A 144,179-nucleotide genomic window follows, 5' to 3' on the forward strand; every position below is an offset into this window, starting at 1 on the left:
GCTTATTCATCTAAATAGGCCTCGCCGAGTCTCAAGATTATTTTTCGGGAGGGTCTTGCATCGGGACATTTGGCCACTGCTGGCAATGAGTGTGTTCGCGTGCATAAAACAGGGCGCAATGGTGAGTCTATTGTGCATGCTGAGTCTATGGTGCAGTGATATGGGCAGTGTTGAGTCTCTGGGCAGTGTTGAGTATATGGGCAGTGTTAAGTCTATGGTATAGTGTTAAGTCTATGGACAGTGTTGAGTATATGGGCAGTGTTGAGGCTATGGTGCAGTGTTGAGTCTATGGGCAGTGTTGAGTCTATGGGTAGCAGTGTTGAGTCTATGGTGCAGTGTTGAGTCTATGGGTAGCAGTGTTGAGTCTATGGTGCAGTGTTGAGTCTATGGGTAGCAGTGTTGAGTCTATGGGCAGTGTTGAGTCTATGGGCAGTGTTGAGTCTATGGGTAGCAGTGTTGAGTCTATGGTGCAGTGTTGAGTCTATGGGTAGCAGTGTTGAGTCTATGGGCAGTGTTGAGTCTATGGGTAGCAGTGTTGAGTCTATGGTGCAGTGTTGAGTCTATGGGTAGCAGTGTTGAGTCTATGGGCAGTGTTGAGTCTATGATGCAGTGCTGCTCAATGTACAGGAGGGAGAAGGACCGGTGACGAGATTGGACACAGGGGGAAGGAGGGACAGAGACAAGGAGAAGATTGGTAATGAAGAGGGCGAGAGAGGACATGGAAGAAGATGAGAGAGACGAGCTGAGATGGTGCAAGGCCATGGAGAGGCTTAAAGACTTGCGTGAAGTATTTTGAAAAAGCAGCGGTGCAGCAAACGGAAATCCTGCGGAGTCGAATTAAAGGGGCGATCGAGAAAATAACTTCGTGCGGATGTGTTTTGAACGCGTCGAAGGGGGGCGAGGGCAGAGGCAGCGAGACGGAGAATAAGGAGATTGCAGGGGTAGTCCAGACCCGTGTAGAGATCACAGAATTAATCGGGAGTGTGTGTGTAGAAAGTGAAACAATGAAACGAGAGGGTGGATTTTACAGTCCTCTGTTAATCCACTGCTGGATGAAGCCCTCCCCACACCGTTCACCTATACATGTTCCTCTTCTTGGTTCTTTCGGTAAAGTCACGTAGAAGGGAAATAATAAAATAACACTGACACTGTCTTTCCGACAGACCTGTTCTTCACCTGAGGACGGATGCTTGCGTTGTGGCCGAAACGTCGTGAGAATTATGAAGAACAGGTCTGTCGGAAAGACAGTGTCAGTGTCAGACACTGTCTTACCGACAGACCTGTTCTTCACCTGAGGACGGCTGCTTGCGTTGTGGCCGAAACGTCGTGTGAATTATGAAGAACAGGTCTGTCGGAAAGACAGTGTCAGTGTCAGACACTGTCTTACCGACAGACCTGTTCTTCACCTGAGGACGGCTGCTTGCGTTGTGGCCGAAACGTCGTGAGAATTATGAAGAACAGGTCTGTCGGAAAGACAGTGTCAGTGTCAGACACTGTCTTACCGACAGACCTGTTTTTCACCTGAGGACGGCTGCTTGCGTTGTGGCCGAAACGTCGTGAGAATTATGAAGAACAGGTCTGTCGGAAAGACAGTGTCAGTGTCAGACACTGTCTTACCGACAGACCTGTTCTTCACCTGAGGACGGCTGCTTGTGTTGTGGCCGAAACGTCGTGAGAATTATTTTATCATGTTTTATTTTTATTATTTTATTATTTCTCTTCTACGTGACTATACATGTTCGTTATAACTTTGATGTCTGCATAGTGTACAGTGAACGCTCCGTCGTCTGGCTTTTGCGTGTGTTAACGTAGACGAGTTAACTTTCATCAATTGGCCATCGACGCCGTGATATGTGGAGGACTGCAGAGCTCGGGGGGATTCTTTGGCGCTGGCTCATCGGCTGACTCCTCTGCGGTTCCTCCTCCGCCTCGCGCCTCTGAGTGTCTCTCTCCCTCTCTTCGAAAGTGAGCGAACAATTAATTTCTCGGCGCGTTACAAGTTGAAGTCAATTATCCGTTGAGCTGCGGTGAGTACACAACGCTCCGTCCTTTTGTCTGTTCGTAACGTAGTTGCGGTAGCATTCACTGTGGTGAGATGTTAACTATCTCGCCCGGTATACAGGAGGTCGTGGAGTTTGCGTCTCTCTCCTTCTCCCCGTGGTCGCGTGGACTTTTCTCCGGGTCCTCCGGTCTTTTCCCCTCCACATTTATAATTATGACGCGTGCGATTACAGTATTTAGTTGCTGTAAATATCCACGTGATATGCCACTTTGCTGAGCTATCATTTGTGGCGAGGAAGCTTTTGAAAACGACCTGTATAGCTCAGTGGGTCTTACGTGGGCCTTACCTGGTAAACATAAAATAAAGTTTAGCTGATAATTTTCAGTTTCTCGAGTCTCGACGTATTCCAGTTTTCAATCTTCCTTCTCTTCGCAATTCCCCTCTCAACACTTTCAAATATCGCTTCAGGTAACGGGAGGACATTTCACGGGTGGGTTCCTCCTTTACCTGCTGACTGCAGGTAACGGAGGCGGCGGGGAGGTGGATGGGCGGGCATTCGAGTGGGCAGTTTTTCGAAAACCCCCAGATTCTCAGTCTTACATAAAATGCCACGGTCGGTTTGCGCAAACAAGAAACATTGCGCCCCCCCCCCCCCCCCGTCAGCTACATTATCTACGAGACAAGTACCGATTTACCCCCCCTACCCCTTTCCCCATCCATACCCACGATTGGATGGGACCCGTTAAAGTCCACAGCTTGAGAGCGTTGCAATTCAACTCAACGATTGGAAAGCTCAACACGTACGTCAATAACAACCTTGGTGTTAGGAGGGGATGCATAATACGTAAATAATTGTTAATGTGTTTGGGATAGGCGACATCTGTGGCAATGGCGCTTCATAATAGCACGTGAATAGAGATGCCGGTAGAGAGACAGAGTGGTTGAGAGATGGAGGCTGCATTTTACACCATGAGGCCTGATGATAATTTAAATTAAAAAAGCCGGATTACCGATGTTGCAATCCACCATGTGAATCGTTAACTAGCGGTAGATGCTGTTTAATAACCTCATCAACAATAAAACACAGTATTACTAAATACACTCATGAGTGTTGAAGGCAACGTTATACCATGTTGCCTGCACATTGCATTATGGGTGGAACTGTCACGGTGAGATTGGTGAAGGCTACTTGGAGATGCCCCGATTATACACCACGTGACCCGTGTAACTCAAAGAATGTTTCCACCACCACCACCACCACCAAATAATAATAATAATGTGTCTAACTCAGGAATCGGTTCTGTGGCGTCTGCCGTTCTCGTTTCATCCATCACGTTCATTCCTTCTCGTTCCACACCGTTAGCCCGAACGTTTAATTCGCGTACCCCCGGCGTATAAGTTGCATACGCCAGGATCCCCTTGGTCTGCGCGGTGCCGCTGTGTACGCGACCAAACATTTGCTGCAAGCGGTGCAAAGTCATTGACGTGCGGCTCTGCGGTCAGCGCGCGAGTGACTACATTGTGTGTGTGTGTGCGCTGTATGCACTACTCGGCAGGCAGCCACCCCCCACACAGAAACACGAAACAAAGATCCCCCATGTAGCCGGAACAGACGGTTGAGCCAAGTGCTGTGAGCGAGCACCTACGAAGGCCGGCACGGTGTACGAGAAAGTGGGTGGCCATCACCGCGCCCTTTGTCTCACTACTGGGGATGTTTCTTTTACGCATCGCACCTTGGTACTCATTTGGGGCTGAGTCGACCTGGCGGAGCCCCAGGCCCGGCTTCGATTCATCGCCACCGGTGTTGGCCCGTGAGCGGGAATCGAACTCGGGTCGCCGGGTTCGTAACGCGGCAAGTCCGGGCGTGGTGACCTACTCGGCTCGCTCTATCAGACTGAATACATCATCCGGGTGATGCTCGACTCTCCGGCTGCGTCATCTCTGCACATCCGTTGCAGTGTGGGTCCCAAGCGGCGCCACCATCTGCCAATTGTGGATCGAGCGTTTCCCCCTCGCTCCCTTCCTCCACCTCCTCCACTCCTCCTCGCCACCGACCTCTCCCTCTCTTGCTCGCCGGTGAACTTTTGTTCAACAGATTGAAAGGGAATGGCTGGGTGAGCAGAAGAAGAATCATCCAAAAGATGTTTTAAGTTTCTCTCGAAGTTCAATTGTAACCTCTTGCTAATTGTATGTTTCGTGCCATCGAGTCACAACTGAACGCGCGTCCCCAAAAATATTAATGAGAAGAATAAGAAGGCAGACAGACAAGGCGCATCGTGTTCACGTTTCATGGTGAATACCACGGGATTCTTTAACCATTAGCGGGACGTGGCGTGCCGTAGCCAGCGGTGTCGCACGCGGTTGATGAAGGAGAAGGCAGAAAGACAGACAAGGCGCATCGTACCCCATTGGAACCTCATCTGCCAGTAAAAAATATGATAATTGGTTTTTTAACCTTTTATCTGGCAACAAAACTGACACCTTTTTTACAAGGAGTCATGTTTGCATAGACCACAATACCTGCGGTCGGAATGCAAACAAAAAAGACAACTCTGATAATGTATGCACTGTCCTTGAAGTTGATTGGTCCACACCCGAGACAGCTTTCCTTAGAGTCTAGTCTCACATGGTGTTGGACCAGATAGTGCGCCTTTTGGCGTCATCTGGTCCAACGCCATGTGAGACTAGGCTCACTTGATACAGCAAATCTAGCTGTGACGGTCCCACCTGATGACGGAGACTTGTGTTGCCTCCGAAAAGTCGTGATTATTTATCATTTATTTCTACTATTACTTTTATTAATTTTAATTTCATTTTTACCTACGTGACTTTACCGAAAAAACTAAGAGTAAGTAAAAAAAAGGCGCAGATGTCGGAAACGCTCAGCGCCAAGCAGAGGCGGCGGCACGGAGAGAAGGGGGATATCTGAGGGTGCAATTTACGAGCATCCATCTGCTTCGGGATTTTAAAATATATATATAAATAATGTTTCTTTAAATATAGAAAAATATATTTTTAAATGCTTTACAATTTAATGACGCTCCGCTCCCTCCTCTCCCCTCCCCACACCCCTCCCACACCCCGGTCTGTCCCTGTGAAGAGCTGCGACCACGGCTGCCTGCGGAGGTTTTCGTTGTGTGAAGTCAAGCGCAGGAGGGTTGCGCAGATGAAGGCGATGGGGGGCATCGTCAATCGCCGGTCGCCAGCGACCCCGACTCTCAGAGCACCGCAGCGCTCGGCAGTGGGGGGGGCTCGATAGGGATTGGAGTGGGGGTGGAGGGGGGTGCTATGGAGGTGCAGAGGGAGACCGAGACATGGTGAGAAAGAGATAAGGAGAATGAGAGAGAGAGACACACACGGAGCAAGGGGATGACAAAATGCACACAGCAGACGCAGAGACGTGTTGGCAACCATAACAACAACACAATGCAGAGAGAGAGAGGCCGACACGGAGGGAGAGACGCAAACAGGGAGATGCCGAGAGAGAGGCAGCGAAAGGGGGATGAAATGGAGAGATGCAAACTAGACAGACAGACAAACAACGATGTGGAGTGACATAGCCACAGAGACAGACACGCAGAGACAGATGGAGACGTTGAGACAGACGCAGGACAAAGCAGAGATAGACAAAGAGAGAAAGAGGCAGACACAGAGAGACACGGAGACAGAAAGACACGGAGACATGGCAAGAGAAAGAGAAATGGACAAGGAGTGATTCAAACAGAGACAGAAACACACACAAAGACCAAGATCCCCCCGATAGCCTCAAGAGACTTTTGGGACAAGTGCTGTTAGCGAGCACCTATGCAGACCAGCACAGCACACGAGGGGGTAGGTGGCCAGCACCACGCCCGGCCGCCTTTGTCTCTCCTAGTGGCGAATTTTACAAACCACACCAGGTACTCATTTGAGGCCGAGTCGACATAGGGGAGGCCCAGGACCGGTATCAGATAATCGTCACCACCGTTGGCCGTGAGCGGGAATCGAACTCGAGTCTCCTGGGGCGGGCTCATAGAGGCAGCGCGCTAACCGCTGCGCCACCGCTCCCCATGACACACAGACAGATGAACGTACACAGAGACTCACAGACGATCACAGAGAGGAGAGAGAGAGGAGGGGGGGGAGAGACACCGGGAGAATGAACAACGGAAGGCAATCGTTGATTGCGAGCGGACGCGAGAGCTCCACTGCCCTCTCGCCCCAGCGGGAACTCGAGCGAACTCCCAGCGCCGGGTGCGGACGGAGTCTTCACTTCATAGCTGCTGCTGCTGCTTGCTGCTGCTGCCTTCTTCAATAGCGACCAGTGGTGGGGTCGTGGCCGTGGTCGGTTGTTAGCTGCATCATTTAGCTCGCTACATCGACCGGCCTATAGATGTGTTGTTGTTGTTTTTTTACCGCAACACTCCTGGACGAGCGAACATTGCGCGGTCTTAACCTTACGGAAGAGGGGCAAAGGTGAAGGTGCAGCTCTGCAACCGGTTGCCTGCAACCGCTTGCCTGCAACTGGTTGCTCGCGTCACTGCTGGGTGGAAGAGAGGGAACGACTGACACGAGGATCTCGTGCAGGCTCGTGGCCTCGTTTTGACCGTCAAGGGACATCGGCGGGCTTAGCGAGTGACGCGCCGCCAGGATGGGGGTGGTCGCCTGCGCTTGAGAGTGATGGAGCGACGGCTGCTGTAGCAGGGACGACGGCCTGCACCACCTAGCAGCGGATCGACCATGGCCGATGCTAACGATTGGAAGTCACCGGACCCCCCCCCCCCGGGATGATTACAGCCGAAGCTGCAGCAGAAACCCCGGCAGAGGTAAAATAAAAAGAAGACCCTAGAATGGAGCATTCATCAAGAGCCCGGCCTCCCTTGGTCGGGAGCCGAGACGACCCCTCCTCGTGTGCCGGTGGGGATCTCGGAGAGGCGATCACAACAACGGCGGCGCCCACTTTCTTATCAATATTTCAGTCCTCGTTTGTCTGGCTAATTTGAACACGGCCACGGGGGGAGGGAACGAGAGGGGGGGGCGAGGGGGTGACGAGGGAGGGGGGTCTCTCAGACCCCCCTCCCCTGACCCCGAACGAAACGGTTAAACAAATTACGACTGAAATCTTGACTTAAAGCTTTCGTGGCTGCAGGAATTCATATTCTTTGGGTCTGTCGGTGAAGTCACGTAGATAGGTTATCTACGTAAAGTCGCGTAGATAGGTTATCTACGCGACTTTACCGAAAGACCCAAAGAATATAAATTACGACAGCTCCCCTCCCACCTCGGTACTTAGAAGCAGGTGGCAACTGCCTCACTCGCCACTCTCAGGCCGGGCTGGGCCGCCCTTGGCCCGTGTCGCGTCTCCCCGTGTCTCTCCGCGTCTCCCCGCGTCTCCCCACGTCTCCCCGCGTCTCCCCGCTTCTCCCCATGTCTCCCCACGTCTCCCCGTGTCTCCCTACGTCTCCGCGTCTCCCCGCGTCTCCCCACGTCTCCCCGCGTCTCCCCGTGTCTCCCTTTCGTCTCCCCGTGTCTCCCTTTCGTCTCCCCGTGTCTCCCCACGTCTCCCCGTGTCTCCCCATGTCTCCCCGCGTCTCCCCGTGTCTCCCCACGTCTCCCCGCTTCTCCCCATGTCTCCCCACGTCTCCCCGTGTCTCCCTACGTCTCCGCGTCTCCCCGCGTCTCCCCACGTCTCCCCGCGTCTCCCCGTGTCTCCCTTTCGTCTCCCCGTGTCTCCCTTTCGTCTCCCCGTGTCTCCCCACGTCTCCCCGTGTCTCCCCGTGTCTCCCCGCGTCTCCCCGTGTCTCCCTACGTCTCCGCGTCTCCCCGCGTCTCCCCACGTCTCCCCGCGTCTCCCCGTGTCTCCCTTTCGTCTCCCCGTGTCTCCCTTTCGTCTCCCCGTGTCTCCCCACGTCTCCCCGTGTCTCCCCACGTCTGCCCGCGTCTCCCCGTGTCTCCCTTTCGTCTCCCCGTGTCTCCCCACGTCTCCCCGTGTCTCCCCACGTCTCCCCGTGTCTCCCTTTCGTCTCCCCGCGTCTCCCCGCGTCTCCCCACGTCTCCCCGTGTCTCCCCGTGTCTCCCGGTGTCTCCCCACGTCTCCCCGTGTCTCCGCGCGTCTCCCCACGTCTCCCCGTGTCTCCCCGCGTCTCCCCACGTTTCCCCGTGTCTCCCCGTGTCTCCCCACGTCTCCCCGTGTCTCCCCGTGTCTCCCGGTGTCTCCCCACGTCTCCCCGTGTCTCCCCGCGTCTCCCCGTGTCTCCCCACGTCTCCCCGTGTCTCCCACGTCTCCCCGTGTCTCCCCACGTCTCCCCGCGTCTTCCCGCGTCTCCCCACGTCTCCCCGCGTCTCCCCACGTCTCCCCGCGTCTCCCCGCGTCTCCCCACGTCTCCCCGCGTCTCCCCGCGTCTTCCCACGTCTCCCCGCGTCTTCCCACGTCTCCCCACGTCTCCCCACGTCTCCCCGTGTCTCCCCACGTCTCCCCGCGTCTTCCCGCGTCTCCCCACGTCTCCCCGCGTCTCCCCACGTCTCCCCACGTCTCCCCGCGTCTCCCCACGTCTCCCCGTGTCTCCCCACGTCTCCCCGCGTCTTCCCGCGTCTCCCCACGTCTCCCCGCGTCTCCCCACGTCTCCCCGCGTCTCCCCGTGTCTCCCCCGTCTCCCCGCGTCTCCCCGTGTCTCCCCACGTCTCCCCGCGTCTCCCCACGTCTCCCCGCGTCTCCCCGTGTCTCCCCACGTATCCCCGCGTCTCCCCGTGTCTCCCCACGTCTCCCCGTGTCTCCCACGTCTCCCCGTGTCTCCCACGTCTCCCCGTGTCTCCCACGTCTCCCCGCGTCTCCCCGCGTCTCCCCACGTCTCCCCGCGTCTCCCCGTGTCTCCCCACGTCTCCCCGCGTCTCCCCGTGTCTCCCCACGTCTCCCCGCGTCTCCCCACGTCTCCCCGCGTCTCCCCGTGTCTCCCCACGTATCCCCGCGTCTCCCCGTGTCTCCCCACGTCTCCCCGTGTCTCCCACGTCTCCCCGTGTCTCCCCACGTCTCCCCGCGTCTCCCCGCGTCTCCCCACGTCTCCCCGCGTCTCCCCACGTCTCCCCGCGTCTCCCCGTGTCTCCCCACGTCTCCCTACGTCTCCCCGCGTCTCCCCGCGTCTCCCCACGTCTCCCCACGTCTCCCCGTGTCTCCCTGCGTCTCCCCGAGTCTCCCCGCGTCTCATCCACACGTCTGACCGTGTCTCCCCGCGTCTCCCCGTGTCTCCCACGTCTCCCCGCGTCTCCCCACGTCTCACCGCGTCTCCCCGTGTCTCCCACCGTCTCCCCGCGTCTCCCCACGTCTCAGTCGCTGCTGGGGTTAAGCCCCAGCCGGTGGTGGAGGCAATTGAGGGCGTGCTACAGTCGACACAACGGATGACGTGAAGCCGTCGCACTCAGATCCTACGGAGGAATGCTCGCCGCAAATGAACCACGAAACCTCGTCAAGGAGCGTGAACCACCATCGCGTGAACTCCGCTCATCCTGCTCGCAAGCAGCAGCGGATTTTGTCTCGGTCATCGAACAAAGGCGGCGGTCACCGCATCATTGCGCGACGCTTTCAGATGCGCTTCTGCGGCCGTCTGGAACGCTCTTCCCTTCCAATATTAGGAAGCTACTGGGAGCTGCGGCACTTTTAAATCAGATTGAAATCTCAGTTATTTACAACTGCTTTTTGTCTTTAGTTTGTTGTACGGACGATTACATACAGTGCGAAAGAAGTTCAACATACATACACTACACTACATACCACACTACTACCCAGTACACTATACACAACACAACTCTATACTAAACTACTATACACTACACTATACACTACACCACTACACTACGTTGAAAACTAATTTCTTTAATACTGTTTTTTGTGTTTAGTTTGTTGTCTTTCCCCCGCACCCCCGATTCGCACGGTTGGCTATGTAGGGTGCGAACGAAGTTCAACATCCATACTTACGTACACTAGCAAGGGCCGCCTGGAGGTGAACCCTATTAGGTCGTAAATAAACAAACAAAATACTCGCCGAGCCTAACGACCCACGCGAGTTGGATTAAGGTGCTCGATTCTCATTGGCGATCTGTCACGGCGCGAGCGGACGTATCGAGTGCACAATCGCGTGACGGCCTCCATGGTGCACCCAGCCTGGCACAGGCGCCTTTGACGGTGCCGTCACCACCACTTGATGTCGTTGTCGGTCGGTGGAGGAGGAGGAAGGAGGGGGAAGGAGGGCGAAGGAGAGGGGCGGAGGGGGCAGGGAGAGGGGGAGGAGAGATGGGGAGGCATCAGCAGCGCTTAACGAACTGCGCTACGTGAACCCGGCGAGCCGAGTTCGATTCCCCACTCAGGGCCCGCATCGGTGACAAAATTGTCCGTAACCCGGTCCTGGGCTTCCCCTAGGTCGACTCTGCCTTAACTGAGTACCTGGTGCGACATGTGAAAATACATGTCGAGGAGACGAGTTTGTGGTACCGCGGTGTTTTTTGTTCCTTCCCCACGCGCTGGCCTTTCTTAATAGGTGCTCGCTAAACTGCACTTGCCTAAACGGTTCAAACGGCTATATGGCGGAATGTCGCGCCTTTGTCTCTTGTGTGGCCGAATAAAATAAAAAGTAATCAGTAATCCACAATAGAGGTTTTTCTCTCTTGAGTTGTCAACTGTGGCTGTCGCCTGATGATGCTGGTTGTAATTACCAGCGAAATGTCACGGGTTTATTCTCCAACACAACGACCGGTTAGTGCTGTACGAGTAACGAAATGGTTTGCACGTTCTGTTTACGTGACAAACCTTACTAAATGTCTGCGTCCGGTGGTCGCGGGTTTTACGACACATTTATATTTACGCGATCCAACCCAAAAAATCCTTTATTTATGGATAATATTGGTGGCGAAAACCTACGCGTTGAACTGATCATCAGTAATACGTTTGCCAACATATGCATGCCAAGCAATGTGGTTTGAAATCCTCTCTCGTTTCAATCACAACAACCGAAAACTTCATACGGGGAGATGTAATGTCCCGCTGATTGCCACTGTTCTGTGATGTCAACTCAAGTGTCACGTCATTATTTACATCTCAGAGGCATCCATCGCGTTCATATCAGCGCCCACCAGTCGGCCTGGAGGTCATCCTTCGCATGCACGATCCCTTGATAGCAATTATTCTTTTTTTTTCTTCACGTTATCTTCCCCGAGTTTGTGCTGAATGAAGCCCCCATTAGACCGAGGAGACCGGCAGAACTCCGGCCTTCGGACGCGAGCCACAGCGCCGCTAATTTCGGCCCCGCGCGTAATCAGCCGAGCGGTTGCGTCGTGACCCCTCCCCCCCCCCCCCCCCCCCCATCTGTCACTCTGTCCCGCCGCCCTGTCCACGGAGCCTTGTACTCACTCCCATCCTTGGAAGATGCCAGCCAGCAAGGCCAAGTTTCATCGACCTGCAGCTGTCACTCATAGCCGCCTGTAAGTGCCGGAGCCTGCCAAACTGAGTGGCGACGACACCAAGCGGGAGGATATACTCCGCTCGCGCGCAAAAGAAATCACGGTGCGCTGGAGGGCAGGGGGCGAAGAAGCAAGTGGGCCGTGTCACGTCGTCTCGAGTGCGACACCAAACTTACTCTCGGGCGACAAGCCGGGGGAGGCAGAGGACGCGTCTCGTTTGGAACTCCCGCACGCAACGAGCGGTGTACCGCCGCGCATGAGCGAACGTTCGCGTCGGATGATCACAACGACACTTAAAAAGTCAAAGAATTATTTTCTGCTGCTGCTGCGTTAGCAGTGGTGCACTAGCACAAACAACAACAACAACTAACTGCAAGAGCATCCGTCGATGACGACACACTGCAGGCCGTGGTGGTGACTACATTTCCACGTGCTAGGAGAAATGGGCCACTGTCCAAGAAACGTCACCTATTATGTGTACATCTATATACTTATTTTTCCCTGGAAGGCCACGGTCTAATCGTGTTGAGCGGTTTTTTTTTTCTATTTAAAAGTGACTTCAATCGGCATCTCTGTCCACACCGCTTGCAACGCCGCGTGTGATCGCCCCTGCTCTGGAGCGCTCGCTACTTGGCAAGCGACGCTGACTTATTTGGTACGGATGCGACTGCCACTTCATGCACGCAAGGAGTTGTCGTCATCATTGTTGTTGTTGTTTTCTCCTGCAGCCATGGGTGGAGGTGTGGGGCCAGGCTGAGACAAGGAAACTCACTGCACACATGAGAACCAAGATTGATCAGAAGTGGCTGAAAACGTGGATTCGAAGCCAAGCCCCTCTGGTAGTGGTCACTCGGTGCTCCGACATCAGCAAGGGGGTGGGGGTGCCAGGCGTAAGGATGCCAAGCAAAAGCTTAGGGCCTCCAAGAAGCTTAATGGGCCATGGACTCATAAAAATAACAAATAAAACGGTGGGGTGAACCAAATAATCAAACCACATTCAAATCCTAATATAACAAGATGATTTACATAAGCATTCGAATAATGCCTCTCACCTCTATCCTGACTACATCTCGCTCCTCTCATCTCACTACGCATTGGTTCCTACTTGAAGGAGCTAATGCATTTGTATATTCCATCAGGGTCCTTGAGATCTCCTGATCTCCAACTGCTCAGCACTCCCAGGGTCTCGGCTGCGCTCTTTTGGCGATCAGTGCTTTTGTCCGTGTGGCACCCAAGCTATGGAACGCCTCGCCACTTGGAATCGGGAAATCGAAGTCGGTAGATAAATTCAAGTCTGCTTTTAAAACCCCGTCTCTTTAAAGTGACCTTCCCTCTCGAGTTTGGTCGGTTGCCCTGGTTCTGTTTTTGTTTCCTGCTTTGCATGCATTGCGCATTGGGATTCTAGGATGGAATTCCGCATTATACATTTGAATTATTATTATTATTACATCTCTGTTTGTGTGTACATTTCTCTTGTCTTGCTACATCGCCATCTCTCGCCTCGATCTCTTCCGTCGTCGCATTTACCACCACCACCACCACCACCGTCACCGCCACCACCTCCACCGCCACCACCACTGCCACCACCACCACCGCCACCACCTCCACCGTCACCACCATCACCACCACCGCCGCCACCACCTCCACCGCCACCACCACCGCCACCACCACTTCCACCACCTCCACCGCCACCACCGCCACCACCAATATCATCATCACCGCCGCCACCACCACCACCGCCATGACCTCCACCACTACCGCCCACACCACCACCACCGCTGTTGCCGCCACCACCAGCACCATCATCACCGCCGCCACCACCATCGCCACCACCGCCACCACCAACAATAACAACAACCGCCATTCATCATAAAGTGCCCATAGCCCAGGCTATGGGCACTTTAAGGCCACGTGAAGCGTCGAACGCCCGCTGGCAGGAGGTCACGGGACAGAGCCAGGAGGTGCCGCCACGCAGGACGCCTCGGAGAGGAACCGCAGGCGAGCTGGGAAGGCAGCAGCAGCAGCCAGCCGGTGAGCCGGCACCAACATCTTGCCCAAGCTCTGCGGTCTGCTACATACAAAGATGTTTTCCGCCAATGAGTGAGTGTCACGTGTGAGAGGAAACCAGAGCTCTCCCCGCGTGCCAGGCGGGCAAAATCCTCCATGCGACACACAGACGGAACAGGTGGAGTCCACATTCGATGCGTCTCTCTTGGCCAGCCAGAGAACGGCACCTCCTCAATGCCCAGGGCAAGGGCGTATCAGAGCCCATCTGTGCGCGATCCGCCGACCCCCGCCGTCTCCGCAGCGATGGAGTACGGGCAGCCACGTGCGCAGCCACGAGCACCCGGCTAAAAGGATTAGAACCGTGAGCCGGGATTTGTCGGTCCTTTGCTGCGATAAGCAGGACAGGCCGCAGAGTGAGCCTCGAACACAGGCCCCGTGCATTCTACAGTGGCATTAAATATTAAAGCACTCCCGTGAAAGGCACAGTTCGGGTGTAATGGGCTACGTTCAAGTGGTCGACATTCGACCGCCCGGTTGCGCCATCGTATCGGTCTGTGTACAACAGCAGAAGAAGAAGGGGGGGAAATCACCCAAAAGGATTTTTTTAATTTTTCTCAAAGTAAAATTTTAACCTCTTGCAAAATGTATTTTTTTGGTTTCTACGCACAAAACCAGTGGCAATGTAGACCAGTACCACTGAGTCACAACTGAACGTGCGTCCCAGTGGAAATGACCCAAGCGCGTAGGGGGCTGCACGACAAACGAATCTGATCAGATCACCATTGCGAGGGACAACCCAAGAATCAATGATGAGCTGTTAGTGGGGAGCGGTGGTGTAGCGGTTAGCGCGCTGCGCCATGAATCCGGCAACCCGAGTTCGATTCCCGCTCACGGCCAACACCAGTGACGATTCTATGAACCGGTCCTGGGCCTCCCCTAGGTCGACTTAGCCTCAAATGAGTACCTGGTGCAGTGTGTAAACATCGCCACTGGGGAGACAAAGGCGGCCGGGCGTGGTGCTGGCCACCCACTCCCTCGTGTGCCGTGCTAGTCTTCATAGGCGCTCGCTAACAGCACTTGCCCCAACAGTCTTACAAGGCTATACGGGGCATCTTTGCCTTTGTGCTGTCATGTATGCGTGCCGTGTGCGTGCCGTGTGCGTGCTGTGTGCATTGTGTGTGCTGTGTGAGTGCGCGCGTGCGGTCTGCGTGAGTGCGCGTCTGCACGCTCGACTGTGGGCGTCCCTTCGTCGTGTCCGTGAGTCTCCTGACACCCACGGCCACCCCCACGGGGTCCGTGTCCCAGCGGGAGGTGGCGCTGGTGAAGATTCTCGCCGCTAAGCCGCACGCGCCGGCGAGGGCACGCCGGCGCGAGAGAGCTATTTTATGCCCACATGCATTATTCATCCGAGGCACGCGCTTGGATTTCATATCGCCTCGCTGCAAGGGAGGATATTGAGATTTGCAACTCGTCAAAATTGCATTTAGGAATACAGCGGCGTTTTCCTTAGGTGCTCGCAAATTCAAACTGGGAGCCGTGCGTTGAGTGGATTTTCTGTTGTTGCATTCACCCCCAAGTCACTCGATTGGAAGCACGCAAAGCGACCACCGCCTCATGCCCGCTTGCAGGCCAGGCGCCCAGTCGCCTTGTGCCGCACAGAGACAGCTGCCACCTGAGGGATGTGGGGGGGGTGTGTCCCCCCCCCCTTTCAGACGCCTTGAAGATGAGGCGTGATGACGTTGAGTCAGCTCACGAGATGCCCACCCCTCTACCCCCGACGGAGAGACCGGGGCTGGCCTCCTACGGGAGCAAAATTCCCATGGGACACATCGGCACTGGGGACGAATCATTCAAACAAACTCCAAAAATTAAACAACCTCCCCGCCCCCCCTCCTTTACCCCTCCCCCCCCCCCCCCCCCCCCCCCCCCCACTATATACGGCTCAGCTGCATCAGAACGGCTCTTCGTGGTCTCAGATTCCCGGATCTGCGAGCTGCGCGACGGGCTCCAACGGGCTCCGCGTTTTGTTCAAATGAGAGCAAAAAAAAAAGTACATTTAAAAACAACCGCACATGAACATGGTACTCTCCATACGCATATATTAAACATCTATTATACAAGCCCGCGAGATCCCGACGGCCGCGGCGCGCCGCTCTGACTGGCAGGCGCCCGCAAGCGGCGATGCCCCCTGCCAGACGTCGGCTTCTCACGCGAGGTGCAGCGGGCGGTGGGTGGTTTTGGGCACGATCGGGGTTTCCTGTTTGTTTCGCGGCCCTGCCGGGTTCATTTTTACAGACCAGTTGCCGGCGCACGGACGGACGACTCTGAGTGAGCAGACGAGCGCGTGGGAGCACGTGAGCGCACGGGCGGGGGCACGTGGGAGCACGTGAGCGCACGGGCGGGGGCACGTGGGCGGCATCGCCAAGGCTGTCACGCCAACTTCTCGGGGGTCCCACCCACAAGTTCGGGAGTGGATTTTCACGTCACCGCACACGTCCCTGAAGTCCGTGACCGCCGCCCGTCGGTTCCGATTGCGGAGAGAGCCCGTGACGTTGCTGGCGCCGTTGTACGTTGAGTGGCGGGGGGGTGGGGTGAAACGCTTGTGGTGAAAAATCATCTTGCGCAGTTAAATCGAGCTTCCCGTAAGCACCCGTCATCCGGCACTGTGGAGGCGACGGGGGGGGGGGGGTCGGTGGCTCGTCAGTAGAAGGCGGCACAACAAAACGTGGACTCCCAACTGTGCCGTCTGTATGCATGGGATCGAGCGTTGTCCCCTCGCATGCGTTGAGTTTTTCTTCGGGCGCTCCGGTTTCCCCCCACACGTAAACACTCATTAGTTGGGCGATAGCATGTGAATATATAGAGGACCGCAGAGCTTGGGAAATTGTTGTTGGTAGTGCCGGATCATCACCTGGCTGCTGCTGTCCCCGGCTGGTCTGTGGTTCCTCCTCCCACTTCTGAGTCGCCCTCCCCTCTTCTAGAGCGAACTCTCGGTTACGAGATGACAATAAACACGTTACCCTCTATCTGCCATCGCAACGCGGCTCCTCAAAGGGTGAGACAGGATGCAGGAAAGAATATCTCGCTTGCAACATGGCTCTGAACATTTAAATAGCAGTGACCCATTGCTTCACGACCCACGTCGCGTAATTATGCAATGACTGCCTCAGTGAGAACGCTCCAAAGTAATGTGAACGCGAAGTTCCTTCCACCCCAAACCTTCCAGCCACTGCTGTTTTAATGAACTCATTAAGGACCAGCACGGTGTGGTTTTTTAAAGCTGCCTTTGGGTTGCAGGGCATATCGAGCTTACCGCTCGTTCATTGTCACCGCAATCAATCAGAATTACAAAGCATAGGGCCATAGATTCCACTAATTGGTGATTTCCTCACTGAGACTTTGATCCTCCCTTAAGACTGAGACAATGAGTCCAATTTTAATGAACAGCTCTTTTTTGTTGTTGTTGTCATTTAACCAATGTTATCCCTGATTGAGCTGTCGGCGTCGCGCTCGCAAATAGACGAAGAACTCTAGCGCAGCGCAACCCCTCGGGTTAGAGAGTGGCCCGCGGAAGTGGATACCACAGGGCTACCTCTGAGATCATGTCAAGCGACCTCTGGCTCAAGCAGTAGAGGGCAGTCACGTGAGGGTCACGATGTTCATCGCATGCCAGTCCAACCGACGTTTTCCTTCTCAGAGCTGCAAGTCAGCCACATTGAGCACGGAATCCAAACGTGGCGTGCTGTTTGTCGCTTTGTCATTGGCGTACAGGCGACATCTGGGCAGGTCCCGTTACCTCCTGCCAGCGGGCGTTCGACAATTCATGTGGCCTTAAAGTGCACGTCGCCTGGCACAAGCGCCACAGTGAAGTCACCGCCACTTGGTGGCGAGCGTCGGTTGTTGTTGGTGTACAGGCTGAGATCATCCGCTACCTACGCCCGAGAATCCAGTTCGAGCACAGGCAGTGGTTGAAGCCTGGAATCGAACCCAGGTCCTCAGCGGTGTCAGACCAGCGTCTCTGACCTCTGATGACCAATCGTCTGGCCACCAGCCACCTCATGACGAGGCATCGCACGCGCGCACACCACGTGCAACAGATAGGACATCCTGTAAGCAAATTGAGTGCCGCCCTCTGGCACACCACGTGACTTTGCAGCGATGCAGACACCCGCCGCACCACGGGCCACTCTGCCCGCCTTGCTTAACCCCCCCCCCCCCCCCCTTACTAATCTTTTGCCACCAGCAATTGTGCTCACGAAAAAAATGAAGACCGACCTAAAATATTAAGACCGAAACAGAGGAGGAGATATTTCTCCACAACTCTGGCTGTCGCCTGATGAGGCTGGTTGTAATTACCGGCGAAAAGTCACGGTACGCGAATTGTAAATGTTGTGGGTTTTAGTGCTGAACGAGTAACGAATTGGCACGTTTTGTTCGCGTGACAAACCTTACTAATTGGCCATGTCGGGTGGTGTTGGCGTGTTTAACGACACATTTATATTTACGCGATCTAATCCATGAAAACCCCTCTATTATGGACTAAAAAAAGCATTAACTTTCCACCAGAGCCACGTTCTCTAGGCACGATACGACTGTTATTGACCACCCCCTCGATCCCAAGGAAGCATAAGATGCTGTCCGGCTCGCTGGGATCAATTTGAATCTTTTCCAGGCGCAGCGAGCAGCGGCCACAATAAATAAATGAATGAATCAACGGGCAAAATGAGTACACAATTAGCGGGATTCATCAGCGGAGTAAAACGGCGATGGATGCAAACGCGTTTGCGCTAATTGATTCGCGAGTAAAACAAATGTGGCCCCAATATTTTTTTTTTCCTTTTTTCGCACGCGATAAAAATAACGCTCCCTTTATTGTCATTCTATTTTTTTTCGCAGTACGGCTGGACACCCGCTGAGCCGAGTCGAAGATTCAATTCCCACGACTGTGTGACCTCCAGCCCCCTGCCCGCCTCGCCAAAAATCCACAGGGGATTACCAAATCACGCCGCCTGCACACGATAAAGACCTCCTGGCCATCCTTCTAAGGCGTCGCTCATCCTCTGCGCCAGTGGTTCGAGGCCCAACCAGCAGCAGCATCATCAGCAGTCATCATTAATCCACTGCTGGATGAGTGCCTCTCCACGGCAACAACACCTATCCGGCGCCCGATGTCACGCGAGCTGATGTCACCGCTCCCCGGCGCTGCAGTAGAAGGGTTTTCCTTTGGCTGTCTCACTCACATCGGTCACGACCAATGGCCATCATTCCTTCCCTCTGACAGTACGATGTCTCTCTTGTGCACGTGTTGCTAATCGTTGTCACCCGGTGTAATCGCCGGCATTGATCTCGCCACGCTTTATATATTTGTTTTTATTTTGCGCCAATCAAGATCGCATTTTAAATATTCTACAAATTTCGATTTAAAGCTGTCGTGACTGCAGGGATTCATCTTCTTGGTTCTTTCGGTAAAGTCACGTAGAAGGGAAATTATAAAGTAATAAAAATAATAAAAATTGTATTTGTATTTTATTATGTTTAATTTTTATTATTTTATTATTTCCTTTCTACGTGACTTTACCGAAAGAACCAAGAAGATTCTACAAATTAAAAAGCAAATTTGGGATTATTTAGACAACAATAACAACGACGAAACAATGCAGTTAACAACTGAATACATATTCAAATCTATTACGATGATGAATATTAATGGGCTCTAAACTCTTAAAATTAAAATAACGCAAATATTATCGACAGCCTCTCGGCAGGTGCTGTTAGCGAGTGCCTGCTAAGCCGACTACGCACACGAGGATGCGATGGACATCAGCCCAGCATCGCACACGCACACGCCTTTGTCCCTGCAGCGCTGATTTTGATGATGACTCGCGACGCCACGTGCTTTTCATTGTATGCCGAGTATACCTAGTGGAACCTCGGCGTAGGTTCAGAACCAATCATTACCGACATCATTAAACGTGGCCAGGCATCGAACTCGGCAGCCGGCACTGTGGTGCGCCGTGCAAACAAACCACTGCAAACAGAAAATAAATACGCATGTCTGGGCCTTGTTACTGGGCTTCGTCTAGTTTGACTCAGCCCTAAATGAGTGGCCGAGAGCAGTATGCAACGCAACGACTGTTAGCGAGCATTCATTAAGGTCAGCACAGCGCATGGGGGTATGGCGCACTGTACGTGGCTAGCGCCACACCTCACTGCTTCCGTCGTTGATAATCACACACTCACAACAAAAGACAAAGATCCCCCGTGTAGCCTTGACAAACGGCTGGGGCAGGTGTTGTTAGCGAACACGCCACACGAGGGGGTGGGTGGCCAGCACAATGCCCGGCCGCCTTTGTCTCCCCTAGTGGCGATGTTTTTACATACCGCACCAGGTACTCTTTTGATGCTAGGGGAGGCCCAGGACCGGTTCAGATAATCGCCACTGGTGTTGGCCGTGAGCGGGAATCGAACTCGGGTCACCCCTACACTACCGCTCCCCACAAACACACGCACACACTACACCAGCAGTACCCATTCAAAGCCGGGTCGATCTAGGGGATGCCTGGGACAGGTCCAGGTAACACGCCATGCATTGTCTAGAATATCACGCGAGGTGTCTGGGGGATGGTAGCACAGCGCGCGATGACCACCGCTCACCATTCAACGATCCCCCGTACAACCTGACAGACCTGACAGGCCATGGGCTGTTAGCGAGCGCCTACGAAGATCGGTGCGACGCATGTGGCCAAGGCTTGCCACGTCAAATACAATCGGAGCGGAGTGGTGCTGAAACGGACAGCGACCGTCGACTGCTGACACGAGCCCGGCTCAGGACCAGAACGAGAAGGAGCTTCCGCGGATTTCTATTTCATCTCAATCCACTTTAGAATCGAGTTGAAGGAAATGGTGGCGACGGGAGTGTTACGGACGAACGGCAATCATAATCATTATAATAATGAAAACGCATGTTTCTAAAAGAGTAGGGAAAACCCGGAGGACCTGGACAAAAACCCACACGACCACGGGAGAGAGAGAGAGAGACCATGCAAACCGCAAATAAACAGCAGCAGGCGTCAGGCTCGGGATCGAGCCCACGACCTCCTGCATACCAGGCGAGGTATTCAAAAATCTCGCTACCGACTCGCCCAATGAGACGTAGTATGACGACTCCGTTGCCCGACTGACAAACACGAAGGGGGCATCGTCACAGCCGTGATTCACGCACCACTCCGCTGCTCCCGCCGCGATCATCTCGGCTCAACCACCTCGGCGTTAAACGACAGCGCTCCTCCGACGTCAGCCATACAAAGCGGGCGTTAGCATCAAATCAATATTATCCCCTTACATCCATCAATTCGGGGTTCTCCACACAACAAAATGACCTTATTTCATGGGCTTCAAATAAAGGTGCTCAAGAGTTAACATCACAAAATGTAGGGCAGTGGGTAACTGATTTCAGGTGAACTAATTTGATGAAGTGCCCCAGCAGTTGCGTGAGAGGTGGTGGGGCCGTGGGAAGTCCTTCATTGAGCAGTGGAAACACAACAGCTGCTGCTGATGATGATGATTACATTTATAAAACAAGAACGGAGAATTGATCGTGATGACACGACCCACTGATACAGTCCGTTACAGTAATCACAAGACCACAATTACGATGGGCCCACCCATGGTGAGCAGTGGGGGGGGGGGGGGTGCGTGAGTGCGTGTGTGGTTGTGTGTTTGTGGAGAGCGGTAGTGTAGCGGTTAGCGTGCTGTGCTATGAACCCGGCGATCTGGTTTCGATTTCCGCTCACGGCCAACACCAGTGATGATTATCTGAACCGGTCCTGGACCTCCCCTAGGTCGACTCAGCCTCAAATGAGTACCTGGTGCGGTGTGTAAACATCGCCACTGGGGAGACAAAGGCGGTCGGGTGTGGTGCTGACCACTCACCCCCTCGTGTACCGTTCCGGCCTTCATAGGTGCTCGCTAACAGCACTTGCCCCTACAGTCTGTCAAGGCTATACAGGGGATCTTTGTCTTGTGTGTGTTTGTTCCTCGCAAACTGCACTTGCCCCAACAGTCTGTTTAGGCGATATGGTGGGTTCATTGTATTTGTCTTGCAGTGGGGAGCGGTGGTGCAGCAGTTAGCGCCCTGCGCTTCAAGCCCAGAGACCCGAGTTTGATTTCCACTCACGGCCGACACCAAGTGACGTTTATCTGAACCCGGTCCTGGCCTCCCCTAGAGCGACTCGGCCTCAAATGAGTACCTGGTGCCGTGTGTTTAAACAAAAAAAAGCATCGCCACTAGGGGAGACAAAGGCGTCCAGGCGTGGTGCTGGCCACCCACCCCTTCGTGTGCCGTGCCGGCCGTCACAGGTGCTACTCGCTAACAGTTCTTGGCCTGCTACAGTCCGTCAAGGCTACACGGGGGAGAGATGAGTGGGGGGGTTCTTTTTCACAGTGACACATTCCTGCCCGAAGATCATTACCACCCGAGTTCGATTGCCGAACACGCACAACCATCATCAGCGGTGGCAAGCGCGATCAAAACCTGTTGCTTTGGCTTCCTCTCGATTCGCTCGGCCCGAAGTGAGTTTCCGATGGGCTGCTCGCGAATAACGGCACGTGGAGAACACATTAGATCGTGCGGTGATGTTCGCCAAACGACAACTTTTTGGTTTTGTGCCCGGCCTTAATAGGTGCTCGCTAACAGCACTGGACCCAACGCTTTGCATGGCCATGCGAGGAATCTCTGTATACGAGTTGTGAGCATGTTACGTGCGCTTTACAGAATGCGTGCACGCATGTACGTGTGTGTTGAACTTCTTCCGCACCGTACGTAGCCAACCTTGATAATCGGAGGTGCGGGGAAATACCGGAGTGGTGCGATTCTAAATTAAGGCCACCGGCAAAAAGAGATGTGCGTGCAGACGTGGATGCGTTTACGTTGACACAGTTGAGATTAGCAAACGAATATGTAAATCAGAGATCACCAGCGGTCAGGGTAGGCTCGCTCACTGTGCAGTGGCAACACTGAATCATGGTACTCATGTCTGCCGCGCTGGGTAACTCCACGTGGACCTTATTAAAACATTTATTTACCCAAGAGATTGCGACATTTCCATTTTTTTTTTACAAATCAACACGTGTCGGCATTTGTAGGCAGCAGACATTTAACCGCACTTGCCTGCCACTTAAACTGCTAATTATTTTATTTTCTGTTTAACCGGAAAACATTCGCTGAGTCTTGACACTAAATTTCAAGAGGGTCCTGCCTGTCACATGAGGACGTTTGGCCAATCCACATGACTCTGTGTGCTTGGATTCGCGTGGCATGAAATACAACGATGAAATACACAGAGTAAACCGAGACATGCGAATTGGGTGCCACTCCACGTTTTGCACAGACAGATTCAAGAATCCCCATTGCTGTACAGCTGGCAGGCATGTCCTTGCCATCGAGAACAGCCCACACCGACAACCGGCACCGCTAGCCAGTCTCAATCCGAATCGTAACCAACCTCAGCCCTGCTTAGCTTCCCAGAGCGGGGTGTATTGAAGGTGAATTTGGTCAACATTGTTGGTTCGGTTCCCGTTTTTAATCCACATAGTAAAAAAAAAAATTCTACTTGGGATTAGCAACATCGGAAAATGTATTGTTGTTACTTTCTGCTCCAGCGCACAGCGCCGTCTGCTGATAAGTATGTGTCAAATACCTCCCGTACGAATCCCGCACGGGCAAATCGCCGCCACGCATTTTCAGATAACAAAGGTATGCATAACACGTTACATGTGTGTTGTGTGTGTGGTGTAGCAGTTAGCGCGCTGCGGTACGAAACCGGCGACCCCGGTTCGTTTACCGCTCACGGCCAACACCAGTGACGATTAATCTGAACCGGTACTGGGCCTCCCCTAGGTCGACTCAGCCTCAAATGAGTAGCTGGTGCGGTGTATAAACATCGCCACTGGGGAGACAACGGCGGTCGGGCGTGGTGGTGGCCACCCCCTCGTGTACAGTTCCGGGCTTCATAGGTGCTCGCTAACAGCACTAGCCCCTACAGTCTGTTAAGGCGAAAGGGGGATCTTTGTCTTTGTATGTGTGTGGTGTGTGTGTGGTGTGTGTGTGTGTGTGGTGTGTGTGGTGTGTGTGTGTGGTGTATGAGTGTGTGTGGTGTGTGTGTGGTGTGTGGTGTGTGTGGTGTGTGTGTGTGGTGTGTATGTGTGTGTGTGGTGTGTGTGTGGTGTGTGTGTGTGTGTGGTGTGTGTGTGGTGTATGTGTGTGTGTGGTGTGTGTGTGGTGTGTGGTGTGTGTGTGGTGTGTGTGTGTGGTGTGTATGTGTGTGTGTGGTGTGTGTGTGGTGTGTGGTGTGTGTGTGGTGTGTGTGTGTGGTGTGTATGTGTGTGTGTGGTGTGTGTGTGGTGTGTGTGTGTGTGTGGTGTGTGTGGTGTGTATGTGTGTGTGTGGTGTGTGTGTGGTGTGTGTGTGGTGTATGTGTGTGTGTGGTGTGTGTGTGGTGTGTGTGTGTCGTGTGTGTGTGTGGTGTGTGTGTGTGTGGTGTGTATGTGTGTATGTGGTGTGTGTGTAACTCGACTGATCAGGGGAGATGGGTCCGTCTCGCGTAAATGCGTCACGAATCTCCACGTGGGGGCATCGCTTCGGCCCCCACCGGCCACTTGCAAAACACCGCACGGGCGGGCAGCACCACCCCCCTCCCCGCTTGAATCTCAGGGGACTCCCAATCGGCACGAACATCACAAACCGGCACTGGACACCGGGCATCATCAACAACAACATCATCATCATCGTGAGAACAGCAACAAGAACAATCACAGCAGCGACATCCAGGGCTGCGCACTCCACGCTGGGCACGTGCACGTAGAGCCACATGCCACGTGGGACCCCGTGACGACCCCCCCACCCCCCCCCCCCCCCACCACCACAATTCACATCGCTCACCGTGGGAAGCCGTCTTTGTATCCCTTGGCCGTGCGACATTGCGCGGCTGCTCCTGCTTGCTTGCCTGCCTGCCGCTGTTTGCTACTGCAGCGGTGCGTCCCGAGGGGGGCCAAAGGATACACTCGCAAGGCGCCTCCGTGTGTCCCCACCGCCAGGATCTTCTGCACCGGGTCGAAGGCGAGCGCCGTGGGTTGATGTGGGAATCCGTGTCTCACCGTCTACGGCCGCGTACCGTGAACAAGAACGTTTAAAGGGACGTCAACACAGAGAAAGAGAGAGAGAGCCGAGGGCAGACACCACCGACCCCCCCTCCACTCCCAACGAAGACAGCGGCGAGGGACGGTGGTGATTAATGCGCGTGCGTTTCTGCCGGATGTGTGCGGTGCTAAGTGCACTGTTACACCGCGGGGACGCCTTCGTCCAGCAGTGGATTGATCATGGCTGCCGGTGACGCGTCCCCAACCGGCGATTGTGATGAAATATGCAGAGGGGTTGAAGGTCAGTCGGCCGAAACGTCCATATTTCGCTTTTGCTCAACCGACGAATCGGCTGCTGTCCGCTGAGCGAGTTATCCGAAGTCGCAGTGACGACGACGGCGACGAATCGAATGGCGCTCCGCGTGCCGTCGTCGCGCTCACGCGAAAAATACGGGAGAGTAGAACCTTCGTGTGTGTGTCTGTGTGTGTGTGTCTGTGTATGTGTCTGTGTGTGTGTCTGTGTGTGTGTCTGTGTGTCTGTGTGTGTGTCTGTGTGTGTGTCTGTGTGTGTGTGTCTCTGTGTGTGTGTCTGTGTGTGTGTCTGTGTGTGTCTGTGTGTGTGTGTGTCTGTGTGTGTGTCTGTGTGTCTGTGTGTGTGTCTGTTTGTGTGTCTGTCTGTGTGTCTGCCTTCATAGGTGCTCGCTAACAGCACTTGCCCCTGCAGTGTGTTAAGGCTATATGGGGATCTTTATCTTTTATCTTTGTCTGTGTGTGTGTGTCTGTGTGTGTGTCTGTGTCTGTGTGTGTCTCTGTGTGTGTCTGTGTGTGTCTGTGTGTCTGTGTGTGTGTCTGTGTGTGTGTGCGTGACTGTGTCTGTGTGTGTGTGTCTGTGTGTGTCTGTCTGTGTGTGTGTCTGTGTGTGTGTCTGTGTGTGTGTCTGTGTGTGTGTGTGTCTGTGTGTGTGTCTGTGTGTGTGTCTGTGTGTGTGTCTGTTTGTGTGTCTGTCTGTGTGTGTGTCTGTGTGTGTGTCTGTGTGTGTGTCTGTGTGTGTGTCTGTGTGTGTGCGTGACTGTGTGTCTGTGTGTGTGTGTCTGTTTGTGTCTGTCTGTGTGTGTCTGTGTGTGCGTCAAGTATCCGCGCCGTGATGCGGGGCACGGCTGGGCGAGGGGCAGCGCCGCGAGCTACGGTTCGGTTTTTTTTTGCCGTTTGCAAATAAACCAAAATAAAAACAACGTGGCACGATACGGCACTTTGATGCGAGTTCATTGGTTCCGCCCGTCCTCGGGTGGGTACGGGGGAGCTGTGGCGCAGCGGTTAGCGCGATGCGATGCTGCGAACCGGGACAAATCCGAGTTCAATTCCCCCGAGGACGGCCAAAGATCCGTGGCGCCAGGCCATCTTATCCAAATCGCTTGTGGCCGTCGTGGTGAAGCAGGCCAAAGACTACTCCCTCCCCATCGTCCAGGAGCGGATTGCCAGAGCGAAGTCTGTCCATGATTATTTGCGATTATCATTTTTGAACTAAAACAAAACATCTTCGCCTATTGTATATGTTGATAGTTTACCTGCGAAGGCTACGCACGGGTGTAATTATTGATGAGCGTGTTGAGTGATTTTTGTTGTTGTTAGTTGTGCTTTGTGCAACAACCCTGTCAACACAGCAGCAGCAGCACCCAAATAATTCATGATTTTTCTTTTTTACTTACTTGCTCTTAGAACTCGACTCGGCTGTGAGTGAGGCTTACGCGTGTGGGGCTTGCGGCATTGAGGTGCGCGTGCGTGCGTCTTCGCGCGCGCGTGCACGGGAGGAGCGGTGGCGCAAGCGGTCAGCGCGCTGGACCGCAACCCCCGTGAGACGAGTTCGATTCCCGCTCACGGCCACCCAACACCGCTGGCGATTAACCTGAACCGGTTCTGGCCTTCCCCTAGGTCGACTCGGCCTCAAATGAGTACCTGGTGCAGTGTGTCAAAAAAAAAACATCGCCACTAGGGGAGACAAAGGTGGCCGGGCGTGGTGGTGAGTCACGCATCCATTCGTGTGCCGTGCCGGCCTTCGTAAGTGCTACTGGCGAACAGCAGTTTGTCCCAACAGTCTGTTAAAGGCTACACGGGGTGATCTTCTCTTTGTCAGTATATACAAATGCGTGTGTACGCGTGTGTGCGCGCGTGTCTCGCGTTATCGTTCACCTTTGATACTTGGAAGTGTTCCGAGGCGAGGCTCTCCGCGATCTCGCTCTCGGGCTTGCTGGGGCTCTGCGGGGCTCCCGGCGTGGTGAGGCCGTCCAGCACCTTGCGGAAATTGTCCGTGAAGCGCTTCATGGCGACAAGGGCGACGAGCGGGCGGCGGGGAGCGAGAGAAATTCGCCGTCGGCCGCAAAAATTCCGAGGATATTTCAAAGGGGGGGGGGAGGGGTGGGGATAAATAAATGAGCAATTCCCCTTTTAATTCGACTACATCGGAGCGCTGACAAGTGCCGTCCCTCCTACTCCTCCTCTCCCCTCGGCTTCCTCTCTCGTGAGCTATTCGCCTCTCCCTTGCAGTAACACGCGCACAGAAGACGAGCGCGCGAGATGACCGTGTTCGTCTCGCGCCTCTCTCCCTGTCTCTCTACCCCAGCTCGCCCGCCGTGTCAACGGTGGTGAGCCGTGCGCTCCCTTCTCTCTCCCTGAGCACTTCCCAGCCCGTCCGCCTCCCTCCCTTTCCCCTCTCGCCGTGTCGCTCCTTCTCCTCTGTCGCGCTCGCTTTATGCCGTGCACGCTGGGCGCGAGAGAGAGAGGGAGGGAGGGAGGGAGTGAGAGCGGTGGGTTGTTCAACCACACCGCACGTCTCGGTCGTCATCCGCAATACCCATCCCCTTCATCCCCCCCCCACCCCCAATTGGGTAGCGATGGGTCGTGCTGAGCCCCCACCACCCCACCACCCCGCACCATTGCGAGAGACGAAGAGGAGGAGGGGGAGGAGGAGGGGGGGGTTGATCTCCCTCGTGTTATGCGCATTGCCACCACGGGTGCGCGCTCTGCACCGGCTGCGTCTTGCGGATGACGGTGACGATGGCGTTCGAACACGTTCAGCGGATGGATGGCACATGTCGAGAGCGGGGTCTGCTCGTTACTCCTCGATTGGGACTGATACATCGCAATCATCGCCACCCCCACCCCCTCTCCCGCTCTCCCCTGCTGGCAGACTAACACAGCGAGGTCCCTGTATCAACACGAGACGCAGCGCGCTCTCGCTCTCTCTCTCTCGAGCACTCTTCCTCCTTGAGACGCCGTCGACGTGATGGAACAGAGAGGCGAGCGCGCGCGCGCGGTGTTGTGCATTCGATTCCGTCCTTGCGTACGATGGCAAAATACGCTCAGCAGCTCATGCCAACGCCCGCAGACAGCTGCTCGTGGTCGCCACGATCGTTGCCGCTGGTGGCGACCGCTCGCCCGCTGGGGCGAGGCCTGTACTGTATAGCCACCTATACCGCTCACTGCCTCTCTTCACTCAGCACTCAGAATCAGAATTTATACCGGAGGAATCCGCTGAGCTAAAAATCCCTTTTTTTTTTAAAGATGTCCAATATAGCTGGGCACTTACTCCACAATTACCCTGTTGGCCCATGGTCGCGTAGCGATGGGACAGGCTGTGGGAACGCCCACCTCATCCAAGCCTGGGTTGCCAACCGTCCCGGATTGACCGGGAGATTGGACGGGGAAATAGCATCGATTTCCTGGTGACGATTAAAAGGAATCCCGGGAGATTTGTTCTCGCAAGAAGATAGTTGAAGAAAATTGAGTACAAAAAATCATAATTCGCTAAAATCTCCCGGAATATCTTCAGTCAGAATTTGCGACCCTAATTCCAGCGTGGGAAGAGCAGACAAAATACAAAATACAACTCTGCTGATGACCCCTCCGGAGGAGGAGCAATTGTGGAGCAGGGGGGGGGGGCTACGGGGGACGGGGGGGGGGCTGAGTCCCTCCACCCCCCCGCCCCCCTCAAACCGACAGCTCAGGCTGCCCCACAAATCGTGCAGAGCAGCGGCTCTTCTGAACCTGGCGGTGCACGCTACACCCCCAGGGAGTGCAAGATGCCCTTTCTGGGGGGTGCGAGACGCGAGGCAGGGCCAGACTTATTTGTTTAAGAAGGTACATAATCTAAAACACCAACGGAAGCATGGACACGTAAGTTACAACTTACTTTGTTTCGATAATTGCTTTTTTACCCTTTTATCTGGCAACAAAACTGACACCTTTTTTTTACAAGGAGTCATGTTTGCATTGATCACAATACCTGCGGTCGGAATGCAAACAAAAAACACAACTCTGATAATGTATGCACTGTCCTTGAAGTTGATTGGTCCACACCTGAGACAGCTTTCCTTAGAGCCTAGTCTCACATGGTGTTGGACCAGATGACGCCAAAAGGCGCACAACTCAAAGACAATGCACCATCAGAGTATGAGAGCTCGGGGTCAGCATTTACACCATTGGAACCTCCTTTGCCAGTAGCAAAATATGATAATTGTTTTTTTACCCTTTCATCTGGCAACAAAACTGACACCTTTTTTTACAAGGAGTCATGTTTGCATTGACCATAATACCTGCGGTCGTAATGTTACTTTGTTTCATCAAACCCTGCGTAGTTATTAACATTCTCAGGGGTTTGCAGGATGCAGTCAAAGGTTCATCACCGATGGTGTAGTCCAAGCAGAGCATTTTGATTGGATAAAGGCTTCACAAGCACGGCATCACCACCACAAAGACAAAGATCCACCGTAGAGCCTTAGGATACTGCGGGGCAAGTGCTGTTAGTGAGGAGCAGCTATGAAGGCCGGCACCGCACGCGACGGGGTGGGTGGCCAGCACCACGCCCGACCGCCTTTGTCTCCCCAATCGCGATGTTTACACACTGCGCCAGGTACTCATTTGAAGCTGAGTCGAGCTAGGGGAGGCCCAGGACCGGTTCAGATCATCGTCACTGGGTGTTGGTGGCCGCAGTGAGCGGGAATCGAAAATGGGGTCACCGAGTTCGTAGCGGAGTGTAGCGCTAACCACTGCACCACCGCTCCCACAACCACCAGCACCACCACCACCACCAGCACCACCAGCACCAGCACCACCAACACCACCAACACCACCACCAACACCACCACTCCCACCGCCACCACCAGCACCACCAGCACCACCAACACCACTCCCACCGCCACCAGCACCACCACCAGCACCACCAGCACCACCAACACCACCAGCACCAGCACCACTAACACCACCACCAGCACCACCACGAGCAGGCCATTGCCTGAGACACAGAGTGGGTGAGAGAGGAGAGAGAGAGCGACGCCATAGACACACGCAGGTCGCGACGTTACTCACTGTGTTTACTTAGCGTCTGACATCTGTTTAAAGTTTGTTTAGCATTGATTGTACCCCCCCACCACACCACCCATGCCCCCCCCCCCCTTTACACAAGGTAACAACACTACAGAGTTGTTGATCTCCACTGTAGTGTGTGTGTGTATATCGACATACACAGACACGTTTCGTTGATGCTCACTCACAGCGACGTGTGGACATCGGCTGCACTGCGTTCGCGTCCCATGGGCCCGGCCAGGAAGGGAAGTCGTTCCATCGCCCCGGCACCTGCGATCAGCACGCTTGGCTACGTACGGTGCGAACGAAGTTCACCGCACGGTGCATCTACGCTCGAGTCGGGACCACGGACAGCGGCAACGACGTCGTGGTAGCCGTGCATTGACAGGGCCGGTGAAGGGTGGATCGTGTCGTAAAACTCCACCGCTCGCTTACACCGGGGCTTATCACAACTGCACGTGATCAAAGTGGGGCTTTCGCGACCAATATCATCCATAATACAGGGGTTGTTTCGGGGGGTTAGATCGCGTAAATATATATAAATGTGTCGTTAAACCCGCCACCACCCGACACAGCCAACGAGTAAGGTTTGTTACGTAAACAGAACGTTGCCGATTCGTCACGAGTACAGCAACACCGGTTGTGTTATGGAGAGCCAAGCCACAACATTTACAATCTGAGTCCGACGTTTCGCCAGTAATGGGCCGTCCATAAATGACGTCACGCACCTAGGGGGGGGGTGTCAGACATTTGTGACGATGTGTGACGAGGGGGGGGGGTGAGAAATGTGACGTCACATCAAAATGCGTGGGTAATGGTGTGGCCTGAATGAGCTCATAGCGCAGTGCGGTAACCACTCGAAAGAGGGCCGTTGCTTGAAACGTCAGCCACGATTGTATTTCGTAGTTAACTTATTCGCATGCGTTGTGCAAGCATGTACAACATCCTCCTAGAACTCGTAACATCCGAGTTACTGTGAAGGGTTAATGATATTGCGAGTTCGTCCATGGACTCAAATGATCCGCTTCGGTTGTTGATACCCTCATCAATTGAAATGAATTTGTGTCAAACCTGTGCTGTCCGTGTATAATGTTATATATATACAGGGTGGTCCAAAAGTCAGGACACATATGGTTGTTATAATTACTTTAACAACTGGAATTAAAGCATTTTCATTGTTTATTCTTCAAGTTAATGTCGTATCTATTGTCGCAATTAATACCTATTCTCTCCTTCCTTTTCACGTGACATTTAAAAGTTAAAATAAAATTGTCTGAATTGAGACACCTTCTTCACCAAATACTTGCGGTGATAAGCGTGGTGAAGTATGGACACCCCCCCCCCACGACCCACACAACGCGTGGGAGGCCTTCATCTAGCAGTGGATTGAGAATGGCCCTAAATTGCCATTTAATTGGACTGTATTCGGTCCCAACTTTGGCTTTGTGCCCCCATTCTCCCGAGAATGTCATTGGATATTTACATTGGCCCGTCTCAGAATCAGAATAAGTATCGCTACTGGAGGAATCCGATGAGCTGTAAAGCTCTTCATCACAAACGCCTAGAACGCAATGTGAACAATTATCCGTACGATCATTGGCGACACGTGTATACACGATACCGTGTTGCCTCCGAAACGTCGTGATTTATTATTTTATTTCTATTATTGCTAAAAAAAGAATCAAATATATTTTTGTATTTTTTACCTACGTGACTTTACCGAAATAACCTAGAGCATGAATCCTTGCAGTCACAAAAGCTTTAAATCTAGAACGATACCGTTTGTAGAAAGAAAAAAAACGTTTCACATTTATTAACCACCACCAATGTGTACAGCCACACATCTGTCTATACAGCCAGCCTGCAGCTGGAGTAGTAACACAGGCTGCAGCTAGAGTAGTAACACAGCCTGCAGCTAGAGTAGTAACACAGCCTGGAGATAGAGTAGTAACACAGCCTGGAGCTAGAGTAGTAACAGCCTGGAGATAGAGTTATAACACAGCCTGGAGCTAGAGTAGTAACACAGCCTGGAGCTAGAGTCATAACACAGCCTGCAGCTAGAAAAGTAACACAGCCTGGAGATAGAGTCATAACAGCCTGGAGATAGAGTTATAACACAGCCTGGAGCTAGAGTAGTAACACAGCCTGGAGATAGAGTAGTAACACAGCCTGGAGCTAGAGTAGTAACACAGCCTGCAGCTAGAGTAGTAACACAGCCTGGAGCTAGAGTAGTAACACAGCCTGGAGATAGAGTCATAACAGCCACAGTGATATTTAGAAATTTACCTACTTTCAATTAGACAACGTGGTGTGTATTTGTGTCATTCCTTCACATAAAGTCCTGGTCACAAAAGCAAAGTTTGTAGGGAATGATAATAATAGCCATTTTCTATATTTTTGAGACATAAGCAATTAGAAAATAACACTTACTACCCAGGAACAAAAATCGAATGGGCTGTTGTTCATAATAGAAGTTTTTTGAGTTAGATCACGTATAAATACATAAATGTGTCATTGAACCCGCCACCAGCCGACACAGCCAATGGGTAAGGTTTGCCATGTAAACAGAACGTTGCCAATCCGTTACCAGTTCTGCACCACCGATGTGTTGGAGAGCAAATCCACAACGTTTACAATCTGAGCACGACGCTTCGCCAGTAATTACCACTCGCTTCATCGGGCGGATAGACAGATGTGCGGATGATATTATGGACGATATGGGTCGTTGTTGTTTTCGTTGTTGTCGTTGTTGTTGTCGTTGTTGTTGTCGTTGTTGTTGTCGTTGTTGTCGTTGTTGTTGTTGTTGTCGTTGTTGTTGTCGTTGTTGTTGTTGTTGTCGTTGTTGTTGTCGTCGTTGTTGTCGTTGTCGTTGTTTTCTCCTGCAGCCAAGGGTGGTGGGTGTGGGGCCAGGCTGAGACTAGGAGAACCAGGATTGATCAGAAGTGGTTGAAATACTTGGATTCGAATTCAAGCCCCTCCAGAAGTGGTCACTCGATGCTCCGACATCAGCCAGGGGGGTGGGGTGCCAGGCGTAAGGATGCCAAGCTAAAGCTTCGGGGCCCCAAGTAGCTTAAGGGGGCACGGCTTTTTGGGGGCTGCCACGGGGGAGGGAGCGACGTGGTCAGATGAAAGCAACGGCGACAGGAACCACAAACAATTGTTGTGCTATACTCTTGGTTTTTTCGGTAAAGTCACGTAGGTAAAAAAGTGAAATTAAAATTACGTGACTTTACCGAAACTAAGAGTATGAATCATTGCAGTCACGAAAGCTTCAAATCTAGAATTGTTGTGCTGTATAATGCTCCAATGTCGATACTCCCTCACGACCGTAACCTTCGCCAATGTATGTAGGTTGAACTTCTCTCGCACCGTACGTAGGGGGCCGTCCATAAATGACGTCACGCGAATTTTGGACGATTTTTGACCCCCCCCCTCGTCACATGGCGTCACAGTAAGTCAGACCCCCCCCGCACAAAGCTCTGCCCCCTCCCCAAAAAAAAACATGCTTCAAATCGCTTTAAACTATTACCATTGTAGTGCGTAATTAATGTGGCGCTGCACTCTGATGTTGTAGGAAAAAAACATTTATTCAAAGTCTATTTAATTAAGTAGAACGTGTTGTTTATATTTATTTAAAGTTGCGCATTTTGATGTGACGTCACATTTCTCAACCGCCCCCCCCCCCTTCGTCACACATCGTCCCAAATGTCTGACCCCCCCCCAGATGCGTGACGTCATTTATGGACGGCCCTAAATAGCTGTGCTGTTAATCCATACGAAAGAAAACGATCACGGAAACGCGCATGGAATCAAAGGTATTGTATGTTGGAGTGTTGTTTTAACAATCAGTGTTGTTATAACAATTCTATATTTATTTAAAGTTGCGCATTATGATGTGACGTCACATTTCTCACCCCCCCCCCCCCCCTCTGTCATCACACATCGTCACAAATGTCTGACCCCCCCCCCCAGGTGCGTGACGTCATTTATGGACGGCCCCGTAGGCCAAACCGTGCCCGTCGGAGGCGCGCTGTACTGTGCATAGGTGTAGTAGCAGTAGCAGTCGTGTCCAGATGTGTGTGTACAGCGCCCCAACGTACCACCAATCTGCAGCACTTGACGTTACTGCTGCCTCTCTCTCTGTCTCGCGTTTCACGCTGAATGGACACAGCGGTCCAGGGTAACTTTGTCTTCGTCGCCTGGCAACGACCCCAACATTTACAGCCTTCCGCAACGCGATGCGTGTTACATAAGCAAATTATGGCGAGGGGGGAAAAAATCCACAGCGATGGCAGGAGGAGTAGGGGCAATTACGGCAACGAGTCGATATAGACAAGCGGTAGACGGTGGCAGAGGAGGCTGATCAATTTAAGTTTACTGTTAAAAAATGACTTACCACCAACTACTACAGCAATGAGGGGTGATGCTGCTGCTGCTGCTGGACATGCTGGTGCGTGGATTTATTTGTTTCCGTCCCGACGGGATGGAACTTTCGCACGTGTCTCATTACACTGGTCAACACACTTTTTTATGGCATAAGGTATTCCAACGGTTTGAAGGTTATTTTGTGGTGCTGATTCCAAATCTGGCATCAGTTTTTGTCTATCACATCAGGTTTTTTGAGATATCAAATATTGCATTTTCAATAAAAACTGCAGAAGAAAAATATTAAATAAATGCGGATATCTACATAAAATGATATTATAAACATACTATCCTAAAAATACAGCACCATATTTTCACACTAAAGCAGTCATTGGCTCGCAACATCTTGCAATCATAAGTGACAGAGTTAATTTCGGGTAAAATCAATGAAAATGGGGTATACCGATAGCATAAAAAATAGATGTGATAGAGCAAATCTGACATCAAATTTGGAATCAACACCCTGAAATTAGTCTAAAACAGCTGCAAAAGTCCAGGCCAGAAAAATTAGTTTTTTTTTGTTGACAGGTGTTATCAACGCCGCTGATGATGAGGTCACGATGACTTCGCTGAGCCGGCGCTGTCTTTAATATGGGGGTGGTGGTGGTTGTGGGGGGGATGGTGGTGGTTGTGGGGTTGGTGGTGGGGGGGGCTTTTAGGTTCCTGGAGGCCAGTGGAGTCAACGGCCGAGCCGGTAGACAACTCGTCGAGTCTCTGGGCAGACCGGCTGGGTTCTGTTTTGGCGATGGGGCCTTTTAGCACGCGTGGCACCACGAGCTTATGATGGGAACGCCTTGCTCCTTGCAATGAGGACTATCGACGGATTCTTGTCCGCTTTGAAAACCCCGTCTCTTCTTAAAGTGGACTTCCCTCTTTAGTTCGGTGGGTTGCCCCTGGTTCTGTTTTTGTTTCTTGATTTTAATGCATTGCGCGTTTGGATCTTAGGATGCAATGAACATTACATATTTAAATTATAATTATTATTTTTTTTGGAGAGAAAAACGCATTGTTTTTTTTGTTATAGCGCATTAATATTAATGTGGAAAATAATTAATCCGTGGAAGTTTCCAAATGAACCCAAATTGCGTTTCCCACTTTTTTTAACGAGCAATTTACATGGCCATTTGAGTTTCTCTATCCTGGAGAAATCCGATAAGCTACGAATATCGTTTTTACAGACGTCCAGTATATCCTGTGTATTCCTCACCCCCCGACCAGAACTATATTTTTCATGAAGAATTGCTATTTAATTTATTTACTAATTTCCTAAGGGATTAACCATTGAGGAACGCCACCTGTTTCAAGAGGGGTTATTGTTGTCGTCTCGCTTGGCCAACACATTGGTTCTTATTTTATTATGTTAAAATTTTATTATTTTATTATTTCCCTTTTACGTGACTTTACCGAAAGAACCAAGAACATGGGTTCTCATCAGGTTGCGTGTGTAACAAACAAAACCCAAACGTAAGGCTGCCTCTTATCCTCACCACGTGATTTTAAAACAACCCCTCTGCGACCCATATTTCAACTGCAGCAAAGAAACAAAAATCGATGTCATCCATTCATGCATGAACCGTGTAATGACGCAATGCGTGATTGGTTACTGGCTGGTAAGCACGCAAACCTCAACCACGCGCCCTGGAGAGGATTGTTATTTGAGACACCCTGTCTAGGTAACTTAAAGCCAGCAGCGGGCCCAGCAGCCCATCGCCACATCGTACACACCGACTCGAGTCCCGATCTCCCTCCCTTCTGGGATCGTGCTGCTGCTGCTGTTGTCGCCCTCGAATCTCAGCCAGATCCGGAAGGACGCTGGCGAACAGCGGAGTGAATGCGGACGTCCAGAACAACACACCGCCTCGCTCCTCCGAGGACACAAATCGTCACACCGCCGAGCTCCTCACCCTGGCTTTGACGTTCCTCCTCCTCCTCGAAGACGCCGGCGGTGGAACCGTGAACCGCGTCACAACATCAACAGCGGGCATGATGCTGCACCATATCCATATTCCCAGTATGTTACCCCCAGTTTCACACACGACCATCACCATTACCACACGTTGTTTTTCAGCTTGCACATTTCTAATTTACCCCCCCCCCCCCCCGGCAGCATAACAAAAAGTTGCTTAATCTTAGCTTTCTTATCTACTTCCGCCCCCTGCATCACAAAGCTTCAGTTTGAACTCCATACATTGCCTCCAAGCGCCCACCCCGTTCCTCACATCGTTGCCTCCCAGTCCAAAGCCCGCCCACACACTCATCATGGCCCCTCCCCTCCCTCCATCCCCCGCGACTATATAATTCCTCGTCACAGCCATCTCTTAGACACACTTTAGCGGTTGTGCTTTCGCTACGTTGTCCCCACCTGAAGAAGGACGCTTGTGTTGCGCCCGAAAGGTCGTGATTTAATTTAGTTTTCATTTATTGAATTGAAATTTTTACTTACGTGACTTTACCGAAAAAAAAAAGAGTATGATTCCTTGCAGTCACGAAAGCTTCAAATCTAGAATTGATGCTGCACCACCAACACCATCACCACCACCATCGTATCGGTCATCAATGACAAATGTGGGGGTGAAGCCACAGTGCAGTGCGTGTGGTTAATGCAGGCTTGATGCCTCGTAATGTAGGTGCGTCTATTTGGTGTTTAAACATCTTAGCCCCCTCCTGGACTTTTGCGAGAAAGGGTCAAATATTGTTTTTGTAACGCTGCAAAAAGGGTCCAAGAAAAAAAAAATATTTGACCAGGTAATGTCCACTGAGCGACCAGTCCACACGTGATGACAACTCATCAAAGTGGCTGGCATCATCATCATATTTGGGGATTTACAGTCGCAGCCAAATAATCTAAAGGCGTCTTGCTTCTGAATGTGGAGGACGAGGAGGGCAAAGCCGGAGAGACCCAGAGAACAATCCACGCGATCACCACGGGGAGAGACGATTTCAGTTCATTTCAGTTAATGTATTAGGTATAGCCTTGTGAGCCACGCGGCTCTTGGATCGGGTGCAACCGCAACAAACAAAAAACATGAACAAGAAACATCTTAAAGTGACTACGTGCAACAGAAAAATCTAGGAAAAAACAACAACATCTTCAGAACAACACGCCGACCCCAAATACACCACAGCAGGCATCGTCAGGGTCCGGGATCGAAGCCACGGGCCTCCCGCGTAATCAGCCGAGGGAAATGACATCTCCTCGCCACTGCGGTGCCCCAACACTGCGACAGCGCGTACGCTGAACCCTGCTTGCTGTGCGCACGTGCGTATGTGTGTATCATGTTGGACCAATGCCGCGTCGTACGTAGCCAACCGTGCTAATTGGGAGGTGCGGGAACGCGCGTTCGTTTGTGACCGCGCTCACCCTTCCTGCGACAATCATCAGCATCATCATTAACCCTTTGCGTGGCTGAGGACAAACACAATGACACCCCCCCCCCACCGACCCCCTTCATTGTGGTTAAGACGGTGCGCACCCTCCTGCGGTTTGTGTTCGTTAATCGCTTGTTGGCATTCTTGTGCCAGCCACGGGAGAAATGCCATGTGACTGTGGTAGGGGGTTCAGATAGCCCCCATGAGACATCTCCTGTCTCCACTGTGTGGTGCACACTCGTCGATTGGTGCTGCTCATTGCATTCGCCCAGAGGATGATGATGTGAAAGTTGTTTGTTTGTATGTATGGATATATTATTGGTTGTTTGGAGGAATGTTGGGGTGGTTGATTAGATGGATTAATAATGGTTGGTTGATTAGTGAATGGATGGATGGATGGATAAATGTATTGTATTTGTTTCTAGTTGGTCGATGTGGATTGTTGGTAAGCGTGGTAAGTTGGTAGGCTGGATTCTTGCTTGGTTGAATATTAGGATGGCGGGTTGGATGGGTGAATATTTGGATGGTTGGTTGGGTTAGACAGGCGGATGTGTGTTCTATCAGTGGACGGTTGTAATGGATGGACATTTGGATGGTAGGTATGGATAGATGGGTGGGTGGTTGCTGGGATGAGTGGATGTATGTTTGAATGATTGGCTGATTTTGTCGATGAAATTGATGGGTGAGTATTTGGAAGATCCTTTCACGGTGAGGATGGTGGTTGGTTGATTGGTTGATCTGTTGGCTTCCCAATGTGAATGACCGAGCGCGTAGAGGGCTGCACGACACACAATCTGGTCAGATGACCATTGCGTGGCACCAACCAATTATGAACCCATCCATCGAGGCACAATGTGGCCCAAGGCTTAAGAAACCCCTCCGCAATTGAATGCTCATTACCTGGCCGACAATACCTCGATACGTAGAAAACCGCAGAGCTTGGGCAATTGTTGGGGCTGAATCAACGCTAACCAGGATTAGAACAACAACAAAGTGCATACACTCTGGAGCAGTGCCGGATTAAGCAAGTGCGGGGCCTGTAGCATATGTTATAAAGGGGCACTAAACTAAAAAAACAATATTAGAACACAAGTTTTTTACTTGCATAGTAAAGTAATCGTATTTCTTCATTTGCTATACAGCCAGATAATACGTCAAATCGACAACCTTAAACACCCAGTCGTTCATAAAAGTTGAAGGCGGTATAGTACTATAGTAATAGAGCAAGTGCCAAAACCCTGAACCGGAATGGATAGCGTGAAAGTATTTAGCGTGGGGCCCTTGAAAGTGCGAAGCCCGTAGTATCATCTGTAGCTACTTTTGCTACGAGGATAATCCGGCACTGCTCTGGAGATGTTCGGAATGCAAAGTCTTCGCGAGAAGGCGTGGTGGGGGGCCTGGTGGTGTGTCTCAAACTCTGCGTCTGTTCTGCGTTAATCCTGCAGCGCCTCCCACTGGCTCGCAGCGAAACACGAGGTCGCGTCACGCGCACGAAAGGGGACTTTAGTTTCCTGAATCAGAATATGTATTTACACTGGAGGAATCCGATGCGCCATGAAGCTGTTCTTTTTTTTTACAGATGTCCAGTAAGGGGGGGGTGGCCGGTCAGAACGTTACAACAACTAACAGTACAAACACACGATAGCAGTGCAAAGTATAGAAAAGGTAAACACATCACTAAAATTTTTTTTTTTATTTAACCAGGTAAAGCTTTTTTTCAGAAACGTCCTGGCCACAAATGATGCTCAACGAAGTGAACTATGTACCTAGCCAGACAGCCAGCCAGCAAAACTTTGTTCAAATACGATATGCTACGATGAAGAATATGAATTGGTTTTACACTTTGTGTAAATGAAACAGGTGTTAAGCTCTTCAAACACCAAATAGATATCCTTTGCGAGGAATCAAGTCTGCATTAAACACGTTCCTTCGGAGTGGGCAGGTAGGAACTTGGTTGGACAGCGCATTCGTGCACGACAGACAGACAAATAATCCCTGGTGGGCAGTGTGTAAGCTGTTCCTACCTGTATAAGTGAGTGTATTGTGTCGTGTATAGTGTAGTGTGTAGGTTAAACGTTGAGTTTAATAAGGGCATCACGGGGTGACCAGCCCCTTTCCACCCAGCCCCACCCCTCCCACCCCCCACTCAGCCCCACCCTCCCCACCCAGCCCCTCCCCACCCTCCCCACCCAGCCCTTGCCCACCCTCCCCACCCAGCCCGTCCCCACCCTCTCCACCCTCCCCACCCAGCCCCTCCCCACCCTCCCCTCCCCACCCAGCCCCACCCTCCCCACCCAGCGCCTCCCCACCCTCCCCTCCCCACCCAGCCCCTCCCTCCCCACCCAGCCCCTCTCTCCCCACCTAGCCCCTTCCTCCCCACCCAGCCCCTCTCCACCCAGCCCCCACCCTCCCCTCCCCACCCAGCCCCACCATCCCCACCCAGCGCCTCCCCACCCTCCCCTCCCCACTCACCCAGCCCCTCCCTCCCCACCCAGCCCCTCTCCACCCAGCCCCACCCTCCCCTCCCCATATGCACGACAGACAGACAAATAATCCCTGGTGGGCAGTGTTGTTCCTACCTGTACCACACGTAATTGTGGTGAGGATGCAAATAAACATGCTCTGATCATTATATACGCATTGTCTGTGAAACTGATTGGCCTACACCAGAGACAACCCTGTGGCCTCGTCAGAGAAGGCCAAAAGGCGAACAATACAAAGGCACTGGACATATCAGAGGATTTATAGCACGGGATGAGCAGTTCTATCATGGGACTTTTTGTTGCCAGTATCAAAGTATGAAAAATAAGAAAGGCTAAACCTGTTCTTAGTCCCATGATATAGTATGATACTCTACAGGGGATCCTTTCGAAAAGTAGTCTTCAGATTCAATGAGGCTCGATGGATGGGGGCAGTAGAATATGACCATCATTGTTTTGCCCAACAACAGCGATATGACCGGCTGTGGATGTTACACGATAAACAATTTGCCATAAACTGGCATGCTATTTGCATACACGTGGTGTGATATCCCCCCGGATTGTTCTATTACATTTACATGAGGGTGGCATCCTCGGCAACTGAGACTTCACTTTGCCACTGTGAGTGGCAGCCGAGTGTACGCTTGTGTTATCTTCCCCTAGGTCGACTGAGCCTCAAATGAGTACCTGGTGCGGAATGTAAACATCGCCACTGGGGAGACAAAGGCGGTCGACAAAGACGACCAGCCGTGGTGTTTGCTAAACATCCCCCTCGTGTGCCGTGCCGGCCTTCATAGGTGCTCGCTAACAGCACGTGTTAGCCATGGCCGGGAATTGAGAATTTAGAAGTGTACACAAATACAAAGATCCCCCGTATAGCCTCAACAGGCTGCGGGGGCGAGTGCTGTTAGCGAGCAACCTATGAAGACCGGCACAGCACACGAGGGACTGGGTGGCGAGCACCACGCCCGGCCGCCTTTGTCTCCCTAGTGGCGATGTTTACACACCGCGCCAGGTACTCATTTGAAGCTGGGGAGGCCCAGCACCGATTCAGATAATCGTCAGCGGTGTTGACCGTGGCCGGGCATCGAACTCGGGTGAGCGAGTTCACAGCGCAGCGTTGCCCGCTCACCCCGCCGCAACTCACCGCTCCCCACGAAGACACACAACAGACGCACGCACACACGCAAGCCGGCAAGCAAGCGCATCCGTGATGTGTTTACATTGTGTATGACCCCAAACCCAGCCTTCACATTTCACGCCTGGCTACGTCCAATAGCCCATTCAGCTGCGGGGTCGACGTTGAACTCAATTCGCGTCACGCGTGGCACCGCCAACAACAATACCGAGTCGGGCATTTGCCGCGTCGCTGAACTTGGAGCCGGCGACGTGAAAGGCACGGGGAGGGTGACCCGCGGGTCGAGGCTTAAGGTGCACAAATAACGAGTGCGCTTTGATGGCGATGAGTGCATTGAGATCTGCGCTCGTTGATAATAAACAGACGGGAGCAGCCGAAAAATGGCTCGCCACTTGGAAAGTAAATAAGTATTCAGTCCATCAGCCAATGATTCGGAATCAGAACCTTTATTTATGCTGGAGGAATCCGATGAGCTATGAAGTTTTCTTTATAGATATCCAGCACGGGCGGGTCAGAGAGTTACAGCAAATAAACAAAATATAAAAAACACGATAGGAGTGCAAAGCATTGGGAAGGTAAGTAAATAACTAAGAAAATATCAACCAAACTATTTTTGTTATTTTACCAGCTAAGGCCCGCGGAGCTATTAGCTTCTTTGTCAGAAGCAACGTGGCCATCACTAATGACAGCTCAACGAAGTGTCTTGTCGTCAAGTGGAAATGTACAGCAGCGGCCAAATACTCTGAACGCGTGACGTTCATCCTAAATGTGAATGGGGGGGGGAAGCGGAGGACATGGAGAAACAATCCACGCGACCACGGGGAGACGAACATGCTTGGACAACGCATCGAAACAATGATCATGTCCACACAGGCCAACTGGCCCAATTGTGACCGAGTCCCTGCATCGACGCGTGACTGCAAGGATCCATACTCGTTGGTTCTTTCGGTAAAGTCACGTAGGTGAAAACAAAAATGAAAATAACTAAATTTAATCCCGCCTCTTGCCTCATATAATATCTTGTTACAAGCAGCTCTTGTCCACTCCGGCAAATTATTTCTTGCTGTGGCTGCCCCCCCCCTCGTGCCATTCCCTGGCTACCACATTCAGATAAGCCCCTCCCCCCCTCCCCTTTAACTTGTATTTAAGAGCTTGTCTCTTGGATTTTGCCTTACCTGATACAGTAAATTTATCTGTGACGGTCCCACCTGATGACGGAGACTTGTGTTGCCTCCGAAACGTCTTGATTTATTATTTTATTTCTATTATTATTTCTCTTATTTTTATTTATTTTTTACCTACGTGACTTTACCGAAAAACCCTAAGAGTATGAATCCTTGCAGTCACGAAAGCTTCAAATCTAGAATGATGACGGAGGCTTGTGTTGCTCCCGAAACGTCGTGATTTAATTTAACTACTTTCATTTTTATTATATTTTTATTATTTTTTTTTTTTTCTTTTTTCTACATCACTTTACCGAACGAACCAAAGAGTATCGACTCAAGCCTTTTAGTTTCACGCACGGGGCACAAACATGCGTGCAACATGTTGTGTAAAGCGCACGCGGCCTCTGTGCGTTTTACAACAACAAAAAAACCACATCAGCATTTCCTGAACAAATGAATTGTGGCCTTCTTGCGACGTCTAAGCTCGCCGCTCTTGTGACCACACCGGCGGATTGTGAGCCACACGACGACACAGCAAGGATCGTCCCATTGCATTGTCCAAGCGCGCACAGCGGCACGTGGCCGACTACCACGGGCCGATGAGAGGTCACGAATTGAAGGCGTGCGCACCGCGTTACGATAACGGTGACCCAGACCCGCTCCCCCCCACAACCACAACCGCCCCCATGTGCGCGTGCGTGGACTTCCCAATTAGCGTGCACGGTATCCGCTCGCAATCCGTATCTCTGTAATTAATGAGTCTGCTGCAGTGGGGACTGCCCTGAGGGCCGAGCTTAGTCCAAGGGTCGGAGCAGAATTGATACTGTTAAAAATATATATATATTTAGCTATTTTTTTGGTTAAACACGTAGGCTTTCGCGACCAATATAAAAAATATAGGTTTTTATTTTTTTAGGGGGGGGGGAGGGGGGAGGTTAGATCGCATAAATATAAATGTGTCATTAAACCCGTCACCACCCGACACAGCCAATTAGTAAACCGGCACACCGGTGTGCTGTACTAGTAATTACAGAGTACAGTGTTGCTGTACTAGTAACGAATTGGCATGTTCTGTTTACGTGACAAACGTTATTAATTTTGGATTTGCTCTCCAACACACCGGTGTGCTGTACTAGTGTAGTGGGTGCCAAGGAGGTATACACTTTAACTTGGAGGCAAAACGTTTATTCTCACACCCCAACAGGATAACTACGTAAACGTAACACTGGTTAACTAGACCACAACGGGGTAACTACATAACCGGGTCAGTCAGGAACACACTGCCTGACCCACGATGCCAAGCTTAAGACTGAAGACCGAGGACCGATGTAGCCTCGACGGGTTGATTCCAGAAGACAGCCGCGATTGCTCTCGGGACCTCCCTTTTATACTCCTGAGCGTGGCCTCGCTCCGGCCACGCCTCCTTCTGGATCTCACCAGAAGGTTCTCGACCGAGCACCACGTGTCCCTCAAGCCACCCTTTGGGCCCCCTCGCTACCCTGTCCCGGTCACGTGCCCTCTCGGGTTCAAACAGACTGTCACGTCCTTGCATCCCACTGGGATTTTGGCACACAGAGTTGGTGTACGGTGTTTTTTTCTGCAATATTTTTCTGTCTTTTCTTGGATTTTCTGTTTGCACTTAGTTACATATTCACTTTAAGATGTTTTTTGTTCATGTTTTTGTTTTTTTGTTTGTTGCGGTTGCACCCGATTCAAGAGCCGAATGGCTCACAGGGCTATACCTAATAAATGAACTTGAACTTGTGACGAGGAATTATATAGTCGTGGGGGATGGAGGGAGGGGAGGGGCCATGGTGAGTGTGTGGGCGGGCTGTGGACTGGCAGGCGACGTTGTGAGGCACGGGGGGGGGGGGGGGGGGCGCTGGGAGGCAACGCATGGAGTTCAAACTGAAGCTTTGTGATGCAGGGGGTGGAAATAGATAAGAAAGCTAAGATTAAGCAGCCTTTAGTTATGCTCCAATAAAAAACTTCGGGTTTTGAGTTGAGCACTCCAATAAACCACATGCACTATGAAAAAGACCCATTGCCTGAAACGTCACCGATTGTACATTTATGTTTTTCTTTTAAGGCCACAAGAGTGCTGTCGATGAACGCATTGAGGTTTTTAGTTGGGGCAGTGTTCGTCACACCGATGGACCAGCTCCTGTCACTGCAACATGCAATTCCTTCTACATCACGTGCCCTTCGACTCACAACATGTAAGCATCCAGTGCTCAAGTTAAGAGGTGGAGGATACCTTGACTTTTCAGACTTTTTAGTCAACCAATGCACGTTTGTTGTCGACCTCCTTCGAGCATTCAGACGTGGAAAGCAGCCGAATGCGGCCACACATAAAATATCCGAGCGTAATTAATTACTCAAGAGTGAGCAGCCATCTAAAGAATAAGAAATGTTGCGGGTCGTTAGGCACGGTTTGCAGGAAACGCAACAAAACGATCTAATTATAAATAAAATTTTCGGGGTGTATTTGATTTTTTGCAAATATGATTTTGGTTTTATTCAAGTAGGTCGTGCGTCTCCGCAATGCCACACTTTGGGGACACGCTGTGAATTCCAATGAGGCCGGAGTTGGTGCACGGACACGTCACGCGCTGCCTTACGGCCACCGCTTAACATCCGCGACCACGTGACACGCCTCCCTCGTTATCCACGGTGATGCTCCCCTTGCCCTTGCCATCCAACGACCCTCCTCACCGGCCGCAGGATGTCGGCCGCGCGTCGTCTCCCGAACGGGACTGACTCCTCGCGAGCGAGCGTCCAGCCCCCACGAAAGGTTAAGTCATCGGTTGAATGTCCCGGGTCACCTCTGGTCGGCTCACACGCCACCACACGGGTCTCAGGATGCAGGCATTCTTCTGCTGTTCGGCTGGGGGGCTCGCTGGTTGGGTGAGGAGCAGGACGAGGGGAGGAGGAGGTCCCTATACCTCTGCCCTCAAAAGCTCCCTGCGGACTCGTAGCGAAGGGGTTCAGGGACTTTCCACCCACCCTGGTGTTGTCCGTATCTGACCACGTGAAAATGCGGTTAGAGCGATCGACTCGCAATCGGAATGTGGAGTAGAACTGGGATGATTTGAAGTCAATTGATCAATAGTAAATTGTAATTGCCTACTTTAAAATCAATTCATCGGCCTCCATTAAAAACGATGGCCGCCCTGCCTCGCGAAGGCAGGAAACCCCTTTACACACCGAACCCAGCGTGACGTGGTTGATGACGTCACAAAGCCTCGCCCGCCACCTCCCATCCAGCAGCAATGCGTGGGGGCAGAAGCGAGACGATCGTCCCCATCTCTTGGTTGTGAGTTTAAATAACCTTTTGGAATGGAGGCAAGGGTAAGGCAGTGCTAATGAAGGTGGTGAGATGTTTTTGTTACGCGTTGTTACCTGGCAAATAATTGAAGTGCAAATTGCTTTAAAAACGTGGGGCAGATGCTTCGCTGCGCTTTTAGAAACGGGGGGAATGCACGCGAATGTGAGGACCGTACGTTTTAATACATGGAGAAATTAAGTTTTTTTAAATATATTTTAAACTCATGTATGGGGAAGGTTTAGGGAACGCTTAAAGTAACCACCACCAGTACTTCTCACTGCAAAGCTCACTTCCTGTTTGGAATGTCACGCACAACCACAAACGTTTGTAACAGATAATTTATTTACGGGGTGTATTTCTTTTTTACTGTAGCCAGTCATAACATAAACATAACGGCACAAATTCTTCGCAGAAATTGATGCTTATACGTCCACAAAATGCAGGAGCAATCCATAAATTAACATTTACAAAAAAAATGTTAATTCCTCCCAAACACGATCTTCCTCTAACATTGCATGCGGCGAGAGATGTTCTTCTGACTTCGTTCCAGGGCCTCGGGTTTAAACGACGTTTGCCAAATGACTAACGCGCAGATAATTTTCAATCTCCCGCATTGAGATAAAGCCATTCCGAAGATGCCATCAGTTTTATTGTATAACTACAGTGGAGAATTCTGTCCCAGAGTCAAAACACGCATGACAGTCTGTGCGAACAGAATTGATTAATGAGGTGCAGCGACTTTTGGCTGGCCATCGAACAAAGATGGTCACCGCATCACGTGGCGCTTTCAGATGCGCTTCTGCGGGCGTCTGGAAGCTCTTCCTTCCGATATTAGAAAGCCACTAAATCTATGCACTTTTAAATACTCTAGATTGAAAACTAATTTCTTTAAAAACTGCTTTTTGTGTTTCGTTTGTTGTCCTTCCCCCGCACTTCTGATTTTGCCCTTCCACCGCACCTCAGAATAACGCGGTTGACGATGTACGGTTCAACGTACATACATATATGTTATGGGTCCTGGTTCAAATGGATGCAATGGGCCCGTACCTTCTCTCCAATGTTTCCACTCTTCTTAGAAGCTTCGGCACCTATGCCCCCCCCCCCCCCCCCCCCTTCGGCTCATGGGTCCCCAGTGCAGTTGCACCACCTGCACACCAGACAGCTACGTCACTGCGTGTACACGAGTCCCACGTGATGCAGAGTGCCGATTCAAAATGAAGGGCTCTCTTGCATCGTATGGCTCATGTATGCGCACCGCCTGGTGTGTTGTTGGGTATATCATTGGTGGCATAATTAGAAAACTGACACATCCGTGTGTACATCACAGCCACTCCTCGTTGTGAGAACATTGGTCTGGATTATTTCGGGTTTGTTCAGAGCCAAGTTGATAACACGAGAAGACGTCCGCCTGCGATAGACGCACAGATGCCCATGTTATGAATTTCACCGCCTGCCAACTGGCCATACGCCACTGGATCGACGCAGACACAAGTGTCAGTCCGACGGGATGGATCGCCAAGTCTCCTTAAAAGGATGAATTGAAATGTCCTGCAAGAGAAGGCTGAGCCCAATGTTACGCAGACTCGCCGGTCAGTGCACATGAGACTCCCTACCAAGCAGTATACTCCACTCACGCTGGCTATAGTCAAGTGACCTTTGAAAGTTAACGTAAACCCACAACGTGTTAAACTTAAAATGTAAACGAAAACTGTCATGTCCACGGTGTCCGAGCACAAATAAAAACGATCACATTTCTGCTCGTTTACCGCCTTGAAAACAAAACAGAGAGGGGTCCGGTGTTTGAGACGATAACCCAAACTCAGCAACAAAAACAAATTAAGAGAAAAAATAAAAAAAAAACATCGACTGACTTCTCGCTGGAGAGTGCACTCTTAAATGCCTTGAAAACACCAGGGTCCATTTCGCCTCGTTAAGTAAATCGCCAAGCCGTTTCATATTTCCATCCTGTTAATCCTCTGCCAGATGAGGACCCCCCTTCAAGTCCATGCCCGATGGTGGGTGTTATATTACCATACTTCACCACGCTGGTCTGTTGCACTTTCAAGGCGGGGAGAATAGAATGGGGAGGAGGGGGGGGCATTGATGTACTGCATTCTGGATAACCGACCATCTAACCCCCGACAGCAGCCGGTGACAACAATGCATTGTGGTCACTCATCCAGGCACGACGATCCAGGCTCAAAAAATCCTGCTGAACTTCTGGGAGCTACTAGGAAACGGGCGCAATCCGGGGTGATTTGTCCATAAGGATTTTTTTTTACCTTACCAATGCCGCCGTTAAATTGAAAGATTTTTTTTGTCAGACATTTGCTTTTACTGGCGCAACAGAGTCCATTTCCTCAACTCGGGAGAGCGGTGTGTGAGAGAGGGGGGAGGGGGGGGTGAGAGAGTCTGCGACCCACGCGTTCGGGTCTCTGTTAACAGATATATTTAGGCTCCCCGCCTGAACAGGATTATTAAACACGAAAATCTTCTTTTCATCAGCACGACGAGCCGACGGGCCCCACAGGGCATGCCACCCTCCGGTTGCTGCCTGGCAGTGCTCCCTCGGAACGAAAACGCCGTGGGGCAATCCAAGCCGCTAATCTCAGCACGCGACGAAAGCCAACGGGCGCCGGTGGTTGTCATTTTCAATCCGATTATAAAGTGGAGCCTCACTCGGCCACAAGCTTTACCTGCTCAATCAGGCCTTCGAGAACTCGGCGTGCCGAGCCCTCGCAAAGAGTTCACATCTCGTCACACGCGCTCGCCCAGTCTTATCCCTTCGAATAGAAGCCATGCCCCGCGCATTACGCGCGCGCACCCACGTGATGGCCGGTGGCAGAACAGCGCAGCGGTGACACAAGTGGGTCTCTCACAGGCAAGAAGCCACTGGGTTCGATTCCCGACCTGGGCGCGCCTTTTCTGTATGAAGTTTGTATGCCATCCCCCCTGTTCTGAGTGGGCTTTCTCCGGGTTCTGCAACGTAATACAAGCTAAAAAAACTAATATACGTCTAATGTATTTGGTATTGTCGAAAGATCCCAATGATACAAATTCGATGCAAGAAACTCAACTGGTATTAGATGGACTCAGTGAATATTTTCCTGGGTAAACATGCACAATAATAACCCAAACTACCCTAAACTATTAAAACTATTTTTGATTTACCAGAATCAGCGACCTGGCCACTAATGACAGCTCAACGCAGCGACTCTAGACGTGGAAATGTATATCTGCCAAATACTCCAAACGCACGTTTCTAAATGTGGAGGAAAAAACCTGGAGGACCCAAAGAAAACAATCTATGCGACTACAGGGAGAGAGAAAGAGAGAACACGCAAACTCCAAATATACAGCAGGCGTCAGGGTCGGGATCGAACCCATGACACTCCTACATACCAGGCGAGTGATTTAACATCTCCTCGTCACCGTGGCATGCCGTAAAGCTGATTAAACTTGCCAAACTTGCAGCCATTAAACCAGCACCAATCAGAAAGACACATTAACGAAAGCGAAATCATTCGTCAAGTGTACGCATGTTCCTGCTGCTGCGGTTGTTTCTTGCAGTTGTGCTGCGGTTAGGGAATGTAGAGAACCTCGCATTGTTCGACGCGATATGTCCGACGTTACGCTCCAACACGCTTCAAGTTTTGGAATTGGAAATTCAGGAAGCGAGTTGAAGCACAACGCCAGGCAATGTGCAGAGCAGCACGCGGTTACAACAAGAACACACGAGCGGAGAGTCCCGTGAATGAATATGTTACCACTTCAGAGTTGGCGATGTATGCATAGATGTTGAACTTCTTCGCGCCGTCGTAGCCAACCGTGCGAAGCGGGAGATGCCATCACCGGAAGACAAGTTCATCATCTCATAAAAATGTGTTTGTTTAATGGGAATGATTTTAATTACGGAGCACGCTTGCTTAACAACTCCGGGGACTGCAATCAAAGCAGTGCGCAATCGCTCCTTAAATCGCACTCGGGGACGCACACACACACGCACACGCGTGTATGCACGCGCACGCGCGCACACACACACACACGTGTATGCATGCGCACGCGCACGACAGTGCGCCCACCACACTGTGTGACGCAGTCAACTTATCCTCGGTGATTTGGGGGGGGGGGCAGATAAAACTAAAACACGAGTGTGATACAAAATGTGTACAGATTAAGCTATTAGAATAAAACCCCATTCAATGTTAACCTTCGTAGAGTGTGGGGTGGTGAAGCTGCAGAATGTGTCGGCTGGTTTTTTTACCGCTTATTGGACCCGATCACTGACTCACGAGTGAGATTTCAGTAAAAAAACAATGTTTTTAAACCAGGTGAGAACTACTCGAGACGCTAAGAATAGCGTCATTTGTGAGAGTGATCTTGGGGGAGGGAGGTGTATTAAGTCGAGCCGGTGTGTGTGGGAGGGGGGGGGGATGACTGCTGCCGGCCGCCTAATCCCCACCGGGTAGATTGGCAGGTACATTCAAATTCATATGCTTGGTTCTTTTGGTAAAGTCACGTAGAAGGGAAATGATAAAATAATAAAATAATAAAAATAAAACAATAAAATTCTAACGACGTTTCGATTGCAACGCAAGCAATCATCATCAGGTGTGATGATTGCTATTTTATTATTTCCCTTCTACGTGACTTTACCGAAAGAACCAAGAATATGAATCCCTGCAATCACGAAAGCTTTAAATCGAAAAATACTTGAAAATTATTTAAGACCGCAACGGGAGGAAGATTTCTCCACATAATCTGAACGTTTTGCCTGATGAGGCCGGTTGCTGAAATTACCGGCGAAACGGCATGGTACTCGAATTGTAAATGTCGTGGTGGTGGGTTCACTCTCCAACACAGACACACAGCGGTGTGCTGAACTAGTAACGATTTGGCACGTTTCGTCTACGTGACAAACCTCACTAATCGGCTGAGTCTGGTGGTGGCGGGTTTAACGATATATTTACGCGATCTAAACAATTTGTCGAATTTGGACCCCCGACGCAGGCACACGATGACCTCCTCTTGCGAATAACGTGAGATGATCTTTAGCGTCCAATGTGAGCTTAGCAAACTGCGAGGCGTATCATTAAGATTACAGCATTAATCAAGGCGGCCGCCAGATTTGAACCGTGAACCTCCGAAGCAAGCGGCGAGCGCTCTGTCGATCGCTGGGCCGCGTCACCGCACCACAGAGACGGCTAATAATAGAACGAGCGCCTGCCTTGACTGGCGCACAACACCAGATATTTAATTTTTTTTCTTCGCAAAGCGCAGTTAATCCGCAATCTGGATTATCCACCCGCAGGATAATCGAGAGTTTGCAGCAGTTCTCGTGAAAACACAAACTTATTTTTAAGGATAAATTAGCTAAACGGATAGCGCTGCATTCCGCATGCAGGCCTATTCAAAGCCTAATAAATGTACCATGTATATATAGAAATAAAAATAAATTAGTACATGAACACAGAGCAGATATCTCACTTGTCGGTACCCCCCGAGGTGGAATAACTTTAGCAGTTCCAATTTCTTTATGTTGCCAATATCGATTAATCATGTGATGACCATTTGACATGAACGGGAGTTTTAAGTAATCTCCCCTCTCATTTGCCGTGTAAATATACGGTTAATATCTTTAGTGTAAATATATGGTAAATATTTTTAGCGTACACGTGTGGTTATTATCTCTGTGTAAATATATGGTTAAAACTAAAGGCTTTGCTCCCATTGATGGTACCGATTTTGGCTCTGGATAATGGACTAATTCTGTCCTCACGATTTATAGCCATAAAACAAATGGGTAAAAAGCCTGAAAGTTTCAGATTAATACCGCATTGGCCAATTTATTCAAATCACTCTTTTAATATTTAATGCTGCGGAGTGCATACGTCTTGCGGGCCTAAATTGTTTAAGTTTGTATGAATTATAACTATCACTTTGGAGAAGACTGCCCGGTGCAAAACAGCTTAAACAAAAAGTTTACACGTATGTCGAATTGCATTTTCGCACGAGGCATTATTTACATTGTAATTTTAGATATTGTCTCTAGTTTTATTTTGAGCAGCCGGTGGAGGAAGTTCTGAGTCAAGGCAATAATGAAGTCTAAACTCTCATAAACAAAGACCGAAGTAAACATAATTAACCCTTTCCCGTTCCGATACGTCTGCAAGGTGCAGGGTGGGTCCCGTTCACCGCTGAAGCTCCGAATGTGCAAGTGGTTCGTTGTTATTTAATATAAAAATGCGTAGCGCCGTTGTTTTTCAAGACACGCCCGCCGCACTCTATGATAGCTGGCGCCAAACTGTGCCACGCGCCCTCCCGCATGGCCTTGTGGGAGCCCTCGGTAGCGATAAAGTTATTTTATTTCAATTTTATTCCGATTCCGTTACGATGACGTACACATCTATCATCGGAAGAGAATTCGGGAAAAAAACGACGTCGTACGTCATCAGAATGGGAAAGGATTAAACACAGTTAATGAAACCAATTGTCTAAAATCTAATTGCAGCACTGAGATTTCGCACATAAGTAGCAAATGAAATAGGAGAATGTGGAGCCAGACGAGGAGACACGCTTTCGCTACATTTTATTCACAGCGACGTTTGATGATGTTTTCAGGAATGGGAGAAAACAAGGACATTATATGGAGGCCGTAACATTGCCAAACTGCATTCCCCGCTCCTCACCGTCACAAACATTTGAGGGGGCAGCGCCCCACTAAATCTTTCTGAACCCGTGCCCCTTATCAGACACATCTGTGAAAAAGAGCTTAATAAGCTCATCGGATTTGTCCGGTATGAATAAATATTCTGATTCCGATTCAGAATAGGGGTACCGCGGGCGGGCGGGCGATCGTAACACGTGTGTGAACCCTGCAGCGATGGCCCGCTGGTGTTTTTGCAGCGAGCACCCCCCCCTCCTCCTTTCCCCCCCCGGTCACATCTCGTGCCGCCGAGTCCCACCGAAGCACGGCCGCTTGTCCTCTGCTCCGCACCCCCCTCGCCCCGCGGTGGAGAGCCCGCCGCCGCTCCTCAGTCGTACATATCCTGAAACATCTCCTGGCCCGTCCGGATGTACGCCTCCTTCTCCTCGGCCGTCATTTGGGCCACCAGCTGCGGGTTCTGGCTCACCTCGCTGTAGGGGTACGGCCGCCCGGCCACCATCACCGTCACGGTGGTCACCTCCTCAAACTCGTCATCGTCGTCGTCATCGTCATCTTCGTAGTCCACCTGCCCGTCACGCCGCCGCTGCTGCTGCTGCTGCGAGTGCTGGGGCAAGTGCCGCTGGTGCTGATGATGCTGCTTCTGCTGGTGCCGGTGCTGCAGAGCCGCGTGCGCCGACGAGGCCTGGGGCCGCCGCTTTGCCGGCGGGGAGTCGTCGCCCGACTCGCTCGTGTCGCTCTCCGAGTCGCTGGCCCCGCCGGCGCCTCCCCCCACCCCTCCGCCCCCCCCACCGCCGCCCCCCCCGACGGTGGCGATGGCGGCGGCGGCGGCGCGGGTGTCGGCCAGCGAGGAGGAGGAGGCGGCGGCGGTGGCGCCCGTCGCTAGGCTGCTCTTCTTCTCGTGCACCAGCAGCGCCCGCATCACCTCCTCGCTGTCCAGCTTGTGGCCACCCGCACCGCCGCCGCGCTGGTCGGAGCCGTCCGGGCCCGTCTCGGAGCCCACGCCTGCGAAACGCACGCAGTGTCAAGAGCGCACGCGGTGTGCATTGTCGCACGCGTGTCACACGCATGTCACACGCATGTCGCAAGCAGTGTCAATAATCACGGTAATTATTTGTTTTCGATCGAGCGCCCTTCTTTTACACCTGGGCCATCTCAGAGCGCTGTTACACACGACAAACGACTTGCACCACATCTCATCTCAACACATTTAAAAGGGGCTCCCCCAGCGGCAGCTGTCCCTCTTGTGGCAGAAGGTGACCTAGTCGGCACCGGGCCTGCAAGCGGGTGGAAATCGCCCGCCAGTAGTGGGCAACGATTGCCTATGACTAACTCCCAATTCAGTAATTTATGGGTACTTTTATTTTTAATTCCTCAAATTTGGACAATGATCATCAATATTATTACTACGAGTCTCGCGACTCTTTTTCAGGGGGGGGGGGGCTGGATTTTTGTCGTGCAAGCGTGCCAACGCAGCGTCACACGCGGAGCATACCAACGTCGGCCTCGCGAGCCAAACGCCCCCCCCCCACTCCCTCCCTTCCCTCCCCTTGCCCCAGTCTTTTGAACAAAAAACCCCGTGTTCCCCCCCCCCCCCCCCACCTGGACTCTGTTATTTAACGCATTTGCATATTTTGCATCAACCTTTTACCATTTCTTTTTACAAAGAGAACCGCTGACAAAAGCTGACGAGAAGGGTCAAAGAGAATCGGGGTCCAGAGAAGCCAAACGGTAACCTCCCCCCCCTCCCTCTATCACCGCCTCTAACCGCGTGTGCCGTGCGTGTGCCGTGCGTGTGCCGTGCGCGTGCCGTGCGTGTGCCGTGCGTGTGCTCGCGTTTGCCCGTGCGCCCGTGCAGCCGCGCGCGTACATTCAATTAATGTGGCGGAAACGGCACGGAGAAGGGACTGCATTTTCCTTCCTTTGACATTGCAATGGCCAGATCACCTGGAATCACGCCCGCTATCGTAACATCTTGGAAGCCAAGCAGGTCGGAGCCTGGATAGCGGGAGTAGGCGGCAGCCGGTGTTGCTTTTGCGAGGCTACGTTGCCAGCAAAGGGCTGGGTAGGAAAATGTGTAGTTGTACTGTACTTCGCAGCAACTACTACACTCCCCGCCTTCACGAACCGGCACTGCGTGGGAGACCCTAGCCTTCTCGCGGCCCACATTTCCATTGTTACCTTGAACACAACGAATACGGTGGTCTGGAAATGGACGTCGTTCATTTTAATACAGATACGATGAGGAGAGATAAATGTTGAACAAAAGGCCCTTTTGAATGTAGCTGATGCTGACGATGGTTTAGCTGATGGTGAAGATGGTGGTAGTGGTGGTAGTGAGGCCGGTGATGGAAGACAAGGGCGGCGGTGGTGGTGCTGGTGGTGGTGGTGATCAAGAAACCGATCGAACGAGGTCTTTGAGTGTAACCAGCTAAAAATATAGAAGGACTCGCAAAGCCTGAAGCCCTCTTGTCGTCACTAGCAGACCTCGACATGGGAATTTAGCTCCTAAACACATTGCCATGATCGTGCGCACGAACAGAAAGAAATCAACCCACACCGACCGGCGTGGTGAAGTACAATCAAGCCAATCCCACCCCAATCCAAATGTCACGTCCACGCGACATTTAAACACACGTCAAAAAGAGCACTGCAGGCCAACTCCAGACATCCTTTATCCTCAAGAGATATTCCCGAAAAGCAGGTGACACATTAATTCGCAAAGTTTAAGAGTCCTCGCAGAAGCAGCAGATGTGTGAAATCCATTCAATCGCCGCACGGGCGCCGAGGACACACAACGGCTCCAGGAAGCACGCCGAGGTTTTACTGCTGTGCTATTTCTGGGCAGTGCGGTGGTATTCACAACGGCGCCTTTTTGGCTTGTTGTTTTAACTTATCATCTTCACAGTGAGCAGCTTCCATATGCTGCGGAATTGATAGAAGGCTCCAGTTGTATTTATTTATTTATTCCCCAACCCCCCCCGTGTCGTGATTTCGACACGGACGCTAGCAATCCCATTAGGGGTTAAAAGCTGTTTTGTTTAACAAGATAAAAATCTCATTGGGTTTTTTCATTCAACTTATTCGTCCGCTGGTGCATCCATTAAACTTGACCGCGTACGCACGCCTTACAAGGCAGCTCCATGAAGCGTGATTTATTACAGGTGGATATTTCATCCCACTGCCATGTAACCCACAGCCTTACAATGGCCTAATCTCACTCATCTGTCAGAGGACACTTATTTTCCGCTGTACAACCGAAAGGGGTCAGGAGTATTATTGTCGATTAAAGAACACCATCATTGCACCCCTCCCCCTGAGCTCCCGTTGCACTTCTTTACCATCGTACATAGCCAACCTCCTCTTGCAAATATGCTACTCGTGATCGTTGCCTCTACCGTGGTAGGGCAGTGAGCCCGAGGTGCCTCCAACCGGTCCCTCGTTTGAGGGTTTATCGCCCCGGGTTTGTTACGCGATCATGACCTGCGCTTCCCTCTTTGACGTCTGTGTTTTAGGTTCTTAAATTTGTAAAAAAAACGGCCATAATTTCTTGGCACTGCACGTTGGGCTAATCAGAATCTTGATTTATACTGGAGGAATCCGATGAGCTACAAAGCTCTTTTTCACAGATTAATAAAGAAGAGAGCCCAGATGTGCGTAGGCTACCTGCCGACTCGGGAAAAAAAACGATTTTGGAGCAGTGGGTTCAGACTCAAGAACACTCCCCCCCCCCTCTGGCGTGAATCCCAAATGCCCATTCTCCTGCAATGCGATTTTAAAAATGGCAACAACAAAAATATACACACACGGGCACTGCCGCAGACAGCTCGTATAACTGAACGGCCCCTTCTCTTGGATGCCGCCGGAATGTTTAAGCGGGAGATTTTGCAAGCCCGCTTCTCAATTATATAAAATAGAATACCCTCTCAGACACACACACACACAACAACAAAAAGCCCACAATGACGTCGTAAATGAACGCTATTAAATTATGTTTTCCATTGCAGTGACGTTGAACTGTGTATGTTAACGGACAAGTAAATAATACACTGACTGATGCGTCGATTTCAACACGAGGACATTCAGGCGTGCCACATTTTTCTTTAATTAAAATAATGTGTTGACTTAACATTCTGCCAAAGGCTGGTCACAATGAATGTCAAAGCCTACGACCATATTTACACATTAGGGGAGACTTTAAGGGGTTAATTAAGGTGCCACAGACCCGTACAGGATTTCAGTTTAATCTCTTATCTGCCGAGCTAAGCCCGATTGCCATTCCAGATACGTTTGCATTTTCTTTAATGCCACACAGGACTCCCTATACTATATTTCCCCCCCCACCCCCGCCAAACACAAACTGTCAGCAGTCAGGAATCCATTCAGGGCAAATCTAATTTCGCTCAATATTACTCAATACACTGCAGCATGTCCTTATGCAGTCTAAAATTACACATAAATCCTCGCACCAAATGCCAACGTCATAAGCAGATTTGAAATGAGTGCAACAGTGGTTTTGTCATTCATAGTTAGTATTCAATAATAGCAAAAACTATTTTTTCACTTTATTATTTAATCTATAAATTAACAGCTTCACGTGCAAATCTGTCAGTCGGTCATGGCATGTATTTGTGGAAGTATCACCATACAGAGTCAAGCGAGACCTATATATTTTTTTTACCACACAACGAAACGGGCACCTTCTATGGTACTGACAATGAGTTACGTGTGGACCCCACCACCTTTGAAATATTGCAAAGAAATCGTGACCCAGGTGGAGGATGTTGCTGCTGAATGGTACAGAGGGGGCAGGGCGGCAGAGGTCAGCGAGAGGCCTCCAAGGTGGAAGTGACAGGGCCAAAGGTCTACTTGGGCTGCGGCCAATAAATGAACGGGACATTGGTAATCTGAATAAGTGGTGTGCCCCCTGCCTGCTAAAGCGCGCTATTGCACTGACACTTTCTGACACCGTCCACATACCCGAGGTGCAAACATTGGCCACGTAGCTTGAGTAAATGATGCCGCCTATTCTGGCCGCCTGCCTGTCCGCTTAAGAACCGCGGGTACCTGCCAACTGGCGTGTCGCGGATGGCACGGTGACGACCCTGGCTGTAAGGAATAAAACGCTGCCTCCTGTCCGACATCCCCCCACCCCGCCCCCAAGTCTTCCTCGCCCGGCGCCAGCCAGAGGTCCGTCCTCACTGGCGCCGTTTGCGCCGCCTGCACCCTTGCCACAGAGGTCGCAACCGGGTACCCGATACCCGTACCCTACCCGATACCCGGCTACCCATACCCAGCCGGGTACGGGTACCTGTTTGCGACCCTGGTGCGGCCGGGTACGGGTATGGGTAGGCCGTGAGTCACTGGTGAGTCACCGTTTGTCAATCATTTCCCAACGTCTTGTCTGTTCTCACAATTCAAATTCCTAGAATCAACCCATCCGCGCCTGCAACATGGCTTCATCCCAGAGGTCGCAATCGGGTACACGATACCCGGCCGGGTACGGGTAGCCGGGTATCGGGTAGGGTACGGGTACCCGTTTGCGACCCTGGTGCGGCCGGGTACGGGTAAGGAATCAAAACCCGTTTGCGACCTCTGCCTTGCCGGCCCAGACCCCACCGGCGGTCACCTGCGTAGACTGCGGCGGCGGAGTCGTGGTAGGCGCCCTGCACGGTGCTCTCCGTCATCCACACGGGCCGCTCCTTTGCCGGGCGGCGGTCTTCGGAGGCGGCGGCGGCCGTGGCGGAGGAGGAGCCGCCGCGTCGCTCCGGGTCGCCCTGCTCCAGGCTGATGGTCACGTTCTGCGTGTAGAGGTCGTCGTACGTGGGGGCCCTCGCCGACCAGGCCTCGCGGGCCGGCACGAGGCCAGCGCCCACCGCCTGGCCGCGCAACCTGCGAGGTTTGGCGAGGAGGGCGGCAACGGTCAAGAGAGGGGAGGGGGGGCGAGCTCAGAGGGCGGAGAGCCGAGCTCGCGCCGTTGAGATTCTTATCTTCACAGAATGTATATAGCGCCTTGATCAAGGCGCTTTACAAAAATGAACAACGGTACAACGTGTGTGAATGTAATGTTGGAGATGAGTGAAATAGATGAGAGGAAGCTGTGGTTCAGCAACGGCGGTGGAAATGAAGGGGAGATGAAGGGGCTGTGGGGTGAGCTAGGGGAAAAGAAAGTGAGTTTTGAGTGGGTTCGCGAAGGTCAGCAGCACACCTGTGATCAAACCTGGTCTTGGGCCTGGTCACCAAAAAGACCAAAATGCCCATCATTTAATTTGGCTGAAATCCGGCTGTTGAGAATGGAAGATCTGTTCCAACTATCCCCGCTATGAATGTCGCTCATGTACAGAGCGGGTGGCCAAGTGTTGTTGTTTGCTATGTACGGTGCGAAATAAGTTCAACACAAAGAAACATATACGTGTGTGTGTGTGGCCTCGGTGTTACTCGAAGGCATCCCAGAGGTAGCTGTGATAATCGCTTCTGTCGGCCATTATCTAAGGGTTGCACTGCCCAGCTCCACGAGTAAAAGTGCATGCAAGTCCGTTCTCCGTATACAGCAAGTCTGCAGATCTCTACGTAAGGATAGCGGATCTAACGAGAAAGAGGCATGGAATAGAGGCAGGAGGAAAATAATCTTCCGAGGGAGGGAGGGGACCACTGGAGTCTAGGTATGTTGAACTTCTTTCCCACCATACGTAGCCAACCGTGCCCATCGGAGGTGCGGGGAAGGACAACAAAACTAAACACGAAAAAAGTGTGAGCGTCACCCACAGGTGCTTGAGAGCAGGGATGTCGCTGGGCTCGGGCTCCAGCACCTCGTGTGACAGGTTGATGTCCTCGGTCTCGCGCAGCAGGGCGTAGATGGGCTCGATCTGCTCGTTGAAGCGAGCCACCAGCGTGCGCGCGTCCTTCTTGGGCACCGCCGACTCGTCCTCCTCCACCTCCCTCCGGCAGAACGTGCACATGAACAGGCCTGCGGGAAGACGTCCACGTTTGCGGTTTGGGCGGGTGGGCACGGGCGACTAACTACATCGCCTGGTATGCAGCAGGAGTCAGGGTCGGGATCGAACTCACGACCTCCTGTATACCAGGCGAGGTAAATTTCGATTTAAAGCTTTCGTGACTGCAGGGATTCATCTTCTTGGTTCTTTCGGTAAAGTCACGTAGAAGGGAAGTAATAAAATAATAAAAATAAAACATAATAAAATAATTCTCACGACGTTTAGGCCACAACGCAAGCAGCCGTCCTCAGGTGAAGAACAGACGCTGTCTCCCCGACAGACCTGGTCTTCACCTGAGGACGGCTGCTTGCGTTGTGGCCGAAACGTCGTGAGAATTATTTTATTACGTTTTATTTTTATTATTGTAATACTTCCCTTCTACGTGACTTTACCGAAAGAACCAAGAAGACCAGGCGAGGTAGTTAACATCTCCTAGCCACCGTGATGATGATGAGAGAGACGCAAACCTCCAAATATACAGCAGGCGTCAGGGACGAAATCGAACCCACGACCTCCTGCATAGCAGGCGAGGAAGTTATCTCCTAGCCACCGTGATGATGATGATGATTAGAGAGAGAGACACTTGGTTGACCAATCATTTGTGGTCATGTGACTTCTGAAAAAGAGCTATTTAGCTCAGTGGGCCTTACCTGGTAAAATAACAAATAGTTTAAAATAGTTTTTTTTTTTATTCGGTGCACCGCTCGTGTTAATGTTGTGTTAAATGTAATAGCCATATCCACATGTCGTTGTCATCATCATCGTCGTCGTCACACAACAAGAACCAGATCGCTGGATCCTACGCAAGAACCTCCGGGAGTTGACCTGCCTCAAAAACATTGGCCCCCGTTAAATCAAATCTGCACGCTGCGCAGCAGATGGGCCCACAACATTAACAAGTCGGAATTCCACGAGAGAGATTGGCGGGTACCACTCAACAGCCCATCGACCACATTGTGTTGGACCGCTGTGAACTCTGAACATTTAATTGATTCATTATAGAGCAATCCAGCCATAAACAACAAGACAGGCCTGATCAAATACAATGATCCCCCCCCCCCCCATACAGCGTTGAACAGACTGTTGGGGCAAGTACTGTTAGCATGTAGCACCAATGAAGCGCCAGCATGGCATATGAGGGGGGAGAGTTGCCAACACCATGCCCGGCCGCCTTTGTCTCCCCACTGCTAATGTTTACACAGCAGCTGGACATCATTTCAGGCTCAGTCGACCTAGGTGAGTGCCCAGGATCAGTTGAAATATTCGCCACCGTTCTTGGTCGTGAGCGGGCATCGAACTCGGGTCGCCTCGGTTTCACAGTGCAGTGCGCTCACCGCCGCACCGCCGCTCCACGCCGGCTGTTAAAGCAGTAACGTACGATTTGTGAAGCTACCAATTAACAGCCATGCTTCCAACACTGGTGGCAGCTCACCATTACATATTTAAAGCTGGGCCACACGTACAGGCCTAAGACCCACACACGCGCGCAGGGGGAGGTCAGGCCACCGCCACGTCCCGACCTATTTGAGACGGACCTGCCGGGGGGGTAATTGGCGTCGAGTTTCAAGGGGCGGGCAAAGAGGATCTTTGGCAACACGCCGGTCGCCGCCACCTTTTGACGCCGGCCGTAGCCGCGGCGGTAATGCGACGCAAACCCGCAGCGATGGCCTGCGGACTCCAAGCGCCGGCCACGCAGACGGACCGCAATCTCTACTCGAGGATGCGTAACCAAGGGGTGGGTGGGGCTAGGGGGGCGGGGAGCTTTACAGACGCGACGTGCCCACGGCGCGGGAACGGACATTGTCGCTTCGTCACGTTTCAATTAGCGGCGGTGGCACAGGAGGGCATTCACGCGGCGGAGCGAGAGGCGATGCGCAAATCATCGATCGCGCCCGCCGCCGGGACGGACCGAGCGGCGGGCGGAGCAGACAAATCCGCTAAATCCCACGGTCGGCCAGGGCCAGGCTTCAAGGGCCATGTCCGATTCATAAGCCACGGCACAGCCGGCGCTCGCGAGATGGGGCGGGGGTGGGTTTTTTTTTGGTAACGATGGAAAAATGGGAATGATTGATGGCTGGCGGTGATGATAATGATGGCGATGATAATGCTGACTGTGCAGCCGGTAGGTTTGAGTACGTACACAATGCGAGTCGTTCCCATTAAGAGGAGCGCCAGACCATTTTGTGAAACGGTAAGTTACTCGACTACTACGATTAAATGTTGATTTGTAATGAGTTTTCTCCGACTTGTTATTGCAAACCCAGTCCATGTCATATATCTGCATCTGTCTCTCAGTGACTGTGCTCTTCTGACTCATATCTCTGCGTTTCCGTCTCTGATTACATATCCCTGTATCCATCCCTGTGTCTTTGTCTCTCGGTGTAGCTCTGTTTCTGTCTCCATGCATCGATGCATCTCCCTCTGTATCTGCATTTGTCATCCATATCAAATCTCCGCTTCTCTACGCATTGACAAAATATCATAAAAAGTTATGATTCGGCTTCAAAATTCTCCTGTGCAGGATCAATAGATGCTGTATTTGGTAATCGGCGGGATAGTCACATTTTTCGCGGGATAATGTTAACGTCGTAAACGTTGCGTTGTATGTAATTTACAAATCCGCCAGCTGTAGTTGTGTTTGGTTAAACGGAAGTTTAGTGATGTGGGACTTTAAGAGTTGCGTTGAAAGAAGCTGCAGTAGGCCGTCCAGGACCCAAACCAAATCCGGCAAGGACACGAAAACAATCCTTGAAGAAGGAAATTACATTTTGTGGTCTCCCTGCTCAATCGAGCACGGGACGGGCACTAACCAATTCCTTAAACGACCGAAGGCCAATCCCAGAAGTTCCACACAACAGAGGGTGTGGGTGACTCCAAAGCCACTGTTTGCCGTGGTGCAATGGGGTTACTCAACTTAACCCCCGCGTGTAGCGTTGAACCCTTATCGCCCGCAACCAATCTCGTCAGATCTCAGAAGCTAAGCAGGCCTGAGACTGGATGAATGCTTGGAAGGGTGATGCGTAAAGCAGTTTGTGACGGGGGGGGGGGGGCTGCTGTGGTGCTACGTGGTGGCCAGCAAACGGCAGCGCACTGCACTACTTCTAGCGCACCGCACTACTGCTACCACACACAAGGCTACGCCCTCCGCCTTCGCACACCTGCACTGACCCGCCACGGGGAAGTATGGCCGGGCAACCCGCACGAAACGCTCGGCACGGGGAGGGGCCCTCGTTCAGTGGTTGATTGACGAGAAGGGGGGCGCGTGCACGTCCCATTTCGCACCTACGATTAGCACGGTTGACAACGCAAGGTGCCAAAGAAGTTCAAAATACATACGTACATGTGAAGGGATGGTGGGCTTAAGTCGACCTTTGACTGGAATCAAAACGGGGTGGTGGTGGTGGTGGGCAGGGAGGAGCAGGGTAGCGGTTAAGGGAACCAAATTGAAAATGCCGGTGCCGAGTAGCGACCGGGAGACGCAGCGCTGGCGTTGTGGTGGAGTGATCTGCCGTGCAGCGCCAATAGTTCCCGATCTTCCCCGAGCAGTAACGCTGGGTGATAAATCACAGCAACCGCCGCCAGGAGAGGTTTAAGCGCCAATTCGGCGTCAATCCTTCAAAAGCCGCTCACTCGTATCGCCGAGACCTTTAAAACAATAATAAATAATACAAATCGATAGGTGCGGTGTTACGGGCTTGTCGTGCTCATTCTATCACTCTATTTTTTCTCTCTCCTTCTGCGAAACAAAAGGGGTTCCCGCACGCGGAGAGCGAGACGGTCCTGCCGCTACGGCATTCTACGTTACTCGGCCACAACCGTGAAAAGGGCAATTCGGGCATTGACGCACGGCGAAACAGCATATCCACGGGGCACGATCGCATGCCTTGTGTAAGACATTTTGCCACTGCAAGGTAAGGCGATGACAAAAAGGTGTTGCTCATCGTAAATGTTACTGCTATCACGAGATCGCCCGTGACCAAATCGCCCAGAATGCGCCAGAATGTCGCCAGACTTAAGGGGCTCAAGCCGGGGCTGAGCCTGGATAGTTGCCTGGATGGGTGACCGACATTCGCAGAAAACGGGTTGTCATAACAACTGGAGGTCACAAGAGCTTCCGTTCAATATTAACCTTCCCTTTTAGGTAACGTGTGGACTAAGATTAAAAGGACACACACGTATATATAACCCTCAAACGAACACCTCTCTCCCTGGATATCAAAGCGAACTCGTGCGTAACTATTCGTCATCATCATCACCCAGACCACTGCTTAATATCTAATTCAAAACTCAATGAAGTTTGCCAAATTAAAAGAAATCACACCGAAAAATGACTCAAGCATCGTCCCCTACTGGCGAATTAGGCTCCTCCTGGTCTCGTGATGTCTCACCTGGTTAAGCACAACAAACTCAACACTTCACAATAAACGTTTTTGGGTTAGATCGCGTTCTTTATAAATGTGTCAGTAACCCTCCAGCACCTGACACGGCCAATCAGTAAAAAAGTGTCCCGTTGACAAAAGACAAATAGTTCACTGCTTTAGCCCACCGGTGTGTTGAAGAGTGAATCCACAACATTTACAATGTTTGAGTACGACGTTTCGCTGGTAATTACATCCAGCATCATCGGGCAATTTGCCAGAATGATGAAGCCCTCACTTGCTCCCAGTCTTAAATAAAGCAGCAGGGTGACATCATCATTTAAATTATATTCATATTCTTGGTTCTTTCGGTAAAGTCACGTAGAAGGGAAATAATAAAATAATATAAATATAAAACAATACAAATTCTCACGACGTTTCGACTGCAACACAAGCAATCATCATCAGGTGTGAAATCCACAGGCAAGAACATTTGAAAAAAGTGGCGGTTTTTCCTAACGTCATCATTTAACTCATTCAGGTGCAGTGATTTGAGGGGGGGATTAGTAATCAGTCAATTGCTATGATTAGTAATGAGTAGTAGATTAGTAATTAGTTGTAATGTGTATTATTTAATAACTGAACCCAGTTACGATAACCACTCAGCTCCCACAAAAGTGGGGCGTGACGTCACGACGTCCCGTCAGATCTGGCTCTAATTGTATCGCTTGTTTCGTTACGTGTGTACACATATATATGAGCACAGCGTATTCCACTTACAGAACTTTTGGGGAGGGAATCTAACAATTGAAAAAATACTATTTTTTAAATCAATATCCCAAAGCTCGAAAAGTGTAGAGTGTGCGCAGCGACGCTGATTTCTCATCAGCTGTGTGTCTCCACGCGTGGTACAGAAACGTCACGCACGCCCAGCCTAGTCCCAGTTCAGTACGCAGCAGGAAACTACTGCAGCATGAGATCACGAGTACCGGAATCGGCTTGCCATTTCTTTTTCCACAGTGCACAGCGGTGGTTGTTCAATCATCTCTTTTGAGATTGCTTTCATAAAATAAAGAAATAACAAATGCTGGATACACAACATTACAAGCCGTATATATACGTAACAAATTGGACATTCGTGACACTTACGAAGTTTGTTAAGAAAACGGATATAGCAGGGCACCCCACTCCTGAATAAGCCGCCCGGGCATGCGTGGGACCACTGTGTACAGACATGCAAAGTCACCGTACACACACACACACACACAAGCCGCATGATCGCATTGTGCTCAAGCAGCCAGAGGTTCCGGACAGCCAAAGGAACCTTCAACATCCTCAGGGTTCAAGGTTCAAGCACAACACTTTAAACGCCAGCTCCCTATATCAAGGGTGGGCCAGTCATAGGAAACGTTGGACTAAAGTAACGAGCGTGAGTAGAAGCAATGGAGCACAACGCCGAATGAGTGAACGTGCGGCGTTTAATGAAGAGTCTAAAAGCAAACATCCGAGAGACCAAAAGTAAACTCTCTCAGCCCAGCCGGCAGTCGGCGGGTGGTAACCAGTGATGAAGCCTCAGAGAACCCTTTCAGTGGCAGCCATCCATCCGGGAAGGTGACGGTGCAATTTTTCATAACCCGTGCGGGCGTGCGGGGATGGGGAGAGCAATTTCATGGCGAACGCGAGGCTGAGAAGCAACGCAATTCCTGAACGCCTTGAGATACGTGGGGGGGGGGGTGTGGGGGACATTGATAAGACTTGGCTAGAACATTGCTTTTGAACCCCCTCCCCCACCCGAATTGGGAGTTTGTCAGCAGGCTCGGCGGCATTTCACCCGCCTCTTGAGTTCAGAGCACGGCACGCATTCCGCGTTCTAGCAGCAGCGCGTTCACCGCGTTATAACGGCAGCGCGGTCACCGCGTGATAAGGGAAGCGCGTTTCCGTGTTATAACGACAGCGCGTTTCCACGTTATAACGGCAGCATGTTCTGCGTTATGACAGCGCGTTTCTATGTTATAACAGCGCGTTCTACGTTATAACGGCAGCGCGTTCCCATGTCGTGCGAAAATCCTTCCCCAATGGAAGCACCGCGTTATAGCAAAAAACGTGTTAAACGAGGGGGTCACCGCGTGTTAAATTCGATTAGTTACAAATGAGGGCAAACCACATACTGTATACGACGCAAAAATAAATGACCTGAGTTACTGCATTCACAATCACAGCAGAGGTACCATTTACCATTCACACTCGTAAGGCCTAGAAGAGTTAATGTGCAAAAACAAAGACTTTTCTCTGCAGCTTGCCGCAGATGCATAGCTTATGCGGTCCAACGCAGGTTAATTGCTGGGGCCATGCTCCAGTCAATTAGATCCTGCACGTGAAAACTACTTTCATGATTAGGAGACCTAGCATGAAAGAATAAAAAAAGTTCGTACTTGTACAAAAGCAAAGCAAAAAGAAATGCATTCCAAATGATACTCTTGCAAACTATAAAGGAAACCAAATGCAGTTGCATTTCATTCATGCTGTGCTCCGTTGCGGATCTATTTTGGAATCTGTTCCCATTTATTTGATTTATTTCAAGATATTAGATTTCATCCCGCTGTGTCGATGTGTTGACATTTTGTGCCATTCAAAAGCATGATGAAACACACTTCATGATAATCCCTTGCAGCTATTCTCATGCCACAGAGGCAAATTTCATTCTTTCCCCCCACACCTCGGTATTTTTATTTCCTCCCTTGGCCTTCCGTTGTTCCCTAACCGCAGCCGGTACAAAGCCAGATGCAAGACAGAAGAAGCAACATCCCCCTGAGAGAAATACAATCAACCGCATGCAACCACGCGGTCGATAAAACGAGCCCTCGCTAAATGTGCACACTCCCACCATGACTGCTTCGATATCCACACAAACCCTGGAACACGGAAACGGCAGGGAGCACCCAGTATCTGGGTGGTACGTTCATGCCGCACGCTTCGGGTGCAGCCGTTTTAAAAATGTTTATTTTACGACCGGGGAATTTTTCACCGAAAGCCCAGCAATGATGTAATACCTTTTGGCATTACATCATCACCGGGTCTGCGAAAGAGGCTCGGCTTACGCTTCGTCACGCTCCGAGCACCTGGCTGGCCGTCAAGCCTGGCGCGTCATAAACACGCCCACAGCGGAGGCAGGAACGGGCTTCAAGTTGATTTTGTACAAAACAGGTAGAGAAGTCATAGAAGGAACCAGGATAGTATCATTCAAAGGATGAGAAACCAAATATGTAAACGTGCAGGCCAAGCGAGAGCGTGGCAGCAGCGCTCAAATTCACAACGTCGCGTTCATTTACGCGAATTGTGAAAGTATCCCACTGCACCCGATGCACGACAGAGTGTGCCAGCGGTAATGTTCCAAGAGATTATCATCGGCAAACGCTGGCGGAATTCATCATCGTTAACACGGCAGCTAGTAATCACCTCCCGCGCCTCGGCGATGATAATTTATATCCAAGGGAAGAGGGGGGCCTCCGGGATTAAAATTGCGCTCCCCCGAACATTGTTCCCACGCCAAAGCGTTCTGGCGGAGAAAAGCGCAGAGGGGGGAGGGGGGCTCCATTGTGTGCGCTCGCTCGCTAACTTGCGGTCGAGATCGGAGGGAGCGATTTCATCGGATAATTTAGGCTCTCTTCGCAATAATACGAGATGCCTCGCTGGGGCTGGCGGTGCTGAGGCTGGCGTGGCTGGCATGGCTGGCCGAGTGATCGAGTGTGTGTGTGCGCGAGCACAATGCGTGAAACTCCGAGAAGAACAAAAAAATACATATTTTGCCCACAGCAGCTGCCTCCGAGACCATACTATGGTCACGGCTGGTCGAATCGTGTTTCGTGAAAAGCAAACATCACGCTGTGCACGAAGAGCATTTATTTAGATTTTCATTTGAGAACCAAAACTAGTTGGATAAGGTTTTATTGTTAAAGCATTAACGTGTAATATTCCATCCACGAAAATAAGTTCACTTGAACATATAAACAAACTGGTGAATTTTAACTGATCTCCAACATTTTCGTTGGATGATAAACTTTCTTGAGTAATAACTTTTCACTTCAAAGCATCAACTCTTTCCACTCCAAGAGCTGTCAGATGGCACTGCTCATCAAAGTTGGTGACAGTTTATAAAAATAAGATTATCTTCTGAGATTAAAATGTGTAATATTCCACCCCATATATTCACGTCTGATACTTTGATAATGATTGCCATGTAAGCGCAATACTCCTTCAAAACGAACCAAATGTCCCAAATCTGAAAGGCAGTCTTGAGACTCAATGAGGCGCTCTCCAGCATACACAATTGCATACATTGGTAGTATTAGGTTTTCACCAACTAACTTTACTTTTCAACAAAATACTTTAATCTGGGTATTCTGCAAAAGGTAGCATTTTTGTCAAAAAAAATAATTACCCAGAAATCTCCCCATCTCCCAACGTTTATATCGGACTGTGTGTGTGTCTTGCCTTGTGGGGAGCGGTAGTGTAGCGGTAAGCGCGCTGCGCTACGAACCCGGCGACCTGAGTTACATTCCCGCTCACGGCCACCAACACCAGTGACGATTATCTGAACCAGACCTGGGCCTCTCCCAGCCTCAAATGATACCTGGTGCGATACGTAAACATAGCCACTGGGGTGACAAAGGGGGGACAACAGGACATGGTGCTGGTCACCCGACCCCTTGCATACCATGTGGGGGGTCCATAGGTGCTCGCTAACAGCACTTGCCCCAAGAGTCTGTGAAGGCTATATGGGGGATCTTTGTGTCTTGTCTATCTCCATCTCTGTGCGTACCCCTCTCTCGTGCGTTCAAGGTGGGGTGGGGGGGGGCTCTGCTCGCTGTCACGGCTCCCATGCCCTACGCTAACCTTCCTCCCCTTCACTGGCCGACTCGGCACTGCGGGCAGTTATAGTTACAAGGCTGCAATAGCCCCGTGGTGTTCAAAACTAATACTTGTAATCAACTTTGCTGGTTTTTGTTTCATTCTCCAGCCTCAACTCCACCAAATACAAACATTAAAAAACAGCTGGCATTCAGCAAGAATTCAGAGGCATAGCAAATATCCAGTGCTCCCCTATAGTTTTTTTTAATAGCGACATCACCGCAAGCACTCTTACATCCCCAGGAATCCCGCGGTCACAATTTTTACACATTCCTTTGCAATATAACCCCATAATGAGCCCCACTCTCGGGTCCATGACGAATCACGCCCAGGGATTTTTTTAAACCACGGCTCTCGCGGAGATGGAAAATCCGCATGTGGCGATGCGAAGGGTTGCCAAATACGTGCCACGTCACAGACGCCGACTACCGCCAAACACACCAACAACAGTGATCAGACCATGAGCACACACACACACCACACACACACCACACACACACCACACACACAGCTGCCACCGCACGACGCAGGCCTGTGGAGGCAGTGTACCACTCCCCTGCCGTAATTTCACCGCAGCAGATCGCCATCAGTAAACACCGCCGGTCACGATCTATCCACCGCTGCGCACCTCGGATTAGTACAAGTGAGAGCCCCAACAGGATGACGGCCTGAACCAGGTGAGCCACGAGCTGCTGCCTGACGGTGGTTGATGGTGACTGGATGCCGTGCGTGTGAAGCAGTGGGACACAGAGTTCTCGACGGCTTCCCGGTACAGCTATTGAGAAACGCCGCACAGACCGGGCGGCCCTGGTTCTGGGTTGGATGAGAAATTATACGTGTAACTGTTCCATCCTTTTCGATTTAAAGCTTTCGTGACTGCAGGGATTCATCTTCTTGATTCTTTCAGTAAAGTCACGTAGAAGGGAAATAATTAAATAATAAAAATAAAACATAATAAAATAACTATCACGACGTTTCGGGTTGGAGGCGCTCTTCCCCCTCCAACCCAGCTTAAATATACGCTGCCAAGCGTGGTGGTGTTCATTCAGACGCTGTCTTTCCGACAGACCTGTTCTTCACCTGAGGACGGCTGCTTGCGTTGTGGCCGAAACGTCGTGAGAATTATTTTATTATGTTTTATTTTTATTATTTTATTATTTCCCTTCTACGTGACTTTACCGAAAGAACCAAGAAGATGTTCCATCCATATGAGATTGCTTTTATAATTTCATTTGGGTTTTGTTTTTATTCACACCTGGACTCATTTTTATTATCAAAAAAGCATGGACTGGCAATTGGAACAAACGTTAAAAGGACCAATTTTACGGAATGAAATTAAATACCTCAATCGTGGCATGATGCCTCAATGATTCTTATTTTAATCTTGATTTGAAGCTTTCGTGACTGCAGGAATCCATACTCTTTGGTTCTTTCGGTAAAGTCACAGATTGGAAAGCGTGCTTTCCCAGCTGATGACGGACGCTTGTGTTGCGCCCGAAACGTTGCAGACGCAACGGAGAAGGGGGTTATTAAAATGGGACGAGAATTACTCGTCGGTTCGACGCGTAATTCGGGACTCCCCTCCCCCCGATGCCCTCCAATGTGGGCTGGAAGGCAAAACGTGCGGACATCGTTCAGTCTCCTTCCAAATTAGCGATTGGGACTGACGGCCGCCGGCCGCCAAAGAGGATGACCGAGTGCCAGATTCCAATGCCACTAGGCCACAACGAACGGCAAACTTACCCGAGGCGCCGGCCTGGGAGGGTCAAGCAAGCACACGGGCCAACAAAATCCCACGCTGTGCGTCGCCCACGGCTTTGGCCAAAAATATCCCGCCGGCTCGATTGCCAAGTTTCGTCCATTTCCATCTGCCCCCAAGTCCATCACGCAGTCATTTAACAAAAAAAATGGGCCGAAGCATCGACGGGATGCCGCTGAGCACGCAGCGTTAGACCGAGGTGGGCGGACAGCGGGTGGCTCGGTGTTGCAGGAGTGGACTAATCTCACGCGCATCTGGCGGGGTGGGGGCGGGGAGACTTGATTTGCTGTGTTGCAGCTTGTGATGGCGAGTAGTACACCGGGCTCAAATAAGCAGCCGAGAATTTCCTGCAGGAGCGTTCTGAGCGTTGACATCAACGTTCCGGAGACAAGACCACCGTGTTAATGCTGTGGTGATTGTGGCATCGCATTGACATCAGAAAAGGTTGCGCACGTCACGCACTGCAATTCGCTCTCAATTATCAGCGGGAATATTATCCGGATGGGCTGAAGATTAACCGTGAATGGGGGAGGAGGGGGGGGAATCCCCTAGATTCAAGTATTATTTTTCACGAGCGCTGGTCACATTATTAATTAGCTGCTACTCACTCACCGAGGGTCAGTAAAGTCACCGCAAACACGTCGTCAATTACACCGATTATTTTGAGAAACAAATTAAAGCAGTTGACGCATGCTCGCTGGACCACGCATTTTAACAAGATAACAGCATGAAACTTTTCAAATATAATTCACGTATTTTGCATTATCTCCATGATATTGCCTTATCTGGGCGCGACCTACTCCCTCCCGCCTCATTACCCCGGGTAACGAAGAAATGGCTCAAAATTTAATCTCCCTTCATTACCCCGGATAATTAAGAGATGACTACAAAAATCTCAACTCACTTCCTTACCTTGGGTAATCGAGAGATGACTCCAAAAATCTCAACTCTCTTCATTACCCCCACAAGCAGACGACCCAGTAAATGAAGTTCACAAAGCAGATATGACCTTCTGCGAGTACATTGCTTAAGCACACACAAGGACCATTGGTCATTTGTCACAATCTACAAATGCCATCACAATGGGCTAGGTGCTGTACTGATAATTAATTAGTAGATCACCCACTGCCGATATCCTACATGCTGCATTATCACCATCGGCATGTAGCAAATCGGCAGTGTTTATGTTTTGGCAAACCCTACCCATGCCACAGTAATGTGGAATTTCCACCACGAGCTAAGCCACTGGCGGAGATGAGCACGGCCCCGTTCGAGCAAGGGAGACGTTCGCATGGGCAGCCCCTTTTCTCAATCCACTGCTGGATGAGGGCTTCCTGACGCCGTGTGGAATCGTGAAGGTTATTTAGCCGTACTTCACCACTACTGTTCAGCGCGGGCTGATGGAGGGGAGCATAGACACTGGATCATTGTGCAGTACAACAACGGATTTTGGCTGGACGGCGCTCTGCTGACGATATAAAACACGTACATATAAGCGCGTATGACAAAACGCGCGCGTGTGTAACGCACGAGCAGAGGAAGACACCGACTTCATTCACGTGAATCTCCCGTCGGGCGGTCTGTCGGTCTCACAAAGTCGCTTGAACACTGGCCGCCCCATATACTCGTCAGGCTCGTTATATAAGAGAGAATAAAAACGCGGCTTTGTGTCTTCACTTGTTTTGACAGCGTGTCGCGTAATTACTTTCGACAGCTGCGCCGGAAGGTGGCCGGCACGGAGGGTGAGCGCGCGCAAGCTGCACATGCGCTCCCCCCCGGCCGTTGATTTTGCGCTTCTGGGTAATAAGACCGCCGCGGAGCACGGCGCGGACAGCGCCTGCGCGTAATGGGAAGCCGGCAAGTGTCCAAGCGAGCCATCAAGCAACCCCAAAGCATTCAACTGGGCGCAGGTGTGCACAGCCCTGCGCGCCACAGCGACGACGACTGGATGATGTAAACACCAGCGCCCAGCTGTGGTCAAAATAACTACAAAATTTATTTTACTTAAAGCCTCTGCATGGGTGGATTGTTATAAATCATAAACGCTCTTCATAATAAAGTGAGTAGGCGTAGCCGGATGGGTTCACACTGCGTCCTATGAACTGCACGAGCCAGCACGTCACGTGGGTTTGAATCCCAGCCTCTGACCTCATCCAATATGCCGTCGAGTCGCAAGGATGTATATGCACGTATGTTGAACTTCTTTCGCACCGTACATAGCCGACCGTGCTAATCGTGTGCTGGATGAAGGCAAGCGGACAAAGCCAGGTGCCGATTCACGCCTGGTGATGGATCGACTGCCCCAGTCCCTTAAATGGGATCACAAAGGGGAGAACGATGGGCGAGATCGGGGTGTCTGCAGCGAGAGGCGGAAAATATCCCAAAAGCACTTGTCACTTTTAATGCAAAGTCGACTGCGGAAACATCTTTCCACGTACAACGGGGGATGAGGCGGTGTATCGGGTGCGGGAAAATGTACACACGAGCGTCCCGCTAAGCACGTGCACGGATTGTAGCATCCATGAAGACTTCGGGGACACGCCAGCCCGCCCTCCTCTTCGTTGGGAGCTCAGCTTTTCCGCATCGGCGCACAAGTCGGCAAAACGGCGTGGCATCGGCGGCGGCTCGCGGCACAAAACGATGATGTCATCGAAGGCGACCAGATGAAACAGCATGAGCAGCAGCAGACAGCTTCACTATTGAAATGCATGGAGTTTGTGCGCTCTCTCTCTCTCCCCCGTGGTCATGTGGATTTTTTCGTGCGTTTATTGAGTATTTGGCCGCGGCTATAAATTTCCATGTGATAAGCCACTTCGTTATCACTTGTGGCCAGGTCGCCTCTGAAATAGAGGCTTGATATCTCAGTAGGGGCTTGCTTCGTAACAATACAAAGTTACAAGTTTTTCTTCTCGAAATATCAACATGACGGGGACATTGACGGCCCGGGCTGTTTGAATGACCGAAGGCTGCCGTGCTCGTCATCGCAAAGGGATGGGCTCACGATTTAACAGCAACCCAGCGCGACGATTTGTCCACACAGGGTTAAGGACAACAGCACTATTCGGTGGGGCTGTTTTCTCCGTTTGCTCTTCACCCACTGCTTTAATTGGGGCATTGGTTATTCTTTGCCGGTTGCGCTGCAGACTCCACACGGAGAGCAGGCTGGCGTTTATGAATAGAGCGATATCTGTATATATTTTGGAGAAGCCTAGGACCAAATCACCCGGAATGTGCCTCATCTTGTCAGACCTCAGAAGCTAAGCAGGCTTCCAGCCTGGACAGCGTTTAGATGGGCGAGCACCGTGCATAAGACGGGTATCGTTGGCTGCTGCGAGGCTATGTTTTGTTAGCAGGGGACAGAGCGGACAAATATTGTGTTGTACTGTACTATGCTACAAAAAATATGCTCCCCACCTTTACCAACCCCCCCTCTGACCAGCGGCGTGGTTTAAATCACCCCCACAGCCCTCACGGTACACGTGGCTTGGAAGACAATTACACGCAGGGATCCACCTACAGCAAAGGCAACAAAGAGACTGAACTTTGCTACAACTGCGTGACCTGCAACGTCACGTTATTTATTACACAACAGAATAAGCAAACATCATTTGAGCAGAGACACACACGCACACCAATGAGGTGGATGTAGGCAGGCTACAAAGAAATCACAATTTACAGGCTTTGCGGGTCTGAAGGTATTTTCGTCTGGCAAGGTAATTGACGGTTCATTACGGTTCGAAGCAGCAGCAGCAGCAGCTGCAGTTGCCGTGCTCGCGGGGACAAAAAAAATAATGAGACGTGGCATTTGCACTGTGCCGTTTAAATAGCTTTATCAGGTCGCACGTTGGACCAGCGCCGACAGTCGCCACCGTGAGACCAAGCGCAACAGCCGAGTGGGCAAGCGAGCGAGCGAGCGAGCGGCCACACGGACACGTGCGAACCCACTCCCCCCCCCGTCACCGGTGTTCATTTTGTCAACGACACACGTGACGAATATATATTCCTCAACGAAGTAATTTTTTTACGCCGCACGCACGCGTATATATACACACACACACGAGTTAACGATGCCTGCGAGCGAATGATAATCACCACGCATTACGACGTAAACAATTGCCGCCCACCGAAGACCTGTGCAATAATGACCCGCCATACGAGACAACGTAATCTGGTCAATGAAGACGCAGGCGAAGAGAAAGACCAAAATTATAATTGGCTACTTATACGTAAAATATTTTAACCGAGCTCGCCGATTGTATGATCTAATAATACTTGGGTAATAGGGGGAGATTGCACGCTCGTTACACCAACATTTATTAACTAAAATTGGACAACATTTTGTTTTTATCACTCTAGTCAACTAGGCTAATGATGTTTATGTTACCAGGTAAGGCCCACTGAGCTATGTAGCTCTTTTTCAGAAGCGACCTGGCCACAAATGATAGCTCAACGAAGTGGCTGATCACGTGGAAGTTTACAGCAGCCAAATTCTCTAAAGGACGATTCTAAATTTAGAAAGAAAAACCGGAGAACCCGGAGAAAACAAATCCACGCGACCAAGGAGAGAGAGAGAGAGACACGCAAACTCCAAATATACAGCAGGGGTCAGGGTCAAATTTCCTGTACACCAGGAGAAGGAGTTAGCATCTCGCCACCGCGATAATTAAGATAATTATTTCAATGAATTCCACACTTGGCTAAAATGGCACGGGCATGTCATCGAGAAACGACTGAGTCCGTGAATAGAATAGAGAAAAGGGCTGACTACGCTACCACAGCTCGTCCTATAAGCGTGCTTCAGCCGCACCGAACCTCACATTGGCTCCTCCCACCCTCAACCAGTATATATACAAGGACTGTTTTCTTGGAATTTCTCTTACTTCTTTCGGTAAAATCACGTAGAATGGAAATAATAAATTATTTTATTATGTTTTTTTTTATTTCCATTCTACGTGACTTTACCGAAAGAACCAAGAAGATGAATCCCTGCAGACACGAAAGCTTTAAATCGAAATTTTCTCTTACTTGATGCAGCAGTCGTGCTGTGACGGTTCCACCTGCAGACGGATGCTTGTGTTGCCTTCGAAACGTCGTGATTTTATTTTTATTTTACTTTTATTAATTATAATTTTTTACCTACGTGACTTTACCGAAAAAACCTAAGAATATGAATCCATGCAGTCACGAAAGCTTCAAATCTAGAATGAGGCACTCCTATTGGCTACATCCCCTCCCTGCTGCCCTCCACTGCCTCCATGCAAAACCCTCGCGGCCCATCAATCACACGGGTGGGAGGCTCGCTCTGCTGCTGCCACCACCACCACCACGGCAGGGGGACGTTAAGCCAGCAGGATGTAATCAGGGCCAGGACAACACACAGATGACATTTGTCTTTGTCCACCCTTCCGTCGGCGTGTACTGTTTTTTTTATTGGCAGCGGAGGAAAGGGTTTTTTTGTTGGGTTTAAGTTTTTTTGGCGCAAATTTAATGGGATGCAAATAACCCCCGTTGGAAAATGCGTATGCGTAAATCGACTTTTCTTCTTCATATGGCCGAAGAAGCAGTTATAGTTTGATCTTGAGGTTAGCAATCCCTTCGATGGCTTCAGGTGAGACAGAGGGTGGTAATTCGACTGAATGCCGATGAAATTTTTTTACAAATAATCATCATTGCGACGACTGCATTTCGTTTTGAAAATAACGAAAGGTTTTAAAAGGCTACACTTGGGTTTTTGAATGAAAATCAACATCGTTAATTATTAGGGGTAGAAAAAGTGTACACAACAACTGTGTGTGTACGCAAACACTTTGGGAATTAAAACACTTTGTTTAAATTGATGAATCGTCAAATGGAGGCACACTGAAACGATGCTTGTCAACTCAGGGGGAAATGAAAAATGACACAAAACCGCAGCGGGGGAAACAACGATCTCATTCGTCAGACCGAGATCTTAAATTATTCATGGGTACAGAGAAAGGCAAAAAGAAACCTACAAACAGGTGTTTTAATGGTGAAAAAATTAGTCTGTACATTTTTAAGAGGGTCCTCGGTCTGTGCCATTCCCCGCGGGGCGACTGCGATCAATTAAGGAGTGATGAGGCCGGGTGAGATTTTAATGCACAAATACTTTGAGCAGTGGCTCAGTGCAGTGACGACAGACGAGCGGCCGCCCCCCTGCTCGTCAAAAAAGGTGACATTCCCTACATGCAAATAGCCACACAGTAGTCATTGGAGGGAAAACATTTTTTTTTCCAGTTACGGGGTATGTGCCGAGAATATTTTAACAAGTAATTAAATATTGTTCAAATAAGACCAACAATAATACGACATTTGTATTCATATGTACAGTAAAAACCTTGGATTGCGAGTAACTTGGTCTGCGAGTGTTTTGCAAGACGAGCAAATAAATTAAATAAACATTAATTTGATAAACGAGCGAGGTCTTGCAATACGAGTAGTACGTGTATATGCTTTGTCTTACGAGCGCTTTGGATTACAAATACGTTTCCGGAACGAATTATGCTCGCAATCCAAGGTTTTACTGTAATTAGAAACTAATACATTTAATTTACACCTGATGACAATAACATGAACATTTACAATTTTAAAAACACAAACACTACCTACTGTATAGCTTCACGTAAGTCGCATAGCATAACCATGACGCCGCAGCCAAAGGTGGACGAGGTTCAATGAGCGTGTGGAAAGGCTGCAGAGATATTGCCACGGCTTCAAACTGCTATTTTATTACTTTGCAGGACAAACGTAAATTGAATGTAAAATAAAACACACGAAAATGGAGATCACCTACAGATCGTCCGAGTACGTGCGGTGTCCAAGGGCACGGGCTGCGCCGATATCCATACAACAGACGGACAAATATCTTTACAATCGCTAGTGCACATAGGTACGCCGTTTCTAGCCGCGGGCAACTTACTTGGCGTTGCAGCGTTCTAGACGTTTTATAAAAAAATTTCCCACGTTCCTTATTTTTTCCTTTCGGCAAATCTTACGGTTTACTCGAATCCAACCCGAGATAGCCACCGCACGGAGGTATGGTCAAAGAACCCCCACAACCAGGCAGGGCATGGGGAAGGCCCTCATCCGGCGGCAGTGGATTGACAAAATGGGCCGTACGTGTTGTTGTTACGGAGCAACAACGATAACACTGGTCAACACCCTTTTTCTGGCATAAGGTATTCCAACGGTCATAAGGTAATTTTGGGGTGCTGATTCCAAATCTGGCATCAGTTTTTGTCTATCACATCAGGTTTTTGAGATATCAAAAATTGCATTTTCAATAAAAACTGCAGAAGAAAAATATTAAATAAATGTGGAGATCTACATAAAATTATATTATAAACACACTATCCTAAAAATACAGCACCATATTTTAACACTAAAGCAGTCACTGACTCGCAACAACTTGCAATCATAAGTGACAGAGTTAATTTCGGGTAAAATCAATGAAAATGGGGTATGCCGATAGCATAAAAATGAGATGTGATAGAGCAAATCTGAGATCAGATTTGGAATCGGCACCCTGAAATTAGTCTAAAACAGCTGCAAAAGTCCAGGCCAGAAAAAAAAAATTGTTGACCGGTGTAATTTTACGCCGAGGTGGTTGTGCCCAGATGGCATGTGTCAGCAGCAGCGGTGAATCGCGCCTACCGACGGTGCGTGCCTCGTGCCCGGGAAATCGGACGTCGAGTCGTCTTCGCGCGTGTCCCGTGGCTCCGCTCAGAGCGGCCGCGGTCGCCGCACGCCCGGCTAGGTTTTAAATTCTCCATTTGTGCGTCAAATAAATGGTGCACTCTTTCACGGGTGTGCGGGGGGAGTCCGTTTTTAATAATAAAAATGATTATTCAAATGTATAAAGTGCCCCAAACATCATCAGGGTTAAGATGCCAATTTTATTCTTTTCAACACTCTTAACCCTTTCCCATCCCGATGATGTACATCGGTTTTTCTTCCGATTCCGGAATTATTACTTTATCGCTACCGAGGCTCCCACAAGGCCATATGGGAAGGCGTGCGGCACAATTTGGCGCCAGCTATGGTAGAGTGTGCGGTCGTGTCTCAACAGTTCTCTGCGGCGAGTACAATGTTTGTAAAAGCAGCGGTGCTATCCCTCTCTAATTAAAATTAATGCCGAACCGCTTGCGCGTTCCGAGATTCGGCGGTGAACGGCACCCACACCCTTGCAGAAGTCTCAGAACGGGAAATGGTTAAGGTGACTAAATCAAGCAGGATCGGAGGCTTTAAAGTAGTAGGCACGTTACTGTCCCCTTCGATGCGACAGGCCCCGGCCTTCAGTAAGGGGCGGACCGCATTCCAAGGCCAAGAGCCGCCTTTTTATCACACAGCGCTCTCGCTTTCCGCGCTCTATTACCGGGTAACAAGAACGGCCCGATTGGCAACAGCTTTCAGGCTGAGGGATAAATACAAAAAGGCAGCAGCACTTTCATTTGAATCACGTCTGTCACTCTCTATACACACACACACACAAAGTAAATACCTGCCTACAAATGTGGGTTAGGTAGTAACTTGTGGGCGGTGGTGGCTATGCACGTGGCCTGTATTCCAGCACTGCGGAGACAGCACAAGGGTCAGTGGATCGCGCACAGATGTTGTGGACCTACTTTTCCCGTGGGTAGATAGTACAGCAAGCTGGACCAATCATCATCGGTTTCCATCTGTGTTGCCCCCTCTCACGTTTGGATTTTTCACCGGGTTCCTTCCGTATGTATAATGAACACTCAGTTTATAATACAGCTTTTTTTGGGTTAGATCGCATAAATATATAAATGTGTCGTTAAACCCACCACCACCCGACACAACCAACTAGTAAGGTTTGTCACGTAACCAGAACGTGCCAATTCGTTACTAGTACAGCACACCGGTGTGTTGGAGAGCCAAGGCACAACATTTACAATCAGAGTACGACATTTCGCCAGTAATTACAACTTGCTTCATCAGCCAGATTTGTGGAGAAGTCCTCCTTTTTCGTTCCTTAAATGGAGGGGTAGATGTGATGGCATCACTTGTACGCTCTTCTTGCGCGAAGTGGGGGGGGGGGATTCATGAATGCGCATGAATGACTATGGGTATCCATTGCCGTTTAGGTTATTTATATGGTAATCAACGTACATTTGTGCAAGACCATTGTTCATGTAATTCAAGTCGATTGTGTGTATTAAAATAGCCATACCAATGGTAATCCCTATTGAAGTATGGTGCCTTAATAATAGGGTTTTCCCCCTTTTTTCTGGCAACAAAACTGAAACCTTATTACAAGGAATCATGTGTGCATTAAACACAATACTTGTGGTCAAAATGCAAAAAAAACACTCTAATAATATATGCATTGTCCTTTCAAAGAAAGCCGTCTCTGGTGTGGACCAATCAGTTTCAAGGACAATGCATATATTATCAGTGTTTTTTTGTTTGCATTTTGGCCACAAGTATTGTGGTTAATGCAGACATGATTTCTCGTAAAAAAAAGGTTTCAGTTTTATTGCCATAAAAAAGGGGGAAAACCCGATTATTTTATTTTGGTACTGGCAAAAGAGGTCTAATGATGTATGGTGCCTTGTATAGGCATGCATTTAAAAGAAGTATTATTTGATTATTCGCTTCCTGCTATTGCTACCACACTGGTGGGATGTGACAACTCTGCTTGGAAGCGAATCATCCAATATCTTAATACTTCCTTATTTACGTGACAAACCTTATTAATTGGCTGTGTCGGGTGGTGGCAGGTTTAACGACACGTATATTTACGCAATCTAACCCAAAAAAAACTCTATTATGCATGATATTGGTCGCGGAAGTCTACGTGTTAAACTCATTAGTTTATTGATATAAATGCATATGCTTTCACAACCGATATTATGAATCGTAATTGGTTTAATTTGGGTGAGGTCGTGTACAAATGTATCATACACATTCCTCCACCAATAAAAGTGTCACGTGAATTAAACGTGCCAAATGCATGAAATGTGTCGGCACACTGCAGGTGTGTTGCAGAGTCATCTCACAACATTTGAGGAAGAAACGCTGCAGGAACAAACGCTGGAGGAAATATCGTTCCCGCACGGGTGACATGTGACAACTCTGCAGGTCTTTAAAGGAAAACCGCCAATGCGATTTGTACAATTAATTGCCTGAAAAAAATCATGAAATAAAAACCCAATGCTGAACCTCCCCCCTGCAAGTTATTTTCTACGACTCCGTGTGGCTCTTCCAGTAGAAATAATAAAAAAATTTGATTTGAAAAAAATGCCTTCAATACCAAATTAACTTGCAGCGCCAGCAAACTGCATGCACTCCCGCAGCACAAGCATTGGCAGGGAACCGTGGCGCATTCCATGCGCGAGGGTTGTGCCTGCAATCAGGAAGCTAATTTGCCATAACGAGAGGTCAGACAGAGACCGCCTAATGGTGAAATCCACAGACAATAGCAGTGCACTTAACCGATACACAAACAACATGAGTGCTTTTAATTTTGTGGGCTTGGAATCCGAAAACGGCTACATCATGGGGTGTGTACTACTAATTCAACAAAAATGCACAGCTGTTATAAAACATTTTTTTATCTCTATTCGACCAAATAGGAGAAAGAATATAAACGTTAAGCGGAATGTTTCTTTTCTTCGACCCACACTGCTCACGACGTTGTAACCGCCGCAGTGAGAGACGTGGCAGGGAGTCGTCCCAAGACCGCCGAGACACCGTTACCAAGTCGTGCCGACACTGCGGCACCGACAGTGGTGCGCGGCGCGTGACAGCCGGGGGCCACGCAGAGCAGAGGCGGAGATGAGAGACGCTCCAAACGGGAAACCGGAAGACGCACACTGACAAAAGGAGATGCGTGAACAGAGCGAGGGCAGATGGGAGTGAGATGGGACACGGCTCCCTGAGAGAGGGGAGGGGATCCGTGTCCCTCTCTTTCTAAAGGGGGGGGGGGGGGCAGGAAGGCCCTCACTTCTGTTACGGGGCCATCCGGACACGCGGTCATCCTCGTAGTCCAGGAGCAACCCGGAGCGCACCGTTCCGGGCTGAGCTACCAAGGAGGCGTCGCGTGCTCGCCAACTTCAATCTCGATAGTTGGGGTGCAGCTCATAACGAGATCTGGCTTGCTAGAGGCACCTCTACACGGGGGTCCCTTGCCATGTCGGGACCACCATCACCGCCGCTGCCACCACCACAACTCACCATCGCCACCACCACGCACCTCCGATAAGCACGGTTGGCTACATACGGTGCAAAAGAAGTTCAACGTACAGACATGCATACAACGGTGGGGTGAAAGGAGCGGAAGGGACGCAGCGCAGATGGTCACCGAGCGAGAGGAACAGGGCATACTAATGACTCATAACCTAGGCATTTTCCATTCTGCAGAAATGTCAAAAGTGACATCCGGTGCATCCACTGTGCAAATAGAATCCAAGCACAGCATTGGGCCAACTTGTTTTTTTCCCCGCTTGTCGCAGGCCGAGTCACATTATTAAATCATAATATTTGAATCAATAGAATTTTGGGCGTGAATTATGCGCCAAATACAAATGTGTAAAGCACGATTGCAAAGCATTACGCTTTGCGAACATCAATGTAGCACAGGAAGTCAGGTATGCAGGTGCGTGTTCCTTCATTAACTTTCTGGGTGCACACATTCATAAAATCGACGAGGTAAATTTTTCTTTCCGTATTTATGGAACATTGTCACATGCTACTTCCCATCCTCCTGGGCTGCTGTCGTGGAGAAATCCGTTCACGATTTCATACACCCAACGCGGGGCCTCCAATCAGGTACTCTGTTGACTCCAGCACGTTCAGAATGCAGCTGCTAGGGTCCCGACCCAAACTCCTCATTCGGAACGTATCGCCACCCTTTCCCTGTAACACTCCACTGGTTGCAAGATAAATTCCGCATTGAATTCACGGCCCTGAACGGCCTCGAAGCCCCCCTACGTACAAAAGCTGCTGCGCCGCTGCGTGCGAACAGCAACCCTTGCGCTCAGGCGGACAGGGACCTCTCCTCTGCATCTCCGGGATGAAGCTCCAAGTCCAAAGGCGATCGGGACTTCTGTGCCACCTGGACTGTGGAACTCTCTGACAAAGGCTGTCCGGGGAGTCTGGTTCGTTTGGGATATTCCATGTTCCTCCTGAAATCATTCCTCTTTCAGAAAGCATTTCCTGTTTTAACTTAGCCACTTCTTACCCCCCACTCCACCACCCGCCCTACCCGCATTGTCACTGATGTAAAGCGCCTTGAGATCGTATCATGAAAGGCGCTATACAAGCCGGAATCATTATTATTATCATCGACGTCTACTCAAGAAAAACACTGGATAGAATATCTCTCCCGCCTGGCAGGATTTGCAACAACTCTGCAGGCCCTTTAAAAGAAGACCGCCGAAACAATTAGTATCGCTGTGTTTTTCTCTAGCCACAGCGGAGAAAAAAAAACAAGGTCTTTGGGAAACCCATGGGGCAGCCTTTGGGTATTCGGCAGTCAATTGCAAGCCTATAGCGCCAACCAATGGACCTCGACTGCCATGACGCGGCACACCACGGTCAAAAAGCCTCCTGGGTGCGGTGCCTCCCTCTTAACGGGTGGTCGTCATCAGCGTTAATTTTGTGATGGTAATTCGTGACGACTATACTTCATTCGTCAATTTTGTGCAAATTTGTTTTATTTTTAGGCACAGCAGGAAAATCGGAAAGCCTGGCGATGACTACGACTGCCCACTAAAGGCTTCAACGTGACTCACGGTGACGAGATGACGTTAACCGCAGCAGCCTGAATGAAGAGGCAGATCAAGATCAGTTAGTAAGCTACTAGAAACCTCAGTGCAGTGGGATACCAAAAAAATGCTAATTGGCTGTATGTGTACATGAAAAGATATGCCGACTCCACCGATTGGCTGATCTGTTAATATTAGGAGGCGGGAGAAATTGCAGACTCCTCAAAACCAACATTTAATACATTGTTTGACTGTCTTGCTCCACCAGATAAAGAGAATATTTACACAAAATCCACAGATGAAGGACTTGACTAAAAGACCACACGTTTGTTGTCAACTAGACCGAATACAATTCTGAGTCGTTCAACGCTGGTCATAATGTGACGGACGATTAAAGGTGGTTTCCCACTCACACGAGTTTTGGGAAAGCACTCGTGTCTGGTTTGCACAACTGAGCAAGTGGTGGAAATTCCTCAATCCTTATTGCAGGGGCAAGTTATTCCATAGGACCACCACTGTGGGCTTTCTGAAAAAAGTGGCAGTGTTTTAAGTCAAGCTTGTGGGTTCGAAAAGCTGAGTCAGCCTACCAACCTGGTCCAGGATTTTAACTCACAAGCCCTACAATCCAACCACCGCACACCACTTGAGCCATCTAATTATGTGGCAGTGTGAACCCAATTAGTGGGAGGAATATATAATCAGACGTGTATCTTGTTTCGCCACATTGCTCAATGCTTTCTCAAGTCTGTACGACGTGGTGCATTTAGACACTATATAAATCCAAACTCTACTCTGTTGTCTTCGTGGGGCAAATACTACAAGCTATGTATACTGCGTAGGTGTACTCGCATGTAATATGCGTAATAGTGTTCAATTATGTAATAAGTGCCATCTCCATTTTACGGGTCATGTTTAGCAATTGACAATTACATGCTGTGACCATTAAGTAGATTACTGGGTATATCATTGGGCTTATTATTTGTGGAACAAATAGTAATTGGCACGTTTGTATTTTCAACCAATATCCAATGGGGCCAATTGGCCTGGTTCATTTAAGGCTTAGCAAAGAACAAAGTTTATAAAACATAAGACATATTAAACAACACACTAAAGTGTGTAAGAAGCACACGTCATTGCATAAATGCAAAAAAAATCCCCATCATCAATTCCTGATCCGTGTTGTTGTTGTGGTCAAAATACATTTTAAGCAAATTTCACCAACAGCGGAATGTATACAGCGACAAATAAATGTGGACAGTTATTTGTCACTTAAGTAGTTCTCAACACAGAATAATACCACTGCTTGTTTGAAACTTCGCAAATTTTACACAAGACATCTGGATTTTATCGTGGCATATTCAAAGGGTGCACCTCTGAAAATGCCACCATGAGTGTTGGTCAATGAACCTAGTGGCAGCCTGCCTTCACGGGATGCAAAGCAAACCTAATTTAAGTGTGTGCAAATAAGATGAGTTATTTCAGTTAAATGCACAGAAACCATGTGTTATAGGATGCACAGGCTATCTAAAAACGTATCAGTAAATATTACACATGTTTTTATTCGACAACAGTTTGTGACTAACATGCCTATCAATCAGGACACAATAATGTTCGTATGACGCCAAAGAAAATGAATAGCGCATGAAAGCGGATGAATAGCCGGTTCTCTCGACAATACAAGTTTGCTTTATGTTATTTGCGTGACTGGAAATGGAAATTTGCAATGTGTTCTATAGCAAAACTGAACGGACATGCAGAGGAAAATAATTTATCAGAAACAATGTGTGACACGAGCCGAAATTCCGGTGTGACGCACTCACTTTTGCGCAACTTACGTTACGATTTTTCTCACTTGCAGGAGGTGCCAATTTAAGCGAACCATAAAACAAAGACCTAAAACACCACGAGTGACACCAAAGTGGGAGAACTAACGGTGAGTGGTGAATATTACTGAATTGTGCTTTTATAACATGAAAGCAAGAAGAGCAAATGACATCAGAGCTTCCCCCTAGGGCCGAGAAGAATAGAATACCACCCATATCCTTAGAGCACCCGCAGCAACAAAAGCCACAAACGTCGATAACAGGATGCAAAATGCGGCATACTTCGCTGTAAATTTACCCTATAAGCCCCGCAGAGATGCACACTTTACGTATAATCCGCGCAAATGCTTATCGCGCTTCAACACGACAATTATAAATCGTGAAACTACGCCAGGTTTGACTTGAAACACAACAAGACGTGACCACAAACAATAACATGAACTAAATTCATAAAACAGCCCTACTCTGCTTTCGATCGGTGACCGGCCTTTTTCCCGTGCAGCTCCTTAGACTATGGATTTATCTCCCACCATAAATTCTATCCAACAAGTCTCTCGGCTTATTCAAATCCCAACCTTAGGATACATCTATTCTTAAAAGCCTTTTCACTTCCTGAACATTTTTAGTTCATCTTGCTTTAAAGCTTTCGTGATTGCAGGAATTCATATTCTTTGAGCTTTACCGAAAGACCAAAAGAATATTTTTAAATTGTATTTGAAAAAGTAGTCTTATCACTCACCTTTGTGCTTTTATTAGGTTCTGACTGGGTTTTTTTTTCTTCAAATGTTATTTTCAGTTTTTAGCTCTCTACATCTTCTTCCGACATCTGGGTTAAAGGTGCTTTAGAAGTGTAAATTATGTTTAAAATATGATTTATTCATGGGCCCCTGTGAAATCAAAGGCTTGGCTTCTTCCAGTCATACGATCTGGAGAGCATTGTTAATCCTCTTCAGAGCCCGTGCCCCTCAATATCAACACGTTCTTTTAAATCAGCACAACCGAGAAATTAGATTACAGAACCTTTTCCTACACTCGCTTCAAGGAATTGCAGTGCCTGTGTTTGTACACAAAAGCAAGTGCTCAAAGCGAGTATTTGCGAAGCTCAAAATCGCAATGTGTTTACCAACCCAGCTCAGCCCAAATACCCGCCATAGATATAAACACATTTATTAGTTAACAACCGACCGCTCACATTTTAAAGTATACTCATGGCTAAATGTTTCCAATGCAATTACTTCATACGAGGTGGGTAATGATTTTCACCTCTTCGCGATGGGGTGAATTGTTAAGAATTTGCGGTCACAATTCGAGTCGAGAATTGAATATTTATATTTCATTAATTATTATCTACACTTGTGACCGACACTTGTGCCCCACACTTGTATTGTCCATCTCGTTGGGTGTATTCGCCGAAGCATCACATTTGCAGATGTCCAGTAGGAATAATCCTTCTTTACGAAAACCATTGGAGCATTTATACCGAGCACAAGAATAGAATTTAATAAATAAATTCATGGCTCTAAACATCTACTACTATAATGAGCCAATAATGTCTGTGTGTCCCACACGTGACGTCACTCCACGTCGGCCAGTCCCCCCTCATTAATAACCATGAGCAGGTGACGTCTTCCAAATGGACACCCACCTCACCATTAATATTAATTAGCCAGTGACGTCACTCCACATGGGGGGGGGCAAGGCGCCTCCTCCCCCCTCTCAGCGTCAACTTACAACCTTCACTACAGAGGCAGAAGCCTCACATCACGCGATCTCCGTAACGCTGTTGTTGAGACATAGAAGTAAAAAGGACGTCGTGATGAACAAGAGATTATAACCTTTAAGTGAAATAAGTCTGTCACCGCGGCCTTACAAACTTGCACACGAATTGATGCAACGAATATCACGTGGCGGTCTGCTTTTCGCTTGCAAGTTTCCAATTTACTGAAATACACCCGTCCTTGGATGGGGAAAAGACTAGTTCCTAATGTTTTCCTTTTGTAACCATGGGTTTCACACGCTGTCTTGCATTTAGAGATGTCCCCCCAAGGCAAGTCTTAATAAGGCACAGACCATCTCAATCAGTTATTACCAAGTTATAAGGGTTACTCAATTGGCAACAAAACAGGTGTTAAGATGTTAAAACACCAAACTGAAACCTTTTACAAGGAATCATGTCTGCATTAACCACAATGCTTGTGGTCAGAATGCAAACAAAAACATACTCTGATAATATATGCATTGTCTTTGAAACTGATTGGTCCACACCAGAGACAACTTTCTTTTGAGCCTCGTCTCAAACGGTGTTAGACCAGAGGATGCCAAAAGGCGGTTTCAGTTTGGTGTTTTAACATCTTAACACCTGTTTTGTTGCTAGATAAAATGGGAAAAACCTATTACCATATTTTGGTACTGGCAAAAGAGGTCACATGATGGTTACTCAATTGTTTACTTTTAGTATGTGTTCACATCAATGTTTTTTTCTCTGCTATTCACTGCACTGTAAAAAGAGTAAATAAATGTGCTTTTAGTTGTATTTCTTTACAATAGGAACACTTCCGTTACATCGCTTTTGTTTATACGTGTCATGTGCCAATGTCCAGTGAGTGGCAAGAAGCCAGCATTTACTCCTGGGGAAATTTATACTCGTCACGAACCCAGGTCAACACAACTCACTTGTACTCGTTTTTGCGTTTTTTCGTCACAATAAGGACACAACAAAATCGTACGCACCATAAAAAGCCAGGTGAGTGGGTGTTAGGGAGCCATCGCATTTGTACGTGTTATAAACCCTGTTTATAAGCAAGCCTGAAATGAACCAGGGCAATCACCTGCCAATGCAGATGGTGGGAAAATACAGACCATCAATTACCAATTATGCCACCAATAATTTGTGTTACATGTTTACAGGTTTTTTTGGAAACTCTTTATGGTACTATAGTTAAAGGCCTTGAATCACAACCTTAATGTGGCGAGTTCAAACTCCCGTAAGAGGGCGGCTCAACTAACATTTGTCTTGGGAATGATAACATAAACATTAGTAGCACTTGGTGGGAAGTCATCATGCACGAACTTCCTGCTCTTCAAATTGTTTTATTTTGCTCGTAATGTTCTTCATGTCTTAACTTGATTGGCCTAACGTTAACATTCGCATATAACCTTCATACATTGCGAATAATCGAGCATCATAATGCAACGTGGTACTGTTACCGTGGAAATCCAACATTTCTCCTGCACGGTATCCATGCCGCAGCCTGTGCCCCCCCTAATGAGGCTTTTGCGCCCCCCAGGCTTGTGCACCCCCCCCTCCCCCCATGGGGGTGCACCCCCACATTCAGAACCACTGGTGTACATTGCGTTCGAAATAGTTGCACGGCCTGCACACACTCGACAGCGACGCCGCCGCGTTCCGACGCCGGGTTTTTTGTCCAGACAGGATCGGGCAAACGACACCCTAGTAGAGGATAGGGGGAAAACAAGGCGAAAGCGCAAGGTGGAGGGGGGGATGGTGATGGCACACGTACCACTAGCGATGTCATACAGCTGGTTGGCCTCCAAGTCGGTGAAGGTCTTGCTGCAGTCGGGGCATCGGAAGGAGGCCCGGTTTGTGGAGTCTCGCTCGTCGGTCTCGAGCTTCCGCCGCATGTGGTCGAGCTTGTACTTGACGACGTTGACGAGCAGGCGGTAGTTAATGAAGTAGTAGTTGTGGCGCGTCGACTTGCCATCGGGCGCCGTCTCCATGCACATGCGGCACTTGATGAACTTGTCGGCCTTGAGCGTGTTGAGCACGGAGCGCAACTGCTTGCGGTCAAACTTGAGCAGCTCCTGGATGTCCTCCTCGCGCACGCACGGGTTGCGGATGAGCACGTCGAGCGCCAGCGCATACTCCGAGCCGTAGAAGCCGCGCACGATGAACTTGGCGAGGCGCTTCAGCGAGGCCGGCACCTCCGTCAGGACCTCCGGCTCTGTCATGGCTGGAGATGCGGGCAAAGACAAAGAATCCCCGGTATAGCTTTAACAGACTGTTGAGGCAAGTGTACGCATGCGCGCACACACACAAAGGTATTTGCATACAAAGGCAAGCACAAGATTTCAGAGCAGCCTAAATTAAATCCTGTTTGTAATTGCGGGCCACAGCCAACTTCAGTGGCGAGTGATATTCAAATCAGTCGTCTTGTTTGCAGTGCTGGGCAACCCCTTAAGCAGACCCGCACCAATGAGTGTGGCAACAGTATGGTCAAACAACCCCTGTGACTGACAAGAGCGGGGAAGCCTACGTCCAGAAATGCATTGACGAAAGGCTGTACATTAAACAGAATACTCTTTGGTTCTTTCGGTAAAGTCACATAGGTATAAAGAATAAAAAATAATATATCACGATGATTCGATCGCAACACAAGCGGTCATCCTCAGGCAGAAAAATTAATCCAGCAGTGGAACTGCTGAACAAGGAAGAAACGCAGCGAGAGAGCTGTTAAGACGTCATATATGTGGCGAAGGGCAAGCAGGCCGGGTCCGAGCTGGAAAGAAATTCCATCCCCGCACGCAAGCACGTCAGTTGTGTTAATGTTATCATTCCCAGGACAAATGTTAGTCGTATCGCTATCGCCATCATAAGATCGAAATATCGTAAGTCGGGCAATCGTAACTCGGGGACTACCTGTATATGTTTGTGTTTCTCCCTTGTGATGGAAATGAAGAACGTTGACATTTATAAGGGCACGGGGTGACCAATAAGGTCTGAATTGGTCTGTAACACTGGTCTACAGCCAAAATGCTTCCGAAAGAAATGTAGTCCAACTTTACTAATTCTGGGTCACTGAGAATGAAAATGATGTTTAAAATTGTTGATTGGCTCCAGTTTACAAAATATGTTACTGGGTCAGTATATACAACCCTTGACTTATTATTATTATTATAAGGCAGGCACTGATATGGGGTTGCTGACAGGTCTGCATTTACTTCCGTTATTTGGAGGTGGCCTTGGCTGACCCTGTGAGAGTTTACCATGTGCTGTGGTGCAATGTCCAACGCTGTGCCGGAAGCCAGCATATGCTCGTTCAGCCAATATTCTGCTGACCTGCGTGGCGTGACGGTGGCGATGTTAACTACCTCGCCCGGTACACAGGAGGTCGTGGGTTCAATACCGACACTTACGCCTGCTGTATATTTGTAGTTTGCGTGTCTCTCTCTCATCATCACGGCAGCTAGGAGATGTTAACTCCCTCGCCTGGTATGCAGAAGGTCGTGGGTTCAATACCGACACTGACGCCTGCTGCTGCTGTATATTTGGAGTTTGCATGTCTCTCCCACTCCCCCGTGATAGCGTGGATTTTTCTCCGGGTCCTCCGGTTTTTCCCCTCCGCATTTAGATTCAACATCACGCGTTTAGACTCTTTGGTCATGATTACATTTGCACGTGATGATGATAAGCCACTTCCTTGAGCTATCACTTGTGATAACCAGGTCGCTTCTGACAACAACAACAAAAGCTCTTTATTTCAGTGGGCTTTTACCTGGTATAATATAAAATAGTTTAATCGTTTGGTCGACTTGATGAGGGGCTGGGTGCATCCGCCGTTGCAAATGCAAATCTCCACCACGCCTGGCAAACGCATCTCTCCCCATCCCACAGCACGTCGCGGGGAGATAGCGGCGAGAAACATTCCGCAGACACGTGTCGTGGCGCTGCGTGAAGTGTACAACATCGGCGGTTTCAACAACAACAACAAAAGAAACCGCGAGAAATGAAACCTCTCAAACGCGACAACTTAAACCACGCACGGGCCAAGCGATACCCATTGAGGCCTAGACAAAGCACCACAGCCAGTCGAGCCAAAAGCAACGGGTGTATTAAGTCTTAATTTTGGAGCTTTCGTGACTGCAGGAATTATTCTCCGGCATTCGATTGAACGGTCGACCTCACCGAGGCGTTAAGCGCCACCACACGCACAGAATGAGACTTACCGCGAGGATAGAGGGCGCTTTGACGACAACTCACTCGGCGAGGTGATAGCGACGACACGCGTTTGGCTTGGACCGTAACCAGCGCCTGCGGTCCCTGGGGAAGGGGGCGGGGCCTTCGTGCGGACGGGGGGAGGGGGTGGGGGACCGCGGCGATTTGACGCTGTTTCTGCAGAACAAAACGCACGTGCTCTTTTTGTTATTTCGGTTAAAGTCACGTGGGTATAAAATGAAATAAAGCACGACGTTTCGGGCGCAACACAAGCATCCGTCATCAGGTGGGAAAGCGGACGCTTGTGTTGCGCCCGAAACGTCGTGGTTTATTTTATTTTTCTATACCGACGGGACTTTACCGAAAGAACCACAAAGAGTATGGATTCCTGCAGTCACGAAAGCTTCAAATCAAGATTTAAAACGCACGTGCAGATTCCAGCTGACTTGTGAGCCGGCGATTTATAGTTGAATTATCCCCGCTACGATAGAGATATAGATATGATGTTATCGCACACACACAGATGAAAGATGGGTTTATTTACCCAAAGAAGCCGATGCGTTCCGTGTGTGTCTTACCTGTATCCCACCTGTGTGTGTTTTAGTGATATGTTAAACTTTAGATTTGAAGCTTTCGTGACTGCAAGGATTCATATTCTTAGGTTTTTTCGGTGCTGTGACGGGGTCACCTGAAGACGGAAGCTTGTGTTGCCTCTGAAACGTCGTGATTTTTATTTTATTTTTATTTTACTTGTATTCATTTTATTTTTTTACCTACGTGACTTTACCGAAAAAACCTAAGAATATGATATGTTAAACCTTTCTTGTACATTGTAGTGCTGTCGTGTGTGTGTGTTTTGTTGTGTGACTGTTGTTTGTAACGTTCCAAACCCCGTTCCCCGACTGGACCGTCTGTGAAGAAGAGTTTCATAGCTCATCGGATTCCTCCTGCAGTATCAATGAAGATTACGATTCTGCATCTCTGTTCTTTCAGCTCACTGGCAACCTCTCGCTCCCTAAATGTAATGATTCACTGCATAAACTGATATATATATATTTGTTTATGTTTGTATATGGATGGCATGCGTTGTATTGGCTTATATAGACGTGTGTCAATCGACAACCTCGGATGTTCGGTGAAGTAATGTAAACAATTTAAAATATAATGGCATAACATCGCAAAGAGTTAAGTATACTGTGTGTATGTGGCACGCAGCTATTTGTTAATGTTTGATAAATATGGCCTGGACACGGCTGCCATACTTTGTAGTCATGCACTCAAGAGACACTAGGAGCAGGAGGCAATCTATTAATACTGGTAGGAACCTCCTGGTTACACCAGCCCACAGGGGATTATTGTGTCCGTCGTGCAGGGAGGGGCTGGGTGGGAAGGGAGAGGCTGGGTGGGGAGGGTGGGGAGGGTTTGGAGGGGAGGGGAGGGTGGGGAGGGGCTGGGTAGGGAGTGTGGGGAGGGGCTGGGTAGGGAGGGGCTGGGTAGGGAGGGTGGGGCTGGGTGGGGGGTGGGAGGGGTGGGGCTGGGTGGGGAGGGGCTGGTCACCCCGTGGTGCCCTTATAAAACTCAACGTTTAACCTACTCGCGCCGGCTTGTGCCCGCCCTCACAGTCGGGCATATTTGCGGAATACACCACGCCGCCGTTGACCCTGGCCATTGACCGAGCAACCCGACGTTCCTACCAGCTCCCTCCGCAGGAATCTGTTTACTCGCCGTTTGCCCGTCCAATGCCGGGTGTATTGCAGTAAATCTGAAACTTACAAGCGAAAAACAGACCGCGACGTGGTTTTCATTGCATTGATGCGTGTGCAATTTGTAAGGGCGCGGTGACACAGACCTATTTCATTTTGCCAGTACCAAAATATGAGAATGGGTTTTCCCCTTTTTTCTAGCAACAAAGCAGCAATCATGTCTGAATTAGCCACAATGCTTGTGGTCAGAATGCAAACAAAAAAACACTCTGATAATATATGCATTGTCTTTGAAACTGATCGGTCCACACCAGAGACCGCTTTCTTTTGAGCCTCGACTCAAATGGTGTTAGACCAGAGGAAGAAAGCTGTCTCTGGTGTGGACCAATCAGTTTCAAAGACAATGCATATATTATCAAAGTTTTTTTTTATTATAGTAGGTATAGCCTTCACAGGTTACAAGAGGTAACCACAACTCTCAGTCAGGACAGCTGGCAGACTGCCTGACTGACGACGCCGAGATGGTGAAGACGCAGACGGTGACGAAGACTCCAGCAGAACGACGATGGGATCCCACTCCAGGCAACAGCCCCGAAACTTTGCTCGGAGTCACTTTTTATCCTCCCAGCGTGGCCTCGCTCCGCCCTGGCCACGCCCCCTTTCTAGAACCTACTCACGTGCCCCCTCTATCACCTTTCCCCTACATCCCTCTCTCTGTCTTATCACGTGACCTGCTCACAGTCAGGGCTGCTGCAACTGCAGATCCTCTTCTCTGCCAGCAACCAGCGCTATGCTACATAGTGACCCATTCCATGTCACTACACATGTTCCACTCATAGGCTTCCACATTCAGATAACCCCCTCCCCCTTCCCTCCCCCCCCCCCCCTTAAATTTGTATTTAAGAGCTTGACTCTTGGAATTTTGCCTCACTTGAGACAGTAAATCTAGCTGTGACGGTCCCACCTGATTACGGAGACTTGTGTTGCCTCCGAAACGTCGTGATTTATTATTTTATTTCTATTATTTCTATTATTTTTTACCTACATGACTTTACCGAAAAAACCTAAGAGTATACATTTTTTACGGTTTACTTTGTGACAGCCTACATGCATCGTGATAAGTCTACAATCTCTCAGCTGAGAATTCCCATTACAAAGGTGCTGATAATGCTATGATGATGGTGATGTGAACTTATCTCTGGGCAATGATTGAAGCCTGGGGGTTTTTTGTTTCCCCCTTTAGCTTGTATGGTTTGAAGTTGAACGTGGCTACCAATACGGACTGACTGAAAATATTTGGCCACTCGGAGGAAAAAATCTACAATGTTACGCTTTTTGAACAGCAGAAGGCAACAAACAACAAACAAATCCCAACATCGCATTATTGAGCACGTCCGGAAATGTTGCAATACTTGACAGAAACAAAAAACACAATTCTTGTGAAATGACCGCATGACAATCCAATTTTTATATGGTATCCTAATAGCACGTGGAACATAATGAACTCGTCATATCACAGATTGCTTTTATATTCAGGCATAGCAAGCTGAAATGTGGCAGATGTATACTGCAGTCGGGACTTTAATCATAAAAACTACAGCTTATATAGTGCATTTCATAACACCTCAAGGAACTTTACATCAATATATGTCCTGTATGTGTGTTGCCCTACATAGCCAGCCGTGCTAATGGGAGGTGCGGGGGAAGGACAACAAACTAAAAACAAAACGCAGTTCTAAAGAAATGCGATTTTTTTTTTCGTGGCGATTTAAAAGTGCGTTCCGGTTGCTTCCTAACATCTGACGGAAGAGCGTTCCAGACGGCCGCAGAAGCGCATCTGAAAGCGGTGACCGACTTTGTTCGATGGCCAGCCAAAAATCGCTGCGTGGATGGGGTAAGAAGTGTCTAAGTAAAAAATAGCAAATACCTCCTGAATGAGAATTTTTTTTTTAAGTGAAGATCCCAACTCGAATGTAAGAGATGTTCACGGTTCTAAATCCAGTGGCCGCCCTGATTATTACCGCGGGTGCAAGGAGCGCAATAAATACCGCACCGACTCACCGCCAACTTTATGGTGAACGTTTACCATCCCCCCCTGGCATTCGCATGATGTAGGCATTGGTCTGTTTTGGCGTCAGGGTCCGAGTTTGCACCGCAAATTACGGAATGAAGCTTGCACAAGGCAATCTTTGCCCAGCTCCTGGCAGACTAATGCGTCAGGTCACTTGCAATTGAGGCTCTCTCCTCGTTTTTTCTAAGTTCTCACCTGCTTAAACAGACTCAACGTCACAGAGATACACTTAACTTAGTCGTGTTTCAAACGCAACCGCTGCAGCACTATGATAATAGCCATCGCTGTGCAGTGCCGGATTATCCTACTCGCACAAGTAGCTACAGATGATGCTACGGGCCCCGCACTTTCAAGGGCCCCGCGCTAAATGCTTTCAAGCTATCAATTCCGGTTCAGTGATTCTGCACTTGCTCTAGTACTACAGTACTATACGGCCTTAAACTTTTATGAACGACTGGGTGTTTAGCGATTTGTCATATTATCTGGCTGTATAGCAAATGAAAACATACAATTACCTCACTATGCAAGTAAAAAATGTGTGTTTTAATATTTATGTGGGTTTTTTTTGTTTAGGGCTCCTTTATAACATACTAGCTTTACTACCCGGCTTCGCCCGGGACTTGGATTCACCACGCCCGGCCGCCTTTGCCCCCCCAGTGGCGATGTTCACACACCACACAAGTTACTCGTTTGAGGCTGAGTCGACCTAGGGGTGGCCGTGAACGGGAATCGAACTCGGGCCGCCGGGTTCGTAGCGCAGCGCGCGAATCGCTCCGCAGTCGCCCACTCAGGTGTCAAGCTTAACTCAACCCTGTTCATGGGCAAGTCGTGCGCATCGGGGCAAAACGAGCTATTTTTACACTGCACGTTGATGTTTTTGGTGGAACAAAATAACATATTTTGTTAAGAAGTCGCAGTTATCCATAATAGAGGTTTTTGGGTTAGATCGCGGATTAATATATTTTAGACGTATGCGATCTTCCCCAAAAAACATCTATTATATGGATGATATTGGTTGCGAAAGCCAGCGTGTTAAGTCGCAGTTATTTAATTTATTTACTTTAAAAGGGAATTTTTTCAGCTTAACCCGGAGCATATCACCCCTCGATTTAAAGCTTTTGTGACTGCAGGGATTCGTCTTCTTGGTTCTTTCGGTCACAATGCAAGTAGCCGTCCTCAGGTGGGGAACAGGTCTGTCGAGGAGACAGAGTCTGAATGACAAGCCCCAGGCTTGGAGCGACTATTTAAGCTTGGATGGAGGGGCGAAGAGCGCCATCCCAGCTTAAACAGTCGCTCCAAGCCTGGGGCTTGTCATTCAGACTCTGTCTCCTCGACAGACCTGTTCTCCACCTGAGGACGGCTACTTGCGTTGTGGCCGAAACGTCGTGAGAATTATTTTATTATGTTTTATTTTTATTATTTTATTATTTCCATTCTACATGACTTTACCGAAAGAACCAATAAGACATTACACCCCTCTTTAATCGTTACATGTGCTGATATCGTTGTTTCATCATTTACACCATCGGTGAATGTGTTTTGGCTTTCTCCACACCTTTCCCCGGCTGCAGTTGACTGTGTGGCTGATGAGACGTGTTTTTTTATTTTCAAAACGTCACTCTTTCTGTCAAAAACAAAACGACGAAAATAGAGAGAGAAAAAAATTCCGAAACGGCAACAAATTTATTTATTTCATTACCGACCTGTGGTTTCACAGATTCCCTTATCACGTCATTGCCATATATTTCCCCGTACCTTACAGCATCAACAACGGTCAGTATTCAAGAGCTCATGTTTCAGATGTGGTTCCCAAAGCAAAACAAGATATTATTCACTTACCCTTTCGTCAATACATACACAGCCCTTTTGTCAATCCACTGCTGGATGAGGGCCTCCACACAACACGCGAGACACGGTGGTGGTGGTGGGGGGAGGTTAATTCACCATACTTCACCGCGCAGGTTTGTGCGGGTTGGTGACGGTGGGTAGCGTAGCAGTGGGAGCATTATAATGAGATCGGAGCACGTTCCAGATGTTGGAATTGTGTGTTCGGTGGCCAACGATGTGTTTATTGTCCTTCCCCGCCGCTACGTGCGGTGCGAAAGAAGTTCAACACACGCACGTGCGCACAAGGAGACAAGTCAACATGTCTGGAACCAGCGTTCCTTCCCTTAAATCCATGTCCTCTCCATGTCTGTAGTTCTTCGTCGCGTGGCTGACGTCGACGTAAAGGAAGTTGCCGTGGTTGAGCCAGATGATTGCATCAGGAGCAGCGGAGTTGGATCGCCCTGACGTTGCCACCTGCTTTCCCTTCGTGTTTGTGAATCGCGCAGCATTGAGTCGTTAGCCGCGTCCACGGCCCCGTTCTGGGTGACCGCGAGCGGAGAGTTACTCATTTTTGAAGAATCACGAAATCCTCACCGAGACTGGAGGAATGCGATGAGCGAAGAAGCTCTTCTTACCTACAGATGTCCGGCATGGGCACGGACTCAAGTTTCCGCGTCTGCCATCGTTTTGTGACTGTCAAGAAAAGCGAGTGTGGTCTTGGGCGAGCCGTGTCGCCAAGAAAGGGGGAGGGGGGGTGATAAACCGGTGGTCGAGACCGACAACGGAGTGACGGGCAATGGATGGAACACGGCGCACAGCAGACATCTGCGAGCCATCCCAGTCAGTCTTGGGTCATTTCGATTTAAAGCTTTCGTGACTGCAGGGATTCATCTTCTTGGTTCTTTCGGTAAAGTCACGTAGAAGGGAAATAATACAATAATAAAAATAAAACATATTTTATTATGTTTTATTTTATAAACATTTTAATAAAAATAAACATATTTTATTATATTTCGATTTAAAGCTTTCGTGACTGCAGGGATTCATCTTCTTGGTTCTTTCGGTAAAGTCACGTAGAATGGAAATAATAAAATAATAAAAATAAAACGTCGTGAGAATTATTTTATTATGTTTTATTTTTTTATTTCCATTCTACGTGACTTTACCGAAAGAACCAAGAAGATATTTTATGATGTTTTATTTTTATTATTTTATTAATTCCCTTCTACGTGACTTTACCGCAAGAACCAAGAAGATGTTGGGTCATTATTACACAACATGGAGGCGAGGTGATTAAGACAGCTTTCGGAGGCCTCTGTCATCCCCGCGGTGGACTGATCCCAATGGTAACGACTGTTGGTGCAAGTGCTGGTAGCGAGCACCTTTAAAGGCCGGATCGGCACACGAGGCTGTTGGTGGGCAGCACTGTAAACGCGTATTGCTTGACGCAGTGTCACGCGTGACAACTTCGATCATGAGTCACACGTCATTAACGCGGGTATGGTGTCGCCACAGGAAACACGAACACTCTGCCTAGCTCCATCTGTGCTTGACCACTGTTATGTTATTTTTTCGCTTTGAAAGCAGTGCATATCGCATTGTATCGTACAAGGCCATCAGTTATGTAATGGAAATTCCTGCCAAAAACGTATGCCCCAGTCAGGCTTATCAGCATCGCCCATCTGCCCAGCTACTGCAGCAGATTTAAGGGACTTTTGTTTGTGTATCGCGGTGGTGATTAATCCATGTTTCTGTTATATACAGCTTTCCATCGTTTGTTTTTTCTGAGGTGGGGAGATTTGTGAAGGTAAAGGTGCAGCCCTGCAATTTCTTGGGCGCCACGGTGGCGAGGTGTTAACTACCTCGCCTGGTCTACAGGAGGTCGTGGGTTCGATCCCGACTCTGATGCCTGCTGCTGTATATTGGGAGTCTGCGTGTCGCTTTCTCCCCGTGGTCGCGTGAATTTTTCTCCGGGTCCTCCGGGTTTTCCCTCCACATTTAGAATCAACGTCACGCGTTTAGAGCATTTGACTGCTGCGCATTTCCACGCGACAAGCCACTTCGTTGAGCTATCATTTGTGGCCAGGTGGCTTCTGAAAAAGAGATATATAGCTCAGTGGGCCTTACCTGGTAAAATAAAAAATATATATAGTTTCGTTTTGTTTCTCCTGCCGCTGCTAGCAGACGAACGTTCAACTGGAGGGAATTCAAGAATGTATCCAGATGGTCTTGTATCCTAACCCTTCCACATTCGCCCCACGTCTTGGAAGATGCGGGACTACTCACACTTTACCCCACCATTCGCGACCCGACCGATTGATCTGTGGTTTAAACACATTCCTCCTGCGGAGGGAGCTGGTAGGAACGTTGGGTTGCTCGGTCAATGGCCAGGGTCACCGGCGGCGTGGTGTATTCCGCTAATATGCCCGACTGTGAGGGCGGGCACAAGCCGGCGTAAGTAGGATAAACGTTGAGTTTTATAAGGGCACCACGGGGTGACCAGCCCCTCCCCACCCAGCCCCACTCCTCCCACCCCCCACCCAGCCCCACCCTCCCCACCCAGCCCCTCCCCACCGAGCCCCACCCCTCCCACCCCCCAACCAGCCCCACCCTCCCCACCCAGCCTCTCCCCTTACCTTCCCCACCCAGCCCCTCCCCAGCCTCCCCACCCAGCCCCTCCCCACCCTCCCCTCCCCACCCAGCCGCTCTCTGCACGACGGACGGGCGGACACAATAATCCGCTGTGGGCTGGTGTAACCAGGAGGTTCCTACCAGTACTAGTTTATACTGCTGGGAAGTCAGAGGCGGAAGCTTTTAAGAGTCTTGACCCAATTATTTGAACTGCCGCGCCTGGAGATCAAATGAAACAGGCGACTCCCATGAGCTATACAGCTCTTTTTCACGGATGTCCAGCAGGATGTCTTTGGTCAATCCACTGCTGGAAAAGGGACCTCCACCGCCCAGTGCTGGTCGTGCGGGCTATTGGACCCCTCGACCCCATTTGATCGGTGCAAGTTGGCAGAAGCCTGAGAGCAATAAATGCGTCAGTAGCTGGTTTTGGTGCACTCTGCTGTCAACTGCGCGCTCGCTAGCCGACTCGCAATCATGCGGTTCGTTGGAGGGGTTAATTGCTGACATTTATTGAACACTTAAATAGGAGTGCTTAAATAAAAAAAAGATATAAAGTGCTTTATACCCAATTCACGAGGACATAAAGGGGTAAATGGAAGGCGATGATAAAAAAAAATCTGTAAAAATCTGTAAAACAAACGTTCGTCCAACGTTGCACGTTTACTAAGAAGGGACGATCGCTGCTGCGCACAGCACGAACGCGATCCACAGGAGACTCTGTCAGTCAAAAGGGAAACCCCATAGACAAAAAAAAACTCCACACATTTGTCAATAACACTGTGGCCTTCTTAGGAGACTACAGTTTATAATAGGCGACGTTTCGGACATTGGCCCTTCTTCATAGCACATCAATCGAAAGGTCAAATAGACAGAGAAGTCGGAGACGGCACTTGACGCCACGATTCGCTGATGCGAATTACATTTTAACTGTTGAACAAAACGAAAATATGTCCTCCTAAGAATCACAACGTGAGATCATCAAAACGACCGGTTTCAAGCAGTCACATCAGCCCCGTCCGCCACCGCGACGAGCACGTGCTCGTCTTTTTGTATTCGACCCCATAAACATTTTGCACCGGAGTAGAATCCGTTCGCACACAGCTCAAATCGAACGCGTTAAATATATATTTTTATTGAAAAAAAATCATGCACGTAGCATGGATTTCCGCAACGCTTTCCAACGCGCCCTTTGTGCTCGGAGGTATATAACTTATTTAGCGATCACGTGACCTGCAATGCGTTGATATTTTTCAGATTGTTTTGGTGCTGTGAATGTCAAAACGACGGGCCGCTTTGTTGAGCTGTCATTTGTGATCGCCAGGTCGCTTCTGAAAAACAAATTAATACCTCCGTGGACTTTGCCTGGTAGGATGGGGATGGTTTAGTTGCATTTGTATTGTGTTTGTGTGTTGGGAGATTTGTTTAACTTTCTTGTAATTTTCACGACTATCGTGTGTGTTGTACTGTTTGTTGTTGTAACGTTCCTACCCCGTGCCCCTACTTGACATCTGTGAAAAGGAACTCTAAAGCTAATCGGATTGCTCCTGGAGCATAAGTAAACATTCAGATTCTTCATGATTAGACCTCCTTTGCCAGTACCAAAATATAATAATAGGGGTTTTCCCCTTTTTATGGCAACAAAACAGAAACCTTTTTACAAGAAATCACGTGTCATTAACCACAATACTTGCGGTCAAAATGCAAACAAAAAACACACTCTGATACTATATGCATTGTGCTAGAAACTGATTGGTCCACACCACAGACGGATTTCTCAATTGGTGCTAGACCAGAGGACGCCAAAAGGCGTACAGCTCAAAGACAATGCACTATCAAAGGAGGTCTAATGATGTAGATGCTTACCCCGAGACCTCATTACTTTGCAGTGCATCGTCTTTGAGCTGTACGCCTTTTGGCGTCCTCTGGTCTAGCACCAATTGAGACGAGGCTCACAAGAAAGCCGTCTCTAGTGTCGACCAATCAGTTTCAAGCACAATGCATATATTATCAGAGTGTGTTTTTGTTTGTATTTTGACCACAAGTATTGTGGTTAATGACACATTATTTCTTGTAAAAAGGTTTCAGTTTTGTTACCAGAAAAAAGGGGGAAACCCCTATTATTATATTCAGATTCTGTAAGGCGTGAGTGGCGTTATTGGTTTAACCGGGTGCCTTAACGTGCGTTGCGCATTTACTGCACGTGAATGAGATCGTGATCGATCTGCACGGGCGCGCAAGGCGTTTGGGGAGCGAGCGCGTGACCGACCCGTTCGGTTCGCCTGCTCTCGGGGCAGCTTCGAGCAGATGAGCGGAGTTCCCGCACCGCCGTGGCCCAAAGCCGCCTCTCGGCTCGGTGGGGAGGGGGGTATGGGGAGCGCATAACGCAAGACAGCGAGGTTAACGTGCTCTTAACTCTCCCGAGTTTTTGTTGCTGACCGACTCCGTGGTCTCGGCGGAGGTCGCACAATGCGTTGTCCGAAAAGGCTTACGACCTATCATTGTCGCTGGTTTAGTCGCCAAGACGTGGGCAACCCATTGATATCGAGGGCAAGTCCCTAACCATGACAGCCAACATCCACCGCTCTGTGGTGGTGACGTCAGCACGGCGCTTGTACCAGGCTAGGTGCACTTAGAGGCTGCGTGGAGTGTCGAAGGCTCAGTGGCAGGAGATCACGGAACAGACTCATATGCCCTGGATTGACTGAGATGGCTCGCAGATGCACCAACTCTGCTCCCCACTATGCCAAATCTCTGCGTTTTAGCCGTCCGGCAATCCACTGGTTGTTGTGAGCGTCACTCATTTGCCCTCCGTTATTGCTGGAGTGCGACTGCTTCCAACTCCCCAAACGCGTTCTTCACGAACCTCCTCCACAGAGGCAGATCTTGACACCGCTGGTACCAGTCCAATCAACTCTACATCCTTCTGTACGACATCAGTCCATCTGTTCTCTCGCCTGTGCCGTGCATATTTAGCTCCATCTATCCGGCCGAATAGAAGCTGTTTTGGGCATGTGGTGGCTGGACATGCGGGCTAAATGACCCAGCCAGTGCAGCCTCCCATGCCGGAGGAGCTCACTGATGGGACTCTGTCCAGATCTTTCAAGGATAAGTGAACTCCTCACACAATCTAGTTCGATTAATCTTTCAAATTGGCGCATATGCTAATTTAGAGGGCTCCACGTTTTGCAAACATAGAGAAGGGAGGTCATAACTGTATGGAGCGACGGGTCACGTAGCTTCCACACAGCGTTACGCAGCTGATGAAAAGATAGTGCCGCTCGACTGATTCGGCATGAAAACTCGGCTGCCAAACCGGAGCTGGTCATGAATACTCTGCCCAAGTACAGAAACTTCTCCACTCTCTCCACAACTGCCCCATCGCACAAGGGGAGTTGAGGGAGGGGAGCTTAGATGACATAAAATACCCAGGCGGGTGCTTTGTTGTTGTGGGGCTGATGGTAAGGCACTATCTCTTAGTAGCATGCTCCAGGTTCAGCAGTGGAATCTGCATCTCCTTCTCAGAGTAGGAGGCAAATACCAGATCATACGCATACATAACATGGTTGACCAATAGAGAACCATCCCTTGACCGCACCTTCCTCGTCTTTGGAGGTGGCATATTAGAGTGTAGACGTGGGAGTGGGTCTGCCGCTTGCATTGAACGAACCTGAAAAACCTCCTTGCGTCAGCCACGGTTCCTGGGGAGGTCTGAATTTCGCACCAACTGGCAGCCATAACGGCTGTCTTGACACTCACCCATGTTTCTTTCGATATCTGGAGCAAATGGGGGACGCTGCCACCCCGACCCCGCCCTACCACAATTCTGACTCGATTACGTAACAAGGGGAAAACCTCGACCGGCGGCCAAAAATGACTTCCCCAGGCACGCCTGGGCATGCCCGACTAATATCACTACATCCGAGGAAAAACGGTAATTTCTCAAAGGGGAAAAGCTGCGATTGTTGACCACCTGATCAGTCCGCCAGTTGCGCATTCCCAGCAAACGCGCGACGTGGCACCAACGGTCTTCGTCTGGCTGGGTGGCACGTCACGTGACGGGCACCACGCCGTGTGTGCACCAATGCACGCAGCGCTGTTTTAGACCACCGGCTCCAAAGAGTCAATTAACAAAAACCGTGGCCCTATTATTTAAGACCGGCTGGAAAGAAATATTATGCCCCCCGTCTTCCAGACGACATTGTATCAGTCTTTTTGCAATCGCCATCACTCTCAAATGACAAACTATGATTTGATTTTATCAGATAAGGCCCACTGAGCTATGAAGCTCATTTTTCAGAAGCTACCTGGCCACAAATGATAGCTCCACGAAGTGGCTTATCATCATCACGTGGGAATTTATAGCAGCCAAATACTCTAAACGCACGATTCGAAATGTGAAGGGAAAAACCGGAGGACCCGGAGAAAAATCCACGCGGCCACAAGGTGAACATGCAAACTCCAAATATACAGCAGCAGGCGTCAGGGTCGCGATCGAACCCACGACCTCCTGTATACCAGGCGAGGTAGTTAACATCTCACCACCGTGACGCCCATCATCGCCGTGACATTGACGGTGGCTTTTCCAAAATAAAAATCGAAGTTACAATGTATCGTGCAAGCAAAGTCGTGTATTTACAGCTACATCATACAATGAGGGCGTATTCGGTTTCACGTTGATACACATACCTAAAGTCGAGTATGAAACATAACACGAGGAGCATACAATGGGTTACTTAGTGCCCAGGGTTCACTTTCAGCAGGTGACTTCATTCATAAAGCCCGGGGCCACACGAAACTAATGAGCTATAAACGGCGTTTATCCATCACTTCACATCTTAGCTGCCAATATTCAGGTACTGGAGATGAATACTTTTCACTAGCAGCAACAATTTGCTGTAAATGTTCACGGCACCTTTTCAGTGACTGATGCGTCTGCCGATGCGTACAAAGTTATAGGAACCCGGCAGCCAGATTTCGATTCCTGCTCACGGGCCAACACCAGTGACGAATATCTGAACCGGTCATGGGCCTCCTCTAGGTCGTCTTAGCCTCAATTGAGTACCTGGTGCGGTGCGTAAAAACATCGCCACGAGGAAGACAAAGGCGGCAGGGGGTTGTGCTGCCAACCAGCCTCGTGTGCCGTGCCGGCCTTCAAAGGTGCTCGCTAACAGCACTTGCCCCAACGGTCTTTCAAGGCTACACGGGGGATCTTTGTCTTCGTAGTTATACCGATGTTTCGATTTAAAGCTTTCGTGACTGCAGGGATTCATCTTCTTGGTTCTTTCGGTAAAGTCACGTTACCGAAAGAACCAAGAAAAGGTTTGTACGTGTCAAATTCCGCCCTCCGAAAGGAAACAGTTCCCCACGCCAGGATAAGAAATATTTGACCTCTGTGTGGTACGAACGTTTGAGCGGAGAGACAAACTCGAAGTGTCTCCCGGCTCAGACGGACGATGAAGACGTGCCCGTGCATTTTTGGCTGGCCCTGCGAAAATAGTGGAAATTCCACATTACTATGGTAGGGATCACCAGGCGATGCGCACTAATTGGTTGCCTCAAAGTGGTGCCCATTTTATCAACTAGAAAATGATTACAGCAGAGCATAAGCTGCTCCTCAAAATCTTTATTTAGACCGCTGTAGGAACCCGATGAGCTGTGAAGCTCTTGTTCACTGATGTCCAGTCGGGGCAGGTCAGCAAGCATCATGGTCATGAGCCATAATTTCGATTTAAAGCTTTTGTGACTGATGACGCACCCGATATGACCCAACAATGCTGTAGCTATAGAGCAGGTCATCATCAGAACACTCTCATCAGCGAGATGGAGTGTGGCATCACAAGATCGTCGCGGTTGGTGATTGCGTGGGAATGCTTCCATTAAGCAGTGGATCGAACATGGCTCATGATCTTCTTGGTTCTTTCGGTAAAGTCACGTAGAATGGAAATAATAAAATAATAAAAATAAAACATAATAAAATTATTCTCACGACGTTTCGGCTGACTCTGTCTTATCGGCTGACTGTCTTATCGACCAACCTGTTCTTCACCTGAGGACGGCTGCTTGCGTTGTGGCCGAAACGTCGTGAGAATTATTTAATTATGTTTTATTTTTATTATTTCCATTCTACGTGACTTTACCGAAAGAACCAAGAAGATCATGAGCCATGTTCGATCCACTGCTTAATGGAAGCATTCCCAGGCAATCACCAACCGCGACGATCTTGTGATGCCACACTCCATCTCGCTGATGAGAGTGTTCTGATGATGACCTGCTCTATAGCTACAGCATTGTTGGGTCATATCGGGTGCGTCATCAGTCCCGTGCGTGAACTTGACAACACCGGAGATGTGATGTGTTCTGCGTAAGCCCCACTCGCTGATATGTTTGTTATTAAATAAACGAGCGGATGTAATGTGTATGTGTAGAAACATATTAATGGATTGATGAATCCATATAAAAGCACACGGGTTTACTTTGAACTTGACCTTCTTTAAGTTTTTATCTTCGTGACAAGTAAACGCCACGATATATATGTGTGTGTGTATATATAAAATGTACCCATTTGTCAATCGCTTAAGTTCAGCTGATGAAGTACCTTTGTAAAAGTTAATTTAAAATGAATGAGCATATTCACATGTATCCATCGCACGATATACCGGTATCGGCACTACTGTTTATTTTGCCAAGCCGCTGGTGAAACATTTCGCTAACAAGTCTTCGCGTACAAACGCCTTAGAACGACGGGGAATTCCCTCCTCGAAAAATCTGCCCCCCACCTCTCGCCGCGACTCAGCGTGCGCGTCTATTGGCTCGCAAGCATCGGCGTGAAGTGTAGTTTTTTTTATATATGTAACTTTTTATTTGTTTATATACCGTTTTCGCCACATCGCATTATCGTCGTCGTCATCGCCTTTCGTTGGGTGTTACGTGCGGGCTGCAACCTCCACCTCGAGGAAAGTCCCTCGGCACAGTCGCAAGAGCAAAGCCCCAATGGCATCTCCTGAAGTCGTCACCACCCCAAGGCCCCAGCAGGCCGCCCCACGTGTTGCCCCGTGTATATAAAACGCGCTGCACAGGAGGTGAGCCGTGATTATTTCTGCTCGGCCGAAGACTTAAGATGCGTTTGTTCCTGGCGCTCTGCTTGTTTCTCCAACTTCTCCACGGTGAGTCAATTCATGCCGGTGGCTTTTTTTCTTTCTCGTTCTGGTATTCCCCCTCTCCATTCGAGATTTGAAGCTTTCGTGACTGCAAGGATTCATACTCTTAGGTTTTTTCGGTAAAGTCACGTTGGTAAAAAAAAAAACTCAATTAAATCACGACGTTTCGGAGGCAACACAAGTCTCCGTCTTCAGGTGGGACCGTCACAGCTAAATTTACTGTATCAATAATACAGAAACGTCGTGATTTAATTGAGTTATTTTCATTTATTACTATTCATTTTATTATTATGGTTTTTTTACCTACGTGACTTTACCGAAAAAACCTAAGACTATTCCCCGCTCTACTCGTGGGGCCCTCTTTCTTCACTCACTCCTTGTCCATGAACCATCGCCTCCACGTCTTTGCCACTTGCATGGCCTGTGTCTCGCTCTATTTCCTCTGGGCGGTTGTGTTCATCACATGTATTCTGTCATCAGCAGACCAACATATCTTGCTATGGAAACACACGCGCAACAGATACAATACTCTAGACGTTTTATCGTAGAATAGACATCTTCCTTGTGTACTCTATTGCAACAAATATTAAGTCTACCTTGTGTTTTTGCTGTTCAGGATGGTGATAGGTTCGCTTTGCGTATTTTGTGATCGTTGTAATCGTTGAGTACCTTTGTATTGATTGTGTGCAAACAATTTTCGTGCACTCTCTGGGTTTATTTGAACGAGAAGCCGCTCACGTTTGAAATTGCCGAGTAAGAAAGTAAACTCTTGGCGGACCGATGCGTGCGTACGTGCGTGCATGGGTGAGTGTTTGTTAAATTCGTTTCTGCAACTGTAGTTGAACAACGTGATGGGGTCTATTTTTTAGATTACTTGCCGCACAAAGTATTTTGGTCTACTCTTCCACACTGGCCAAACTACTAGGAAGAGACAGGGAGTGCCCACACTTCTACCCAACGCACGCGACCCGTCTATCGGGTGACGGTTCATAAAATCAATGCGCTAACCATTGCACCACCGCTCCGTATGTATACCGATTGTTCAATTATAGAAAGTGCATCAGGCAAACTATACTCTTTGGTTCTTTCGGTAAAGTCGCGTAGTTAGAAATAAAGTGAAACAAATCACGACGTTTCGATCGCAACACAAGCGGTCGAAACGTCGTGATTTATTTAATTTAATTTCTACCTACGTGACTTTACCGAAAGAACCAAAGAGTATGGACTCCTGCAATCACGAAAGCTTCAAATCAAGATTGCATCAGGCAAGTCTCACAGAAGTTCATGCTGTGCACGAATATGTCCGTGAAATATTGTCGGTAAATTACTGGGCGTGAACAGATTTAGCATAAGGCCTCCGGCGAGAAATACGGGCGGACACGTGCGATCAACATTTTAGTTTTCACAGTTATAAAAAAAACACTTTATCGTGAAATGCCTTCCCGCAACCTACCTTGCTCACGTATCGATAATCACAAATGTAACGTGAGATATTATTCAGGGACTGCGTGTCGTCTTGGTGTGTGCTAGCACCGCTATTGCTGTGTTCTGCTGCCTTTGCCCAAGCTTCTGAATTTGTGTACTGATGCATTTTTTCGTGATTTTCTTACCTTTCTCATACTTTGCACTCCCATCGTCTTTTCTTGTACCGTTCGTTGTTGCAACCTTATAAAGAATCTGTGCGTTCAGCGCACAGGAAATTCAAGTGGAATGTCGTTGCCATTTCCACAATGATGGCTTCATTCATGAATGCGCACGTGGTGGGCGAAGGGGCGGTCCAGTGGTTAGCGCGCGACGCGAGGCAACCCAGCGACACCCGAGTTCAATCCCCGGCGCCGGCTAACGCCAGTAGCGGTCAAATACCGCCCCTGTCACCCTGAGCTTGGATAGGGCTTGGATGGGTGACCACTACGGGTGTTAAAAAAAACCCAAAAAAAGTCAGGTGGCTATGGGCTGGCTGCGAGGCTACATTGTCAGTAGGAGAGAATTACAGCAAAAATATTTATAAATGTACTCTGCTGTCCCCAAGCCTTCTTCAAAGCGTCACTGACCAGCGTGGTGAAGTATGCTCCACATAAACCGCTATGACCCACCTGCACGGGATGTGAAGGCTGTCATCCAGCAGTGGAATTGACAACAACAACAACAAAAATGATCCATAACATAGTTTTTTTTGGTTAGATCGCGTAAATATATAAATGTGTCGTTAAACCCGCCACCACCCGACACAACCAACTAGTAAGGTGTTTCACGTAAACAGACCGTACCAGTTCGGCACTAGTACAGGACTAGTGTGTAGTGTAGTGTATAGTAGTGTATAGTGTAGTGTATAGTAGTGTATAGTGTAGTGTACTAGTACAGCACACCGGTGTGATGGAGAGCCAAGCCACAATATTTACAATCTGAGTACGACGTTTCGCCAATAATAACAACGAGCATCATCAGGCGGACAGACAGATTTGGGGGTTTAACAACATATTTATATTTACGCGATCCCCTCCCCCCCCCAAAAAAAACAAGATTACGGATGAAATTGGCCGCGAAAGTCTACTCCGTGTTACAGTAACAAAAGCGATGCGCACAGGATGTGTGCAGGACGTGCCCGTTGAAAGAGATAGGTAAAAAAAAGAGGATGCAATTTTAAAATCAAGCTGTCGCAGATTAACACGCGTGACACCATGACGATGTCGCAACACGTTAGGAAAGGGCTTCAACAATTTTTTTTTAAATGTGTGGGATGACGTCGCGCATCGAGGCCGTTCACAGAACTGACCGGCGACCAAATGCCCACGTGGGCTGGTAAGTCCCGATCTGAGAAAGTCCGTCTCCACGTCTCCCCGCGTGACGGTTCAGGAGCTTTGTCTCAGTTTAAAGCCCGGGATCTGAATCACAATATGTGTCTATGCTGGACGAATCCGATGAGCCGTGAAGATGTCTGTTCACAGATGCCTATCTGGTACCGTTAGACGTTTATTCCAGTAAATATGCACGGTTTTGATAGGCTACCCTGGCAGTGGGCGGGGCTACGCGCGGTGGGCCGGGGTCTTGTAGTCTCGTGGACTTGGTCATGCCCTGGGTCTTTCGGTAAAGGGGCCGTCCATAAATGACGTCACGCACCTGGGGGGAGCGGAGTCAGACATTTGTGACGATTTGTGACGAGGGGGGGGGGTGAGAAATGTGACGTCACATAAAAAAATTCGCAAGTTTAAGTAAATATAGACGACATGTTCTACTTGATTAAATATAATTTATGATAAATGTTTTCTCCTACAACATCAGAGTGCAGCGCCACATTAAATACGCACTACAATGACAATAGTTTAAAGCGATTTGAAGCGTGGTTTTTTTGGGGGGGTGGGGGGCAGAGCTTTGTGACGTCATATTTGAGGGGGGGGGTCTGACTTTTTGTGACGTCGTGTGACGAAGGAGGGGGGGGGGTCAAAAATCGTCCAAAATCGTGTGACATCATTTATGGACGGCCCCAAAGTCACGTAGATAGAAAAATCATTTTTAATAATCACGACGTTTCGATCGCAACACAAGCAACCGTCTTCAGGTAAAAAAAAAAAGGGTTGGTCATGTTAAAGTGGGCCGGGCTGGTGGAGGGGAGGGGAGGGGGAGCTCCGAAAGCGTTGTGGTTGAGTCTCCGTACCGTGTCAACCCACAGGGTTTACCACGTATTCCTCCTGTACAGGGAAATTGAGTTTTCAGGTCAATGTGGTGTACAGCCGTTTCAATACGGGCAGCAAAAAAACTATTTTTTGTCTGTTTGTGTTTCTCCCTTGTGATGGGACTTTGTAGGATGAACGTTGAGATGTATAAGGGCCACGGGGTGACCAATAAGGTCTGAATTGGTCTGTAATAAGGTAGGGCACTGATAAGGGGTTGGCAGGTATGAGCTTCATCAGAAATGTGGTGCCCTCCTATAACATTGCAACGTTGTGATCTCCCGCCTGCAAACCCCCTCCAACTCTCCCCCCCCCCCGCTCCTCTCAGGCACATTTGCCAGTGAACCCGTGGGGTGCTACGGCAAAGTTCACCTAAGCGATGGTGCCAAGTCCTGTTGCGGAACGAAGTCGTACTCCACGAAGAGTGAAATCTGCTGCAATGACATGATCTACGCCAAGGAGAAGTACGGTTGCTACGATGGCGCGTTGTGCAGCAGGTATGGGAATGTACACTTTGGGTGGGCTTCGCCGTACGTATGGTGAACTTATTTCGCGCCGTACGTAGCCGACCGGGAGCTGGGGTCAATTTCGGGTGCTCCCATTATCTCCAAAGGTGGCCTGGCCAGCGTGATAGAGCAGGCCAAAATAGAAGAACTCTCATGGAGTCCTTCTCGTATATGTATGTTGAACTTCTATTGTACCATACGTAGCCGACCATGCTAATCGGCGGTGCAGGCGGAAGGACAACAAACTAAACACACACAAAAACAGTTCGGAAGAAATTCGTTTTCCATCTGGATGATTTACAAATGCATAGCTCCAGTGCCTTCCTACTGTCGGAAGGAAGAACGTTCCAGACGGCCTTTGTTCGATGGCTAGCAGCCAAATGCCGCCACTGCTGCGAGGTTGACCGGAGTTCGCTGTTATGGTTTATGCTCCTTGACGAGATCAGCGAGGTATTGCCACGATATAGCGACGTATTTACGATATATCATACGACATTAAGGAACGCACAATGGCATTTATCGTTCGTTTTGCACACATGTGACTGTCCTGGCTGATGAAAAAAATAATCCTAAATACTTAATTCGGCTGAAAAGAGAGAGAGAGAGAGTCCTTACTGAAACGTCTGGCAGTTCGCCAGCATTGATTGAAGGAGGCTGGTGAGACGCTGTGTGTCGAAGCCGGTCCACAGTTTGCTGCTTGTGCTGAGTCAATGCTGCGGAGACGTTACACTCCCAGAAGGCCGTAGGGGCGATTGTGTGCTGTTTTTTTCGTGCGTTCAGAGAGATATAGGGTATGTGAAGGAGATGTTATTGCCTGCTTATTTATTTCGCTTTCTTGTGTTCACTTTCAGATCCGCATCGGATTACCTGTCTGAATGTCGCGTGGTAATCCAAGCAGGTAAACGACATATCAAGGGACCTGGGGCCACATTGAGCTATTAACTCTGATTTAAATTAAATGTATGCTGTCAAAAAGGACATTGTATGAACGTACACAGATAATAAAAGGAGCATGCCAACAAAAAAAATCCCCTTTGAGAATCGGCAAAAAAAAAATTCTCGAAATATTAACGACCACGCTTGCGTCAGCCTATCCGGGCAGTGCCGTCGTCCGTCACAGATACTGAAAGCTGAAAGCTCCATCGGTATCACAGTAAGAGAAGCTCCTGGCTGTTGCTGAACTACCGCGAAATCCTACGCAGTCGTCGTAGTCGTAGTAATACGGTAAATGACAATGTAACGAAGGGGTTCCAGTTAAAAGTAACGCGTTTAACACGTAACAGGCAACAGCTGTTGCTGCTGTGATTATGCTAGCCTGTATTTTGCCAGAACCTAAAGGGTTTTCCAAATTTTGAAAACAGACGATGTAAATACATCTGATTCAGACCCTAAACTGCCATAGTTACTTTGTTTTCACACAACAAATTCAAATGTACCCGCACCTCCACCTAATGTACCGTGAAATGATAATATATGCTCATTGGATACCTTTTGTCACGTACAATTATTATTATTGATTATGCTTATTTATGTAAACAGTCTGTGCCATTATCGCAATGCAGTGATGCGTGGATTACATACACAGACCATATTTACGGTGCTTCGTGCGTAGCTGACTGTAAATCTCTCTCGCTCGCTCTCTGATGTATTTCCAGGCGACGGTATTCAGCCACTCCACGCCATCTCTTCCAAGCGCTACAAATTCGGTGAGTGTCATCCGACGCTACCCGCAGCCTCGGACGCCGCAGCTCTGGATGTCGTCATCTTTACTTTATTTGTATTAACTTACGCGGACCGCAAATTTCGCTTCGTAAAGCACAACAACCACCGCCGCCACCACCACCAAAACCAAACCGCAAGGGAACTTTGAGGGGGGGGTGGTGGTGGGGGGGAAATGGGGAAATCCCTACTCGTGACAAATATCCACAAGTTAAGCTTCAAATAAAAAAAACCTGGCCCTACGCCTCGCTTCGAGGCCGGTGGACAAACTTTCAATTCAGTCAAGGAAAGGGCAATTTATATTGGGCAATTTATGTTGCCCTTTGCCACACGCCGATAAGAGGTCGCTATTGATTTGCACATCCTAAATGTGTACGCCGTGCGTGCAAAAGCGCTTCTTTTGTCAACCCACTGCTGGATGAGAGATTCACCATGCAGTGTGGGCCATGGCCGGTCTGGAAGAGTACGGGTTTGTGAAGGCAGAGAGTAGAGATGTGGGAGGATAGAAGTAGTGCACAACAATGTATTTTTCTGTACTGACCTCTGCCTAATGCCACCTAGCATCATCCCAGAGCCACCAATCACAACCAGTATAAGCATCATTGTCACCCTTCCCAGCGCTGTCCAGGCTCGAACCTGCTTAGCTTCCGAAACATGGGGGATTGCAATACATATAAATCCGAAATTATTAAATAAAATCTAAAATTGGATGATATATTTTTTGTTAAAATCTGATACACTAAAAAAGGGAAACTTAAAAGGCCAGGCCTAATTTAACAATTAGCCGACCAGCAGGTCACGTGTGTTGGGGTTGAATTCGGGTATTTCCATGTCTTGCCAGACTTCTAGCCAGGGTGCAAGGGTAGGCCAAATTACCCTCAAGATGAACTCTTTTAGACTCCTTCTAGTCGATGTATGTTGAACTCCTTTTGTACCGTACGTAGCCAACCGTGCTAATCGGAGGCGCGGGGGGAAGGACAGCACTTCAAACACAAAAAGCAGTTCTAAAGAAATGAGTTTTCAATCTTGATGATTTAAAGTGCATAGCCCCAGTGGTTTCCTACCATTGAAAGTAAGAGTTTTCCAGACGGCCGCAGAAGCGCATCTGAAAGCACGCAGCGATGCGGTGATCGTTCTTTTCGATGGCTTAGCCAAAAGCCGCTGATGCTGCTGCTGCTGCGAGGACTATGACTGGAGGTTGTGCGATGATGGTTTATGATGACCGAAGTTTGTGTGATGATGGTTTATGATGACTTTAGTTCACGTGACGATGGCTTATGATGACCGGAGTTCGCGTGATGATGATTTACGCTCCTTGAGGAGGCCATTCCTCAGCCAGTGGCTTGAGCAGGCACTTGGCAAATGCTTGCTGCTTCACCTTCTTTACCCCATTTTTTACCTTTTTCATTTTTTACAGCTACCATCGGGACCCTGCGACCCCCGCTGCCCGGCGAGCAGTGTAACCACGTCCGCTTTGACGCCCTCGCGGAGGTGTGGAAGCAGGGACGGAAGGACCACCTCAAGGTGAAGATGATGTCGGACGACAAGCCCTGGTCATTCGTCTTGCCGAAGGAGCGAGGAGGCCCTTGCCCCGATCCGACTGAACACCAGACCTACGTCCTGCTCTCGGCGCGGAGGGGCAAGGCCGTCAATCTGCAGAGCGAACAAGCAGAGATCTTCACGGCCAACGGCGATATCGGCCATGCGTTGAAAGCCCTGCATGCCTGGCTGGACGCGAATCCGAGGAGAAGTCGAAGCTAAACCTCCCCGAGGGAGCGGCGTTCCCGCGCGCGGTGGTCGAATTTCGGCGACGCAATCCGGGTGACGTAGAGGCGAAGCGGGGCCAAATGTTTTTGAAGCACTTTTCTTTTTTGTTTCCTCTTGCCCTTGGCGTTCCAAAACGTCCTTATTTACATTGAAAATCTTTTTTAGGAAGGGGTAAATTGAAAAGAGAGTTTTGAAGGATTAGTGAGGCCTTCAAATCATCATTATAAATCATATTTATTAATACTAGAGGAATCCGATGAGCCATGAAGGTCTTTTTCACAGATATCAGAGGCAGGCGAGGAGCATTGCAGCAGCAAACACAATGCGAAAAACACGATAGGAGTGCAAAGTATAGGAAAAAGAAAATCGCTTTATTTTTTACATTAACAAATAAATAATATCTCATTGTTGCCTGAAGTTCCAGCCAAGGCGTGTTGTGTGCCAGCTCGCTACGTTCAGCGACCGCACCAACTTCACGAGATCCAACTCACCCACCCACCCGCCTACGAAAAGTGGGCCCTCTTTCTCGCTTGCAGCAAAGTTCATCCGAGGAGTTGATGCGCCTCAGCGGTGCTCTCTCTCCACCTGGTTACAAGAGGGGGCCGTGAATGCTGGACACCGTCGAGAGATCGAATTTGTTGAGAGGCGACGGTGCAATCCCCCTTGCGATGTCATGCCCACGCCCAAAAGAATTGCCGGCAGAAAGCGACTTCATCGGTAGTAGCTCCAGAAGCGCCCCTTGAGAGGGTATTATTGGCCTCCTCTTCCACATTATCTTGCAATATAATGAGATCGAATGAAATATTTATGATTTAATATTTGGTTTACTGTTTATATATTTACGTTTACATAACTTATTTTGCATGAAATGTCAGTTGCTTCGCGATAATATATACTTTATGTCCGCATTAACTTATGCCGAAGAATCAACGGTCGTGGTGGGTTTGCTTTTGGTGAGAGGACAAAAATATTAAAGTAAAAAAAACTGAACTATTTTATTGACCAGGTAAAGCCCTTTTTGGCAGTATCAACGTATGAAAAATATCAATAGGTTTACCCTTTCTGGCAATAAAACAGTTGTGATTAGATGTTCAAACAACAAAAATATTCCTTTAGCAAAGAATCAAGTCTGCATTAACCACACATACTTTTGGTAAACATGCAAACAAAACATGCTCTGATTATTATATGCATTGTCTTTGAAACTGATTGGCCTACACCAGAGAAAGCAGCTTTCTTTATGGCCAAGTCTCACCACCAGTGTCAGACCGGAAAACGCCAAATTACGAACAGCACAAAGGCAATGCACGTATCAGAGCATTTATAGCTCGGGGTGAGCAGAGAGAGAAAGAGAACACAAAAAATGCAACCGGCATCGCCAGAGTCCGGAATCAAACCCACGACCTCCTGCAAACCAGGCAAGGATCACGAGCCAAAAAAAAAGTGACATTACTTACTCCGGTTTATTTATAACATTTATTATATAATTTACATATTTAAAGCTGTGTTTTGGTTTCTGTTGTTGTTGTATTTTATTTAATGCATTTGTGTAACTTTAATTTGCCTTACCGCTTCGGATTTGGCATTTGTGCCGTGACGCGGCTTCGGGCTGTACCGCATGCTGCTCTCGGCATGGTGTCCCGACGTTTCGCTCCACTCGCTGGGAGCTTCTTCAGGAACCCGAACGGGGTTGAGAACTCTGAGCAGTTCAATGTTGTGAAGTCGCCGGCACAAGGGGTTGGCATCGGGGCGTCGTGCCCAGATCGAATCGCGAGTGCTAATCCGTGACAAACTCTCCCGACGGCTACAGGGCATCCCTCTCCCCCTGCTCAAGTGAGCCTCAGCAGCCCCCCCCCTCCATCCCGAGCCAACCGCCAAAATTCCACCTTGAGCATCTGGAGTTAGTCAATGATACGTGGGGCAGCCAAGGAGGGAGAGGGGGGTGTGGCTCGTTGAAAAAAAATAACAAATACCCACCCCTTTTAGTTGGTCGATCAATTGATCGGATCGTTCCCACGATTTCTCTTCAACCACAAAAAAATATATAACAAAAAAATAACAAAAAAAACCTCGCATACTTTGCTCCGGGCAGTCTCCTTGCTGCCCTCTAAAGTGTCGTCATTCTGTCGCGTCCCCCGCCACTGGCGGCGATAGATCACGAATGTGTCTGCGATTTGAACGACGGCGGGGGGGGGGGGTGAAGTAGGAACTGCGTTGGTGTGTGTCTCAAGCACAGCACCCGTCAGTTCAACACCACGTGGTAGGCTTGCGTGACCAATATCATCCATAACAGGTTGTTGTTCTTTAATGTTGGTCACGAACGCCTACGTGTTAAACTGAGTTAGTTTTATGTTTAATCGCGTAAATATATAAATGTGTCGTGAAACCCGCCACCACCCGACATGGCCAATTAGTAAGGTTTGTCACGTAAACAGAACGTGCCAATTCGTTACTTGTACAGCGCACCGGCGTGTTAGAGAGCTGGCTGTCGCCTGATGAAGCTAGTTGTAATTACTGGTGAAACGTCGTACTCCGATTGTAAACGCACCTGCGTTGCTTGATTTAAAACGTAAAATAGAGGAAAAAAAAGATGAAGCCAATGAAGGGAATGGTGATGTGGTATTCACAGTACTGGCTTGGGGGGCGTCTGTCTCCGCTGCAGGGAAGAAGCTGATGCACATTACGGATGAATATGCCTTTGCACTTAAACCGATGAATAAGTGTTTTTTTTATTGCAGACTTGTAATGAAAGAAAATATAATAAACTGTGAAAAGGCTGACATTGCGTCTGGTTCGGTGAATGACTTTGACCACCCCGCTACTCCATAGCCGGGTTCTTGGTGGCGCTGCACGTGGCGGCCTCTCATCCATCACTGCGTTGTCCGTCTGGGCATAGTCAATGGTCCATGGGGCAGCCAACAGTTGGCTGCCCCATGGATTGCGCCAATGTTGTGAAACGCCCTTCCCATGGGCGTTGAGGGTGCCTGAGCCTGGCATTCCACCGGGATCGATTGTTTCACCCTCGCACGCGTGGGTTTTCTCCAGGTGCTCCGGTTTCCTCCTCGCATGTAAACGCTCATTGATTGGCCGCTAACACCTCGCTATATAGAGAGGACCCCAGAGCTTGAACAAGTGTTGGCACTAAGTCACTGCCTGCGTGGATGCACTCTCACTGTGTGGCCGCACCGTACATAGCCAACCGTGCTCATCGGAGGTGTGGGTGGAAGGACATTCAACTGTGATGCCTGCACTAATCCTGGCAGCCTCGACACTGCCACACCTCACTCCACCCCACCAAGACAGACGAGCGTGGTGAAGCATGGCCAAACGATCCCCCACGACCCACACGGCATGGTTAGACCCTTCATCTACCAGTGTAGTACATTCATCCTGGCCGATGATGATGATGATGATGGAGAATCGCCACCATTGGTTTAGCATCACAGAAGCAGATGATAACCACGCTTGAAAATTATGTAAACTGGACCATATCTATCGTGGGACCTTTTGGCCAGTGTGACGAGGTGAAAGTTGAGGATCACACCCCTGGCTGCCCTCTGATGTCAGTGATAGCTGGTGAGACCGGTTTTATGAGAATGAGTATGAGGAAGCCCAATTATGCTATTTTACCGGCTACAACAGGAAGGCAGGGAACCACCAGCACCCATCACGATCCATCAGCCATCATCCATCAACCACCAGCAAGAGGACCTGGTCCACTGCTTGAGTGTGGAGCAACCACAGCGAGTGGGTCAAGAGGGCCTGGTCCACTGCTGCAGTGTGGAGCTACCACACCGAGTGGTTGAAGCGGGCCTGGTCCACTGCTCGAGTATGGAGCTACCACAATCAGGGCTGCGATAGCCTCAAGCAGTGCAGCCCCAGAAGCTGCGAGTACTGCACCAAGGGCTGAGCGTGCCGTGCTGAGATGTGTGGGTGCAGTCTCTACTGCTGGAGGTGGGGCGGGGGCGACACGCCACATTCCCCGAGGAGGGCTCTATCAATTGTTGGAGTACGGGGAGGGAGAGACCACTTCAAGAGCTGGGTGAGCGGTGTCGAGGACTCGCCACGCCGAGACCAACTTGGCATCACTTTAACACGTCGGCTTTCGCGACCAATATCATCCATAAACGTCGTACTCAGATTGTAAATGTTGTGGATTTGCTCTCCAACACACCGGTGTGCTGTACTAGTGACGAATTGGCATGTTCTGTTTACGTGACAAACCTTACTAGTTGGCTGTGTCGGGTGGTGGCGGGTTTAACGACACATTTATATATTTACGCGATCAAATCCCCAAAAAAACTATATTAAGGACAAACCTGATTTCTTGCAAAGGGCATCCATTTGATATGTGAACCTCTTAACACCTGTTTTATTGCCCAGAAAGGGTAAAACCTATTCTTATGGACCACGCCTCTTCGGATGGCTGTCAGATGGGCAAAGATCAGCGTTTGATGGGTTACAAAGTGATCTGTTCGCCAAGGCTGAGTGCATCGTGCATGCCGTGGGGTGTTCACGTGACGTGACGGGATAAGTGCATTCCTCATTATTTTCGGGCAGCACACCTTCATGTCTCTCTGCGCTGTTATGTTGCTGCAATAAAACTTCCGCGTGATAAGCCAACTTGTGCTGAGCAATCGTTTGTGGGCCAGGTCGCTTCTGGAAAACAAGTTAATAGCACAGTGGACTTTACCTGGTCTGATGAAAAAAAGTTTAGTTTTATTTGTATGTATGTTTTAAGTGATTTTGTTAAACTTATACTTTGTTTAACCTTTATTTTGCACTCCTATCGTGGTTTTTTTTGTATTGTCTGTTTGTAACGTTCTGACCCCGTGTCCCTTGCCGGACATCTGCGTGGGGGGGGGGGCGGAAAACTTCATAGCTCATCGGATTTCTCCAATATAAATACACATTCTGATTCAAATGCCAGCTCCTGACACGATCCATCTTGAACGAGACATCGCCACTTGAAGGGGACGCACGAGGTATTCGGGGCACGGCAGACGGGTTTCTTGGCATCATCAATGTTGGCGAGCTTTCGGTGATTATTTTAAGAAACGAGTACTTTTTTTTGTAAAGCTGCCGACTTTCGGAAGCTTGCAGAATTCGCTCGCACATCTCCGCAGGTTGCGCATAATCTGTAAAGCAAAGTGAGTGGGTGTGTGTGTGTGGGTGTGTGTGGGTGTGTCTGGGGGTGTGTGTGTGTGGGTGTGTGTGGGTGGGTGTGTGGGTGTGTGTGTGTGGGTGTGCTTTCGCTAAGTTGTCCCCACCTGAAAAAGGACGCTTGTGTTGCGCCCGAAACGTCGTGATTGAATTTATTTAAATTTTTTACCTACGTGACTTTACCGAAAAAAACTAAGAGTATTGTGTGTGTGTGCCTAAACAGCTTTTGTTAGGCCGGATAGAGGGGGCTAAACGAGCGCGGCACGGGCTAGACAAGAGATGGAGTGATGTGGTACAGGAGGACGTGGAGCTGAGTGGACTTGCCGATGACTGGTACCAGCGGTGTCAAGATCGGCCTCAGTGGAGGAGGTTCGTGAAGGACGCTACTGGGCAGTTGGAGGCAGTCGCCCTCCAACAACAACAGAGGGCGGAGGAGCAACGCTCACAACAACGAGCGGAGTACCGGGTGGCTAAAGCACAGCAAGTTGGCACAGTAGGGGGTGCCGGTGGTTCATCAGCCAATCATCTCGGCCATCTCGGTCATCTCAGTCAGTCGACCCGTGGCACCTGGGTCTGCCCCGTGACCTCCTGCCAGCGGGCGTGCGACACTTCACGTGGCCTCAATGTGCACATGGCCTGGCACAAGCGTCGTGGTAACGTCATCGCCACTTAGTGGCGAATGGCGGTTGTTGTATGTGGGTGGGTGTGTGTGGGTGTGTGTGGGTGTGTGTGTGTGGGTGTGTGTGGGTGTGTGTGAATGTGTGTGGGTGTGTGTAGCAATTAACGCGCTGCGCTACGAACCTGGCGACCCGAGTTCGATTCCCGCTCATGGCCAACATCGGTGACGATTATTTGAAGCGGTCCTTGGGTTCTTCCCCTAGGTCGACTCGGCCTCAAATGAGTACCTGGTGCGGTGTGTAAAATATCACCACTGGGGAGGCAAAGGCGGCCGAGCGTGGTGTTGGCCACCCATCCCCCTGGTGTGCCGTGCCGGCCTTCATAGGTGCTACTCGCTAACAGCACTTGCCCCAACAGTCTGTTACAGGCTCGTCTAGTATAGGTGTGGCCTTGGGCGCAACATTCGCTGTTAAAAAATCAACCCCTGCTGTCACACCACAACTGAGAGCCAGCTCTTGGAATGGCCGCGGCTGGCGCGCGCGTGTGTGGGTGTCAGATTTTCGGTCACGCGTGTTTTCAATAGTTAAGATCTGAATTTCGTGAGAGGGGGGGAAATAAGTGGAACGTAACCACCTTTTAAATAACACCTGGGTAAATTTCGATTTAAAGCTTTCGTGACTGCAGGGATTCATCTTCTTGGTTCTTTCGGTAAAGTCACGTAGAATTGAAATAATAAAATAATAAAAATAAAACATAACAAAATAATTCTCACGACGTTTCGGCCACAACGCAAGCAGTCGTCCTCAGCTTAAATAGACGCTCCAAGCCTGGGGTTGTCATTCTGACGCTGTCTTCTCGACAGACCTGTTCTTCACCTGAGGACGGCTGCTTGCATTGTGGCCGAAACGTCGTGAGAATTATTTTATTATGTTTTATTTTTATTATTTTATTATTTCCATTCTACGTGACTTTACCGAAAGAACCAAGAAGATGAACACCTGGGTAATGAACTTCCAATACACAGTTATTTGTTTAACACGTAGTGGCAGTGGTAGACTTTCGCGACCAATATTATCCGTGACAGAGGGTTTTTTTTGGTTTAGATCGCGTAAATATAAATGTGGTCGTTAAACCCGCCGCCACCACCACCCGACACAGCCACCTAGAAAGGTTTGTCACGTTAACAAAACGTGTCCAATTAGTTACTAGTTGAGCAGTCACCGGTTGTGTGTTGGGAGAGTCAACCCACCACAACATTTACCTATCGAGCACCGTGACGTCTCGACAGTAATTACAACAACAACAACCAGCATCAACAACAACAGCAACCAGCATCAACAACAACAACCAGCATCATCAGGCGATGGCCACAGAGTCACGGACAAATCCTCCTCCTCTTCATCTTCTTGATTCTTTCGGTAAAGTCACGTAGAATGGAAATAATAAAATAATACAATAAAACATCATAACATAATTCTCACGTTGTGGACGAAACGTCGTGAGAATTATTATATTATGTGTTATTTTATTATTTTATTATTTCCATTCTACGTGACTTTACCGAAAGAACCAAGAAGATGAATCCCTGCAGTCACGAAAGCTTTAAATCGAAAAAAAATCCTCCTCCTGTTTCGGTCTTCAATGGAGCGGTAACATGTGATGTCATCACCTGTGAACCAATCAGGTGCGAGGACCAGAGGCATGGGGGGGGGAGTGTTAATGTGTTCAAATACCTTACAATGGGCATCTGTTATTGGGTTTGGTTATTTACACGGTTATTAGATTAGATAAAGCGCAGCACGGCAATTTCTTTGTCACGCCACTGCTGAGCGGACGGGCCTCCACCAGAGGGTGCTCTCTATAGAGCTGCTATAGAGGGCATTTGGCCTACTCTTCCACGCGGGCCAGACGTATCAAACGTAGGTGAGAGTACCCACACTTTACCCCCACCACATGTAACCCGGTCGATTGACTGACTGCGGTGTGCCCATGGTTTACCCCTTGGGTGGATGGAGGCCCCAGAGGATTCAAGAAACTCGCTTCAACTAAGATCGAATTGGCGACCTCTGGGTCAGTCGCAAGTCCGGTGCGGTAACCGAATCGACCGCGGCAGCTTTCCACGCAGTTGGTGTCGGTGCGATTACGTAACCAGGCATCAAACGTGCGTGAATTAAAAGGCTTTTGTTATCCTCAAGCGTCTGCTCCTTTGTAAGCGGAGCCACTCTACGTTTTTTGGCTTCGACATAGTTGCAACAGTGATGTGTAATAAGAAGTGGCTTTGGATGTCAGTGCGTAGTTGGCGCCATCTGAGATCTGGAGTTCACATACAGGCTGGTGGCATGTACTTGAGGTTAAACCAGGTTCTCAATGGCAGGGAGTTTATCGTCTCGGTCTATCTGCACACAAAAAAAGAATCGCATTAACTTGAATTCTTCAATTAATTTGGCTAAACTCCAGTTCGCAGATTAAATGTCAGCGTTACTGTCACGTAGCGAGCATCACACGGTCCTCTTGAGTGACAGCGCAGGAGGGATAGAGCTGCCCCCTACAGAGTGAAACAGAGGTCACTTTCAAGGATCTCAGAGGTGGCTCTGTGATATAGGCTTCCACGAGCCATTCTTTAAACCGCAACATATACGAATGGGCACTTCCTGTCGTGAAAATATACCGACGACAACTTTAAAAAGCGGTGATTAGCATTGTAATCTCTCCATGATATGGTACTTTAAGAAGACATGAGCGGTAGCTGGCTGTGCATTCCATGTTACTAACACCACAACCCTCAAATCTATGTTTGTTGAACTTCTTTTGCACCGTACGTAGCCAAACCGTGGTAATTGGAGGGGTGTGGTGGAAGGCCAACAAAAATGAACACAAAACGACGTTCTAAATAAACGAGTTTTCAATATAGCTTTCAATGAACATATGTAATTAATGCTTTCAATTTGGAGGTTAGAAAGTGTTGAAAATGTCGTTCCGACGGCAAAAAGTCAGTACACGTACAGAAATTGGCATGCGTTTTATTATTAGCACGGCATATATTTTGCATAAGAGTAGAAATGATCAGCAAATAGCTAAAGCCACAAACCCCACGCAATCAAAAGGAGATGAATCGTCTAAAAATGAAGCATCGTTAATTAGTTGTTCGCTTATGAAGCCGCCTATTAATATCACATGGCACAAATAAAAGCGCGCTGTTCATATATCCCTCGAATTGAGAGATTCAGACATTCAACGTTGGGGTCCAACGTCGGTTGATGTTGGCCCAACGTGGAATGTCCACAGTTATACTCCTGGGTAGATTGTGGACTTGCATTAGGCAAAGGGTGAACATAAAAAAAATTATTTCCCATTTCCACACAGCTCTCTCATTGACATGCTAATTTCTCTACGCCAGCGGACCCACCTCTCTCCCCCCCCTGTCTCTCTATTTAAGGCCTCAATACTTGCGTTGGGTCTCTGTGTCTATGTTGTTGTCTCTCTCTAAGTTCACGAGGTTTGTTTTCTACCTGATGACGATTGCTTGTTTTGCAATCGAAACGTTGTATTCTATTATTAAATGTATTTTCTTTCTACGTGACTTTACCGAAAGAACCAAAGAGTAATTCCTGCAGTCACGAAAGCTTCAAATCAAGTTTGGTTTCACATATTTCCTCATCTAGCTCAGTGAGAGACATTTAACAGGGAGCATGCAAGACACCGTGGGGTTTTCCCAAGACCATACCTGTCAACCCACACGGTTACCCCGTGTTCTTGTACAGGGAAATTGAGTTTTCAGGTCCATACGGCGTACAGCCGTTTCAATACGGGAAACCAAAACTTTGTCTATTTGTTTTTCTCCCTTGTGATGGGACTTTGTAGGATGAACGTTGAAACGTATAAGGGCACGGGGTGACCAATAAGGTAGGCGCTGAAAAAGGGTCGACAGGTATGGCATTACGCAGTTTGGCAAAATATGGTACAGGTGTAGCTAAAGGGGGTTTAAATCTACCACGTGGATTGTTGGGCTGATTAAAAGCAAGTGCTGATGAGGATTGAACATTTAAGGGGACGCATCTCCCTCTTCTGACAGAAAGCAGTAACTGTTGTTTTATCTATTTTTGAACTACATTCTTTTTATATCAAGTTTAGTCTGTCTTCAAAGCAAAAAGAAACGTGGATTTTCAATGCCCTTGGAAGTGAGGAAGCACGTGGCCATTGACAGAAACGGTGCCGGATTCGATTGGCTAACTAACCACGAGGTCAATTTCCAAGGCTTGTAAGGCCTATTTACCTGGAGAGGATTATTTAGACTTTTTGGAGGAGTAGTACCTCCTCAATCTAACCACAGGAGGACGTCTGCTGCCTCTCTCTCTAGGCAAGTCGCTCTTCATCGCAAGGCCCACGCGGGGCCAACCGGTGGTCCCTGGTGACCTTTAGTCTGCGGCTCCTGACGTGCGGCCCCCACCACAGTACAAAAATGTGAAAACACCCCCCCCCCCATCATCATGATCGTGCTGCTGTCAAACCCACCAATGGTTTCAAATGTGTGGCGGCACCCTCACACTGACGATGTCTTATCAGCGAGAGTGACACCCCCCACCCCCCTCCTGAAAATTCGTGACGAGCACTGACCTTAAGGGATTCACAGGTACTGGGCTAAGGCCAGGAATAAGTTGACCAATGCTGTACGGGGCATACTATCTGCTCTTTAGTCCAACATGTGAATATAGAGTACTACATGTGAATATATAGTTAAACAAGTGAATGTAGAGTAACTGTAGGATTAATTTGTTTTTGCTTATAATAGCGCCCTCCTTTCACGTCCCATCTCCTCTCAACACATTCGACAGGGCAGCACCAGTAGCAGCTGGCCCTGTTGGCACAAGGTGACCCGGAACCTGGCCTGCAAACGGGCATTAGTCTGCCAGTTTGGGGCCGATTGCTTACGTTTAATCCCAATGGAGTAAGTTGCAGATTAGTTTCATGATTAGAAAATGTGGATCTTAAAACTGGCACCCAATGGCCGAGTCTTGTGAATGACGATGTAAGGGGATCTGTAACGTCCACTCGGAAGCTGATGGCGCATATGATGATTCTAATTATTATCTCACGCTCAGTATTAATCAGGGGTGGCTGCTGCATTCGAACCGTGGACATCTGCATGAGGTGGAGAGCGCGCTACCGCTGGGCCATATCACCGCCCTCGAATGACAAGTGGAGAGAGAGCATTGACGTAACCTTGTCATCGCAGCTGGATCGTGTGGGCAACATTTCATTACCAGGACACTGGGCCCAGGTAGTGAAATGGGGCTCCCTGTCCAGTTACCCCCCTCTTCGTGACCTGCCGCCTGAGCGACCCTCTCCTATGTGGGCCCGGGTGCAGTCGCACTGCCTGCAGAATCGATGGCTACACCACTGACCCCACCACCCCCTTGTGGACAAATGTGGGATTTCTTTTTATTTGTGTGGGAGATCTGAAGCCGCTGAAAGTAGTGCCCCTTCAAGTGAACCTTTTGGCGGAACCCCGGGGTACCATAGTACCCCGGCTCTCGCACAATGTCCGTGATGCAATCACTTTTAGTCTGTCGATGGTCGGCGATGCGGCAATCGACTCATCTCGACGAGCTGTACACGATGCACAAATTGAAAGTTGAATTTCGCAATAACGGATTTTGTATGCTAATGTTTGGCGTTTCGACATCGCGGAGTAGCACTGATTTCGGATTGATTGGTACCCCAGGCGCGGAATGAAGTACACCCCTGGAAAAAAAATTATCCCAGAAATAAAATCTTAAATTGCCTCGGCCATTTTGTATTATTTGGTACCCCGGGGTACCGCCATAATGATCAAATAAAGATAGTGCCAGGTCAGTTGTTGGGAACTTATAAACAGACTTGTGAACGAAAGACAATTCTGTAAAACACAAAAAGTGAAAAGTGAACAAGAAGTGAGAAGGCCAGACTCGGCAATAAGGACTGTGGGGTCTGGGTTGGGGTGGATACAAATTGTCAGAAAAGAGCAAAATCTACTCATCCTGACCATAACTGGATGACCAATCCGGAGTATAAGGGATGGGGTATGCATTCTTTATGGATGATCGAATAGGACTTCAAATCATCTCTAGCAGACCACACATTAACACAAACCTTAGAATGATCCAATAATGACTGAAAAATGAATGTGCGTGTCGATAGAGCAAAATGAGGCCCTTACATTGACGGAAGTAACTGAGCACTCTAATATACGAAACATATCTGTGAAAAGAAAATATTTCATTCTCATACGCCGATTAGTGCAGCAAAAATGCTGTCAGTAATGGATAAATATCGTTGGGTCATGCGATTGTGGGCCGTATGAAATTGAGTCGTAAGCAGCATTCGGCCCGCCAGTCAGGGAGGTCCCCTGCTCCTACCCTAGCACTAACCTTATGTCTGTCAATTTTATGTAAATAAATTCACTTTAGCTGCTCGCAGAGCGCTTTTCACGTGGCAGATTAACGGTAGTAGATGAGGACGGCGGATTCCAGCAGCTTCTTTGATGCGCTCCATTCCACACCTGTCCCGTAGCCACTCCAGTCGAGGGCACTAAAGTCACCGCATTCCTTCGGAGATTCCTGTGGCACGTAGCCGCCACCGCCTACACAGAACTGCACACACAGATATTGCCATTTACTTGAGTGGGCATGTGCTCGGGCATCACATGGGCTGGAGAAGAGAAAGGCTGATGTGGTTCAGGATGTGGAGCTGACTGGACTTGCCGATGACTGGCACCGGCGGAATCAAGACCGGCCTCTGTGTGTGGAGGAGGCCCATGAGGGATGCTACTGGGCAGTTGGAAACAAGTCGCTCTCCAACAACAATGAAGGCATAATAGAGGTTTTGTGGTTAGATCGCGTATATATATAAATGTTTCGTTAAGACCCACCACCACCCGACACAGCCAACTAGAAAGGGTTGTCACGTAAACAGAACGCGCCAATTTGTAACTAGTACAGCACACCGGTGTGTTGGAGACCTAAGCCACAACATTTACAATCTGAGTACGACGTTTCGCCAGTAATTACAACTAGCTTCATCAGGCGACAGCCAGATTTGTGGAGAAGTCCACCTGTTTCGTTCCTTATACCGAGGCATAGATGTGGTGATCACGCTTCTGTGCTCTTGCACAATGTGGGGGGAGGGGATTACTGAGGCAACGTACATTATGCATGTGCATTATGCGAGCCCTTTGAACTTTTCCTTCCTCTCTACAGTATTGTGTTATAATTTAAATAGCCCTACCAACGGTAATCCCTATTAAAGTACGCTGCCCTTTGTAGGCATACATTTCGATAATGTATTGTTTGATGATTCGCTTCCACGTAGCACTAAGACGGTAGCTATCCGAACGGTTAAAGTTATTTTGATTTGAAGGCGTGATGCGAAAGAGAAACGAGCAAAGCATCGGTGGGGAGCACAGGTGGTAAATATTATCAGTCGTCTATCTCGGTCAATTAGCCCATAATATCTGTGTGTGTCTCGTGACTCCTCGCCAGAAAACCTTCAATGCTTAAAAGTGCATCATATTCTGTCACATCATGTCCCATGCAGACTCGATTCCTTGCAAAAAGTATCTATTTGCTGTTTCAACATCTTAAAACGTGTTTTATTTGCCAGAAAGCGTTAAACCTATTCTTATTTTTGATATTTTGTTACGAGCAAAAAGGTCCCATGATCTAGTGTTTACTGTATTTGTATGCACTGGTTTGTGCTGCCATCGGTGTAGCAGCGTGCTCGATAGCAAGTATTGAAGTACTCACGTGTTCAGTGTCACAGTTGGAGACGACCTTCAACCCAGAGCAGATGGCAAATGGGGCTCTCTCGTTGTTAAACACTCTGAATTGCACAAACCCTGTTGTCGTTCCGCCTGTGGAAAATGGTCTCATTTATTGAATGCATTTATAACGGTCAACTTCAGTTCTCATTAACAATGAAGCTTCGGCATTTCTGGAATGCTCAAATTGTCCACACGGCACCGCTCACTTTTTCACAGCTTAAGGATAATGATTTTAACAAAAAACTCGCTTTTTTCAAGAAAGGGGTGACTGCAGCCATCGTTAAAAAATATTGGGTACCATGCCAGTCTCCAGAGAATTGTTGAAGAGGCCATTAACGAAGAGCCCTCAATGCAGAAAAGGTTATCCTGCAATCGTCCACAAGGGGTGGGGGGGGGGGATCCAATTGGGCAACAGGTCGATCTGAGAATCACAGCGATCAGAGAGGTCAGTTGCGAAGTGTAAGAGGAAGATGTATTTTCTACTTATTCAGAAGATGGCTGATGGTAGAGAATAAAGTCCGATTCATTATCCTTGTTTATCGCAATGCGACCAGCAATATGCGATGATTTAGCTCGTGAGATGTTGTTGGAATAGGCGCGAATCTACTCTTTAAAAAGCCGGTGATGAATGGAGCAGCTTGTTCGTTCCCCATCTTTCTATCTCCTGCTTTTTAAAAACCGGTTTATAGCTTATGTTGATGGAGCGTATTAAAAAAAACTAAAAAAATATTCGAGCCCATCATACAATCTCTCCGACCTTTCCTCACTGCTGCACGGTGATGGTCAGTTACTCGAATAATATCACCGTACATTATACATATTAGGTTTGTTATCAATTATAATGAGATGTCTCTGATGTTAATTACATACACATGCGATTAAACATGTGTATTTAAAAATGAGTCTGGCTTCTTGAATGTGGAATGCATCAGCGCTGATGTTGGGGCACTTTTGGTGGATCGCATAATCAGTTTATCTGCAAAATTAACTCGTAACCTCCATGAATTAGCACTGATAAATACATACTGTATAAGTTCAACTTGACTTCACTTCCGGATAACTGATTTTAACCGTAATATTGCATGGGGAATAGAATGAATAAAACACCCAAGATCACTGAGTCAGAGATAGGATGCAGGATAGGAGTCACTGATAAGGCTACCATACGTCTCAGTTTTGCCACGACAGTCATCGTTTCAGAAAGGTCGTCTTGTAGGGGTTTTCTAAAACGATTGTGAAAAACGGGATTTCACCCTGATTTAAATTGTTCTGGATTCAAACTGGACGAGTATTATACAAAACAAGGGCTGATGGAGAGAGGGGATGCGACAGCTGACTGTGAGTGCTGGTTGACTTGAGGCCTCACAAATGTGGTAGCCTTTTATAATTTGAGCACACACCAGAGGGCGCTTAACTCTATGACAATCTGTTAATATTCTTTGGTTCTTTCGGTAAAGTCACGTAGATAGAAACATAATAATAATTAAAGTGAATAATAATAATAAAAACGTTTAAAACACTAATGTAGACTAGCCTGGTTCTTAATCGGAGTGAGTGTACTGGCAATCTATAATGTGGACTGCAGCAATGTCACGTTTATCATGGACAAACCCGTGTACAATAACAAAATTCAGGACCTACTTAATGATGGTAGCTACACAAACATTTAAAGAAATCCCACCAACAGCCTCGTTACAAAACGAACAGTATCATCACTGATTCAGCTTCATTAATTGAACAGACCAAACGGTTTTCCTTAAAACCTTTTGCTGCTAGACCACCAAGATTATATGGCTTACCAAAAATCCATGAAGAAGGTACACCCCTTCGTCCCATCGTCTCCACCATTGGCTCACCCAGGGGCGGTTTCTTCATTAGGGCGATTGGGCGACGCACCACCAATGTCATTGAACCACAGAGTCACGCTAGCCGTCACTGTCAGCCTCTGGATATAGTCCAATCAGCGTCATGTCACGTTCTGTGGAGTACCGCCTCTTTTTGGGCGATTTCACTCCGGCTGAAAATCGCCCCGAGTGGCCCCATAGACTTACATTGAAAGATGTTTTTTTTCGAACGGGGGCGCTCCAATGCATTCTCTATGGCTTCCGGGAGGGCAAGCCCTAACGTGCTTACGTCATCATACGTGCTAACGTCATCCTACGTAAGCACGTTTCATACAACAATATAATTTATCGCCACCTAGTGGAATCTTCTTCTTGGTTCTTTCGGTAAAGTCACGTAGAAGGGAAGTAATAAAATAATAAAAAGAAAACATAATAAAATTATTCTCACGACGTTTCAGCCACAACGCAAGTTATTCTCATGACGTTTCGGTCACAACGTTCCACTCACTGGCATGGTGCAGTGTGCAGAGTAATGTATGGTGTCGTAATTGTATAGTAAATATATAGCAGTGTGATACACATTAGGGTGGGTAGAATAATACATAGTGTTATATTAAAATGGATAAAGCAGCAACTGCAGCAGCAGCAGCAGCAACTGCAGAGCAGCAGCAACTGCAGCAGCAGCAGCAGCAACTGCAGCAGCAGCAACTGCAGCAGCAGCAACTGCAGCTCCCTTTGATGCTGTTAATCCTGCATAATGCACATGCATATGCAGTACTAATCACATTCCTGCATTTCCCATAAATATGCTCAATTCCTCTTGATATGCAAATTCCTTTGTCAAGGCGCCCAGCTTATATATATGCTCCAAGCTCGTGTGCTGTTTCATTCAGACTCTGTCGCCTCGACGGACCTGGTTTTCACCTGAGGACGGCTGCTTGCGTTGTGGCCGAAACGTCGTGAGAATAATTTTATTATGTTTTATTTTTATTATTTTATTACTTCCCTTCTACGTAACTTTACCGAAAGAACCAAGAAGATGAATCCCTGCAGTCACGAATATTTTAAATCAAAATCTAGTGGAATCTTTAATAAAATAAACTTGAGTGGTTTGTTTTAATAGTGAGTATAGAAACAAACAAGATGTATTGTAAGAGTCACTTTATTTTTCATTAATATTAAAGAAGTGAAGTTGCCTTTACATGCTTAAGCTGTTAATTTATCCATTGCATGGGTGGACCTTATCCTTATCAATCATCCAGACATTTGCCCCCCCTGAGAGATTTTGCAGGAGCCGCCACTGGGCTCACCCACCTACAAACTGGCCCGATATCTGAGTCCTTGCAACCATTCACTGGTAAAATCACCTATTCTGTACTGAACTCAGCTCACCTGGTATCGTCAATTAAAGACATCTCACTGTGCTCAGGTGATTTGCTAGTGACGTTTGATGTATTTTCTTTGCTCACCAAAGTTCCTGTGCCCGATTCCATTGCAATCAATGATGATTTGGTCCAACAAAAATGTAATTCTGATGTACCGGCCCTGGTGAGACGCTGCCTCACCAATGCATACTTCACCTAGAATGGAACATTCTACAAACAAACTGAAGGCACCCCAATGAGTTCTCCCTTATCTCCGGTTGTAGCCAATATTTTGATGGACATATTTGAGACGGACGCCATCCAGGCATCCACTCTACGCCTGTCCTTGTGGAAAAGATACGTGGATGGCACGTTTGTCATCGGGCCACATGGCCGACCGGCTCTGATCCAATTCCTTAACCACATCAAATTCACCATGGAGGTAGAAAAGGATGGCATGCTACCTTTCTTTGATGTCCTAATCAAAAAGAGACCAGATGGCTCAATGAGCCATTCTGTCTACAGGAAAGTAACCCATACTGACGCCTAACTAAAAATTGATTCCCACCACCATCCATCCCAGAAGAATTCCCTCATCAAAACGCTACACCATAGAGCTAAATGTATCTCTGACCATGGACACCTAACTAGTGAACTCAAACATGTACACCAAGCTCTCAAGGCGAATGGATATTCTGACTACACAATCCGCAAAGCCATCACCCCAACCGTGAGGAAGGAGCCATCTGAGGATCCAATCAAAACCATCACCTGGCCATACATAGCAGGGGTAACCAAAAATATGTCCAAAATCATGAACAAACACAAGATCCAGGTCCGATTTAACACAGTACATAGATTTAGTGATCTGATCCATATATGTGAAGGACAAGATTCCTGACATGCAATATCCCGGCATCTACAAATTAAGCTGTATCTGCGGCAGCATTTATACACTTAGGTTTTTTGGGTATAGTCACGTAGGTAAAATAATAATAATAATAAAATAATAATAATATTAAATGAAAAATAACTAAATTAAATCACGACGTTTCGGAGGCAACACAAGACTCCATCTTCAGGTGGACCGTCACAGCTAAATTTACTGTATCAAGTGAAGAGAAATCCAAGAGACAAGATCTTAAATACTGGTTAAGGGGAGGGGGGAGGAGCTTATCTAAATGTGGCAGTCAGGGACTGGAAGGGTGGGGGGCGGGGCTAGAAGGGAAGGTACAAGTGAAGCACCTCCACAGGGATTACGGCCAATGTTGGCTTCCAAAACCAAACAATAGCAGCACTGTTAAACGCGGTGGATGTCAACAACTCGGTAAAATAGACTAGTACCTGTCAAATAAGATGGTACAAATATGCGTAGTTAAATCTGTTTTACTTGGTTAAAAACATATTTCCAATGATTACTCAGTTTGTACCCATCATCACGGTTGAAGTTATGTTTATGTTTGTATATCTGGATGGCTTCATGCACAAACCTTTGATGGTAGCCAGAAGGTTTGCAGAGCACCTTGGTTTTGGAAAAGACAATGTCATGAGAGCCCACAGCGTTGTAACAATGATCAGCAACGGCGGAATAATCAGTTTTGCCGTGCTTCAGATCTGACTTGTGCTCGCGGACCCGATCAGAGACATGACGTTTCGTTTCCCCAATGTAACAATCACCACAGATGCAACTCAGTTTATAGACTCCAGGGTATTGCAAGTCAGGAATGACATCTTTCACAGATGGGATTAGATCCCGGATTTGATGTACTGTACTGAATCGGACCTGCCTCTTATGTTTGTTTAGAATTTTGGAGATCTTTTTGGTCACGCCTGCTATGTATGGCAACGTGATGGTTTTGATTGGAGTTTCAGGTGGTTGTTTCTGTATGGTGGGAGAAACAGCTTGGTGGATAGTACGGTCAGAGTATCCGTTCATCTTGAAGGCCATACATGTTTTAATTCACTGGTCAGGTGGTGTTGGTCAGAGATGCAATGAGCTCTGTGGTATAGTGTTTTAATTAGATAATTATTTTGAGCCGGGTGGTGGTGGAAATCAGGTTTCAAGAAGGGATCTGTGTGGGTGGCCTTCCTGTAAACAGAATGTCCCAAGGAGCCATCAGGTCTCCTCTGAAATAGAACATCCAAGAATGGTAGTTTGCCATCTTTCTCCACTTCCATGGTGAATCTGATGGATGGGTGTCTGGAATTGATGTGGTCCAAGAAATGGTTCAATGCTGGGAGGCCATGTGGCCAAATGACGAAAGTGTCATCCACATATCTCTTCCACAGGGAAGGACGCTGGGTAGATGTCTGGATGGCGTCTGATCCAAACATCTCCATGAAAACATTGGCTATCACTGGTGGCAAGGGGGAGCCCATAGGGGTACCCTCATTCTGTTTGTAGAAGATACCATTCCAGGTAAAGTAAGTGTTTGTGAGGCAATGCCTAACCAACGCAGGTACATCCGAGTTCAGTCCATGTTGGACCAAGTCTTCAATTATTGTTAAGATGTCAGGCACTGGGACTTTGGTAAACAGACAGACCACATCAAAACTGACGAGGATATCGTCAGGAGACAGTACCATGTCTTTGACCATAGAAACCAATTGGGTTGAGTTAAGTACTGCTGAAGTGGTCTTGCCAGTGAAGGGAAGCAGAGTATCTGCATTTACATTGTGGAAACTAAGCGACATGTTCGTGAGCATAAGGCAGATTTGAAACACGATAGGACCAATACTTCTGCCGTGGCTGATCATTATTTTAATGCGGCTGGCTGACACGAAATTGATTTCTCTAAGAAGATGGTACTTTGCAAACCTACTGGATATCAACAAAGATTCGTTCATGAAGCCATCCATATATACAGACACAGACACAATTTCAACCAAGAGGATGGTTATAAACTCAGCAATCATTGGAAAGATGTCATCAACCACTTTGGGTCATGACTTGATTTGTGTTTTCTTGTCAACCTCCACCGTCAGCAGTGTGGATGTGTGGAGTGAGGTGCAATGATTGCCTGGTGGCCCTTTGATTGGTGTAGACCCACTGCCGGTGTCGTTGTTTTCTCCCACATTAACATTAGCTGCCCTGCCCATGCTGCTGACACACTTGGGCTACGCCCATCTCTAAACCTTTATAAACAGTTGGCCTTTAGAGGCTAACCCCCCTTTTCCTGATGACAACCGCTTGTGTTGCGATGGAAACGTCGTGGTTTTTGTTGAAATTTTTATTTTATTTTTATTACTGAAAGAACCAAGAATAAGTCTACATTATAGACTGCCAGTACGCTCACTCAGGTAAAGAACCAGGCTACAGTCCACATTATAGACTGCCAATACGCTCACCAGCTACATTAGTGGTTTTTATAATTTTAATTTTTATTCACTTTATTTTTTATTAGTATTTTTTTATCTATGTGACTTTACCGAAAGAACCAAAAAATATGAATTCCTGTAGTCACGAAAGTTTTAAGTGTAAATCTGTTAATCATACCGCATCGCAGATAAAGTACCAGTATAAGCAATACTTACTCAAACAGTGAGGGCAGCTGAGAGAATTGACGACTGCGTCACTCCCATAGTCATAAACAATGGGGTAGGCAGGCCCGTTATTGGTGGGACAGCTTCCGGAATTGTACGTTAACGGGAAGAAATTCTGCCAACAAAAGGAGAACCATCAATTAATATTTACTTGAAAACAACAGAACAATGCTGTGCCACTTAAAATGTGTTCACGTGTATTGATGTGTGTTCTACCACGAAGATCACCCATCTCATAATTCCTTTTCGTAAATCACTGCTAGATGAATGTCTACTTACACCTTTGTGGGTCATAGGGGTTACTTGCCCATACATCAGCACTTTGAACAAATGCAAATTGGTGGAGGTAGGGAGTGTACTCGTGGATGCGTAGAAATACATAGCAACAAATAATGCTGCACTGTCCATTGCTATCCACTGTATAATCTTAAAGGCGCTAGCTATAACAACCTGTTCATCTTAGTCAACAAGGATTAATTTGAACCGGAGCTGTCTGGGGCTGAGCTCCCGAAACAATATCCATTAAATTAAGCCTTGCTGGTCACCCATTCACTCTCTATGCAAGCTCAACCCTGCTTAGCTTCTTAAATCTGACAAGTTCGGTGTCTTCAAAGTGGTTTGGTCAAAGGCATATCACATCGCACTACAATTTTTATATCAAGTTATCAACCTCATGAATAACAATGCCAAGTCAGACAAAGGACTCTACCTTGAAAAAGGAGTATAAGCTTCCACCAAAGGCACCCAGAAAGTTCGACTCCGTGTGGTAGCGGAAGAGCGATGATGTCTTCCACACAGGCAGAGGAGTCCCATTGGGAACATGCCATACTGCTATGTCATTTGCCTCCAGATCGTAATATCCCGGGTTCTGAATAAATGAAACACATAAGCAACACAACTACAATGAACCACTTAACGAAGCGGACATGAGTATTTACGAATGAACATTTTCTTCGCCTGTTTCAGCACGTTCACTTAAAATAATCAAGCAATGTTATATATATATATATATGTGTCTATATTGGCAGACCTTTCAAGCAATTGTTTTATGTTTTGTATGATTTCCTCCTACATATAATTTGGGAGATCCACAGCGTGATGGATGGACACGAATTTGATGTACGTATAGCCTACCTGCCGCTACATTTGTCTCTGGTTCCTTCCGAAAAGTGGTTGGGTTCAAAGTTTCGCTTCTACAAAGTAATTACAGCGCTACATCTATTACCATCCTTAAAGGAAAGAACACTGATCCGACCTCTGACCCCCAAGAACGGGTTTGCAGGTTTGAGCATTTCTGTCAGGTCTTGGAGGGAAACCCCTTCCACTGAAATAACATCATGGGACAATGTGGGGTTGACACTGCTGGAGCCACAGTGCCTCAACTATTGGAGGAAGTATCTGCTCCCTCTGAGTTGTTGGGTGTCGTGCCATCTGTTAAGGAAGTGCAATGGATGATCTGGAGCTTGAAACCAGGTAAAGCACCAGGTAGAGATGACCTCTCAAGCGAACTGCTGAGGGAGGGTGGTGTTTGTGCGCAGACTACTCTATGTTACATCATTATAACCATCTGGTCCACATGACAGGTTCCGCAGGATTGTAAGGATTCCATGGTGGTGCTCATTTTTAAAAGGTGGGCCACACTGATTGCAACTACCAGGGCATCTCCCTCCTCAGTGTGCCGGAAAAGATCCTGGCAAGTATTATTAAACACCGCCTTGCCAGACATGCTGAGGAGAGGCTTGCTGACAGGGGCAGTCGTGCACAGACACCATTTTCTCTGTCCGTTTGCTACAGCAGAGGTGTATAGAATTTCAATATGACCTACATATCTGTTTTATTGACCTAGTCAAGACCTATGGCACCATCAATAGGCCGGGCTCTTCATGTTTTCGGAGTCCAAGACCCTCTGCTCACAATCATCACGGAACTTTATGATGGTGAGCAGGCCCCTGGTAAAGCTGTGTGACAATGAGTTTGAGCCAATTTCTCTTTCACCTTGGCGTGGGACAGGGATGTTCTTTAGCCCCTACACTATTTAACATCTTTTCAGCATGTAGCTCAAGAAACTTTCGATGAATGTACAACTGGAATTTCCATCTGGGATAGATGCAATGGGAGGCTGATCGATGGAGTCAAGGGATGGCTCCCTATTGGTCAACTGTGTTACGTATGCAGATGATTTACTAATTTCTGCCCACTCTGAGAAGGATTTGAAAAAAATCCCTCCTGCTGAACTAAGCGATGGGGCCTTATCATCAGCCCCACAAAAGCAAAGCCACCTGCCTGGCAGCAAAGGTCTTGGTCCAAATTAGTTAGGCGGCATTATCTTTTCATTGGTTGCATAACGTTTTATGGAAGCTACCTAGTTTGTCACTCAACACAAAATTTCAGTTCTTGGCCGGTCATGCCGTCCCTTCTCTATGTTTGCGAAACGTGAACCCCCCCTAATTTAACATCTGCGCTGGTTAGAAACATTTTAAACTGGCCTGCATATGACCCATCCTGGGTTTAACCAGGCTGGATTGTGTGAGGAGCTCACAAATCCTTGAAAGATCTGGACACAGTCCCTATCTGAGCTCCTCTGGTGGGCAAGGCTGCGTTGGCGGGGTCATGTAGCCCACATGCTCATGCCACTGCATTTATACGAATCCAAATGGTCGAAGTGTCATTTTTGTAAAAGACAAACCTTGTAGTCGTCATCAGTCGCCGACTCGGGGACACCAAACGTGTTGAGGTTGGCCCAGTTTTTATCCCCGTCTACGAATGGAACTGCAGAATTGCTGCCCTGCTGACTGGTCCAGCGGTCTCCCGTGGTGCACTTGGCCGCGATGTTGTTCTCGTGAACGCTGGCGACCAGTGTCCAGCCTCCTCCGTTGGTGTTCATGTCGCAGAACGCTTGGTAAGACTGCCCGCTCTTCGTCTGCAGCAAGTATAGCCCATCTTTCGTGAGCAAAGGGAACAGATTCAACAAATGGGTTATGTGTGGATGTGGAACGTGGGTTTCTCAGTGTACTATCTTTCCATTGACAGAGTGATACCCAAACCAATTGTGTAGGTGAATATATATTTTGGTACAGTGTGCAGTGCTGTGAAGTTGAGAGAGGGGCCAACTGCAGTGGCATAGGTCAATTAGTTGCTCGGAAATGGTGGCTGGGTCAAGTGGCATGCGTGTGTTTTGTTACTGGGTAAAAGGGGGTGCATCACGTGGTAGGAATCATGGGCATGGTTTGGTGGTACCATAGCCACAAACATGCCATCAACCAACATCCCAGATGAGGGGTCGGGGAGCCAAGGGAGGGCTGAGGAGGTAGGGGACGAGCGGCAGGAAGTGGGGGGACGTGACAGTTGGTGGTTGGACAACGGGCGTGGGTGGTGAGGCTCGACCAGGGCTCGGCAACCATTCAAGGTATAAGAGGAGAAATTATTTTGTTTTTGTCTTTGACCAAAACAGTTCGAGAGCTGCATCGCACGCAGAGCGACGTGTACACAACCACAACAGGTATACAGCAAATTACAGATTATTACTATAAATAAACTTTGAGAACTAAAACTTTTTGTATTTTACCAGGAAAGGCCCATGGAGTTATACAAGCAGTCCTCGGCTTACGAATGCCCGTACTTACTAACCAGCTTCCATTAAATATTTTTAAAAAAATTACTTAAAACGCAAACTCGCAATTGCAAACTGAGCCACATGACTATTTTGGTCAGAGAAGCCTCGGCAAGATGCGGGCAGCCAAAGAGTCGCAAGGGGGCCGCCAAAGAGTTGCAGGTTGCTAACCCCTGGGCTAAAATGTCGGAGTCGGATCCCCGATATCAGCTTAGTTAGGGGGTAGTTCTCAATTGAAGCAGAAGGCAGCATTGTGTGAAGCATCTAGCCTCACCTGTCTCTGTTTTTGTCTTCTGTTTGATTTCAAGGCATGAGTGTGGCGGCTCCTCGGACCATTTTTTTCGTGTAATCTCACTGCAATCCTCTGCAGAGAAGCACACTGCTGTCCTCCCAACAACGGCACCTGGAAGCACAAAGCATCAGCAGTACCCAGATTCAAACCCCACAAAGCAAAGCACATCATAAATCTGTTGGCGATCCCAACTCGGTGGTAGAAATGTCAGACTTCATTGGTGTTTAATATCTTATTATCATTAAGGATTGAACAAATTGAACTTCATTCAAATTTGTCGTCCTTCCCTCACACCTGATTATCACGGTTACGTACGAACCGTGCAAAATAAGTGTAACATACATGTGCACGTTACTGTGTAACCGGGTAAAATAAAATGTACAAATATGCAAATGATGTACTTGCACATTGTATCGTTTATATCAATTAATTAAACTTAAATAAAAAGTAACTCACATAAAAGTGCCGTGGAAATGCTCAGAAACAGCGGCAATTTGAACAGCCCCATGGATTAGCAGCGAAACCACGCAACTCTCTATAACTCTACAGTGATCAGAAGCCTGTAAATAAACCGCTGCAGGTAACAAAACCCCCAACGCAACTTGCGAAGATTTACTGTGAGCACTAGAGTGAGAACAAAATTGGTGATTAGTTTAAGACACCAGGCTTGCAGACTACAGCAGGAGTCGTCAGCTCTGTGAGCGTTGGGCAGACACTTATAGTTTAATGCCTGCTTACAGCAACCAATCAGGAAAGTGTATTGTGGCAGGAAATAGGGGATATGCAAATGCGTTCGGGGTCAGCCTCGTTGAATATCCCATACTACTCCTAACAATGTCCTCAGCTACAAAGAAGAAATTAACATAAAAACACACAAAGCTATATTATGCAAATCAACTTTACAATGACAATTGACTCCTTGAATGCTTATGCTTTAAGTACTGCATTTCTCAGAAACTTTGCCAAATAAAGCTTTACCATTATTTAACGATTGATAACATATATATTTATAATCAATAAAATTTCGTCGAACCCTCAAACAAAACACAAGTGGAATACGTTGGGAGAATTGACGACAGTGAGACGAACAAAATGAATTGTGGAGTGGGGATCGAGAGAAGGCAAATGATGATGAAGACGCAGGGTGAGGAAGATGGCGAGAAAAAATCAGAAAAATCAGAGACCACCTACTCGGGAAGGAAGGAAATGGGAGACAATGGGCTTGTTTTTGTCCAACAGTGGAAAGTTACAGTTTCTGAATGTGAGTGAAACTTTTACCCAATATCTTATCGCCTCACTCGGCATAAACGACGCCCGCCTGTAAAGTATAACTGAAATAAAATCCTGTTAAAATGTTAAGTCTATTCCACTGTTTGTGCCAAACATGAAAGTTGTTCGAATGGTAAAATTGTGCACGCATTATTGCAGATATATTTACAGTGCAATAAGTTAAAAACGCAACTTGAAGCTTAGAAACCCGAAAAAAACACATTTTTGCGTTAACCATTAAAAATAGAAACGAATTGGAATGTATTTGACATGTTCAGGTTCAATCTTGATTTGAAGCTTTCGTGACTGCAGAAATCCATACTTTGGTTCTTTCGGTAAAGTCACGTAGGTAAAAGATAAAATAAATCACGACGTTTCGGGCGCGACACAAGCGTCCATCATCAGGTGGGAAAGTGTGGCCTGCTGGTGCGATCTGCCATTAACATGCTAATCTCTCAAATTAACATAGCCACCTCCTCACCTCGTCGTGGACGTCACCCTCCGATCTTACATTAACATGATAATTTCTCACATTAATATCACTAGCCCCGCCCACTTCGTTTATGACCCTTGGGCTACACTAATTTTAAACCTTTAAAACAGCCTGCCTCAGCAGCTTTCCGCCATTTTTTTTTTATTCCTGATGACGAACATCTGTGTTGCGATCGAAACATCGTTTTTTGTAATTTTTTTGTCATTTTCTTTGAACCTATCTATGTGACTTTACCGAAAGACCCAAAGGTTATTACACTTTAGTTAAACATACAAATAGGACCACAATGGCCGGGGAGCTGGACCATTTTTTTTATGAAAGCGTGAATTGTCATGTGAGGGGAGTTTGTGTAGAAATTGCAGCTCATTAGGCTTCGTAGATCCGAAGATATTAAGCCTCAACGATTCCAAAGAATATAAACGGACAACATGGCAAGTTCAATAAAAGGGTGTGAAAAAGGGCACCTCCACGAGATTCTGTATGGACTGCTGAAAGCTGAGCAGCATAATCGTCATCGATACTTTTCCCGTCCCACACATCGACCAAGATGCGTTTTAACTGCCTGGTGGTGGGGTCAAAGAAAGTCCTTCTTCACACTTTACCCTAACAACGCGCCAATTATAATCAAATCCTGGAAGTCAGAATCAAGTTGAAATTACTTCCTGAATGACTTCCAAGAAGCTAGAATGACTTCCCGGATTTTATTCTCACCTGGAATTTTTACATCGTTTCGAACAAAATGGCCCTCATCCAATTGCCTAATTTGATTGTGAGAACTGGTCTTAAAACTATCCAGTTAGATGCATTGATCGCTCGTGGAAGTGACAATTTATTTTTCGGCTATGACAGGTTTGCAAAGGGCCTTTTGTAATGCAAGTCCTACCTTTATTTATTGCGTAGCCTAACCCAACAAAATGAAATTCGTCAGCGGTAGTAGATGAGTACGGATGCCTCCAACAACTGCTTTGAGGCGCTCCAACTAATCTGCGTCCCGTAGTCGTCCCAGTCGAAGGCGGAGAAGTCGCCGCACTGTCTCGGAGACTGCTCCGGAACGTATCCCGCGCCGCCGATACAGTACTGCAGAGAGACAAGCACGGGTTAGAGTTCTCAGCTGCAGCACAGTCACACATCGACATGGCTGAAAAATTGCACCCCCGGCCCCCGCCGTCACCTGTTCCCATTCCCAGACTTACAGGGGTCACCTTGTCCCTGACAACAACAACCGCCCAATCACTGCCCTGCATCCCATAATTGCCTAACGGGCCGTCTCCGTCCAGCTGTTGTCCCCTAGCAACACCAGCATGTCCCGATACAACCCCACTGTCCCCAACCCGCACGTGTTTACAATTACCCCCCTTAAACCATTACAAATGCATTAATTCATATTTACTGTACCTACAACAGCCTGTCGTTAACAGGAGAATGGTCGGTAAGTAAACACATTGGGCTCTATGGAGGCACTACACTACTCTATGCACTACACTACTATACACTCCACTACTATACACTACACATTGGGCTGTATGGATACCCATCGTTAAGTGATTAGTCGTTAACAGGGGTGGTCGTTAAGAAGGGTATTTTCTCAGTGGATCACCCCTCGTTCATCCCAAGACCCCCTAACCACTCCCCATTCTAACAACGACCATTACTGTTCTTCCTTCACATTCTCTCTCCATGGCGACCACTCATTTCCCATCCATCCAATCCTTTCATCGTCCTTTGCTCTGGTATAAAACAAGGTTTTACTTAATTCACGCATCACCAGTCCGCCCATCACTTCCTCTCGTCTTATTGTATTCACCTCGTCGCCACCATTACGTTCATACATACCGTTGTTGATGCTCCGTAGATGCGCCTTACTCAAGGCGCTATATAAATTACGACAAGACGAGATGCTCCATTCATTGGCTGTTACTCTCTCTTCATTCGTGACCATCTGCCAACGTCCCTTTCATTGAAATGTTCTGCCTAGGCTCACTGAACGTCGCCACCACCCAACACAGCCACCTAGTAAGGTTTGTCACGTCAACAAAACGTCCCAAATTAGTTACTAATTGAGCAGTCACCGGTTGTATGTTGGGAGAGTAAACTCACCACAACATGTACATTTCGAGTACCGTGACGTCTCGACGGTAATTACAACAACAACAACCAGCATCAACAACAACAACCAACATCATCAGGCGATGGCCACAGAGTCGCGGACAAATCCTCCTCCTGTTTCGGTCTTCAATGGAGCGGTAACATGTGATATCATCACCTGTGAGCCAATCAGGTGCGAGGACCAGAGGCATGGGGGGTGTTAATGTGTTCAAATACCTTACAATGGGCATCTGTTATTGGGTTTGGTTATTTACACGGTTATTAGATAAAGCGCAGCACTGCAATTTCTTTGTCACACCACTGCTGAGCGGACGGGCCTCCACCAGAGGGAGCTCTCTATAGAGCTGCTATAGAGGGCATTTGGCCTACTCTTCCACGCGGGCCAGACGTATTAAACGTAGGTGAGATTACCCACACTTTACCCCCACCACATGTAACCCGGTCGATTGACTGACTGCGGTGTGCCCATGGTTTACCCCTTGGGTGGATGGAGGCCCCAGAGGATTCAAGAAACTCGCTTCAACTAAGATCGAATTGGCGACCTCTGGGTCAGTCGCAAATCCGGTGCGGTAACCGAATCGACCGCGGCAGCTTTCCACGCAGTTGGTGTCGGTACGATTACGTAACCAGGCATCAAACGTGCGTGAATTAAAAGGCTTTTGTTATCCTCAAGCGTCTGCTCCTTTGTAAGCGGAGCCACTCTACGTTTTTTGGCTTCGACATAGTTGCAACAGTGATGTGTAATAGGAAGTGTCGAGCGCGTGGCTTTGGATGTCAGTGCTGAGCTGGCTCCATCTGAGATCTGGAGTTCACATACAGGCTGGTGGCATGTACTTGAGGTTAAACCAGGTTCTCAAGGGCATGACGTTTATCGTCTCAGTCTATCTGCACACAAAAAAAAGAATCGCATTAACTTGAATTCTTCAATTAATTTGGCTAAACTCCAGCTCGCAGATTAAATGTCAGCGTTACTGTCACGTAGCGAGCATCACACGGTCCTCTTGAGTGACAGCACAGGAGGGATAGAGCTGCCCCTTACTGAGTGAAACAGGTCACTTTCAGGGATCTCATAGGTGGCTCTGTGACATATGCTTCCACGAGCCATTCTTTAAACCGCAACATATACGAACGGGCACTTCCTATCGTGAAAATATACCGACGACAACTTTAAAAAAGCGGTGATTAGCATTGTAATCTCTCCATGATATGGTACTTTAAGAAGACATGAGCGGTAGCTGGCTGTGCATTCCATGTTACTAACACCACAACCCTCAAATCTATGTTTGTTGAACTTCGTTTGCACCGTACGTAGCCAACCGTGGAAATTGGAGGGGTGCGGTGGAAGGCCAACAAACCTGAACACAAAAAGACGTTCTAGATAAATGAGTTTTCAATATAGATGTCAATGAACATATGCAATTAATGCTTTCAACCGGAGGTTAGAAAGTGTTGAAAATGTCATTCCGACGGCAAAAAATGTCAGTACACGTACAGAAATTGGCATGCGTTTTATTATCACGGATTATATTTTGTATAAGAGTAGAAATGATCAGCAAATAGCTAAAGCCACAAACCCCAAGCAATCAAAAGGAGATGAATCGTCTAAAAATGAAGCATCGTTAATTAGTTGTTCGCTTATGAAGCCGCCTATTAATATCACATGGCACAAATAAAAGCGCGTTGTTCATATATCCCTCGAATTGAGAGATTCAGACATTCAACGTTGGGGTCCAACGTCGGTTGATGTTGGCCTAACGTGGAATGTCCACAGTTATACTCCTGGGTAGATTGTGGACTTGCATTAGGCAAAGGGTGAACATAAAAAAAATGGTTTCCCATTTCAACACAGCTCTCTCATTGACATGCTAATTTCTCTACGCCAGCGGACCCACCTCTCTCCCCCCCCCCCGTCTCTCTATTTAAGGCCTCAAAAACTTGCGTTGGGTCTCTGTGTGGCTATGTTGTTGTCTCTCTAAGTTCACGAGG

The 144,179-nt window shown here is 48.6% G+C and overlaps 4 protein-coding genes across 11 annotated transcripts in view; 1 reads left to right on the forward strand and 3 right to left on the reverse strand.

Annotated features, from left to right (window-relative positions):
• The window catches only part of LOC133357110 (syntaxin-binding protein 5-like), a 203,998-nt gene extending 176,686 nt beyond the window's left edge, over positions 1-27,312 (reverse strand). For 7 of the 8 annotated variants that reach the window (XM_061574898.1, XM_061574896.1, XM_061574893.1 and 4 more), the window contains exons 1-2: positions 26,759-27,311; positions 24,495-24,592 (exon numbers count right to left, since the gene is read on the reverse strand). In XM_061574898.1, the coding sequence (XP_061430882.1) occupies positions 24,495-24,592; positions 26,759-26,890 (230 nt within the window). In that variant the 5' untranslated portion in view covers positions 26,891-27,311. Of the gene's footprint in view, positions 1-24,494; positions 24,593-26,758 lie in introns of all 8 variants that reach the window. The other variant, XM_061574897.1, reaches the window with a different exon arrangement.
• Positions 27,313-52,407: 25,095 nt separating this feature from the next.
• On the reverse strand, positions 52,408-91,158 carry GTF2E1 (general transcription factor IIE subunit 1). Its single transcript, XM_061574630.1, has 5 exons — positions 91,056-91,158; positions 88,613-89,062; positions 59,265-59,466; positions 58,129-58,391; positions 52,408-53,504 (listed from the first exon to the last, which is right to left on the reverse strand). Exons 2-5 carry the CDS (start codon positions 89,058-89,060, stop codon positions 52,870-52,872), a joined length of 1,548 nt encoding a protein of 515 aa, XP_061430614.1. The 5' UTR covers positions 89,061-89,062; positions 91,056-91,158; the 3' UTR covers positions 52,408-52,869.
• A 15,178-nt stretch (positions 91,159-106,336) lies between these two features.
• On the forward strand, positions 106,337-114,158 carry LOC133357119 (uncharacterized). The gene is made up of 5 exons (XM_061574911.1): positions 106,337-106,439; positions 110,430-110,598; positions 111,459-111,505; positions 112,263-112,313; positions 113,744-114,158. The coding sequence occupies exons 1-5, from the start codon at positions 106,394-106,396 to the stop codon at positions 114,085-114,087; spliced, it is 657 nt and encodes a 218-aa protein (XP_061430895.1). The 5' UTR covers positions 106,337-106,393; the 3' UTR covers positions 114,088-114,158.
• A 10,271-nt stretch (positions 114,159-124,429) lies between these two features.
• Positions 124,430-139,014, reverse strand: LOC133357124 (intelectin-1-like). Its single transcript, XM_061574915.1, has 7 exons — positions 138,782-139,014; positions 138,308-138,436; positions 137,110-137,363; positions 135,133-135,291; positions 134,415-134,538; positions 127,656-127,762; positions 124,430-126,503 (listed from the first exon to the last, which is right to left on the reverse strand). The coding sequence occupies exons 1-7, from the start codon at positions 138,831-138,833 to the stop codon at positions 126,351-126,353; spliced, it is 978 nt and encodes a 325-aa protein (XP_061430899.1). The 5' UTR covers positions 138,834-139,014; the 3' UTR covers positions 124,430-126,350.
• Positions 139,015-144,179: the final 5,165 nt, after the last annotated feature.

Source organism: Lethenteron reissneri, chromosome 56, assembly GCF_015708825.2.
Source record: "Lethenteron reissneri isolate LAM-NWPU_2019-01 chromosome 56, ASM1570882v1, whole genome shotgun sequence".
NCBI lineage: Eukaryota > Metazoa > Chordata > Hyperoartia > Petromyzontiformes > Petromyzontidae > Lethenteron > Lethenteron reissneri.

Coding starts and splice junctions, on each gene's coding strand:
- LOC133357124 (XM_061574915.1), bottom strand. CDS start 138,833: ATGGGGCTGTTCAAATTGCCGCTGTTTCTGAGCATTTCCACGGCACTT. Junction 137,364..138,307: donor GAAGACAAAAACAGAGACAG/GTGAGGCTAGAT, acceptor TGCTCACGAAAG/ATGGGCTATACTTGCTGCAG. Junction 127,763..134,414: donor CAGCTGCCCTCACTGTTTGA/GTAAGTATTGCT, acceptor CATTTTCCACAG/GCGGAACGACAACAGGGTTT.
- GTF2E1 (XM_061574630.1), bottom strand. CDS start 89,060: ATGACAGAGCCGGAGGTCCTGACGGAGGTGCCGGCCTCGCTGAAGCGC. Junction 59,467..88,612: donor GCTGTATGACATCGCTAGTG/GTACGTGTGCCA, acceptor GTCTTCCCGCAG/GCCTGTTCATGTGCACGTTC. Junction 58,392..59,264: donor ATCCCTGCTCTCAAGCACCT/GTGGGTGACGCT, acceptor CAAACCTCGCAG/GTTGCGCGGCCAGGCGGTGG.
- LOC133357119 (XM_061574911.1), top strand. CDS start 106,394: ATGCGTTTGTTCCTGGCGCTCTGCTTGTTTCTCCAACTTCTCCACG. Junction 110,599..111,458: donor GATGGCGCGTTGTGCAGCAG/GTATGGGAATGT, acceptor GTTCACTTTCAG/ATCCGCATCGGATTACCTGT. Junction 111,506..112,262: donor TCGCGTGGTAATCCAAGCAG/GTAAACGACATA, acceptor ATGTATTTCCAG/GCGACGGTATTCAGCCACTC.